Genomic DNA, 139,635 nt, shown 5'->3' with positions numbered 1-139,635 from the left:
TTGTCGTCTGGTTACAACTTACAGCATCCGCATAAGGCTCCATTGCACCAATCTCAGGGGCACCAGCAACTACCCCAATTAGATACATACACCAACATGCAAAAACCACGAATGCGTAATTTTAGAACAATTAGTATTCACCAAATTCATCGAATTGCACTAGTGAAGAGTCGCTCACAAATTCATCGAATAAATGATGTTACAAAAAGCTTCATACTCAAAATTTCAAGTGGATCTTTTCCGGCCTCAGTTCCATCCCTAGATTTGTTCTTGATCATCAATTAAGAAATTAACAGACGCAATGATGTAGTATTTGTTTTCACTCGTTCGTCATTTGACAAACTCCATTCTAGATTGGTTGGCCTTTTGACTCTTCCAAAATTCATCCAACGTACAACAACGATTAAAATGGTTGCTTCATCGATCCCAGATTCAGTAAGGTATGGTACGTATGTTAAACAATGATTGATAGAAAAGAAAGGTTAAAAAAACAAGAACTACGTCGTCTTTATTCTATATCATGATTACCATCCCTGTCGTGACAGCATTTGCAGAGTATGGACGACATGCATGAAAGCGATGTAACAAGAAGTTTTTTCACTCTTTTAGTTCAATTGCTGTCTCATGCATCAAGCGATATTGAGAAGGACGAAAAGCAGCAGCAGATCGAGAGCGTACCTTTGTTCGAGTGTCAGGGATTTTCTGTGCGCTTAACAGCAAGAAATAAGAATCAATAATAAGGCGAATGAATAGCGAGATCGGTCGAGAGGAATTAATAAGGTGAATGTTTCACGAGAGGAGGACGGTTGGAGCTTATATATTATGAGAAACAAAATCTCTGGACAAATCTCGAAACTTAATTGCGCCCATTCTTACTTGAGTCAAGTTTCTTTAATTATCTTTCATTAGTATAAAGGAAAAAAGATTCTTAGCAACATACAAGAATTTGAAGGTCCGTATCTTCTACTCCAAATGAATATATTTTTTGTCCGCGAACTTCCCTTAGATGCAATGGTCGGTGATTATGAAAAGATTCAAGGAAATGCTAGTCCGGGAGCCAATGAGGAGGTTGTATCCATAATTGATTTTTTGCGTATCGAGATCTCCCAATTTTTTTAATAGGTACCTTCCCTAGTACGTGTGATAGTTTCTAATCAGAAAGATAATAATGCAGAGTTTTTAGTTTGAAGAATGTTAATTATCTCAGTAGAAATATACTCTCTCTCTCTCTCTCTCTCTCTCTCTCTCTCTATATATATACACACCCATACGACAGATAAACATATATACGGTGGCGAAACTATTCACACTCGAGGGTTGATAATTGCACTCCATCGAGTTATGAAAAATTATATAATAAGCTTGATTTAAAATGATATTTTCAGTTTTTTGACATCACTACAGCAAACTTGTCAATGATTGTTGTTTTTTTTTTTTTTTTTTTTTGGGGCCTGGGGGGGTGGATTGGTGTTGATGGCAAAAACTGATTTTAGGTTGATAGCTTGTCAAAATATTTCCTGGTGTTTCCCACGGGTGGACCGCCAGGTATGATGATGAAGATGAGAAGGCTGTGAAAAGTGCAGAAGAGGCCCATCAAGACATGCTGAATTGGTTGGTGAAGTACGTCAAGGCATCATGCAGCATCTGGTGGGAATTTAAATAAGAAACCAAAAACTAGCTGTATTAGCTTTAACTTATAAGCTGTGCTAGTATGAATTAAGGAACAAAGAACATTCTCAAAGTCCTAGACATGCCATGGTACGTGTGTTGAGGTATAATTATGTGTATTTGTTTCAAGACAATCTTGTAGTTGCATATGATTGAAACACAGGCTTGAACAAACTTAGTTGAAAGTGAACACCAAATAAATCCCTCCTTGGACTGGACTGTAGGTAGGAGTTCAAACTCCACCTCCAGCTAAAAAAAATTCAAAGGTGATGCTATAACATTCTCTTGGTCTAGTCAGGTCTACATACCTACTGGCTCCTACACACAAGCCTCCTTCATAGATTAAGATAGAATAGGTTATACAATTGTTATCGTTGCCGAAAAAAAAAAAAAGAACACCAAATAAAAAGGTATACAAGCGAAGTATATACAAAGAGAAATGTGCATAAAACAGGTTTTGTAGTTAGGGATGACATTAGGGCTCTCTAGGAGAGGCAAAGATCTAGCGCACGTTCCTGTTATTTGCCAATAACTCCAAATCACAAAAAAAGGAGAAAATCTGGAGTTAGCGATAGAAAGAGCCTATCTACATAATTGTGCAACCACTATCATCTCCATAGGAACCATATCCAGAAGCTCCAAAGAAACCATAACCGGGTTGTGACATTCTGGGATGAGAATAGTAGTCATCAAGGTGACTCCCATGGTAAAACATGGGACTTGCTCCGTGGAAAAATCGGGCAGAGTGGTGGGGATGATCGGCACTGTTCCACGCAGGTACCTTCTCATGAAAAATCGGTCTTCTATTGTGAAGTTTGCAGAAAGGATCCCTGCATAGTTGTGGATCAAATTTGGGCGGTACATAATCTTCAAATTCGTGGTCATCATCTCCTTCTTTCTTACGACTGCAATTCTGGCGACAGCCAGATTGCTTCTGCTCCATCCCAGTTCGTCGGAAGTTGTAGTCTTCCTTCCCGTGATAGTTTTGTCCACGGTTGAAGAAGTGGTCATCATAAGCTTGTCTCTTGTCTTTGTTGGCCCCTTCTTCGCAGGACAAAATTTCCGCACTTTTCCCCATTTTTGCAATGGAATCTAGCAGTAACTTTGGGTCTACTTTGCCTGCAACATACACCAACTTCTTTTCTGGATCCGCTGCAACCGAATAGACACCTGGATAGCATTACACAGCCGAATTTTCAGATCTCGAACACAAGCATAATTAGTTAATGTAGTCATATAAAAAAAAAACATTGAATTCGGATTGGGAAATTGGAAAACAATCTTAAAAGATACAAAACATAAAGGTATTGTAGCGAACAACGTAGAAGAACTACTATGACCATTGATGCTCCATAATGCTTTCTTGAGCGTCTCAGGGCAGTCCTTGCAGCAATTTATTTTCACTCTAAGAACAATGATCTGCGGGTTAAAATAAAAGTGCTAGTTATTATTTATTTATACTAAAGCGTCCAAAAAGAAAGAAGAAATGTAACATGCTAAAATGTGCTAAATTAAATTAAAGTGATCTGAGTACCGGATAAAGAACGTGAGTTTGATCCATCGTCAAAGACTTGAATTAACAGAAGAGACTAATTTAATTCTTGGTGATCTTCTTTGCTTCAGACAAGCGGAGAGCTATTAAAATCTGTTCCAAAAACTCTGGAGGGGAATAGGAGAGAGCGATGACAAAAAGGTTGCGACGAGTTTTTGAGGATGGAAGAAAATGCAGAGGCAGCGAATCTATAGCATTGATGGGATATATAAATGCAAAATTTACATATGCTTAACATTTTAGTTTTAAAAAAGAAAAAAGGGGAAAATCTTACAAGTTTCTCTACGGGGAAAGAACCTAAAAATGTCCAAAAAAGATCAGAAAACAGATTTTGAGGAACCAGTTAAGACATGCATGATTATTTGACCGACAAAGAATCTGCCTACCTCAATTAAGTTATTTGTCTCTATCTCCTTTGAGCCACGTAATTAGAGTATCCATGAGAGATCTTTCGATTTCGATTAGAGAAAATGGACACAAAGGCCTGTTATCCTCCCTAAATTACGCAAAGAAAGGAAATTTATTAATTTCTGGTTTAAAAAAAAAAGTTATGACAATATTAGTACGTATATTGGATTGACGAGGGAAGGAAAGAAAATCACAGTGATACCGTCAACATGGGCACCGGGAAGTCCCTTTTGAACAAGTAATTCCAATTATCATCTCAGTTCATAGAAAACTCCTCCTTTTTTTTTTTTTTTTTTTTTCGGGGGGGGGGGGGGGTGGGGTTGTGGGGGGCTTGTCTGGCAAATAACTAAAATTTTTGGATGAATTCAAGAATGCTGGGACTGGACTTGCAGGCCCCGTTCTGAGTTGTAAAAATCTTGGGACCAATCCAGAATATTCAGCGACTGGATTTATTGGCGCTTTTTTCGTTTTCAACGCGCTTATATGAAACTTTATATGTAACCGCGAGTCCATTGGGCTAAATCTCAGTTACAGATAATTTTTCTCGATTTACTTTTATTAAAATGTAAATATAAATTCTCTGCTTCATTTTTGCAGCCTAAAATTCGCTCTTTTTTTACCCCTTTTAAACAGGCACACTAGGCACATTACAACTCCATGTGATTATTTCTTTTCCCATTCTCTTGCAGCAATTCCTAGTCTTTCAAATTAAAAGTATTCTGTTTCTAAGGATTTGCGGTCATTGAACGTCTATTCTCCACCTGTACAAAATATTTATGGCTCTGCTCACAAGCCCGCCAGAAGAAACTGCTTAGCCACCAGGGTGCCCGGAGGTGAGGCGGCTTCCAAGTACAAAAGCTAGCACCGTCCAAGAAACAACTTATCAAATATAAACGATGTCAAGGCCATCTTAAAAATATCCCGTACGGTGAACTCCAAAACATTTCTGACCAACCACATTCTACAAAGTAAACAATTGAGAAGTTTGCTAATACAAATATAAGCCATAAAACTGATACGTCAAATATCTCAATCCAAGGCTCATGCACAATAATGTCATTGCTAGATCTTTAGCCACCACGAGCTTCCCTTCTAGTTGCATCATGAAGCAGTTCGATGTCAACTCCCTCTGGTGGTAACTGGACGTATCTCACCACTGACCCTCTAATGAAGCAGTTCCTCACCGAAAGCTGCAATTGAATGACCAGATGAATGGATAATTCCAACATTATGTCAAGCAAAATTTAAGAACAATCCAGATGTAAGATGAGAACGCGAGGAATATGGCCTAGGAAGGGGCATGATATCTAAACTGATCTGAACGTGTTAAAATTGAGAACTTGATTGGATAAAGGGAAAGGATTAACAGTTCCAAAAAAAAAAAACACTAAATAAGTTTAAATCAATAACAGCTATGGGTGCATCTCAAAAAAAATTCTGACACGAACACAAGTATGCCCTGTCCTGGATGCTGCCAAACCAAGAAGAAGAGTATCATAATGCTACTAAAGGTTCATCATATCCAACATGCTAAAGGCCGCCAATTGTGGACGTACCAGATGCCTTGTTGGAACCACGAGGTCCACTGCTTCCAATTCCCAATAAGAGCCACGCTTACCATTTTTTCATTCTAAATTATCTTCATAAGTCAGTGACTATAATCATCTTATAACAATATGAGATGAAATCTAAACTTTTCATTCAGGACAGACTTACTAGTCATTACATTAACACAAGGGGCAATAGCCAGCTCTGTACTTCCAGTAGGTTTAATTCCGTATTTGTCCTGACAAGAATAGATTGCCAAATACAGCCCAGTAGAAGCAATGACATAAACAATATAATGAGATGACAATAATTTGTTCAGACCCATCCACAGACTAACTTCTCATACATGGTGGCAGAGAAGAATAGTGAATCTCCTATAACAATAGAAGAACCAAATCAGACACGGGAAACAGCCACAAACACCTAGACCGTTAGTTCCAACAGTGGACTAAAAAACGTTTGAGAGTTCTGACTGAAAACTTTTAGACACAACTGATAAGGCCTCCCCAACCCACCCCCTTGTTGCAGCATTCCTTAAAACCGTGATCTTTTTTATTCTTCAATCAGAAAAGATGTGCATCTAACATTGCTATAGCACATAGTATTCGATAAACCTTCTAACTAGAACTGCAAAGTTTTGTTAGAAAATTATTCGACCTTTTCATCCATGGAACCTCTAACATTCTCAACTATATATTACTCCTTGGATTAGAGAAGCACAAAAAGGCAAAATATCATTCAGCTTCCATTATACCTTTGTCAATACACTTGAAATGAAGAACAATAGATCATGAAATTTACCTTTACCAGAAAATCAAAACCAATCACAAAAGTTAGTCAATTTTCAAAAATTATTCATAAGCTCACAGATTGATGTACAAGAAAGGACCAATAGTTATAATATATTTTGGTCTTTGAAAAACACACTACATGTTTGTAAAGTTTTTATGCATCTTGTATGAAAAATCAGGTTCCTCAGGAAAGTAACGAGTACAAGAAGCACTTGAAAAGAACAATACATTTACAAAACCCAGAGTCACAACAAGAAAACCGAAAACCTTAAAGACTACAACACACTCAAAAATTACTTGAACTATAAAGTCATTCAAGAAAACCATGGCACCACATCCTTCTCATGTTGATTCCTTGTTAAGATTCCAAAATCACATGTTAGATTCATACACTTTCGTAACACTTTTAACAAAGCAAAAGATGATCAAAGAGAGATACAAATCACGCATTGAACAGAAAATTTCTTAGCACAACATCAAAATCAAACGAGAAATTGAATAATTTTCACTCGAAATTATCAAAAGCCCTAAAACCCACAACAGAAACATAACCCTAGAAGAAAAGAGTAGAAACGCCTGTACCATGTGGGGATAGTTTTCTTGATCAACAACCCTAGTATTTTCAAGCTTGATATTGAGGTACTGATCGACCGAATGGAGGGTCCCTCGAATTGCTAAATCATTCTTTAGTTCCACAGTGACTTCTCTGCCTACCAAATCCTTGAAATAGGAGAAAAACAACTGCAAGAAAACACGAATCCACGTCACAACAATTGAAAAAGACAGTCCTTGAGGAAAGCATTAAAATTCTTATTGAAGCATCAAAAATTTGAAAACGAAATTTAAAAGAGAGATAGCCTCAAAGAACAGTATGTATTGGAAATAGAATAGTATCACCATTCTGATTCTTTTGGTTTATCTGTGCTCCGGCCGGGACGAACTCTTGAGACAGGAAGATTTGAAGCTGAACAAGGAAAGCTGAGCAGCAAAGCAACTCTCAGGAAAGGGTCTCGGGGAAGGAAAGGGGAGACTACTGGTTTAGTACTACGATTTTTCTCTAGGCAGGTTATTGTGGGGCGGGTGGGTTGGCCACCATGAGGGATTTTTAAGTCCTTGGGCCTATTGGCTATTACTCTTGGGGCATAGAACGGGGGATTTCAAAACCCCGATTTGTATTTCAAATTCAAAATTTTCTAAATTTTGTTGAATAATGTTGTATCCGTAGGCGATTTATTCTCCTCTCGGTCCTTCATTGACCCTTTTGCGTCTACCCTTCCCCTTTGTGTAGAGGTGGAGCAAGAATTGCATGAAAATTATCGTGTCAAATTTTTTTTTAAAAAAAAAAAGAGGTTTTTTGAAGATTTCTAGGGAGGTTTATGTAATTATGAGAAATTACAGTGGAGCTCAACAAAAATTAAATATAATAAAGAGTTGAATCCACTTTTTAGTCAAGGGCTAACCTCACAGGATTTGCTAATTGAAGACACCAGACAGACAACTGAGTCGATAGTATGTACCCTAATGCATTTCCACTTCTAAATATGTACGTTTGTTGGATACATACTTTGATAAATACTTTTTGTATCGGAGAATGCGTAATTTAAAAATTTTAAAATATATTTATATCTTTATTAAATTTGGGATGAAATGATTAAATTTAAAGTTTTATTTTTTTCAAATACAAAAATAATTCTAAAAGTACTAAATTTAAATTTCAGCTAAGGGCCTATTTGGAATTGCAGTATTTTATTGAAAAATATTTTCCCGATAAAGCTTTTAAAGGCTCATTTAAAATTGAGATAACTTATTGAAAAGTAGTTCATCTGATAGAACTTTTAATATAAGCACTTATTGAGTTTTCAAGTACTTTGAGTATATTGTTTGGGTACATAGTTTAGTAAGTACTTATTGTATTAGATAATGTGCTATTTTTAAAATTTGTAAGTTTATTTATCTCTTTATTTAGTTCATAATATATGATGAAATAATAAATTTAATATATATTTTTAAGCACAAAAAACTACTCTAAAAGCACCAAATTGTTTATGAAATGATGTTTACCAAATAACTCAAAAATACTTTTAGCATCGAAAAGTACTTTCTATTAAAAGTATCACAACTCGTACCGACCTAAAAGTGCTGTCAAAGGTGTTTTTTTTTTCTTTTTTTTTTAACAAAAACACCACACTCCAAAACAAGATCTCAATGGTACTTTCTCCTTCTTTTTTTTTATCTCTCATAATTTGCCAAATGACGGGTCTCTTCCCTATTCAATATCTCTCTCTCTCTCTATTTAATTGTAAGTGGAAGGATCCAGACTTCTCAATTACACGCCCTCCTTCCCGAACCACTCAACCCCTCCCTTTGGTCTCTTTTGGATTGCGACTTTTGAATTTTTATAAGAAAATATATTATAACAATTTGATTTATATGAGATAAAAAATTATTGAAAAATGTGTTCAATATAAAAATAAAAATTTTTATTCGAAAATTATAGTCCAAAATTGCAAACAAAGTGCAAATCTTGTTTAATACTAAATCAAATCCTCACGAGCCATTATTGTGATATATTTTTTTTTTCTTTTTAATAAGTAAGATGTTTTGAATTTAGAATCTCCTATTTATAATCAATCATATCTTATTACCCAACCCAACCCTCTACTTGTTAAGCTTCAAACGGGCATCAAAGTGGGAATTCCCAAAATGGTGACATTGTTGTTCACGGAATATCACTGTAATTGAGTGGGAAAAGATAGTATTAAAAGGAGAATGTTTAATTACACCCCCTAATCCCAAATCCCGGCATTACGTGTTAATGCTAAAAGACATCAACGCACTCAATTAAGCCTTGAAGGTATTAATTTAAGATAGAGGTGTGTAAATGTAACTTCTCCAAAATAAAAAGTCATTTTACTTATTCCTTTGCTGTAAAATGGTTTTCCACCGAGCAATAGAAGGACAAATGTTTTGGCTCCCGAGTCCCGACTAAGATCAAGCGGACAAAAGCTATAGAAAGGCCAACCACACGAGGTTCCTTGATTCCTAGTTCATTCATGCAACTTCTTAATAAGCTCACTTAAATTTCCAGTTTCAAAACACACCCCCTCTTGTCATCGAGAGGAAATAGTGGTTAAACAACATAACGTTGAGATTGATTATTCCGACTAGGAATACATGAACACCTACAGCCAAGCTTAAAGCGCAGCCGACTAGGAATAACTGCAGCCGTCTGCACTGTATTGCGTTGATGCCAAAGAAATACTTGTCCACGTCTAAAAGAGTCAACAGCTTGTTAAATTTATGGCCTAATATTACAGAGAACCATACATCTACAAACTCACAACGTAATGCGTTTAAAGATTCTGATATTCGAGAAAACCGACACTCCAGAATTGTAACAAGATCATGACACATACACAGGGAAGGCACTACATTTACAACTTTGTCAATCTAGAAGCTGCATTCAGAAAATTGTCTCTCTAAACCCTGCAAACTGATTTCAACTACTCTCTTTAACCTACAGAGGATGGTTGAATTGCAAGACCTACTACAATCTCTGCTTCACCCGCCGACCATTGACATCACTCCCGTCCAATATACCATCAGTCAATTGCTTGTTCACACTGACAGAATGCTCATTGATCCTAGCTACATACTCCAACAATTCTGTGAGCACGCTCGGACAACTTTCTTTTAGGTATTCAAACCCGTCTGTCTGCATAACAGCTGCAAAAGACAAACTTGAGCAGATTAGTTAAACTTGTACAGAAAAGTCTCACTATGCATATGAAACTCAACTAATACCAAATTATCAGTCTTCACTAAACCTCCATCAAGAGACACACACATTCAAGATAGTTAACCTTGAACTTTTAAATTGTTTTATCTGTCTTAAATCAAGCTTCAATTACTGAAAACAGGTTTACAAAACTGTCCTCATTTCCTATGACAAATAGCCTCCCCAGAAACAGATTTGTTAAATGGCAGTAGATGATTAGGACCTATAAATAGCTATTGAATTAATTGTTCTTGCACATGACCCCAGCTTAGTTGGCAACAGCATACAAAGAAAACTGCTCTAATGACTGATTAACACCAGATAACAACCTTTCAGACATGCCAGATACTTGAGCCAATTTCACTTATTGAGAGAGCAAACCAATCAAGCAGCATTGTTTTTTTAGAAAACTACTCATCCTCACAATCTAGTAAAAAGATGTATGCACATCGGCAGTGCCTATAATAAATTGACTCTATACCCCTTCACAACATTTCAAGTATTTGAAAATATACGAAGGCACAAAATGAGAAGTATCATAATGCTTTCCAATAAAGACAGAAATTACCCCTAAGATTTTCTGGCATGGCAACAAATTTTAGGCATACAGACTTCAGCTGGAAACAGTGATGCTGCTCTGCAAGGGCCAGCGTAGTAGCAACAGTATTTATGGCAACATCCTCGCAGAGATTAGCTTCACATATCAACCTGAGCCTATCCAAACCATATCTATCTGCAGCAGCAAGCAGATGTTGAGCCATCAAGCTTGTAGCCCCTTTTGAGTTCAAACCAGTAAGTTCTTCCATATCAGGTAAGCAATCCCAGTATATGAAATGAAGTAGAGCCTGTAAGTAAAAACAAAGGCAACAGCTCTGTTCAGTTGACTTTAACGAAGAAAATGAATAATCAGGTCCTTCAACAAGCATAATTTCAAAGGATTGACATTGTCACTATAAATTTGGAAACAGAAAATTTCAGAAAACAAAATAGATCCACATCAGCCACTAAGTTATATTCTGCACATTCCAAAGGTAAAAAAAAGTTCAACAAATTTGATAAGCACGGTTTACCCCATCATAGACAGAACACCTAAACAGTAATTGATTCATTAACGGGAAAATGGGAAGGTATTAGGCCCTTTTTTCTTAAACAGGCATACAACCAAGAAAGTCAAATATGGCACCCTTTAAATCCATGTAAAGCTGCATTATTTTTCATAAAGCACCTTCCATAGAGAATATTTCCGTGAACTAGATTTCCGGGATAGAGTAAAGATTTATTTTATATTGATTTCGATTGCCTTTGTCAATTGACAAAATAAAAACACATAAAAACAAGTCAAATTTATTTCGATAGCCTTTGTCAATTTAAAATAAAAACAAGTCAGATTTTGGCCAAGCACATACAAACAAGTTGTGTCCTAGTGTTCACACCAAATGTGCCTTTGTTGGAGACTTTGGCACGTTTTCAAACTCATAAGTATCACTATCTTGGTCTACCTACATAAACGTATTCCTGTACTACCAAGGCTGAAGATATAGCAAATATCAAGACAACGTGCAGGCATATAAGTTGTAAAACCAAAGAAAAAGAAGATAAGTAATCCATGAGTCATGACGTCTTCACCAGATACAGCACCTTCAGAATCAAGGAAATGTAGCATATTTTCTGTACTTGGAGAGAAGCAGAATATGAGCTCTTCTCTTTTATCACAATCCTATTTTCTAGTACGGAATACATACATCATTAGAAGTTCGTATTTGACAGAAAAGCATGGAAACATCAGATAAAGTTAAGCATCAAATAAGATAACTCTCCATCATCAATGGATGGCAGATTTTATGATGATTCAGACCTCTGAAAACCTGATTTGGGTAGGGATCGTGGTAGCAAAATTCAAGAGAAAATATTGCTCCAGAGATTTTCTTATTAGCATTGTATAAATAGAACAACCAAATTATCACCATACATTTACCAAACAAAATAAACTTTGGCAAATTGTACAAATTACAACAGGATAATGATAGGCGGGCTATCATAAGCCTGTTCTTTCACAAATCTAAGTTCTGGTTCAAAGAGAGAAGACATTGCATTGGGAATCAAACACAAAAGGAGGCCTCTTTCTTTAAAAGAAGGTACAATATATTTAAAGTACCATGTAGACAAATAGAAAAAAAATCTTGGTGACAAATGATTTCCTGTCAAAAGAATAAGTTAAAATACAATGAAGAATTATAGGCACTAGACCTTAAAAACAGGAGCTTCCATGTCTTCAACTCGAATGCATTGTGTGTCATGATCTTTCATTGGGCCAAATAGTTGAGCTCTAAATACAGGTGAGCGCGCAGCAAGAACCAACTTGTGAGCAGAAAATTTTTCTCCATTGACTTCAAAATTTACATCAGTTCCCTTTCCACATTCCAGTAGCTGCCCAAAATGTTGACCAATGTCCGAAGGTGGAAGCGGTATAGAGTAGATTTTGGGTCCCTCAGTTTGGGATCTAACTACACCAACACAACAATGAACCTGAAGACAATCATTCTTCAGATAGTCTGATGTTTCTAGTGCAGTTCTCTTAAAAAACCGCTTATAGCCCCTACAATAAAAAAACCATTAAATGATTAAACCAAAAGCAATTTACCAGTCATACCCAAGAAAAAAAGAGAGATAAACAAACAGAATAAAAGCTATGGAGGAGGATTCTAGAACCAAATTGATTAACTTTAAAAACGAAACCATGAGAGTTCTATCCCATGCAGCCAACAGACTCCAACTCTTAAAACATCAGAATCATTCATCACTAGCCCCATCATAAGACAAGACGTGCCACAGTTCTTTGAAAGTAGAATCATGACAAAGCAAGCATGATATCTCTTCCCCATGCAATGACAGTTAAACAACTACTAACATACTTCTGTTTATATAATATTGGAATCAAGAACAAGGCACTTCATCATGTGTGAGCTGATAATGAAGATCATATATAGCTCAGACTAAAACCCAAGCAGAACCATTGATATGAGTTGGAACCACAGACAAACTAACACAATCATACACCCATCCAAGTATCAATTTGTCCTATTCCCGCAGTCCTAAAATTTGTGTAATTACCAAAAATGATCACACATTAGTTTCATCATCTAGTCGCATTATACTGCCTCAAATTCAATGGCAAAGCGGTCCCATGAATGTCAAACTTTCGACGGCTACTCTTCAGCATGTCTATCAGATAAGCGTTTCATGGAGAGCTAGGATGTGTTTCAAATGGAACTAGAAAGGATGATGAATCTACCAATACACGATCCAAGTGGAGACAGAGTAGTGCTTATGCTTTGGAAAACAAATTGCCATGGCACAATGTTATTGTGATCGTGCTGTACAACAGCATTAGATTGACAGTGAGCTAAAGAAATCCAAAACCTACTACTGCAATAACAGTCTGAGTGGAAATTAGTAGCAAGCAGTTGCCCAAAGAGCCAAAGGAGGTTTAAACAAAAAAAACAAAGGAAAGCACGTATTTTGTTCTTCAAAATCACAGAGTCAACCTATCATGTTAATGCCAAATGTTTACAAATAAATAAAAAGAAGAAACCAAACCCTCTGAAATGGACTTGGGAAACATTTTTTGGGTCAGTACTAATACACAGACCTTACGCATTTAAAAGCTATTACGTAAATGTCTGTCATTTCCCGGTAGAGTTAATAATGTCAGGCCTCAGACTCCTCCCACGAAATACAAAATCATCACATTTACTACTTTCAAGTTGGGGAAGAATATTCAATCAAACACAGTCAGATCAAAAAAAATTGATCAAATCATCAGCTACAGTTAGTTTGAGGTGACCACCACCTTTTCCCTTAACAAATTAATTTTGGGATAAAGGGTGAGAGAAGCCATGAAATCCCAGCAATTAGATGCAACCAAAAACACAGGCTCTGTCCAATTAACAAGCAAACGCACAACATTCCATGAGAATAAATGAGTATGAATACAAGAGGCACTTAATTAAAAATAACCAAAACTAACCACATGCTTCCGCGGTATTTTAACGTGTAAGGCCCACTCTCTAAAGCCCTTCCGAAATGGCTATGAATCTTATGCCTCCCTCTCCCGCTCTGATCCATAAGCGTCAGTTCAAACAGCGCTCTAACGTCCGTTCCCTCGCTGGCTAGCGCAATAAACAAGGAAACATACGTCGCATTGTCCTCCACGCTTTTCCCATCAGGATAGAAATAGATCGCCCACGCATAGCCTCCCACCATGAAAATATCAGACGCTACGTACTTGCCAATCCCAATTCCCTTGGACAAGGAATACCCCGTGATCTTAAAATCGTGCGTTCCATTCACAGTCTCCGTGATCGACGTCGACGTCGTCACCGGCGGCGGCGATGTTGACGCCGTTGTGGAAGACGACGGGTTGGAGGTTTCTCCATTGTAAACCCTTCCCATCCCCACCATGCGCGCAAATTACTCGTAGAATTAGCAGGCAATATAAAATTCGGGTGGAATTTGGAAGAATTGAAATTAGATCTAGGGTTTTGAAGGGCAATCAGGATGAAATGAGGAGTGAGAATTACTGATTGAGGTTTTAATCTGCAAAATTGGGTGAGGAAATCTAGGATATGTTACGTTGACTAAAAATCTGCAATTTCAATTGAAGGGGAAGGAAGGAATTAGAGAGAGACTCGGCTCAGTTTGGAAGGCGAAATGCACTTTCTCGGCTCTCTCGCTGGGAGGACGGAGAGGGACGGAGAGAGAGAGAGAGAGAGGCAGTAAAAAACAAAGAGAAAGGGGAAATGGGAGAAGGAGAATAAGAACCGTTGATAAGCTGGTAAGTGGGAGAATCTATACATATATTGAATTATTGATAGATGAAGCTGTCGGGAAATTATTGACTTATCAACTCGACGAGTGAGATCAGGTACAGGCAGGTGTATGATAGAACGTATTACGGCCTCAATCCTGGTGACTGCTGGGATGCCGGTGATTGGTCGCTCTCTGCCCCCGACATGCTTTTCTACCTCCCTCTAGTCAAAAGCAAAACGAAACTTACGAGTTTCCCGTTGAAAGCGTGCATCATCATCTCACGACTCTGGTGGGAAGTTAATCTCGCGGGAGAGATGACCGAATGCGTCCATCACTCCATCTCCGTAGACGAAGCCAGTAGCAGTGATCGCCGCCTGCCTGATCATCAATGTTAACTTTATGTCCTTTAAAAGCTCAATTTAGTAAAATGTGGTTTTAATCTAAAATTTTAATATTTGTTTAGCTGGAAATTATCATACGACCCATACATGAATATTTTTTATATAAAAAATGATTAGATCCCACTCTTTTAGTGACAAAATTGAATGTAGACCAGATAAGATTCCACTTTTTTTGAAAAAAAAAAAAGAATATGATTTGGGTTAAAACTTCTTTTAGAGGTAAAAATAAATATGAATTAATTTTTTTGTTTAAATACAAATGGAATCTAACTTTTTTGCCGCTAAACAAATGATTATGTGTTTGTCATGTGATAGAGGCGCTGTTTAGCACTTGAGTTTTTTGTCAAGTTTGTTTATTACAAGTTTTTTAAAAACTTTAATTACAGTAATCTCAAAAAATTTCTTAAAATTTTTAAACTATACATTTCAAAATATTCAAAAAATTTACATACTTTAAAAATTTTTTTAAAAACTTCTACAGTAAGTTACAGTAAAATTTTAGACAAACACCCAAAAAACTCATTGCCAAACGGGACCGGATTTATGGTAAAAAGTACTAAAAAATTTAGGTTGAAATCAAAATTTACCAACATGATTTTGTGATGGATATAAAGTTATCATTATTTTCAAAATGAATGATCAAAAAATTCATTTGGCAAAGTTAAAATGACGTTTTGAATGATTTTTCCAATTGTATGTGAAATATTTCGCCATAAACATTTTTTTTACAGAAGCATATATTCTACCAATATTGATTATTCTATCTAATACATATATGTTATTTTGTGATTAATAGACATGATATTCTTGTTATAACAGTCATTTATCTTCTTAAATTTATAATTTGGATGAATCTTAATTGTCCAAATTTTATCACATTTACATCTACATCGTTGTTATCTAAGCGCTTTAGATTTTGCAAAATTCAATTATTGAAAGTGAGGCAGAAGCTAGTCAAAATCAACAAAAGTTATCATTTCATACGATAAATATGCATTTATATTACATAGTGGTGCTTCAATTTTATACTAGTGTTAAAGGCGCACTCATGTGTGTGCAATTTTAGAATAAATTAATATTTATAAAAATTTTTAACGAATTGATAGTTATTCAGGTAATTATGCCAATTAGTAGTTATTTTGGTAATTAAGGATTAATGGATAAAGTTAATGCCAAATTAACTCCACACATGCTTTATTATTTTATAGACACTGTACGATAACTCAAAACTAATTTTTGCCCTGTTTGGCACTTGAATGTTTTGCCAAGTTTGTCTACTACAAGTTTTTTAAAAACTTTAGCTAGTAACCTCAAAAAACATTTCAAAAATTTTAAACTATACACTTAAAAATATTCAAAAAGTTATACACTTCAAAAATTTGTTTTAAAAACTCTACAGTAAGTTACAGTAAAGTTTTAGACAAACGCCCAAAAAATCACTTGCCAAACGGGACCTTTGATTTAGTTTATACTTATCAAAATCAAACAAGGAATATCAATGACCTATGTGATATAACTAATTTATTAAATTGGAAATGCTGTCCAAAAGGTAACCTATAATAATCACATTAAGTGTCAAGCTTTTGCGTGAGAAGCCAAATGCAAGTGCATTAGTAAAAATCCATGATAAAATAATAAAGAACAGAGTGTTTAGTTTCTACTTTATGGCCAAAACTTGAGTAAACATGATTTTCATCCCCTTGCATTGATTTTGTTTGAAAGGCCCTTCTTATTGACACGGCCTAGCCCGGTCAGTACTGAGCCGAGCCTTTTTTTGTTCCAACAAATTTATAGATAAATAATGATGATTTATCTAATTTGAAAATCAAAATATATTATTAAAATATATTATTAATTATTATGGAAAATTAAATAAAAAATATTCAAGCAAGAACAAGGAAGGACTATTGCAAAACTAAAAAAAAGCGGTCAACACTCTAATTGTGATGATTTTTTGATGATCCTATCTTGATTATGTCTAATAGTCTAGATTGTGCTGCACCACTAGACGAGAAAACTTGTCACAATTTGAGTTATTGTATTTTTGAACATAGGTCTACCAAGTGTGAGCCCTATTTTCTACTTGCATTTGTCTTAAACGTAACTGCCCCCAGGCAGCTCAGTTGGTCACGCTTTCCTCTTTAGGGGCGTTGTCCGGCCTTGGGCAACCAAGGTTCGAGTCTGCCTGGAGTTACCGTGTCCGGAGTGGAGTGGGGCCTCCTCTCCCGGATCGCAGGGGATTAGTCGGGCCTCGTAAGGATTGATCGGAACACCTCTGTGTCGACAAAAAAAAAAAAAAAAAATTTGTCTTAAACGTAACTGGACCCCCAAAGAAAAGTCATCGAGCGGTAATCGTTAATCCAACAAAGGGGGGAAAAAAAACCAAATCGGATCCTTTTTTTTTTTTGTCTGGACTCAGAATCCAACCTGGCAACAGTTTCCGCTGCCCCCACATGAGCCATTTTGGGTCACAGGTTGACGTTCTCCTGTCCATGATATGACTTCACTTCATCTGAGGGTTATTGCTTATTATTTCCTAAAGAAAACATTGCGGACGTTATTATTTCCTATCCGAGGGTTCAAAATTGAAATAAAATCCACAGGAATTTGAGGTGCGAGGGAGGATGAGTCCAAGATAGGATTGTTCAGAGTCTTCAGACCCCAGGGAGGGACAGAGCAATCCAAAGCAAAAAGGCAGAGACTTTGATATCAGAAGCTATTGGAAAGAGAAGAAGAAGGGTTCCCGAATACTGTGGGTGTTTCTGAGGAATGGCAGAGCTTTGCTTGGTGGCTTCACATGGCTCCCATCCCGGGCTATTTGTCCATCCAACTGAACAAGGAGGCTTAGGCAGGGTCTTTAAGGTAAGCCTATCATCCTCTACTCAAAATTTTCCCCCTTCTTGCTTTATTCTTGAAATTTTGATTATACATATATACTATGTGTAATTCCAGATGGCTAAAAAGATGGGAATTGGGAATACAGATTGATATCTGGTGGTTGAGTGTGTTGTGTTTAACGCTAAAGGGTGGTTCCTTTTGGATGTTGTTTGTTGGGTTGAAGCCCGTTTTCCTGTTTGCCGGTGAATCTGCAGGCATCCAATTTTGGCCAGTGGGTGGCTTGCAATTTATGTTTAAAATCATATTCATTCCTACTCTTATTTGGCCTATTATGATTTTGCTGGTTTTTCTCATAATGTTCTTTTACTATTATTGAATACCTATGGGTTTTTGGAGAACTGCTGATTTGCAATTTATGTTTAAAGTCTGCTTTATTTCAGCTCAAATTCAACTCACTGAGCTCCCTTCCCAGTGCTGGACTTGATTACTAGTTTCAACATGTTCAACATTTTTGGTTTATTGTAGGTTGCTACGCTGTTAGTTGTCAAGTGGATAAGAGGTGCTTATCACTTACAAATTTCCTCCCTGTATTGTTTTTATACCACTATTGCCACCCATAAACATCTGTGAGCCCGGATTGAAATTTGTATAGATCTAAATCTTGCAGATTAACAGTATCTGTATTTGATGACAATCAGATTATGTTGTAGTGACTATTGATGCAAAAGCGGATTATTGATTTGGTCTGCTGATTTCTTCACAGGGTTATCAACCTTTCCTGACAAACACTGGATCCTATCAGGGTTCTTTGCAGCCATGGTATTACAAACCAAGGCTGCATTGGACAGAGGATCAATCAAAACCATCGACTGGCATGTTGGACAGTAATGAATTCTTCAGGGCTGACTCAACTCCTCGAAGACCTCTACTCATTGATGTTCAAGGTATACTATTCACTATCGCATTATCTTCTTCAGCCTTGCTTAACCTGTCGTATGTGTCTCTATTGAACATTATAAACAGCAGTGCTATTCCTCTAAGTACATGCGGGACGGACTCATGCACTGTACCGTACTAAATTCCCTGGCAAAAACCGGTGCCTTTTAATGCATGATATTATCTTTGTAATTCAGCCAATAGTTTGATTAAACATGTTACTCCCATATCATGCACTTGATTAGATTTGGCAGCCTTTGCAGTTGCGTGGTGCTTAATTAGATCTGTATCATTGTGTTGTTTGACAACAGACCTTCCTGCCAACTCTCTATTCTTCAGCTCGGGGATTGTCAATCAATGCATCATACGTGAGAGGGTCCTGAGATACCTCATGTCTGGACTAAATGAAGAAGAAAGAGGTGGTGTAGATTTAGCTTTATTCTATGATTTGGTGGGACCTCAAGCACCAACCCTGCATATGCCTCAAGAACCCGTCTTACCTTTTTATGGGCGGACCTTTCTTGATTCCGAGGCTCAGCCTTCTCTAGTCTCACTAAGTAGTGAAACTTTGTCTGAGAAACCTCTCTTTGCGGGGGATGTGGGCCATGTTTCAGAAATTACTTATGACCCGTATCATCCTGATGACCGACTTTCAATTGCCAGCTCTGGGACTGAGATGGAGGATATACTTACTGCTCTTTCTAAGTTGTACTTGTCAAAGAACTCGATTAAGTTGAAGAAGCAACAAATGGTGGTCCCTTACTTTGATAGGTACCAATAGCTGCTTTTACTTCGTAACTAAGTTTTTCTATAGGACATTAGTGTTCTGATATTCTGCAAACTTTATTATCATTCTAGAGACATGTTGACAATTTAGTGAGTTTTTTCCTTTTCCCCCCTTAATCTACTTTATTGCATCTTCCTACTGGAGTTTTACAAATCGCCCATATTCTTGCTTGTAATTTATGATCTGTGCTGCAATCAACTTATGAAACAGGCGGACCAGAAAAGCACCAGGGAATGATATTACTGGATCACCTCCAAAGTTTGGAACTGTGAAGAGGTAGTTTTATGCGTTAGCCATTCAAAGTTGTGCACTTTGCTTTCACTTTTTTATTTTCTGGTTTTTGTGTTAATTTGTGTTAACGATATGAAACTAAATGTGTTAATTAAGGCCAAAGTTTGTGAAATGGAAATGACAAATTAGTTCTGATGTGAGAGAAACTTCAGTAACCACCAAATTCAAGAGAATACATCTCATATATAATCAAAAAAACCTATTACAGACTGCAAAAATTTATCAATAGTACCTTTTTATGTACATTCTAAGTCTTCAGTTCAACAGTATTACTTGTGCAATCAGAATAAATTACAAGTAGTTTCACATGTTGACATACAGCTTGCAATCGATGCTTTGTCCTGAATGCGTGTCATAATGCATTGGTCATTAAGCCTTTACTAGTAGTTAACTGTTCCAGTGCTTCAGGTTTTTACACTAAAGAATCTATAAGTTAAGTAAACAGAAGGTCTGGATGGTTTGTTCATTTTTGAGATGACCCTTCCATTTCAGACTATTTCCTGTTAGTCCAGAATTTCAATCAAGACAAATCCCAGTAAGAGCATACTCCAATAGCTTCACTAAAAATCTGAGATTCTTGAAAGTTTGACCACTATGAATTGTAGTAAATATCTATTTTCGTGATGTCATGCACTTCATTTTCTGCTCACATGCAATGTGCATCATTTCATGAAACATATGATTATGCATATATGTGAAACTACACTAAACGTAAATGTAAATACTTGCATTTGGGCTGCCTGTAGGTCTTCTAGGAAGTAAAAACATGCCGAAGAAGGTGTGTTTATTTCTAGTTGAAAATCGTAACTTCACTATATCATTCTTAAGAGGTAGTGTTGATTTTATTAGCCTAAATGAGCGTGGGCCTGATCCTGCGCAATTATATTTTGGTTTCTCTCTCTGACATCTTATTGTTTCATAGTTCTGAGAAAGTTAAGTATAAGGCGACTTCGAATAAAAAGAGCAATATGAAAGCTGTAAAAGAGCGGGAACTTTACAGAAAGAACTTGTTCCATGCATGCGAAAGCCTTCTCTCGTTGACCGTTGACAAGAAGCTACATGGGAGAACTGCAATCCTTTCACTTAAAAAATCAGGTCCCGAACTGCCAAAGGCTCTCACACAGTTTTCTGCTAGCATTGCTGGAACTGGTCTTGCTGTTCTCTTTTCAGTTGTCTGCAAAGTAGCCTGTGCTAGGGTACCCTTCTGTGCATCCAAACTCCTGAACACCGGGTTGGGTATTGGACTTGTTTGGCTTTCTTGGGCGGTAAATAGATTGGGAGACACTGTTATTTCGATCAAGAATTCAAACAAGTTGGATGTGAGAGAGGAGGAGATTATGAATAAGTTGGACAAAAGCTTAAAAGACATATACTTCCGAGCTGCTGCTATAATGACCGTGGCTGTTCTTAGGCTCGTATGAGTTCGATTTGGAAGTTCTTAGAAGTCCAGTCTGTCCAGTTTGTCGAAGGAATTAGCAGGGACCAACTTCGTTGCTCTTTACCTGAAACAATGTAAATCCGCATCTAATCATTCAACTAAATTTTGCAGTTTGCTCGGCATGTGTAACACTAGGGAAAAGGACATTGCATCATGTATATGGAACTTTTTGGGCTCGTCGTCTATTCTGGCTTTCAAGATTTTGGATGCGTAGTTGCTTCTTATTTTGACAGTTGTAATAGTATATCTTATCTCGCAAGGGAATGGATAATTGAATACTCGTTTGAAGATTGGAAGACTATGTCCCTTTTTTGAAGAAAAAAATTTAACTGAAAGGTTGTAATATCTGTTTCACTATTTACAATCTATGGCCAACTTTTCTTTTAGAACATATAAGTTAAAGGGATAAAGTAATAATGCTATAAAGTAAAAAGGTATTGTTATCTAAAATTTGTTAATATGCTGAATTGAATTACCTACGAGAATAAAATGACTAAAAGATAACAGTAGAGTAAATTGACAGTAGCGATATGATTTTAAAAAATTAGGTGATAATAACCCTATTATAAATGCTGAAGATTTTGTACACACCGAAGTCCTCAAGTAAAAAATCATTGTGCTACTTCATTAGAGTCCAAAATCATTATGCTACTTCATTGGCGTCCGGTCACTAGCAATACTCGACTGCCACGCTACTTCTTGGCCAAAAATGGATTAGAAATTAGGAGCCTACTGCTGTACCGTTTGGTCCTTGTTGGTTGACACAGGGGCCTCTATATGCGGTTTGGTGACTTGGTCCCTCGTTGACATAGAGGCCTTTTAGGATAATTGAATACTTAAACTTAATAAATTTGAACTTTAATATATTTAATAGCATTCAATATCAAAAAATTGAACATCTAAATTAATTAAACAGCACTAAATTTCCTCTACAAAATTTACTCCCAAAAATAAGTAATAACCTAAATGTTTTGGTACTTAATAATTTAATAACTTAATAAATTAGAAATTCAGTTTTCACCCTTCATAGGATAGTTTGTAGAACATCCACGCATTTAACTTTTCAATCGACACATGCCATCATCGCACGCAGTACACGACGGCATTAACAATCTTCCCGCTTGCTCAAGTCAATGCTTCAGTAAATGTTTTGGATTTGAGGCATTAGCCACAAATAGGATGATGATCAGACAGAACAGGGGCCTTGTAAATTTAGCCCATAACATAGAATGGAGCATCATGCTCATTCGGAACTTCATGCTATTTATACACAAATACAACAAATTTTGAAAATGCAGAGGAGGTGAAAGGAAAAAGTCAGACCCCCCAAACCACCCCACCCCCAGCCACAAAAAAAAAAAAAGGGATGATGAGAGAGTCAGACACTGTGGTTAATGACACAAAATTCACCAAGCTGACGGCAACAGAATGCGGAGAGGACCATGAGTACTGTTTGAAAAGAAAATTGCTTATTAATGATACAGACAATCACATTTCAAAGCAATCACAACTATGTTGACCAATAAGCTAGAACCACAAATGGTGGAGCCTTTGAAAAGGTATAATCACGTTCATCTCTGCTCAATCGTTTTCACATAGCCAAGAAAAACGTGTCTACATTTGCACTGACCAATATGTCAGGTTTCTCAAAATATATCAACCAGAGTTTCAGTTTCATCCTCTTCAGAGGACATAAAAGTTCCATTGCATGCATACCTCAGGTCAGTACTTTTGAAACAACACCAGCACCAACTGTTCTCCCTCCTTCCCTCAAAGCAAATCTTTGACCTGCAACAATCGATTGATTAGATTAGCTCTGTAAAATACTTTTCTGGCCACTTGAGAAAGTTTCACATTACCTAATTACCACTATAGCCTGAATTATGAAAAGCTGAGATAACATGAAAACTAATGGATCAGAAGACGTCCAGACAAGGGCAGTATTCAGTAGTGACAAAATCATAAAGGTATTAGCAGGTCCATTTATTTTACAATACTTCAAAAGTCTCCCACGGCCCGTTTATTTTTACAGCATTCTCTACTTAAGGAATTTTTAGAATTCCAATAAGAACAATGAACTATTCATGTGGCTGAGAGCCCTCAAAGCCCAGGCATGATGATTTGAAATCATTAGGGGCAGGCTCTACCACTGTGCTGTTATGGTAGTATTTAGGAAAAGGAGAAAATTACATTTTTCAACCTAAATCAAACCCTTCCCTCCAATTACAATTCATCTTTGCATAGCATATATGCTTGCTCATATATGTGAATTGCAAAACCCCATAATTTCTTTCACCATGAAAAGAAAAACAATTGCAACTGATATTAATAAAAACTGCCTCCTGAAGGGAGTCAGAGCCAAACAAAGATTTTTAGAGAAATGAAAAAACCTCAGAGTGAAGGCACGGAAAAGTAAATAACTTAAGTTAATGCATGCTGGCAAAGCACAATGTAGAAGTCGAACTCATGTAGCCACATTTGCAAAAAGGCATAGCAATGAAGATAACATGACACTGGAAGGCAAAATCATCATACTAGAAGAGAATCAGCTAAAATTTAAAAACATTAGAATAAGCATATTGGTTGTTCTAACCTGCTTCCAGGGGGACAGGAGAAATTAGCTCAAAAACAGCAGTTACATTGTCCCCCGGCATAACCATCTTCACATTTTCAGGCAACTCCACCTTACCAGTGACATCAGCAGTCCTCAGGTAGAACTGAGGCCTATAATTTGAGAAAAAGGCAGTGTGGCGACCACCCTCATCCTTTGTGAGAACGTATATTTCTGCCTCAAATTTCTTATATGTTTTAACTGTCCCAGGCTTTGCAATAACCTGTATGATTAACAATATAAAAGACATGGAACAAAATTTGGTTTAATTATTCGGATTCACAATTAAGCTCTAGCACCATAGATTATGGTACCACTCTAAATGCCCACCTCCCTCAATAACCCATTCTTCTATCAAGAATTAGAAGACAGGAAAGCTCATGTCATCTAAAGATAAAATATAGAGGAAATAGTTATCAACGAGCTAAAACAGGACAAAAGGTAGTAACTTTAAATTTAACAAATGACAAGCAACCTACAACATGTAACAAATTTACACAAGATATTCATCTCAAGTTATTATCTAGCAGTAAATCTGCTTCTGCACTAGCCTTTTTTCATGACACAAACCTGCCCTCGCTGAATATCTTCTCGTTTCAAACCACGTAAAAGGAGTCCAACATTGTCACCAGCCTGGCAAAGAAAGAAAACAGTGCTGTAAAGCATAAAATGTATGTGTATAATACAAGACAGAGCATTTTAGTCCCTTACTTGTCCATGATCCAAGATCTTTTTGAACATCTCAACACCAGTCACAGTGGATTTCAGATTTCCCTGTACCACCAGGACTTATATCATGAGCATAAATTACAAATAACAATTGGTTATTGCCACTCGTGGAGGCAAAATTTCATACAAAGGTTCATCTGGTTTGACCAAGTGCATGCACCATATGTTACTATAGTTTGTGAAGTCCAAGAAACAAAACAGACCAATATGGAGCATGTAATTCCTTCCAAAGATTAGTGGTAATGAAGGATTAAGTTTAGACTTCAAGCACACCCACCTGTACATCTAGACTTGTACGACCAGTAAATTATAAAAGTATAGTTTAAAACTCAACCCTCTCCATCCAGATTCTGAAAATTAACTTTACCCGATAACAAAATATAGGACAACATTTCAACAAAATGTAATGTTGACCATAAGATCTATTGATTCCATAAAGAGTGAAAAAGTACAATAATCCACCACATCAAAGAACCATAGCATAATAGTCGCCAAAAACCACTGAAGCAGTGAAAATATTGACACTGTCAATCCCAATTGAAAAGTTTAATGACAATATAATAAATGACTAGGAAGCTTCCCAAGATAAAACCAAGAATGATAATTTCACGATACACATTACCTGCATCAGCCCCAAAATCTCCACTTCATCCCCAACTTTGATTGTACCTTGTTCAATACGGCCAGTCGCAACAGTACCTCGTCCCTGACAAATAACCAGAACCAATCAAAACACCATGAGAACTATGCCTCCTGGCATTAAAAATTCCTCCAAATGCAGCAAAAGAATAATTCCATACATAGCTAAGAGCCATATACGGCCAGTAAACAAGGAAGGGATGAGCGTTTCAGCATCCATCTGATGCACTCATGATTTGAATGCACAACATAAACAGGCTCTTCAGTTCAAGGAGGGCAATAGTAAGTTTCAAAGGAAAGTGAAACAAACACACTGCTGTCTAACAGACATTTACCACCGAATAAAGAGAAATGCAATTCACCAACAAAAATAAACTGTTAGTGATGTACTTAAAATACCTGGAACATAGGATAACAAAAATTTCATACTTTCATAATGGAAAGTAAATCGTATTTACCTGGATGGAGAAAACATCTTCTATTGGCATTAGGAAAGGCTTATCAAGTTGACGTACAGGATTAGGGATGTATCGATCCACTTCATCCATCAACTTTAGTATAGCCTTCTTACCAATTTCATCATTTGTACCCTGTAAAGCAGATAATGCTGAACCTCTAATGATCGGAATTTCCTCCCCAGGAAACTTGTAGAAGCTAAGTAGTTCTACAAAAATGAGAAAGCACACATGTAATACACTTCCAAATGAAACTTGTGGTATTAACTATTCAAGCTTCAAACATTCATCAATGCTTTCAAACGGAAAACCAGCTTACCACGGAGTTCCATTTCCACAAGTTCCAGCAATTCAGGATCATCAACTGCATCGACCTTATTCAAGAAGCATACAATATACGGTACACCTACCTGAAAACCATAAAGAACACATTAAGTTACTAAACTGGACATCAGCTTAGTCTCTCACACTTGTTAAAAATATATAAAGGAGACACTGACCTGCCGTGCAAGCAGAATATGTTCCTTTGTCTGGGGCATTGGCCCGTCAGGAGCAGATACAACTAGGATTCCTCCATCCATTTGCGCAGCTCCAGTAATCATGTTCTGACAAAAAAAAAAGGCAAAGAAAACATTGATCTCATTGCACCTTTGTTTTTCCAATTGTTCGTTACATGAAAGAATTTTGTAATTAAAAAAATGTGCTTAATTGTGTTCTTGAGGATAGCTATCTCCGTTCTTCATTTCAATCTTTTTATGTTCTTTCATAACTGTTCTATTTAAAAAAGCATATTATGCCCATCAAATCATGATTCAGGCAGATACTACACAGGTCTTACATGGCCAAACTTACTGCTATGGAAATTAAATGATGGTGGAAGCAGAGAAAATTTCTAAAGCTTTAATAGTTGCACTTTTCAGTCTGTAAGCAGCTTGCTAATAGTAGACTTCACTCTAAAGCTGAATAGACAAGAGCCAAATCATCTAGGAATAATATCAGTACCACCTATAGCATCCTTGACAACCAAATATTGGGAAAAAAATCAATTAATCTATATTCTGAACACATAAATTAATTTTATGGCTCACTTTAACATAATCTGCATGTCCAGGACAATCTACATGTGCATAATGTCTTTCCGCTGTCTCATATTCCACGTGTGCCTGCAAATTAGAAGTTAAAATAGGGAAATGGATGTGATAATTGGAGAGAAATGTTCAAATGCAACAATCCATAAACGAAAAAAGAGTCCAAACCGTTGCAATTGTAATCCCTCTCTTTTTCTCTTCAGGGGCTTTGTCAATTTCATCAAAGGCAACAGCCTTCGCCTTTCCTTCTTCCGCCAGTACCTAATAAAAAGTCACATTCCCTCAAAAAACTTAGGCTGTGTAAAGTGAAAAAGAGGACAGGCAAGCTAAAAAGACTTACCTTTGTGATTGCAGCAGTTAGAGTAGTTTTTCCGTGATCAACATGTCCAATTGTTCCAACATTAACATGAGTCTTGCTGCCGGAACCCAAAACATGTAGAAGGTAAAAAAGAGGGAAACTTTAAATTCATTTGCAAGTTTGAGAAACAAAATTCCAAGGTTTTTTCCCCCCAAAACCCAGCACGAGAAACCAGAATCTTAGTGCGCAATTATGTGCATGAACTTCGCTACCTCTAGCTGTTAAAATTTCTGGATAGAAATAATACTCAGCATCATGCACATTCACTACAGAATACAATACACCCAAAAAGAAAAATCCTTCTGTGGTGCAAAAGGTACGAATTTGAGGGGCACATTCAACCCCAATAACACCAAAATTCCAAAATGAAAAAGCACGCCCGGTCAATACTGAAAAAATCAGATGGATTCCGAACATAAAAGCCAAAAAAGAACCAAACTTGATTCAATCCAGTGACAGGCAAAAGAGCATAGCGCTAAAATGCAGCACCAAGAAAAAGGAAATAAAAAAAGTTCTACAGCATATACGAAGTAAGAAAAAATATGTAACAGAATGAAGCCAAGACTTACGTTCGAGTAAAGGTGGCCATGGATCTCCACCATGGGTTGGAGGCGGTGGACGCTTCATTTGCAGATAGGGATTCGGAGACAGAGAAGCGAGGAGGAACTAAAGATGCTCTACAACAAGAGTAGATTTGAGAAGAGAGAGTTAACAGTCGCCTGGAATTAGGCTTTCTAAATGCGACAGTGGCCATATTTAACAACAACAGAGAGAAAAACACAGCAGAAAATGTGACGGAGAATAATGAACTACCCTAACTGGAGGGGGACGAGAGGTTTTGGGAGGTTCTGCAGGAGAGTATGCCTTTGCCTACTGCCCTGCTCTCTTTCTCTCTCTTCAGGGTTTTAGAGCCGTCGAAATTACCAATTAGGGCTTGTCATTGTGCTGCTCCTAACGACTGCGTTTCATGTATTCATTTCCTTTCTTTAATTCAAGAGAAAAAAGCCCTAAAGTATCTAAATATATTTGCGCGTTCCTTTTTTTTTTTTGTCAAATATTTTATCTAACAAGAGAGGGAGTATGATTCAAGAATTGGGGATGAAAAAGGGCGATTAGACTCAGCTGTGTAAATTAGCAACATGTAATTGTGATTTCATCTAAAACTAGTATTTATCCTATGCATTAGTACAGAGTTTCTTTAATTGTGATTATTTATGAACGAATAAATAATTCATCAACAATATTTTTACATGTTATTTATATTTACGTTAAAAAATGTATTCTTAATATTTCACTATCATATTAGTTTTTAGCTTCTTTATATGTAAATTTATTATAATGTGATAATTTCTATTAATTGTATAATGCATAAAAAAAGAAATGACAAATATCTCATTATACTTTTACTTGACAAAGTTAAATTCATCAAGTGCTTCAAAAATACTACTATTTATTAAAAATACCACAGCTCCAAACCCCCCAAAGTATTTTGGCGTCCTAAAATCTTCTCAATTAATCATCCTAGTACTATTCTTTTTTTATTATTATTATTTTTATCTTCGCTGAATAGAACTAGTAATTTTTTTTTTTTTTTGTTAATTGTCATCCCTACTTCTACTCCTACTCCTACTCTAATTAGGGGGAGACTCAACTGAGCTTACGGAGAACCGATGGGAACAAAATCACCACTGGATCAGACGAGTGCATTACGCACCCGTCTGAATTTGAAGAAGAGCCACAATAGTGACATTTTAGTGGGAGGCAAGGTTTGAACCCTTACCACCCGTCTAAGAGCCGGTGGTTAAACAGAACTAGTAATTGAGTCGACCATATTTGTTCTTGTAGCCAGCCACAGGACCACGGCCCACGTTGCCAAATGCTTAATAAATGAGAAGTGAGGAGGTGGCGAGTTGCTTTGCTTCGCCCGGTCGTCTAAGCTTAGCATCTCTTTCTAAGTTTTCCCCTTTCCCATTTTTTTCAGTCTAATCGAATGTCCTGGACAAAACTATTCTCACTTTCCCCTTCCCCGGTAATTTGTTCCTCTTAACCTTTTTTTTCCTATGTTTTCTCTCTCTCCTGCAATTGCTGAATCATCTCTTCCCATTACCACTTTCGGAGTTGCCTAAATCCGAACACAGCAACCCTCATATTTCTTGACAATTTGACGTCGTCTTGCGCCATGGGAATATCGTTTTTGAAGACGATTGTGATTGCTATAGAATTTCTTTTGATTAGTTAGCTGTGCTGATAGCTGCTAGGGTTGTTCGCCTGTAAACTTTTTTTCGTTTCGCTTTTTGTTTTATAAAGTTTGCTCGAGTCTTTTGAAGTAAAGATGGTAGTACCATGGGGCGGAGTAAGCTGCTGTTTGAGTGCAGCAGCTCTCTATCTTCTTGGGAGGAGCAGTGGAAGGTTTTTCACTTACATCTCTCTCTCATCTTTTTTCCCCCCTTGATATAATAAGTGAAACAGCAGCAATTGCAGTTTTCGTAATGCTTTCTTCAAGTGCATTCATTAATTTTTTTTTCCTTTGGGTATGATGATGATTTTTATTGCTTAGGGATGCGGACATCCTCAAATCTGTGACTCGAGTCAATCAGCTGAAGGATTTAGGTAATTAAATGGAAGTTTCCATGGTTTTTGCTTTCATGTCTAGTTTTTGTTGGACATTTTTAAGCTTTTGGCTTATGGCTTATTTGCCTCTTATTAGCTATTTGGCACTGCAGTTGTATTATGCACATTATCAATCTCTAATTACAGCAATTGTCGCTGAAGCACATTCCATTAGTTATTGTCCAGAATCCAAATGTGCATTGAGGTCTCTGTGTTGTTTCTTCTGATACCCTGTCTAATTATGAGGCTTAGCAGAGAGACCGTGTACAATCATATAACAGCAAAATTTCTTGCCTGTATGATCGAATGAAAAATGGAAAATTTCCTTTTTAACCCCAAAAAAATTTTCTTGGGATGTCATTGTAGTCTTTTTTGGTTGAAGTGGTCATGCATCTGAACTGTCACTGCTCATAGTATTAAAACTTTTCTTATTATAAGAGAGAGAGACCCAGTGTCTCGGTGTTACTGTTGTCCCATATTTTATATTTCTTCTGTTTCTTGGTTGTTGAAAATACCAATCCCCTAAAGCAAGTAACAAGTTCGTCCTTGGTAAAGGCAGGGTATCCTTTTTTACTCATTTAAAGACCAATTCTAGCTTAATTATTTGTGTTGAGTAGCTTAAGCTTTATAATCACTACTATTATGTAGTTATAAACTTACAGATTTGCTGCTGCACAAGTCTATCTGTGAAACTTCTGTTGACACTTGTACCAATCAATGGTTTTCTTCTGCTCTGAAGTTGATTTTGGTTGTAGGCTCTTCTTGCCTGCCAATATATTTGTCCATAGGTACATGTGAAATATGGATCATTTGACATTTTGTTGTATCCAAGTGTTGATCGGCATGAATTATTTGGTTTTAATGAAGCCTATCTACCTCAAAGCAAGATGTATATGGAGGTTTTTGACCTCTAATCTTGTTGGCAAATTAATTCGACATTTCTTTTTTCCTTTAGCTCAACTATTGGATAGTGCGTACAAAGTTTTGCCAGTGGTTGTTGCGATATCTGGAAGAGTTGGTTCAGATACGCCGATCAACTGTGAGTACAGTGGTTTGCGAGGTGTAATTGTGGAAGAGACGGTACATGGACTAGTTCTTTAAATGGCATCGGAATTGTTTTTCTTGTATTTTGTGATTTTTTTAATAGATTTTTAATGTTGTTCTTTCAGGCAGAGCAGCACTTTTTGAAACACAATGATGCTGGCTCATGGATACAGGATTCTGCTTTGATGCTTTCTATGTGTAAAGAAGTCCCATGGTACCTGGTGAGACTTGTTTCTTGTAACACGTGTACAGGCACCAATGCATCATGGTTGCATTGAAATGCTTGTAATGAGCTAGTTGAACTGATGAATATCTTAAAGATATGAGTGTTATTTTTGGAAGCTACTTTGATTTTATCGTTTCTTCCCTTCCAGGATGATGGGACTAGTCGTGTAAATGTCATTGGAGCCCGTGGTGCTACAGGTTTGGTATTGACAGTAGGAAGTGAAGTCTTTGAGGAGTCCGGACGGTCGCTTGTACGTGGAACATTGGACTATCTTCAGGGTCTTAAGGTATGTCTTGGTATTTTCATCATTTCCCTTGCATTCTCACTTCCTGAGATGTGTATGTCTGTCCTGTTGCTTGATGCTGACAATATGTCTGAAGATGCTAGGAGTGAAGAGGATTGAGCGGGTTCTTCCAACTGGGACACCTTTGACTGTTGTTGGTGAGGTATGGTTGCTCCCTAAATTGAACGACAACTAATATTCTCTTTTATGCAGTCAAAATTCACGTCATAGTATGTTTGTTACAAATTTTGATGATAAGAATTCCAAAATGGGCTTATAGCTCAGTGGTAGAAAAAAATAGGATAAGAGTATCAAATCTATCCTAGCATGTTCATTAGGAATTCTGATGATGAGAATACCAAAATTATCTTATTGAATGGTAAAAATTATAGGGGTTAAGAAAACACATGCATGATGTTATAGCAAGGAACAGCTTGGTGAATTTAAATTGGCTGGAAGTTTGAACTCGTGTGTAATATAAAAAATTGACCATGTGTAGTGGGATATTTCGATTTCTAATGCAAGACAATGTCTTTCTACCAAGTTTATATTCCCATTCAAAAAGATATCAATGTGGATACATGATGTTTTTTAATGAACTTATGGTCTACATGACCAGCTGTACAGCACAAGTGGTTTGAAAATTGTTTGGCTTTCTTTACTTTTAGTAGGGTTACATTATTTAAAAGCTCTTGGCTATGTTTCTTTTAAATGGGTGAGAGATCTGACTTTTGTGCTTCCCTGTAGGTTCTGGGTGTTGGTTGTCCATCTCCAGTAGTTGACATAAGAAATGATTCCTTTTCATAGCGTGTCTTATTGTTTGTTAATCTTTTAACACCTTTCTTTGTGAATAGGCTGTTAAAGATGATATTGGGACGATCCGGATGCAGAAACCACACAAAGGGCCATTTTATGTGTCGCACAAAACTATTGACCAGCTTATTGCAAATCTAGGGAGATGGGCCAGGTTCATTCTTGATACACATTTAAACTTGTACAACCGACACATTCCATTTCCCCTGACCTTATTTAACCAAGGAAATGGAGGGAGAGAGAGAGAGCATTTGGATCTAGAAACCCCACAATGGGCCATTTTTTGCATTGTACAAAACTATTGACCTACTTATTGCATATCTAGGGTGATGATCCAGGTTCATACTTGATGGACATTGACACTTATACAACCCACATATTCCATTGTAGCTGACCTTACCTAACCCCCCCCCCCCCGGAGGGGGGGTGTGTGGAGGGGAGGAGGGGCGAGAGAGAGAGAGATGCCACATACTATCATCTCAAATCTTATTTCTTGTATACACACATTCTGAAGTCCTCTGAGGTTTTCTGTTTGTAATTTGTTGCTTCCAGGTGGTATAGATATGCCTCTATGGGATTCACTGTGTTTGGTGTTTATCTAATTGCAAAGCATGCTTTCCAATATATCACGGAGAGAAAGCGTCATTGGGAACTGAGGAGGAGGTATAAATCCATAGAATTGCTCAAGTCATGTGCTCTTAAGTGTTTTTACCTGAGGCATTATCTACGTCATGACAAGGGGCATTAAGATTCCAGCATGTCTCTAAGGCATTATCTTCATTGTTACTATTTGTGTTTTTTCTTCGCGTCGAGATATACCTATATTCATATGCTATCATGGTCTGTTTAGGGTTCTTGCTGCTGCAGCTAAAAGATCAAGCAAAGAGGAGGAAGGTTGCTACTCTTGTTTCTCTGTGATAATATTCAGTTTTGTGCATGGGCTTGTCATGGTCCTGTATCTCCCTCATTTACTGTTTGCAGGTTCAAATGGTGTATCTGAGAATGGATCAGATAATAGTAAAAAGGATCGAACAATGCCGGATCTATGTGTCATATGCTTGGAGCAGGAATACAATTCAGTTTTTGTCCCGTAAGCATTCCACCAAATTCTTTTCTCTCTTCAACTAATTGATAGTCATGTCGTGCAACAGTTGGTGGCACTGGGTTCTTCTATGTGACACCTGTAGATTAGGTTGTGTTGCAAGCTATATACTGTCCACTCTGCAAGATGGATGTTTCAGGATTTTAAACGGGGAAGCTTTATTGGTTTGACTTTCAGGTGTGGCCATATGTGCTGTTGCATGGCGTGTTCTTCACACTTGACAAACTGTCCACTTTGTAGGAGACGAATTGAGCAGGTGGTAAAGACTTTTCGTCATTGAGTACCTTTTGAGGTTGGCATTGCCATGAGAGATGATCCTCCAAACTGATGCCCTTCCTCCCAAGAGATTGAGGGCTAGGATGTCTTATTTTTCAACGTTGTCCTGGGTTTGTTATGCTTATGGAGGTTCCGACGTCTAACCTTACAATTGACATCATGTGGCAATGTGGAATTCTGTGACTATCGGATTGAAATATGAGTAAATTAAATCCAATGTCATGTCTCACTGCCAAATACACGCTTAAATGTTTTCGGTGGAAGGAGTTGAGCTTAAAATGTGTAATAATTCATCGTTTTCTTCTGAAATTGTAAATACAAGCTGTACACAGAACTGATTATACTCGTGCTGCCAGTAAATGATGTGCCCTTTTTCTAGCTTCTGCTTCGGGTTTACCGTCAGGCTTAGTTTGACGTTATGCATTTCTTGTACTGCAAAATAGGTGATTTTTGTCACAAGAATTGGCGCAGTGAATGATATGTTCGAATTTCTCAGTGCAGATTATAAAAAAATGATAGTCTGCCTAGGCTTCTTCAACTTGTCTGGCGACAATTTGGCTGGCTTTTGGCTTTAGAGTGGAATTCTCCATTTCTTTAAAACTCTTGCGTCATTACTTATTCCAATTCTTGCGTGTCCGTGTTGAACCATGACTGCGGAAAAAAGATGTTGCTTGCTGGGGGTGGCACTGGCAAGGATTAGCTGCAGAGACAAAAGTAATATTCTAATTATGGTTTTGGTGCGTTCGTAGTTGTGCAATGTGATTCCTGGAAGCAAAGACGACTCTCCTCCTTTTAGACTTAATGAGACCCCGAATCTGATGCCACACCATGCGATTGTAGTCTGCTAGTATTTAGTTTTCACTTTCTTTTCGGCTTTAATTGAGTTCTAAGAAACTGTCTTGTCAATTGTCACGAAGCTTGATTAGTAGTATATTATCCATTAGCTCCAACTGCCAATCACGCTCGACCTGCTTGGCAACTCCAATAATGAGAAGAAACGAAGAAGATAGAGCTTGGAAAATGAGAAGAAAGATTCTCTTTATCTTTCAATGTAAAGTAAAGGAATATGATCCTTCTCAATAGCATTTAAAATTTAGTAGGAGAAATTCATTGTCTCTTTTGTGTCGAAATTCCTGCAAAGTTCTACGGAATCAAGTGTAAACGTTCACATTGTAACAGGCGATAAGCAAGTTCACGCAATTAAGCCCTCTGTGACGAGACCGAGAGATCTGTCTTATTAATATGCCACCACTCGGCAACATTATTGACAGCAAGTACTATTATATTTCTCGTCTCACCATTCATTTCTGGTAGGCAAAACTAATTACCATCTCAATACGAGCAGCGAATGGAAAAGGAAAACCGCCAGGCTAATGCAGATTCCACGGGCGTCTGTGAGAAAATATACAATGCGGTGGCTTTTCGAGCAATTCATCGCAAGTCGAGCCGATCACTACTAAGTCCCATGGCTGTCACTACAGATCCAAATCAGCCCGGAGCCCAAAGAACAGACGACAACGCTGCCAAAACCAATGCCCTCGAGAAACCTGTTGCCCAGCATGAAGCCCGCCCTGGAGAAGTGCATATTCCTATTGACTTCGGGCCAACAGCGGTGCCTGAGGAGAAAGCAAAGACGGCAAAGCCTCCACCTTCCGTCCAGAACAGCGGCGGAGCGACAATCAGCCCGGCAAAGATCGGCCATCTTAATTTTAAAACGGAGGAGGACACCTCAATACCGGTGTCTCACGGCCGATCGGGTAAAGTTGCTTCGAAGAAGGAAGCCAGACCAGCTGTTTCTCCTTTAATGGAGGAGAAACTCAAGCAGCAAAAGACTGCTTCAGCAAGCATCGTTGCGATACAAGGCCTCGGTCAAGGAATCATTGCTCCGCCCCCGTGTCCCCCCGGCCGCAAGTCGTCGCAAGAAGAGCAGAAAAAGCCGAAGGCCCGTGCTGCTGCAGGTGATCAAGAAGGCAGGCAACCAGAGCATAGCAGCACTGCCAGCAACTTGTTTTCTGATTATATTACTCGTGCGAAGAACAAAATGAGAACCCCATCAAATGTTAGTGAGGAGACCGTGAATACGAGTCGATTTACAAGGTTGGCGACAAGGCGAGACAGCTTCAATGACAAGGTTGTTAACTATATCAACCGAGCCAGGAAGGGCATCAGAACCACGTCAAATGTCGGTAAATGAATCGATATATATATATATATATACAAGTGCCGAGTATGCAATTATAATGAATAAGCTGTGCAGCAGGATGCAGATAAATTATCGTGAATTTATATGATCCCCGTATATGCCTTAAAGAGTGAATAAGCTCACCTCCGTCCGTCTGATGGTTTGGATGTCACTCAGGCTGGAGGAATGATTATCGTGATTTTTTATTTTTTATTTTTTGGTGTGTGGGACTGATGTCTTATTAATTGTGTATGCGGCGGCACCGGCTAATCAGATTAATCTGAGTGCATATTTATTTGAGCCTTCTCTTTTGAGAGCTTTCTCGTGATGTAATTAAGTGAAGAAACTAGACAGTACAATTCTCCTTGTGTCACTTGGTTTTCTAATTGTCATCAACTCAGCAGAAAGCGAAAAAAAAAAAAACCAGTTGGCACTTTTTGAGCTTCGCATATTCGAATTGAATGTTCTCCATCTCCTTCCTCTCATCCCGCGGATAAATTATTCTTTTTCTTTTAAACTCTGTTTGGGTGTACAGCATACAGGGACCCAACATCGGAACTGGAAGGAGAAGATTTTGCAAAATGAAACCACAAAGGCGGATTGCCCAACAAATAAATCAAGAGCTCTTCAGGCTGCCATTCTGGGCCTCCTGCGTTCACTCCAACAGGCTGGATGGCCCGAATGAAACTTTTGGACATTAGCTTATCCCCTGGCTGGCGTTTGTTAATTGTTGGTGGCTGATAGAATTACTAATAAAAAAAAGATTCTTGTAAGTTCCCTCCAATCCAACGTCAAATGGACTTTTTTTGTTTTTTCAAAAAAAACAAACATACAGTTGCCACTTGCCTTAGAATTTAAAAGGATTCCCCCATCGTCAATCGTCATCTGCCACGAGTCTGCAAAGCAAAAGTCACAAACCCGGCGGCCTTCCGGTTCTGAATTTTACTACTTTAATAGTCCTGTTTTCCTTTTTCGTTTGTCCCAAATTGTAGTCCACTTTTCAATTGAAAAATGTAGTTGTATTTTAATTTTTTTAAAATACCCTTATTCAATGTAAGTTGTTGTTACTATAAACCTACCCCATTTAATGAGAGTCGATTCTTTTTTTACCATCAATTCAAGCTCCCATAAAGTTGTACTCTAATTAATGCAAGGGTATTTTAGAAAAATAGCTACCTAAATTGATTGTTCCAACAAAGTTAACTATTTTTTATTAAACTGTGTGAAAAAAGAAGCAGGACTACCAAAGTGGGATGGAGGAGGGAGTATATAATTATGCTTGTGGTCACAAAATTACTTGTATTAGAATTGGCTTGCGTTACTCTGATGCGGAAACGGTTGACAACCACAACCAATGAATACCCTTTTGTACATTCATAGTAGTGTCTTTCCCGTTCTCAAAGAGCTCGAAATCATATCTGTGTATTTATTTATTAATCCTCGTTTTAGAATGTCCACGATCGGAACAACAATGGCACATACTTTTTATAGTAGTATCTTAATTTGTACTAGAAAATGTTTGGCATTAACTTGTCCACGATCGATGGCTCTTTCTTTCATTACTATTACTAAAAAATGATCGAGTGCATCATCTCTAAATTGTAGGCATGTTGATGTTGTGGCTGTAGTTGATAGTCAAGAGAAATTGCCAGTTTTCAGTTTGATTATAACTTGCCCGTGATTGCCAGCTAGAGCCCAGATGCAGGTTGATAGAAAATTCTAAAGTTTTAATTTTCCAAAGTTCTTATCAACAAAAGGTTTTCACTTGTACGTGGCACTATCAACGGGGCAGGATGTGGTTTTCTGTTACCATCTGAATACGATGCTGCATATATACTACATTAGTTTTCAGGTTCAGAACATATATATGTCTATCCAATGAAGCGTGCATTATTATTAAGCTAGATATCTGCAATTCATAATTCACATACATGCTGGTGAATTTTTTCCAAAGATCCAAGAAAAAACGCCTCAGAGATGAGAAAATACTTTTGTTTAAACAAGAAAAACGGGAAAAAAAAAAAAAGAAGAACGCGACAGATATATATATATAAAGAAAAAGAAAAGGTAAACCAATCTCCCATGCTTGGAGATGGAAGTCGTTTGAAAAGTGAGATGTGTTATTTTGAAGAAGTCACGAGAAGCCCATCACTTCGCTTTCATCAACGCCACTTTTTCTTGAATGCTGAATGGATTGGAAGTTATTCCACAATCACTACCTGGCCTTTCTGATATGTTCACATATGTCTGCTTGGTTCATGAAGACCATGGAAAAGTAGAGGCCAATTCCAATTTAAACACAAACATTTTTTAGTGATCATGTTGGAAGCTGGGGACAAAAGATGCATGGTCAGCTCTAAGTAGCCTTATAACCGTCAACACATTGGGAATTAGGATTCCAAGTGCCAAAAGAGACGACATGTACAGATATATATTTATATATATGTTTTAATTAGTGAATTGGTTGGTAACGTGTTTTTCCAAAATATTTGGAGCGCATAGAAATCATTTTTGATGAGAATGGCACTAATCCATTATTCATAATCCCATTCCATACCATCGTAACTCAAACCAGTGAAGTGAGATTTGGCTACCGTAATACCTAAGACTGTAGTGCGACATTAATAAGAGAAGGTGGTCTAGTATTGTAAATTCATTCTTTTTGGAAGCATGGCATAGCATAGCAAGAGCGTGTTTTTTTTTTTTATAATAATTATAATACCAACTTAGTTTGGGGTGATTTCGATTTTGGTCATCACGAGTCAAGACATGCTTTCTACAATGTTTTGAAACTCAGACTGTTAATTGAGCCGACGAGGTGTTTGGATCGAAATTTAACCGATCGGACCAGTTCAATCCTAATTTAATGAATTTTTTTAAAAAAAATAATTTATATAAATGTATATGTACAAAATACGACATGCAATAGACTAATTTAAGACTTTATGTGACGAAAAGTTTAATATTTTCAAAGAACTTGGATTTTCACAAATAAAAATTTTAAATTATAATTTGCAATAAATAAATTTCATCTCAAACTCAATTGTATCTACCAAAAAATAATCTTAAATCCAACCCAAAAATACCACAATATTCTAAAATTATACAAAATTTCGCGTCCATGGAAATTAGATATTGTGAGTTTAAATTTTTAATTCATGTTTTTTAGATTTAGAAATTGCAACTTTAAACCAAAAAAAATAAGGAAGCCCGGAGTTTGAAGGAAGTCAGGAAAATAGAAAATATAGATGCAAACTTGATAAAAGGCAAAAAATGAGATGAAAGTGAATGGATGTGGCAATTAATAATTGGTCTTTAGGGTTAAGGAAAATCTATTTTTTTATATATATATTTTCAATTTAATAGACAAAAATAAAAAATCGTCTGTTCAACGGTTCAATTCAGTTGGCATGGTTCAAACGGTTCTTACTGATTTTTAAGTCCAATTAATTCGAGATATGAATCGGACCAGAGCTATGATCGATTCACAGTCTGATTGGCCACTCCGGTCCAATTTTCAAAACAATGACTTTTTAGAATTATAAATTACTTACGGGAGTTCTAACAGATCGTCTATCCACATAATTCTCACACCAGCAAGTGAACTCAAATGCATGATCTTTATTAAGAAAATGATCCGAGCTTGCCAATTAAGCTGACTTATATTGGCACGCACGACGTACGGTTTCTAGTGGCAGTGGTATACCCACAACTAGGGCTGCAAACGAATCGAGCCGCTCGCGAGCGGCTCGAGTCGAGCTCGAGTCGAGCTCGTTATTAATCGAGCTCGAGTCGAGCTCGAGCCGGCTCGAGTCAAACTCGAGCTCGAGCTCGAGCTCAGAATATTAAGCTCGTTAGCTCGCGAGCCGGCTCGCGAGCTTGGGTATATATATATATTTTTTTTATTTTTATTTTTATTTAATAATAAAATTACGTATATTATATATATATTTTTTTTTATTTTTTATTTTTATAGTAAAATTACGTATATATCCTTAATATTTTATTATTTATTAAGAAAAAATATTATTTTATTTATTTTTTTTAAAATAAAATAATTATTTTTTATTTTTTTTCGAGCTCGAGCTCGAAATTTGCCAGCTCGTCGAGCTCGAGCTCGAGCTCGAGCTTGGTAAAATTTAGTCGAGGCTCGGCTCGATTAGCTCAAAGCTCGACTCGGCTCGGCTCGTTTGCAGCCCTACCCACAACCGCTCAGCAGCATCCATAAGCTTTAGGTAAAGGCGAAAAGCTAACACCCATTACTAATTCTTTTGGATGGTCCATAACTGCTCCTCCCTACTTAATTGTCTGCACATAAATGGCCCTCTGCCGTCCAGTCTTCAAGACAACAAATTGCATTGCATGCTCATGGAAGTTGCCGAAGACAAGTACTATTTGGTGATGCAATTTTGATATTTTTTTTCTTTTTTTTTATGGCGTTGGGAGGGGGGGTGGGGGGGGTAAATAAAGGCTTAAACGTCAGGTATAGTAACCAATAAATTGATAATTTTCCAATTATGCGTTTTACTTGGGGTTTTCCTTTCTTTTTTTTTTGTTTTTAAATAATTGTGCCATTAATTGCTACTAGAATAGTACTCCCTCCCTTTTTTTATAACTGTCGTTTAAGGTTTTGCACACCAATTAAGAAAAGTTTTCATTGCTTAAATCTATACATCACTTTCCTTTTATACCCTCATTAATTATTCAATTCACCCATGTTTTCTAGGAAAGAATATGGAAGGGCAGAGAGAAGCAATAATTACTAGGAGTAGTAATTAAGAATCCTGTAAGAGAGATAAAAGGGTAAAATTGTGAAAAAATAATAAATGCTGCATGGGGATAGTAAAACGACAGATAAAAGTACTTAAGAGCAAATTCCTTAAACGACAGTTATAAAAAAAGGGAGGGAGTAATTGACGTCCGAGATGGCGAGCGGTCACGAATGTCCATCCAAATTTGAGCAAACTTTAGAGAAAGATTCCAAGGAAGGCCTTCGGCTTCATGTGCAGTTGTGCACCCTTGACTTTATGCTGAGAAGGGGAAATATGATCGGGCATTTCCCCCGAGGGGGATCCCACCTTTTAGGTGAGCTTGGGTTTGGTCCATCAAATTAACGTGGTGAATCGGTTCCCTTGGTCTCCCTACTTTCATATGTCTCTCAGTCTCTTTTCTTTTTTACTATTTTTTTTAAAATTTTGTTTAAAGTCCCTATTTAATATGTTTGATGTTACTGCAGTAAGAAACCTGTGATCTTGACTTTCTTGGAAACCTGCAAACCCGAAAAGGAGAGATTCTGTGGTTGTCAAAATCATGGAGTAATTTTGAACCCATTTGTTCTTGGTTTTCATGAAAAAAAAAATTTTTTGATTCTTAATTATGAAGTATTGTTTTAGGTGAATGCGGCTCTGTTTGGATCGATCATTTTTTCAAAAATAAGTTTTTTAAATATAATATTACAATAATACATAATAATTCAAAAAATATCTCATCCATACAATATATCAAATATTTTAAAAACTTTTTATACTACAAATTTTTTCATATACACTGCTACAATAAAATTTTTCAAAAACAATCCAAAAAACAAACGGTGATTTTCACTATTTCAAAACAGTATGATCTCCCTATTTTGCCTCAGAAATTGAGGGCACGTAAGGGAAGCATACGCTTTTTTGCCGCAAAATTGATCTAAAATGAGATTTGAGACCACTAAGAGACTGCTTTGATTAATTTTGAACGCAAGGAACCAATTTTTTTTTTTTTTTTTGTTGAAAAAAATGTAAGGAATCATTTTGACAATTTTCCCTCCCAAAAGCGAACGAAGGTGAACATATTTTCAGATGTACCCAAGAATCCAAACTCTGATCTGTTACTCAAAAGGAAGCAAACAGCTTTTACTTTCGAGAATTTTGTGGTTTGGGGAAACCTTTGGAAAATTCTTTGGAATAAAACAACACATGTCCTCCCTTTGACAATTTTCAACTGATGGACGTAATGGGGGGATAAAGAGAAGAATTAGCCATCATATCATTTTCATCTCGGAGAAATTCCCACAGTTGATTGTGCTTTTAGTCAAAATGAGTTTGTAATTCCACAGATTATATAGCTGGAGTTTAGAACAAAAAAATTTCAAGAATATGAAAGTTCTTCGTCAATTACGCAATGGAAAAAATTGGTATAGTCGAAAACTATCAACTCGATAGGGGGAAAAAACGAAAAAGAAAAAAGAAAGAGGTTTTACAAAATATGACAATCTGGGTAACAAAAGTTTTATGCGTTGATCGGATTGCATTTTTTTTGAATTTTTTTATAAAAAAATTATTGTAAAGATTTGATATATATGTAAAAATTACTTTACAAACAATGCCTTAATTTCTATGGGGACAAAATGTATCATTAATGTGAAATCAAATAGTACCCGATACTCTAGTAAATACAGAAGGCGCAGCCGAGTGGCAGTGGCGGCGACTCATGTGAAATATGCTGCTGTTCCGCCAACTCATGTGGGCGGGTCGTTTGCCGTTTGGTGCTTTGGTTAGTGGCAGCTTCTATTTTGGGTTCATAGGTCATCACCAATCCACCATTCACCACCACAAGTAAATATTCCTTACTCCACCGCCTATTCCTCCGGTCCAGGGTCCTCCCCACCGCTGACTGGGACCTAAAATCTTCCAATGCTCTTCTCGTCTCCCTCGGCTCCACGGCCTGGCAGGAGGGGGACCTGCCATTAGAAAGGAACAACCATGATGTTACTTCTTTTCACTTTTTGATTGTGATTTTTACTTTACTTCTTGCACCTTGGTAGGAAGACTTGCGTCCAATCTCTAGGGCATGTTTGGATTGTTGTTTTTTTTTGTAGAATTTTTTTTACATATATTATTATTATTATTTTGCTTTATATACATCACATCACCATAATACTCCTATATTATTTTTATAAAAATTCTTAAAAAGTTATAATTTAAACCGGACCTGACCATTGAAGTCCCAACTCTCAACCACTAATCGAAAGTTGACGGTCAAAAACCTCCAAGTCTTGGATTCTAGAGAATTACGTAATTATGTTTGATTTTGAAAGAAGGGATAATATCAGAAACCTCCCTTAAGGTTTCTCTTAATATCACTCGGCATTTCTAAGATTTTTGAAATATCACTTACCTCTCCTAATAATTGTAAAAAGACTATATTAACTTTCACTTGACACATAATTCACATATCAAATAAATGGATCTCAAAAATTTTTTTAAAAAAATGGAAGTCACTTTCTTCTCTTTCCCTTTTTTCCATCATTTTATCTTACTTATTTTTTAGGCGACTTTATAATAAATTAAATTTTATTTATCTTTTATTTTTTATGATTATGATAAAGTAGGGTATGATTTATTTGCTTATTTTGAATTAATTTTTATGATGATTAGTACAATTTAATAGTTTGCGTTAAAGTTGCAAACGAATCGAGTCGATCGCAAGCAGCTCAAGTCCGAGTTTTAGTTGACCAAGTCGAATTCGAACTCAAAAACACTAAACTTGTTAATTAGCAATTCAGTTCGAGCTCAATTATATATTTTATTTATTTATTTTAATAGTAAAAATATTCCTAATATTTTATTATTTGTTAAAAAGTTATTATTTTATTCATTTTTTAAAATATGAAATAATTTTTTTAAAATTTTTTTTAAAACTTGAGTATGAGTTTGACATTTTAAACTTGTCGAGCTCGAACTCGAGTTCGAATTTGGTAAAATTATGTTGAGATTCAGTTCGATTAGGTCGAAATTCGATTAGATTCGACTCATTTGCACCCTTAGTTTGGCCAAGAGCTGAGAAGGTGTTGAAAATTTTTTTTAAAAGTTCATAAGAAATCGGCTTTAACTATATAGAGTTAAATTGGTGCAAGTGTATTTCTTTTCAAATATCTTTTTTTTACTTTTCAAATTTGTATTTTTATGGGGTATAACACTATAATGTGGTAGTAATACAAGATATTATTTGTTAGGTAATAGTTTTCTTGAAGTGAGTAAAGTGGTTTAAAGATATTATTATTTAGCGAGTAAAGGGTAGGTTAGGACTTTTAAAAATTTTGTTACACAAATAACAAAAATAAGGGAGATAAGTCATATTTTTAGAACTTTAAAAGTGCCAGGTAATATTGAGTAAAACCGCAGGGAGGTTTCTTATATTATCCCTTGAAAGAATAAGAGAAGAAAAGAACAACTTGCAGTCTTGTATTAGTAGGGACAGACGGTTCTTGCACAAAGTGACCAGGTGTCCATACAATTGTCAACTACCTAAAGCACTTCCAATTTTCAATCGCAACACCGTAGTATTTGCTGCACATACGCAGTAATTTTAACTCTTTTAGTTGCCAATTTAGCACCCGATACAACGAGAATAGCAAATCCTTTCTTGTAGGCGTAGAAGTATTCGTGAGGTGTTTGGTGAATATTATCACATAAAATTAGGAATTAAAATTTTTGTGTTAAAAGGACTCTTAGCAAAATTTCAAATTTGATACTTTCAAATTAGTTTTTGTATTTCAAAATTAAATAATAAATTTAATTATTTTATTCTATATGATAAACTATATAAAGAGATAGATACATTTGACAATAAATACTTACTGAACTATGTATTCAAATAAAATACTTTAAAATACTTGAACACTGGACAAGTGCTTTAATTAAAAGCTCTACTAGATGAAATGTTTTTCAATAAACTACTGCAACTCCAAACTAGTCTTTAATAATTGAGTTTAGAACCATTTTTATACTAGTTTGACCGCATTATTTCTAATATGATTGGGGGTACTAGTTGAATGGATTAGTCGAGGCCTCGAGAGAGTAGAATAATTGTGTTTTTACAAGACGGATATGGGGGCTGAGGAAATTATGCCATGGTCAATTTAATCTGGTTGCAGCGTTTTTACTCTGTTTTCTTCTTTTATTGGTTCCATCGTTCCTTCACTGATCAATGACGAATTACTACTATTAATTTGTGATTCAAGTACATAGTCTTTCTTTTTCATTTTTATTTATTTATTTATTTTTATAAGAGTACAAAATTACAAACGACTCGACCTATTTTAATGGGATCAATACAAAGAAATTACTACAATTAAAGCAACATAACGATTAACTAACCAGAAATGGTAAGACCAAGACCCGGATACGGATACGGATACGGTACTTTTTCATTTTTATCGTCCAAAAACGTGACGAATGTTGATGAACTGGCTCCCTCTTGCAGCAGTATTCGTCTCTCGTGCCAAATATAAACCTTTTTTTTTTTTTTTTCCTTTTTTGTGGATGAAGATAGAGCATTAGTATTTTGTATCATCAATAAAGTAAAATAAGGTAGCTGACGCCAAGCATACGCACGAGATATTTCTTGTCGTTGGTTTCATCAAATCTCAAATGCAACTGTAGGCACAAGTCAATAAGGATGTCAAAGCTCAAGTACTTTAGAGTGGTTTATACTCACACAACCCCCCCTCTGTTTCTCTTTATGATTTTAATTCTTGGGAAGTTACTTCCACACACTGTTCTAAAAATTAGTGTTGACAAATGCTTTGGCGCTTTTTTTTTTTTTTTTTTTTGGATAAAGAGCCAATTTCATTAATAAATTGTTGGAAATCATCCAACACCGCAAATTAAACATACACTAACAATTTAATAGATACAATAAATTCAAAAAATTATAAATAGATCTAAAAATTATAAAAAATTTCTAAATTGTCTTTTAACTGATAAATTGCTATAATTCCCTTCCATGCATGTTACAATTGCTCATGAGATCTGTCAAAATAGATCCAGAATCTAAAAAAGTTTCAAATCTAATATAAAAAAACAAAAATCTCTATAGAAATCCCTGCTAGTAGAATAGAAAATTCTCCTTGGGAATCCGTAGGAGAAACATGGAGGGAAGTGTAGTCTCCCTCCTTAGGAAAGCATTTTCAAAGGGAGAAGAGGTAAAGGGAAGTTGGAGGAGGACATGAGAGGTGAGAAATGCTTTGCCTTGGTCAGTTCTAAACTTGAGACTATTTAGCACGGTTGATGACAAATGGCTCAGGGCTTGTCCGCACGGTGCGCCTGAATGATGGCATCATCTTTGCGTGTATTTTTCTACGGATTATTATGGGTGGCTCTTTTTCTGTTTTCGTTTTGGGGGCTTAACCCGATAAATGTGAGAGAAGGGAAAATAATGACCACAACATCTATTAACCGTGGCAAAATCTAGCATGATTTCTTATAGTCTATACATCCACGGCACCCCTAATGACGCATTAGTGTTTGCTTAAATTGTGGTTTTAATTCCTCAACAGCAGGGACTAGCCTCGCTTGGAGTCCTTAAAATTCTATTTGACCCATTTGCCCCGAATTAGTTTATGGGACATAATATTTTAAATTTTTAAATTTTAATTGTTCTATAATAGTATATGTCTATTTACATTTAACTTGAAGAATAAATGATGATTGATATATCAAAATTCTTTAATTGTAATATTTGATTCCTTCCAAAATTCAGATTTTTATACTAAAGTTTTGCATCCTTTAATAAATATAAATAGTAACTTAAGATATAATTACACGAACTCAAAATTTTATAATCTATTTTTTAAATAAAAAATTCTTGCACGATTAAAGAATTAATTATCTTAAAACATTTATTTCCTAGTTAAAAAAAAGTATTTTAAACACAAAAGAATTGTTATGAAAAATTACATTCAAATATTAATTAGCTTACAAATAGCTTAGGATATGGTGATCTAAGAATAAATTTGACATCCTATTGTTTTGGCATTTTAAAATAAAGGTGGAAAATCCTTTTCTATATCTTTTTAAGGGATGGGATTTCGGAAAAGGTTAGAATGAGTATTTTAGGACGAAATGACTTTCTCTCGACATTTTTTAAACCTTTTTTTTATAGTGTAAGTGGAAGAATTTAAACCCAAAATTTCTAATTTAGGCTCTCTCCCCTCGAACCATCTAGCTTGTCCCTTCCCCCAATATAAACATAATCTACATTTTTTTAGTTGGGAAAATCGTCCAAAACGTCCCTCACATCTTGTAAAATGACTTTTTTCATCTCTCACTTTTAAAAGTGTAATTTTATGTCCCTTACATATTCACATCGGTCAAATTTAGTCCCTAACTAGGTTTTCAATCATTTTTTGGCTGGAATCCATCACGTGCAAGACACGTGATCATTTTTGAAGGGTAAATTTGTCAAATTATATTTTACATAATCTAATCTATAGTCCTCCACATTTTATAAAACAAATTTTTTCGTCCCTCATATTTTATAAAATGATTTTTTCATCCCTCACATTTCACAAAATGAATTTCTCCATCCCTCACATTTCAAAAAATGAATATTTCCATCCCTCACTAATTATGTGTGTGAGGGAAACCCAAAAAAAAAATGTGTGTGAATACATTTTGTTTAAACACATGTATATGTCTATTTGATTTTGCTTAATAATACGAATAGCATAAATATATGTATGTGTCTATTTGATTTCACTTAACAATACGAATACCATATATTATACGTGATCATTTGATTTCATCTGGTATTAGCTAGTAAAAATCTTGCATTCATTGTCAAATTGGCCAATAAAGCTATTTTTGGTCAAAATACAATAAGAATATGCAAATTAAGGTTCTATTGGTAAATATTAGTCATAATCATACAAAAAGAGAAGATAGCCCACAAGTTGGGCCCAATTACATACATGTGTTTATGCTATTATTATTAAGCAAAATCAAATAAACATATACATGTGTTTGAAAAAAAATGTATTCACACACATAATTAGTGAGAAATGAAAAATTCATTTTTTGAAATGTGAGGGATGGAGAAATTCATTTTGTGAAATGTGAGGGATGAAAAAAATCATTTTATAAAATGTGAGGGACGAAAAAATTTGTTTTATAAAATGTGGAGGACTATAGATCAGATTATGTAAAATATAATTTGACAAATTTACCCTTCAAAAATGATCACGTGTTTTGCACGTGATGGATTCCAGCCAAAAAATGATTGGAAACCTAGTTAGGGACTAAATTTGACCGATGTGAATATGTAAGGGACATAAAATTACACTTTTAAAAGTGAGAGATGAAAAAAGTCATTTTACAAGATGTGAGGGACGTTTTGGACGATTTTCCCTTTTTAGTTTTTTTTTATAGTATAAGTGAGAAGATTCGAACTCGAAACCTCTCATTTAAATAGTAATTTGATTTCACTCACCTTAATTATTTGCCCCACAAAAGAGACGAGATTATGTTCCCCACTGTGCATGGATCATGTAACAGTTCTCACCGAGTAATTTTATCATTGTCTGTTAAATTGCTTGTTAAATCTAGTAATTGGTCTTTGTACAATGAAAATGTTTCAAATAAAATTATGGAATCTATTAATTTTATATTAAATACAATTCAAATAAAATTATAAAATTCTTAATTGTTCAATTAATGGTATTTCATAAGATCAATGACAAACTACTAGAACTGTTGGTGTTCGACAAAACCATCGAGTCCCAATTCAATCAAGGGTGTTAAAACCTTTTACTCACGAGCTTTCATGGTCCACCCGAAATGATCTAGCATAGACGCACATGAAATATAATCTTCTCATCTTCAAGAGCATGCTAGGGGAATATGCCAACCTACCAACTCGATCTCGATTGGTAGTGCCATGTATTAGCATCTTATATTTCCTCATATATCATTTCCATTGCATTTGTGTCCCCATTTGCTTTAGGCTTCTATTTCCTGTACTCCAAAAGTGTGCACGTGGGATATATTCTAGCATGTAATAACACTAGCCATAGTTCAAGGGAAAATAAAAAAAAAAAGCTTTGCGATTTGCCTCTCTCATGCAAATTAGAAGTGTAAAAATAGGGGACTCGTGGTGGGTTTGGATGGGTTATAATTAAATAATAGGTATAATTGAATTAACCCATTTATACATATTTAAATCAATGGGCATAAATAAGTATCCATTTATACTGATTTGCTAAATAGGTACAGGTATATCCAATCATTCATTTATGAGTCACTCAAATTCTACTTAGTTTTTTCGCATGTTGTTTGACAAAAAAAACAATGGTATTTTATTATTATTAAATTGGTAAGAAATTCAAATTTACTTGCTTAACACTCACTAAAAATTGAGTTTAAATATATAATTATTTTTAAACGAATAACAATAGGTGAATCAAGTCAACCGACTACTACCCGTCAATTAAATTGATTTAATTGGATACTCATTTAGACCCGTTCAAAATTAATGTACGATCACTATAATTAAATTGTGATTGATATCTCTATGGATAATAGATAGCATGGTATTCAAAAATATTTTTCGTATGGCTACACAGTGTACTTTTATCTTTATCCCTTAAGCGAGCCAATATTTAGATTGTTGAAACAGGTAGGGTAAAAAAAAAAAAAGCATAACGTAGATTTCAACGATGGCGCTTCTTGAATACCATCACTTAATGTAAACTTCAACCACGGAGCTTTCAGGACTGCCCTCGTATTATTAGTTGTTAATCTGGTTGAGATTATATAGACTTTTGTGGTGTTCAGAACAGTCTTACCACCTTTTACCTCCCCATAATCAGAACAACAGATTAACCACCATCATTAATATTTTATTAGGTTAGTAGAATGCAAGGGAGCTCAGCGGTGATTTTATACTAACCAGGTTCGCAAGACGCGAAGCTTCCTCAGTTACCTTAAAATAAGTTAACACGTCAGTATTCTTTTCTTCGCAGATGATGCCACATCATAATGAGGTCCCACAGGCCCACGAACCCCAAAGACCAGTAGTGCCTCATAACACAAGGAGCTCATACAATGGTGGATGCGGGTGCACTGGTTTTTAAGTCCACCAAAAAGGCAAAAACCCCCTAAAGGCCAAAACCAAACCCTCGCTTTCATCTCCGCTTTTTCTCTTGGTACTGCTATATTATACCCGCGCCAGCCATAGTTCTGCTGCCAAACATTTTCATTATTCCACTCATTGCTATTTTTGCTCCCTATAAAACCCGAAATATAGGCCGACAGGTAGATCATTTCAGAGATAAATATTACTACCAGCATTCCTTTGAGCTTTATAGTTTAAGAATCAATAATAATACAAAAAGAAAGGTGACTAGCTGAGACTACAGAGAGTAGTAGTAAACAAACACACACACACACACAAAAAAAAAAGAAAAAGAAAAAAGGCCAATTGGAGATGCCGCCGGCGGCCGGCGTAGTTGCACAGTCCGATCGAGTACCGGTGGTGGGGCCAATGGTGATGCCCACAGTGATGCAACCGGCTCCAGGGGTGATGCCGGAGGCCTACGCTAAAGATGCCATCATAGCCTGGTTCAGGGGAGAGTTCGCGGCTGCCAACGCCATCATTGATGCCCTCTGCAGCCACCTGAAACAGCTGGAGGGAGGCGGGGGGTCGGAGTACGAGTCGGTGTTTGCGGCCATCCACAGGCGGAGGCTGAACTGGATCCCGATTCTCCAGATGCAGAAATACTATTCCATTGCCGACGTGGCGCTGGAGCTCCGGAAAGTGGCCGCGACCAAGATGATGGAGAGGGAGCGAATCGCGGGAGAGGCGGAGGCTAAGAAGAAGAAGAAGAAGAAGGACGCAGAAGAAGAGATGAACAAGGTGGCGGCAGCGGCGGGGGATATCGCTATACCGTTAAAAGAAAAGGCTGGTGAAAATCCTGTTTCCGAGGAGGAGGAAACGATATCAATCGGTGACGAAAATGGAAACGGCGAGGTAGTAGGTGACGGACAAGATTCTACCAAAGATGATTCTCTTGCTGAAAGTGAGATTACCGATGCAGGTAAGTCCAACTTTTCATCATATCTGTCCTTCTTTTCCTACGCATTTCTAAGAACATCCTTTTTCACAAGACTAAAATTCTTCTCCCGGAGAGCCTTCCTCGGGTAAAACTTTGAATAAAAATGTCATCTTTTTCTTTTTTTATTTCAGAAAATTCCGGAGTCCTTTGCTTTCTGTCTCTTTTCCCCTCACTCTTTGCTCTTATCTTGAGTCTGGGTCTGGCGTGTGAATGTGGCGCGAGCATACGGAATTCGTAGTTTATTTAGTAAGTTTAAAAAGGCTGCAGCTTTCGCTCTGTTCTCAAAAATCTTAAGTATTTTTTTTCTGCTTTTCGAGACTTGTCCATTTAATTCATGGACGATATACGAGCAGAGCGGAGCGTTTGAGAGAGCTTCGCAGCTTAATAGTCGGATCCGCCGTTTCTCGAGTCGAGTTGTTTACGTAGATACATCTGTTCGCGTAATTTAGCCTTTTCTGAGCTCAAGTTTTTTTTTTTTTTAAAAGGAAACTACTGACTGTTTCTGACCAAAAACAGGCTTTTTTTTTTTTTTTAAAAAAAAAAAAAAAAGAAAGGACTCACCTCATCCATCTCTATTCATTCATTTGATAGAATAGAAAATTTTATGGGATCCTTTTTCATTTTAGCTTTCTTGAATAGTAAATGATTTTTGTTTTGTGTTTTCGCAGTGAAAGTTTTTAGGAATGATGTTTTTTTTTTAAAAAAAATTATTTTGTAGAATATTCGTTTCAGTATTGTAATTTTATTTTCTACGAGAGAGAGAGAGTGCAGTGATTGTTCATTGGTTTGGGCCGTCGAAATTTGATTACGAATAGTACAGATCTCCACGTTCTTAAAACTTTTCTGCGGACGCTTCTCAATTTTTTTTTTTCATAATAAATAAATAGGAGTAGGGTATTTCTGTGCAGAATGGGAAATTATTGTTGAAAAGGACGGGTGATATATTCATAATCATAAAAAATTGCTCGAGGTTTTATATGTTGTAGTGGGATGTACGGTTTGGAGAATCAAGGCTTGTACAGAAGCTGTGCTGAAAACGTTACTCAACTCAAGAAAAGTGGGAGCAGTATTAAGCAGGTAGTCGCAACTGTTGTAATTGGGATCCGCAAACTCATCGTTATTCTTTTGGGGAAAGGTGAGCTTGAACTAATTGGGGGAAACAAAAAAAGAAAGAAGAAGAAAACGGAGCTTTATCATATTTTCATATGAGAGAGAGAGAGAGCAGGGGCGAGAGAGAGAGAGAGAGAGATCATATTAATATTAATATTAAATTAAAAGGTTTGACTCGGAGGATTGGTGGGCGGCGTGCGATCCCAGCCGTCTGATCCCTAACGCACGTCACGGCTGCGAACTGTTGGATTCACCTGACGACTTGGCCGGGTTGGCCTCAAGAGGAAGAAGCTATTCGAGTTTCCTTTTTTAATCGTTTTGGAATTAAATTCCAAAGATCCGGATCCCCCAGGTGGAATACTAATGTATTTTTGTTTGTTTGTTTCAAATCATTGACAATGGAGGAGTCAACTCTAACGGTCGGTTAATGCCAGTAGTAGTAGTGGTTGGTGTAATTTACTTGAGTTGGACAAAGGAGAAACAGGAGTCCCATGTCAAGCAAGGTATGGAAAATAATGAAGTGTTAATGGGAAATGAATGGCGGAGGAGGAAAACGGGAGCAGCAGTAGTAGTGGGGTAGTAGACTGGTAGTTGGGCTTTCATTTTTCTTTTTTGTTTTTTTTTGTCACAATGTGGCAGGCAGTGAACAGTGATGGAGGAGGAGGACCGACGAGGACGACAGCTCTGCTCTTCTGTTGCGTGTGTTCTCGTTTGATGTTTGTAAAAGAACTTTTTGCAAGGACATCGTTTGATGTTTGTGTCATTCGTGATTGGGACAGGATAATGGTGTTTCCTTTTACCAAAATTTCGAACTTTATTGCTGGCGTTTTAGGCAAAAAAAAAAAAAAAAGTGTGCGTTGTTGTTCAGCAAGCAATTATCAAGGGAAAGGATGGTCGAGTGAAGTTTCCTCTAGAAGGGTAGTTGTAAAGCCAGCGAATACGAGCCTCCCCCAACACACACACACACACGCACACAAAAAGAAAACCCCCTTTTTCTTTTTCGTGGAATGTGGGACTCATTCATTACCTGAGTTATTGGTGGTCCTCTAATCTCCACTCTGCAGGATGTCCCATTGTTCCACGGATCAGATCCCTTTCCTTTGCCATCAAAGAAATTTGCACCTCTTTCATGTGTTGACCATTGATTGATTGATTGATTGACAACCTGTTTAATTTGCTCTCTGCTGTAGCTTTGAATGAATAATCAACTGAGAATTTTTTTTTTCCTTAATAATTTCATAATGCCGAAGTTAGATATCAATTTGGTACACTTGCTTCATTCCAAGAAAGTGTTTGTCATCATTGTATTTGCTCGGCAAAATCAGAGAGGTCTTGATTTAAATCCATTAATTGATGTAACTAATAAATGATTCCTCTGTTAAAGAAACTCATCGGGTCCTGCCCCGCCACCACATTTGCCTTCTCTTAAATGGTGTCCTCCTTGTTTCTGGAGTCGCAATCCATTGTTGACAGCAAGAGCTATTTGTTATATTTACCGTCCGATTCCCGTAACACAATTCTTTTGCTCCATTCATGTAAAGCTATTTAGTTCCTCAAATATGACGCACATTTTCATCGAGCTTATTGTGGTTGTCGACTACCCGAGCACCAAATTTCTCAGATGTCAATACTCTGTTTCTGCTTTTGTTTTCTACTGTCACAAGACTAGGTGCTATAGTTCTGTTAGTCTCTACTGAACTGCAGGGTCTCATGAAGTGCCGCCGTCACTAGAAAATAGTGATATTTGTTCTCGTCATGAAGAATGTCAGGCACGTCGAGAGAAGATTAAGATTACGAAAGGATTCGTAGCCAGGGAGCCATTCAAAGGGCACATGGCAAGTTTTTTCTTTTGATGGCACACAGTTTCAATATATATATATATATATATATATATATATATTTGAAAAAAACGAGTAGATGTAATCAAGTAAGCTTGAAATCTCATCTCATCCTCTGCTGCCTTAATTATTGACCTGAGATTCTGTTGTGAGTGACAGGTGAATGTTGTGAGAGGACTGAAGTTGTATGAAGACATCTTTAATGATACTGAGCTCTCTAAGTTGAATGACTTCGTGAATGAAATCCGGGTTGCTGGCCAGAATGGTGAACTCTCAGGTGGACCCCGTGATTCGTGATGCTTTTATAGTTAAACTTGTTTTCCTTTTCGGACGCAGTTTTGAGATAGTAAAGGACATCTCTGTAGTTTTGCTTGGAGCAGGTTTGGGCAATTCATTTTACTTTATGGTTTTGTTCCCTTTTTTTTCCTGTTATGGGGCTATGTGATCACAGTTTATTGCCTGTGTCAACAGAAATATATATATATATATAGAGTTACGTGAACAGGAGCTTGAGGCTCACACCTCATAATTACTATTTTTGTCGTGCGTGATAGGGGTCGTCTGATTCAATTCCTACCGTCTTGGTCATTTTTCAGTTGATCATTTGCCTTTTGACGAAGTCATTCTTTTAGTTTGCAGAAAGTATGTATAAATTGAAATGATGACTGACTCGATTGAAATTGGTTCAGGAGAGACCTTCATTCTGTACAACCAGCAAATGAAAGGAAACAAGAGAGAGATGATTCAGCTTGGGGTTCCAGTTTTTGGACAAATAAACGAAGCTACAAGTAAATGTCCAAAGAGTAAGACATGCAATGTCTGTTAGATATCTTGCTTGATGAGGTTTAATGCTGGATGCTCCTCTAATCCTTGAGGAATCTTTTATTCTTAACCACATTGGGGGGCTTATATTCTGCACTCTCTCTGAAAATTTGATGTATTTCCAGGCCATATTGAGCCAATTCCAGCTCTTCTCCAAGGTGTTGTTGATCACCTGATTCAATGGCATATTATATCAGATAACAAAAGACCAAATGGCTGCATCATCAACTTCTTTGATGAGGTATATTTCTTTGCCTTGTATCATAATTTTGTGTTCATTATCTGCTAGAGTGCGGTGGTTAACTGGCTATGTCAGAAGAGAAAGTTGCAGTCGCTATTAAACAACCCATGTTGTGAGGCTTGCATTATCTCGGTATCAATTCTAATTTAATTTAGTTCATCGCAGGGTGAATACTCGCAGCCTTTCCTTAAACCGCCACATCTGGACCAGCCAATCTCCACCCTCCTCCTGTCGCAGTCAACAATGGCTTTTGGTCGCACTCTCGTCAATGGCAATGAAGGCAACTATAGAGGACCACTCATGCTTCCTGTAAAAGAAGGGTATGTACTTAATGAGAGTAATTTGAGTTCTGGTAATTCATTTTTCATTTTAGATTTGCTTTGTGAACATGACATTCGGATATGAGAGGATGCTGACAACATTAAGATCGACTAGTGGCTTAGTGAACAGTGGAAAATATAGTATGGACAAAACCTCATGTTTGATGGTACTTCCAAGGCTTCGAGAGAGCTAGATACATATTTCAGCATTCTATTCAAGACCCCTTGTTACTCATCAATCTCTTTTTCTTTTTCTCAAATATCTTTCTTTTAAGAGAATTCACTCTCTTATTACAGCCTACGCTCAAAAGCTGATACTATAGTGCAACTTCATTTGTTTAAATCCAACAGGTCTTTAGTGGTCATGAGAGCAAACAGTGCTGACGTTGCAAGACATGTTATGTGCTCATCCCCAAACAAGAGGGTGAGCATCACATTCTTCAAAGTCCGCATGGAGGAAGAAAGCACCTTAATGCCAACGGCATCCCCAACCAGTGCCATGACTCTATGGCAGCCAGGAGTTCCAACCCCACACCCAACAGCGAACGGAGTGCATGCAGGCTTTGAGGCAATGGACATGATTCCAAAGTGGGGTGCCTTGCGGACCCCGGTTGTGATGTTAGCTCCCTTGCGTCCAATGGTTGTGAGCCCCAGAAGGGTATCACGCGGCGGTACAGGGGTTTTCCTGCCATGGACTGTTGGATCAAGAAGACCTGCCAAGCATCTTCCTCCACGTGCCCAAAAGGGTCGGCTTCTAGCATTGCCTTCTCCTGTTGAAGCATGTAAAACGGATACCAACTCTGATCCACGCGTTAGTGTGTGAATGGAATTGGCTCAAAACGTAAATCTGTTCAAGTGGTTTATGTCATGGTCTAAATGAGCTAGTATCTTGTAAAATGAGGCTCTGGTGCTAAGGTATTTGCACTCCTCAGGCTTTGATGTTGCTTGTTAATCGCTTCCTCAGCTGCGAAATCAATGTAGGCTCGAGAGTTAGTTTCAAGTGGTTTAGGTTGAATAGTGACTGAATTTTGTATGCCCGTTAGCTATTTAGAGCATAGTTGGAATTGTTCATTACATATCATTTCCTCCTCTTTTGGAACAATTTTTGAGCTTTGTGATTGACCAGTGCTTTCTGGTTTGCCTTCCATGTGCAAATATACCCGTTCTACAATCTAAAGCGTAAACCACTCAAGGTTGGTGCAATCTATACGGGGTATATGAGTAGTAATAATGCTTCCACTGCTTCAGTGGTCGTTCGGTCGAAGTAAGCTGCATCAGTTATCGCACTACCACTGGCCCATACTGACACACTACCACTCTTGAGGAAATTGACAATTGAAAGAGAGAGCATCTCTTGTAAAGAAATTTATCACGTATCACAAAGGATGCTCGAGAATATAGAGTCAGCCCAAACTGCCATGAGATGACTATTAGTAAAACAAAAACGAGAATTTAGGATAATTAGGCAAGACTACAATGCTTGAACAAAAAATTATTAGGTAATCTTTTGGTTCCTTTCAATTCCCCAACAGACAATGAAGCTGAATTTGTCAGAACTGCAATAAGTTCTATCAGTGAAAGTGTGAAACAGCAGCTCTCAGGCATGCAAACATCTCAACTGTAAGTGGTAGCGCTGCAGATTTACCCAATACTGATGAAGCAGCTTGCTTTTGAACATACCAAAAATCTAACCACACCCGGTCTTTATTGGTGAAGTAACTAGAACCGAAAATTTCTTCCTTAACACAGTGCAGTATAATGCTACTAAATTATGCCCAAAAACTGATAATTAAATCACATCTGATCCATCAAAAACTCAATTAAATGCAGGATATAGTCCAAGAAATGAAACAGAAGGCGATCACAAACTATAACACGCTCACTTTGATTCACTGAACAGGGGTTTATAGCGGCATAAACAATTCCAGTTTCATAAACGAGGTAATAGAGAACTCTCCACCCTGTCAAACTGAAAAGTTACAATATATAGAAATCTTGAAAAGAATCAAACAAATTGATCAACTTCGACAGTTCCAAATGCTTGACGTTTAGTTGTTATGAGTTTGGAAATGCTTATGGTGTTCCCGTACACTTTCCAGCTTTTGACTCTTATCTCGGGTTTGAGCTTTAACAGGGTCATTGTAACTTCCATATCCATTTCTTTTACAGCCAGACGACTTTCACAGGTCAATCATCTTCTTCAATATCCCAACTCAAGTCTTCATCTACTTCAGCCACACTCAGCCGCTTCCTCACATCAGCTCTATTTGGGCTCCCACCTTGATTGTTGGAATACGCTGTCCTCTCATCACCGCTTCCAATATCCTCAATCTCATCCCACCCCATGTCCTCCTCCTCCTCCACCACCTCCTTGCTGTGCACAGACTGCTGCCTTGACACAACTGAAACATCACTGTGCTTAGTGGTTTCAGACTGATCAACCTTGCCATCCAAGTCTCCCTTATCATCGTCCTTCACCAATTTCTCTTCTTTCTTCACTTGAGGAGAACTCTCTTCAACCTGTGTCTTGTCATCGGGCAAACTTACCTCCCTCAACTCCACTACATTAGCTTTGTCATCAACATTATCACCAGCGGACTTATCTTCTACATTTCTGCTAACAGCTGCAGGACTTACCTTCAATTTTCCATCACCAATACTCTTTTCTTCCACAACAGAGGATGAGTTTTGTTCACCCAATGCTTTCTCTTCCAATTCATGTCCCTTTGATTTTGCGTTCTTGTCTAGTTGAGTTTCATCACCAGTGCTCTTTTGTTCCACAATAGCGGATGCATTTTGTTCCCCCAATACTTTCTTTTCCAATTCATGGCCTTTTGATTTCGTGTTCTTGTCTAGTTGAGTTTCAACATCGTCATCTACATCCCAAGAGAGTTCTTCCTCATCATCAATCGAAATTGCTCTCTTCACAAGACGAGCTCTTACCCTCTCTTGCTGTTTAAGCTTATGGACTCTATAAAAGTACCTACACCAGAAGGTCTCAATATCAACAACATTAGGGACCATTTTTCTGTAAACACCCTCCAAGACTCCATTTTCTCCAATCAAATCCTCAACTTCCTCTCCCTTCTCGTCCAGAGAAAATCCTGATTTCCACTCCTCATAGTCCTCCAAATCCTCAGGCTCTTCAGAGAAAGTATTCACATCACCCTGAATGACATTCAATTGAGCATCGAACCAGCTGTATCTACCCGAACCCGAGACCCGACTGGCATCAGGTGTTTCCGATTCAACATCGGAGGATGAAATGACAGTGTCTTTACCGTGGGAGATGATATCAGCCGTGGATTTGATCACGCCGTCAATAGCGTGGGTGACCGATTCCAGAGATCCATGAGCAACCGAAGCGCCAACCTCGATCGAAGCCGGGAGATCCCTGACGGCTCGACCGGCAACTTCCCGGAAGAGTTGAGATTCTTTCCTCAGACCCGAACCAAACTCCTGCAAATCGCGACGGTAAGTCTCGAGCACCGACTCCGATTGGGAGGCTAAGGTCTTGATCAAGCCACCGAAGCTCCATCCACCGACGCTACTAGTAGTAGAACTAGTTCCCGCGACAGGTGATGAATTAGGGTTGGAGTTTGCATTGGGGCTCTTAGCAACGACTCCGCTTTCTTCGTCAGAATCCTGAGATGAACTGGGTGGTGGGGAATTGGGTTCTGATTCCTGGGTTTTCTGGGGATGCGGAGGGTCCGGATCATCTGATAAAATGGATTTGAAGAAATTCATAATAATGTCAGGGAATCAGGTAAGAATCCAGTGAGGAGGTTAGGGATTTTTTTAAATTTGTTTGGAAAGAATTGAATTGAGCGAGAGACGACTTGCACAACTAACGTTTCGACCAAAAAAAAAAAAAAGAGACGACTTGCACGTTCAGATCGGGCACAAAAATGTTTCAACTGAGGTAAATGTGTGTGGAACTCCTAACAAAATTTAAATTTAATAATAAAAAAAACACATTGATATACGGCTCTGTTGGGCCGTTGGACTGGGCTTACAGAAACAAAATCTGGAGTTGGTCTTGCCTGCCTAACAAAAGTCACTGGAGATCGCTTTGGACTTCTCGAGAGTGGGAGGCTGACTTCCGGCGAAAACTTCGTGTGAACAGCGTCCGAAAAAACATGAGAGCAGAGTATTTTTGTAAACCTTTCTTTCTTTTCTAACGTGCAAGTGTGCTTGATAAAATTGAAATCTGAATTTTGAATTTAGCAAGTTATTGAATTGCTAAGTATTAAATCTAATATGTTTGAGTGTATTAAGATCTGAATCCATTAAATTTAAATGCTGAATTGCATTATCAAACAAGACCTAATTAGTGTGAGAGTGTGAATTCTATATCTCTCGCTCACACGCTCACACTCCCTTCCGAACAACTCAATTCATTATTATCCATTAAATTTAAGTGCTGAATTCCGTTATTAAACAATGCGTTATTGAATTCGATATCTCTCACTTACACTTCCTTTTCCAAATAACTCAATCCATCATTCTCCAAACCAAAAAAAAAGAAGAAAAAAAAGAAAGTAGTATAAACATACTATTAATTGCTTGCGTATTACGCTGATAAATCTCAACAGCTCACTTATTCGTCTTGGCAATGCAACCTGTCGAATCCCTCTGCCATTCCATCTCCGATTTTTTGTTCCAAAATATGGGGACATGTCCCATTGCCTGTGATCATTCAAGGGAGGTGAAAACTGGAACATATCCCATTGTTGAAGCTCATTCAGCAATTGGTGGGGCCTTGTCAAATGATTTGAGATGACAAATTTGATGCTAAACCTGCGTGCCACGTTCGTCTTTGGTCACAGTCTTTACAGCGTAGAAGTAGCTCTGGAAGTCACGGTCTTTGCTTCGGTGTTGGTGATCTATCTTTGGCCCTACCGAGGAATAAAGCGTCACAGAATTTTGAAAATTCTGTCTCCAATAGTTGTTGCATTTGTACGGCACTGTGGACTTCCCTGGGCAGTGGATGGACGCTGCTAGCAGAGAGCTACATATTCCGATGATTTCTCTAGATAAAGATAACGATGATGCAGACATGCAAGCAACGCACACCAATATTCTTCCCAGTGAGCTTGCAGCTGCCATTTTTCCTTTTGACATAAAGCCAAAGGTGGCCCATGACAGAACAAAGCCTCCTTTTCTCTTAAAAGTGAAAAGGATGATTCAATTGAAACCCGCTCTTCTCACCTTTTCTTTTTGAGTTACCCTATCTTCTAAGAATAGAATACACAAATCGTTCATGCATTTCACATGCCACATTTTTGGAACCTGCAGTTAATTAATTTGACCTATAACCAACCCTTTAATCTCTTCAAATTTGCGTCTCACGACTCCAACAAGGGGCGAAGCTTAATGAAATGGCGAAAGGGAGGGACGACATGCAGCCTCTGGGCGTCTGTCGCCGCTTCTTCAATTTCATCATTGACCATCTCAGCAGTCAAGGCATCAAGCGGGTTGCCCTTGGCCTCGAACGCGAGTCGATCGAGGTGCCTATTGAAGAAGGTTCATCATCCATAAGTAATCATGTGAAGAAGAACACCAATGTCAGGCGGTTGTCCAACCCGAATGGTGAAGTTGTAATCGAGTTCAGGCATATCGAGACGCTGGAGAACGCTTCACCGGAGCAAAATGGCCTGATTGTAGATGATGATGATCGAAAGCTGGTGCGAAAGGGTGTCACAAGAAAAGAACCAAGAAGACACCCTGAATCTGCCCCGACGGCTACAAATGGCAGAATGGTGATAGTATCAGCTCCAAAGAATTCTGATGCCGGATTCCCAGTCCCAGATGAGGGTCCCCGAGAGATAAAGCAACCCCCGGCCGCTCCGGAGACGGGCCTAAAGAGGATGATCCCTGTTAGAGAAAGTGCAGGCAACGGAGAGAAAGGAAAGAAGAATAAGCAAGAGCCGAAAGACATTCCAATCCACCAACCGACTACGTCTGGAAACAATCAAGACACGGCAGCACTGTATCAGAGACTCCCGCAGAGGACGGAATCCAACATAAATGAAAAGGCGGATGCCTTCATTCGAAGCAGGAAGGAAAATTTGAGGCAAGCATTGAAGCCTTGAGCGCAACACTTAATTAATTAGTTGAGCAATGCACTTAAAAAAGTTGTGGTCCGGTTTTCCATCCAACGTCCGAAAATAGATGGCTTTTAATTCCTAATTTGATTGTTTTCACTGTAAATGTGCATTGGTTGACAATTTCTTATTAATGATGAAACTCCCTGTAATAGTGTATTACTTGACAGGTAATACTTGTGGATAACCTCTTTAATGAATTAATGTGGCTCAATCAGTCCTTTAATTAATCTTGACCTCTCAGAATAATGCTACCGACATTCTGGTATTACAAGTTGCAAGATTCATGCCTCAAGTCCTTATCGTCTTCACAAGAGAGGGATTTGACTTTTTATTCCAAATTGAACCTGCCTCTTCTTGATGGGATTACACTGAGATTTTATGACCAGCTTGTTTATGAAGAAATAATTAGGACCAGCCCCAACTAGCTAGCTTCTTTAGAAATAAGAGATGAGAAATCTGGTGATGGTCCCTGATGCTAAAGGTACGATCAAGCATCCTCGTTTCTCTAGCATCATTAACACTACGGCCAGGATTCTACCAGCTTTCCCCTTCATGGGGAAAACAAGTTCCACAAAAAAGGAATAACCAACCAAGAAAAAACAGACAATTACACATATTCCTGCCACCCCCAAGAAAAATAAACAATTACAAACATTCCTGCTACGCTTTATCCTGGACGACAATCTCACGGCTACAGAATGGTCATCCTTCCACAATTTTGGCACTTTGGACGAGCTAGCTTTGTGATACGCGGAAAAACAAAAAAAAGAACATACAGTACTGATTATAGAAGTTTCAGTCTCGCTCATGTCCTCCATGCACGGGACAAAGTTGAAAACTTGAATCCTGTACCTGGACAAAATGAACAATTTCTCGACAACATGGCTTTTTTTTATTTTTTAATACAACTTCACTGAAGAAAAGGTACATTACTAATATCTTCTTCTCAGCCCCCCCCCCCCCCCCCCTCTCTCTTTCGGGTGTCTTTTTTTTTTTTGGTTCAAAAATATTTGTGCCGATCGACTAAATATATTCAAGAAACTCAAGTCAGAAACTTTGTGTAATAGTTGTAACTTCTCCCGCATAGACTAGCTGGTAAAACCTTTTTTTCTTTTTTTTTAGTAATGTCTTTTTCTCCAGATATTTGATCACTATATATCTAATTTTGTCGACTAATATCCCATCCCCTTCTCTCAAAATCCAAGCCCTCGAGGAATTAATGAATTACAACTCTAATCATCACTTGTCACTATTCCTCAAAAGAATGTTTTGAGGAGCGGTAAAGATCGTAAGGAGCCCATAGATGATCAACGTTGCAGGGTTTCCTGGAGTCCAGTCTCAACCACGGCTTACCCTTTCCGCTCCAATGCAATAAACTGATGGGCCCGGGATGCAAACTCCTGCATTTTCCTTCAATATTATCACCGCCCAGTCCGTGCTGATTCCATCTGTGATCAACTGCCTTAATATTTCCGGCCAGGACGAGCAAGAATGGCGGCAGAGAGCCCAAACGGTAGATTCTCTTTTGCTTCTGCACTGCCATCCACTCCTCAACCTTCTGAGTATAGTTTCCTCGTCTCCACCTATCAGCATCCACCACCATCACTCCCGTATTAAAGTAGCAAGGATCTCTCCCTTGAAAAATTTTGGGCAACTCCGGGTCAGCCCAAAATGCTTCCGTAAAGTAGTTAGTGAAGTTTGCATGGCAATATTCGGGTGCAGCCAAAACCTTGTCTTCCAAATCGACGCCCCATAGCTTCCCAACATCGTCCACCATGACAAGATCAGAATCGAGATAGATAACGCGCTTGACCTCCGCGGGGATTATTTCTGCGAGATATACACGTGCATAATTCAAGGGCTGGTCTAGAGCTTGGCGAACGGACTTGGATATTAACCCGCGAACCCTGCTCGAATCGAAGCGATACACCTTGAAGTTGAGGTAAGGGAAGGTAGATTTAATGTTGGAATACACCTCGGTTTCGTGCCTCACCCAAAGAAAGTGGAAGACGACGTTCTCGGGGCACGTCGAATGTTGCAGGATGGACAACACGGCAGCCATGGTCCCTCTGAGATAATTAGCATCCAGGGTCATGGCAATGTGGATGTGCTCGGCGTCCCCGGAGGGTCTTCCGCATGTCTCCCCGTTACGGAAGGCCGGAGCTTCGCGAAACACGGTGGCATCTGGGACGAACGGCTTGCGTACGATGCCAAGGCGGATGCCGGTGGCGATGGTGGTTAAGGGAATGGCGGAGGTAGAGGTGGTGGTGGTGGCGAAGGGGTGGAGGAGGGTAAGGAAGAGAGACAGGAGGCCAAGGAGGAACGGAAGAGAGCATAATCTTCTCATCCTGCTCTTGGCACTTACGGGTGTTTAATAAAAAAAAATCAAGAAAAAGGAGGGGAAGCAGCCATTGGAGGCTGGCTAAGAGAAGGTTTAGGAGAGGTCAGAAATGACTGACTGGAAAAGGGAAGGAGGGAAGGGAGCTTTGTTGGTGTGATCGATTGTGAGGAGATGAACAAACCTCGGAGGATCTTCTACCCGCAGGAACCCATGCCGCTTTTCTTCCTAATTTCCTTGTTACAAAAAATTAAACAATTTCGAAACTACTCCTCATAGTCAAGGACTACACTATTTCTATATGGATCTTTTACTTTCCTTAATATGGAGTATTGCACTAAATAACTTGGAAACTCCTCAAAGTCAAGGACTAATCTATTTCCTTTTTTTTTTTTCATATTTCCTTTTGGTTTCTGCGGCTTCCAAAAGTTACTAGGAGAATTGTACCACTAGAACTTTTCCTCAAAAAAAAAAAAAAAAAACCACTAGAAATTTTTTTAAACATTTGTTTTACCATTTAAATACACACAGGTCAGACATCTATTTTACCATTTGAATTTACGTGCTCACATTTTTATGTTCCCTTCTATTCAAATATTTTCTTAACTTTATTTTCCCAAAAAAGCCAAAAAAAAAAACTATTGAAATCTTTCATAACTAATATATATGCACAAGTCAGTGGTCAGACAATCCTTACCACCATATTACTAGTTCTGACGCAGTATCTCTCTTCTTATTCAAAAGAAAGAGGATGACACAAATAAAAAAGCATGGTAGTATTTTAGCACCCAAGGAAAAAATCAAAGTATTTGGGGGAGGAAGGGTTGGGGTAGAGGTATTCATCTGCCAATAATCGAAAATTTGGTAAAAAAATTCGGGAGTTCGAGAGTCGAATTTTCAAGATTAATATCTGATCACTCTCCAAATATTAGTTTAGTAAATTGGATTTCAGCTGGAAAATTGGTAATTTGGTAGTATCCGAAATCCGAAATGTCAATAGTAAGTTAAAATTTTAACTTTCTCTAAAAAAATTGTTGCATCAAACCCTGTGTTTTTTCCAACAAAATTCAACCAAAATTCGGGAGTTTGAGAGTCAAATTTTCAAGACTAATATCTGATTACTGTCTAGATTTTAGTTTAGTAAATTGGATATTAGTAATTGGATTGCGGCTGAAAAACTGGTAATTTGGTAGTATCCGAAATCTGAAATGCCAATAGTAAGTTAAAATATTTTAACTTTTTCTAAAAATATTGTTGCATCAAACCCTGTGTTTTTTCCAACAAAATTCTACCAATTTATCAACTAGTTAGTAGTCAATAGTTAACTCTTTTTTTTTTTTGTAAATAGGAGGACTTGAACTTGGGATCTCTCATTTATACTCCCTTCCTCTAAACCACCCAACTCATCACTACTAATTAGTATTATATATATATGTACACACTAATTAGTATTATATAATTAGTATATATATATATATATATATATACACACAATCTTATATTATAAAAGTTTAGGAAATTCTATCTGTAATCGATAACTCAGTAGTGTATTCTTAATATCAGTTCCCAAACTGTTTTAGGATGGGCAATTTCTTTTGACCCCTCTTTTTTTTTCTACTATTCTATTATAATATAGTAGTATTTATTATTGAATTTATCTTATATGCACTGATAGTATAAACATTATCAAGGTTGAATGTATGACAGATATGAAAAATTTGGATTTCAAATTCAAATTCAAATTATGTATTATGCTCTGACGGTAAAAGTGTATATACTAACAGTGTGTAGAAGATCAATCCTTAAAGATCTTTTAGAAGTGCCGACTAAGATCGTTAAAGCAGAGACTTTTCGTTGAGAGTTAAAACCAATAATAATCACCACCAAAGTTGCTCTTTACTGTATACGGTTCCATAACCAAACCTAAAAAGATAAAATACTCCCATTTGAAGTTGAACTGTTTATAATGGTCCGTGAATTTCCTCAACGGAAAGGGTAGAGCGTATAATTCATGCCATGCACTTGAGCACGCAGGTGAAGTTAATTAGTCTATCCCTTGGACTGTAGATCGATGCATTTAGAAACGAAAATAAAAGCAGCCTTTCGTAGATATATAAATCCAAATGGTAGTCAGCTTGGTTTACCCCAAAAAAGGGGGGAAATCAGTTAATGCCAATTGATTTTCTTTAATTAATTACTCGGGCAGCAATAGAGATGTGTTCATAAAGGTCGGCTGTATTGTTAGAGCCTAATTAACCTCCAAAAGTCAAACCTTGATCTCACCCTCGCATGGATCTATTGGCCCGCACCACAGCACCCCTCTGTAATTTGCTTAGCTTGCACTCCGCGGGTCAGCCGACCCATAGTGCAAACAGGATGGGATAATTCGTTGTTGGCTCATGGCTGGCCAGCGAGGGCATATATGGTACTTTAATTATTTTTAAAAAAAAGAAAAATTACGCTGGCAAGAAAAAAAAGGTTTTTTTTTTTTTAACGATAAAAACTTTTATTAATCAAAAGGTAACTATACAGGTTGGACAGGTCCTTTTCTTGCATGTCTAGTGCACCCTTGACTAAGGAGAGGAATGAATTCTCTCCTCGTCATTGACGATACTTAGCGCATGAATGCAAAAATGTGTACAAAAATCCATGAATGCTAAGACGTGTACTTGGCGCATGAATGCTAAGATGGTAAGAAGAAGAAGGCAGGCACTTGGTGTGGCTGTATCGGCAGAGGGCTTAAGCTCGACCTTGACACGGAAAAATGGAAAACTAGATGGAACCTTATATTCATAGTTATTAAATCCAGCCTGACAGTTGAACCGATTGGCCCGGTGACTCGAACGTTAGATCGGGCCAGGTCTCTAGTTTGATCTAATAAACAATTGACCCGATTAAATCTGGTTGACTCGGTAGTTCACTTGGAAGCCCGTCCGATTTTTCAATTAATCCGATTTATCTTTTTTTTTTTTAATAAAAAAATGTGGGTCTTAACTTTTAAACTGATAATATTTGATTAGTTAGAAAATTACTTTGTTTTTAGATAAAAAATAAAATAATGAAAAAATAATGCTATATTTTTTAAAACAAGCGATATAAATTTTGTTTTATACTTGACTATATTATTTATTTATTTAAAAGTGCAATAAAATGAAATTAAATCTTCTATTAATATCTATATATTTATTATACATCTTTCGAAGTATAATAATTAGTATCTAAAAGTATTTATTATATACTTTATGTATATTAAAATTACTATTTTATATTTATAAATATTAAATTAATATTCATCAGTTCAACCAGTGACCCACTGATTACCCAATCCCTCTACCGAGTCTTTGTTAAATCCATTGGTGGTCTTTGCTAATTGCTGTCTTTATTTATTTATTTAGTAACCAGTGACCCCATCTTTGTTAAATCCATTTAGTAGATAGAGTATCTCTCATTTTATAACGTCCGTACACTGGCTTCGATTCCAGACTCTGCTGAAATAGTTATTTACTTGAGCTCCACATCTTACATAGATGACTCAATTTTTTTTTTTTCGGGCTGCATGAGGAGGGGATTGGATGAGCACATTGTCATCCTTGAGGATAGGACATGGAATGCCCACTTGTTGTCCATGAAGACGGAATATAAATTTGTTTTTGAATTGGACAGTGTGAGTTCTATTCGATCTCATCCAAAAGTTTTACTTCATCTCATTATTATCTTCTCCAGAGGCGACAAACTGCTATTGATGAACTCAACATACGCAGTATATTTGAAGAGAATGACGTTGTTTGTGTAAGTCCACCAATTCTACACCTTTTCTGGTGCTGCTGGTATCAGAATTTGTTGTCGCAAGGCTGCATGATATATCATATAGAGATCCAGAATTGCAAACCCCACCACCAGCTCCCCCCCCCTTCCCCCCTACAAAAATAAATATAAATAGATAAATAAGCAATCAACTTGAATGTCCTGTTGTTTTTCTTTAATTTCATCACAAATTTTTTTTTACATTTGAATCTTTTGACATATGGAAATTAATCCCTTATAATTTAATAATTACCAGTAATCATTAAATTTTGAGGAACCTTTGATCTCAAGAACTTAATACTTCGAGCACCTAAGTTTTAGATTATTTAGCAAAGATTGTGCTGTTTCAGGCTGTAATCCGTGGTTTCCAACATGATGGAAGTCTACACCTACAAGCAAGAAGTCAGAAGTATGGAAAGGTGTATCTGTGATCCTTGGGTTTGAAATTTATGTATTCTTGGTGCTGATCATTGAAAAAATGCTAAGGTGTTCAAAGAGGAATTGTTTCGGGTCTCGAGGAGTTAATCAATGTTTTTGCTATCTCCATGTCCAATTGGTATTACCCACACCTCGAATCTCCTTCCTCAGCCTCTCGATCTAAACCATTACACCTATTATACTTACTTTTATTACTTTCAACTTACTCATTTTGTTTCCTTTTGGTTTTTTCAACAGCTTCATAGAGGTCAGTTGCTCAGAATCCCCCCTTATCTGGTAAAGAGGCGCAAACAACATTTCCACCACCTAGACCTGTATGGAGTTGACTTGATACTCGGCTGTAATGGATTCATTTGGGTTGGTGAACATGTTGAAGCCAAAGATGACATGGTAGCGGATCAAATGATCAAATCCGAGCAAGAGAATGCCAATTTAAGTGGTCCGGCGAGTTCTGATGATCAAGAACAAAGTCACACATCACTGGAGATTAATTGGGCAACATTTATGTAGAATAGCAAATGCTGTCAGAGTATTATCCACTCTACGTTTCACTGATAACTGAGATAGTTGATTTGAGCAGGTTGCATAATCTTGATATACATGAGATGCTTGGGGCTGAATTCTATGTCATTGTTGCTGAGAACGAAGCTGAAGTTTAACATCAGTGTTTGATTTATATGTGCCCGTAATTGGTGGCAAAAGCCATCTCCCTGAAGAGAGAGACAGAGAGAGAGAGGGAGAGAGGAAATTCATTTTGTTGCAGTCGTCTTTGCTTTTAACTTTAGTTTAGACGTGTATTTCGTTGAGATCTTTTTGAATCATCGACAGATTTGTTAGTGTCAAATGACCAAGGCAATGAAGACAAATTGCTTTCATGACATAAGAAGCGTCCTATTTGTGTATGCATGTATTTGTGGGTTATGTCTGCTGTCTGCAGACTTGCTTCTCAGTGATTTTTGGTGGATGGTGCTTGCATGAAGAATAAATAGGCCATCTGTTTAGATCTAATAGTCAAATCGAAGCAATTCATTGAAGCATTCCAAGCTGTTGCCCTAGACGAAAAAGTTCCTTTTTTTTTTTTGGTTGCCTGTCACGGTATCCAGGGTTTTGCCCTGACTAATCCGTTGGTCGAAAAAGTTCCTTATTGTTCCGTGTGCGTGAAATCTTCAGGCTTAGGGGAACATCCATCTATATAGCTATTGACAGATTAATTCTGCAACGGACAGGAAAAGCATACATTTGGGAATAAAATGATCTCAGTTTTTGCTCGAATCAGAATCAACTTAGGAAAGTTATGTCCAGGTTACATAAAGTCATGCTACGCCGTATCTTGATAGTTGAGAGAATTCTAAGAGTTCTCTCGTGACCATTGGAGTTGACCTACTAGTTCCCCCTTTATATATTGTATTGATATTTTAAAATAGATAAATTAACACTTTAGCCAAATTAACAATAAAAACAATAAAGACATATATGTAATTTGACTACTAATAATATAAAAATAAAAATATATAAACTCGAGCCAATTCGATGCGTCAAGTATACTCTAAAGAAAAATATGTATTTGTACATTTTTTTCTAATCTTTTTAAATAACACGTGAACTTTTTATATCATAACCTAAGAACGGGATCTTAATACACTGGAATTTTTTTTATCCCTTTCAGTGGAAAATTTACGAAAGTTGAATTGACAAAGAACGCACCAATAAAAGGTAGTTTTTTTTTTCCTTTCACACGCAAGCCTTATTACAAATTCCAAACCAATCATGCAATATCATCAGTAATAAGAATAAAAAATATGATTATAAAACATGAGTTAAAATCCGAATCCGATTTTCCCAACATAAAGTTAGATGAGGTAAATCTGTCGATTGTCAAAACCCATAAGGCAGTCGGATATATTTAAACAAAATGTAAGGGGTTAACGTGAAATTACCCGAATATGCAACTGGGCGCATCGTCTTTGTCATCGGAATCATACGACTATAAGAGCACGCCCACCATTTGTCGGATGAGTATCGCTGGTACTTGGCAATCTAGTTTGAGATTATTTAGTAGAACTGCACTGAGACTTTTTACATTCAGATCATACATTTGTGATTTCACTCCCCATCCTTTCCAAAGTAGTAGAATTTTACAGCTACGCCTATGCAACAACAAATAAGAGAGTAAGAATTATCAGAAAGAAAGCCCCTCTTTAACGAGTAAGGACTCGTCGGGGTTTTCTGATTTTGTCTCTGTGTACCAACCTTCCATCTTGAGCTCTTTAAACGAAAACTAATGGGTTTCAGTAACTGGGATTTTCGCGTTGGATCAAGGTGATTCAAACCAGTTCCTGGATTAGCCCCATTGATTTGTAATGGGATTGAATTGAAGAAAGGGCTTATCATGGAAAGTTTTCTTGGCGATTTTGTGCTGCCTTTGCTGCTTTTGATAGGTACGTGGGTCATTTTGTATTCCCATTATTCTTCCCCGACAAAGGCGTTTCTTGTTGATCGAATTTTACACGTCAAAGATGATACAAATGATCCAGGTGTTTGAATATGTCTTTGGGCAAATATTTTAGCATTTATTAGAGTTGTAATTATATTTGTGGATCTTAAGGGGGCATATGATCTCGATTGTAAACATGTATTTGACCCCGGGATTGGAAATGGGTGGCCGGAATTGTGGATAAATATTCTGTTGCAGGGTTTTGTCTATCATGAGAATAGACAGAAGCACTTTCCTTATGATGGAAATCATTATGAAACATGTTTAGTGTAGTTGACAAGTCCTATCTTGAATTTTTGTAACCATGCCTCCTCTTTTTCTTGTGCTAAGTAGTGAGACTCAACTTTATTTGGTGTTCCCGTCTCTACTGTAACTCTTTGGACGTGTAGGATGAAATATTTGTTGGTTGTGAATAGAAACTTTGTAAATGTAGGTGCTTCTTATATTGTCCTACTATCATTGTTCGTCATGCTTTTGTTTCTTACACAATCAGCAATATCGACATCTTTCTATAAGCACTTATTAGTATTTTACTTTCTGTCCCTGCACTTACTTCTCTGCTTCCTTGCAGCTGGTCTACTAAATTGGAGTTTGATTTCTTTCATTAATTTGGTGGCTTCTCTTGTAATTCGATTTGTGGCCCGAAAAAGAGGTAGTTGCTTATCCCTTTCTTGGCTTATCAGTGTGGACCTCTTCTCTGTAGTGATTTGTTAAACATTAGTCTCTAGGACCAAGAGGGAGGGAGGGAGGGACGGAGGGGGGAGATAAATATCTATATAGGAGAGAGATAGAAATATATATATGTATATGTATAAAACTCTATGTTACAAAGGTAATAACTCTATGTTGCATTGTCTTCTCCCAACTGTTCTAACACAACTTTTTCCTTCATTCTTTAGGATTTCGCTTCAGATGCAGAAATTCGTTGCTATGGTGCATTTTTTTATTTTCTCTTATTGTGATATTTTCACAAGTGACCTTTCTTGTTATATCGGCAATTATGGGTTCGGAATGGACGGTTGCAGATGCCTGGTGGATGAAGCTCATTGGATTGATGAAGTAATATGAATTTGATTTTCTTGTGCACAGGCTACATGTGTTGCATTGTTTGACTTCATTTCTCTTCTCTGCTTTTCAATTTTATCATACATCCTCTCTCAAAGTACAAGAATTGACATGGTTTTGCAGACTTCAATCCTGGAGATCTCCACTGGTTGTATATCTCCTGATTATACAACTCTTAGTTGCTGTCATTGCGCTAACTGAGATCCAGTGGAACAGATTTGGCTTTTTCCGATTACAAGATTCTTGTTGGGCCTGTTTTTCTTCAGTGGTTGAGCATATAGGTTTGTAATTATTCACTCTATGTCTGTTTTGTTTGAATCTTTTATTTCTTCATCTATTATTCTCATTAGTCATGCAATCGACAAGTCATACTTAAACATGTTACGAGTTATGAATCATGTCACTATTTTGATATCTGAAGACAGGTGATTCATTTGCATCAGGGCATGAATAAGAATAAATGGAACATTTCAGTGGCACCTAGTGTTTCATAAGTAGATTTACATAATCTTTCTGGCCATGGTTAAAACATGAGGTAAGATTTTTTAAGGCTTGTTTATATGTTCAAATAGTTTGTTAAAAAGAATGGCACAAAATAGGTTGTTTTGAAAATATACTTCAACTTTTAGTCGGGCTACTTACAGTGGCATCTACTAGAATGACAAAGTAATATGATGAATATGAAAAATGTGAGCTCTTTCTCTTTATCTTCCTCATGAGATTGAGAAAGAAATCTTCTAATAATAGGAAGAGAGTGCATAAAAAGTAGGATGACAAATCCCTAAGAGGAAAAAGAATAAATGTCAAAGTTCAAGAAAAAGAGTGAATAAGCAGATGATCCAAGTTGTCATACGTCGCTGATGCATTGGTATATTTTGTGATTTTGTCTTCTTAGATCAGCTTACTGCTGCCCTTGCTGCAAAAGTATTGTTACTCTATCGTGACTTGAATGCATAAGTCCATTCACTGACAGCTTTTAGTTCATACTGTAAGAACTCATGTCTTACCCTCTCTAGACACCACGGTGGCAAAAGCCTTCTTGCACTTCTTGTTTCTGAATCAGCAAAGTTGAAAATGATCTATCTGCTATAAATGTTTGCCCTGCTCAACTTCTTTCAAGAGCCCAACCTGTTAGCCTGTTAGTCAAAAGTGAATAATTATATAGTGAAGACTTTTACATTGCATGCTTTTCCTCGTTTCAAGTTTGTCATAGATCCTGTAGCTTGGTTAGTCTTTAGGTCAAGTATATTGAGCATTATTGGACTAATTTTATTCTTGCTTTTTTGCCTTCATATGATGATTGTGATTTGAGCTCCTTTCTGACAAAATGACATTTTCTTCCCCTTTCTGGGATTTTATATGGAAGGTTCTCGTCTTAGGGTGGCTTCCTGCTTGTTGCTGCCTGGCATTCAGTTGGTTGTTGGAATTAGTAATCCTTCTTGGCTTTCTTTACCATTTTTTGTCTGTAGCTGTGTTGGTCTTGTGGATTGGTCTTTAACAAGCAACTTTTTAGGGCTTTTCAGGTATATTTTTATTGCAGTTCTTCTTCTGTTTTGTTTTCTGTAGTATACGTCCTCTTATTTTGCCAAAATATATGGAAATACATTTCTAATGCCCAAAACCTTCTCATTCAGTTTCCTAATACTTTTGGTGGATTATTTAATATTCAAGGTGGTGGAAGCTTCTTTGGCTTTATGCTGGCTTCAGCATTTGCTTGTTGTATGTGTATCAGCTCCCAGTTGGCTTCCCAGAGATTTTCAACATGATAGCGAATTTCGTTGGTCTGTACAAACTTTCTCCAAAATCTGATTTGCAAGAAATTTCTTCCAGTCTTTCTTTGATGGCATTTTACTATGTGGTATGCACTTCTTACCACCTTATACATTCAGAATATAGTTTGGGATTGTTGGCGGAGTTCTATACAGCTATTCCTATAGTTTCAAAAATGAATTTATCAAGATTCTAAATTCCTAGTGACATTTTGTGGAGTCATTACTAATTTGCTATTGTGGTCTGAGCTTTTATGTATGGCACAAGTATCAGTCATTGTTCTCCCTTTACTTTTTTTACTTTCTTGAAGTGAAAAATGCTTAGGATCATGTTGGTTGGTAAAATAAAGCTTTCTCAGCTATTCATCTAATATTATGTTTGGAAGAAATGGGGTTTTGCTATGAAGATAATTGATGGTCATCTTTGCTGCAGCTAATAAGAGGCTCACAGAAGAGTTAGTTGAATTTTGGACTTTTATAGCAGGTTGTTCCATTTGTTATACCATACTTTTTTCTTTCAGTTTCTTCAATAGATTAAAGTTTATTTCTAGGAAGAGGAGATAGTAAAATGATTCAATGTGATTTGGAAATACAAGGAACCCTGCTTTGGAGGGTTATTACTAAGGAAAACAGGAGACTCTGTTGTTCTCTCTCTTATCTGGAATTGATATTCTTCATTATGCTTAACTTCCCTTATTCAACGATCTTTTTGGTGTCTGAAACTTCTTCTTTTGGGTTTGATGGTAACTTTTGACATAGCCTCATTGCGATCAAATTAGCAGCAGGATTTATGAGTTTGTCCATTGTAGGTTGTTTTGTTTCCAAGTCCTTTAAAGTTGCCCTAGCAAGAAGTGATGTCCTGGACAGGGTAGTTTCGGGCATGTGACTAACATTCAATTTCTACGGAAGTCTGCTGGTATTTTACTGTAGGATTATATGAGATGACAAATTGGGAAGCATTGCTACTGTACTGTACAGTACGGGGTACCTTGTAGGTTGAGTTAGAATAAGTTGCATGAGATAGATAATTTGACTTTAAAATTGAATAGAGACAAAGATTTGAAACACAGTAATACAATTCCCAGTACCCTAGTGTGAAGATAAAGGTTCGTGAGTAGAGAATTTGTAGTTGGCGAGAGGCATGATGGAACTCTGGAAGAGTAGCGACTCCTTTCTCCTATTTTGATGGAGATGCTTTTTGTTTCTTGTTTCTGGATATTTGTGTTAGTGTTCTGGAGCCAATGTCTATGCATGTTCTTGGATTCAGTAGATGTTCTAGTTTTACCTTGAATTCTAATATGTTGAGCTTTTTGGAAGAGTATCTTTATCTAGCATTACAATATATTGCTTTTACTTCCTGATCTGCTTTTCACTAGGGCTTTTTTTTTGGCTTAATTACTTCTTGGATGGAAATTAAATTCCTTCATGCTTGTTAATCCCTTGAGAATTAGGATCTAGCTGAGTATATATATGTATGTTTTAGATAAAGATTTTGGACTCTAAATTTCACTTAGTTTTTGTCACTGAATTTTGAAATGCTTCTTCACGCTTCATTATCAGTAAAATTCTTATTGGCAGAACATTCAGCTGTAAAAAATGAACTTCTCCTATATTGTTTCATTTGTCTCTCTCTCCATTTTGTAGTTACATGTATACGAGTTTATCTTATGAACACTTTGATGCTTAATGTAATACAGCTCTCCTGCGTGAAGTGTGATTTGGAGGAAATGGATTTTCTTATGTCCATAAGAGAGGGAAGCTTGACCGAGCAACTTCTGCCCTCAAGGCATCCATTTTTTATTCGTGAATTGAGGTAATTACCATGGAACATTTACTTTTATCATCTGAGTAGAAATCAGCAGCAGTCTCTTTTATTCTATCCCTTGTTCTTGTTACTCCTCTTCATTCTCTTATTCACTTCTTTCCATGTCTGCTTCTTGCTACCTCTGCTTATTTTCTTCTCTACTCACTCTCTTACATCTCACTACAACAAATTCATCCAGGATATAAGGAAGCACTTTGGTTGATAAGAACCAAAGGTATTTAACATCAAGAATGAAAAATAGAAATTAATTTGCTCTTGACTCTAACTTATTTGGGTTGAAAGGAATATTGTAAATCTAATCAACAGTCTTGATTGACACAATCCCCTTGAGAAAGTAATACCCCTTCATAGTGCTGTCAAGAGGTTGGAATGCACAAAAAAATCTAGGTATTAAAGTTCTATGAAATGGATAGCTAAATTTTACATGATTCAATCTGCATTAAAAGAAAACTTTTAGAAGCAATCAAGTAGTTTCCTTGGTTTTATTTGTCTTCTTATTGTACTTCCTGTTTCTAGTTCTGCCCAGAATTTTTTTTTTAATCCTTGGTTTTCTTATGATCTTCCATTCTCATGACAATCTTTTGACACTAGGGGACTTCTAAGGAAGATTGTTGTTTCTTAGTTATTAATTCTTCCCTCCCCCGTAACCTGCCTCTCCAAAACATACTGTATTCTTCCTTTTTTTTTCTTTGGTTTCTTTGTTCCATTTTCATCTTCCATGTTTTGCTGAACTAGTATTGCTACAAACAGATCTGGTGTAAGGCATGCAAATGTATTTTTAAGGAGAACAGTTTTCCGGTTTTTCACTATCAACTTTTTCACGTATGGTTTTCCGGTAAGTATCATTAATTTGTATAAATTGTTGTTTCTTTCCAGATTTTGATCCATTTGCTCACTTAAGAAGCTCCTTATCTAATTATGCTTGTCTACAATTTACAAAAGCATGAGGTGCGTTGAGACGTCAAAATCCAAGGCCCAAAGGAAGATGACTTCAAGTTAGCTTTTGGATTAAACTACTGCCCAAAGACGAGGCTTTCTCTAAATATATGAAGCCCATCTTCTTTTTGACATTCCATTTACGATTCAGAAACCTGTTTTTTGTCTTGATCCTTCAGTTTCCCGAGTAACTAGTTGGTCCTTTTACTAAAGCATTTGGCTGAAAATTAGGGGATTTTTGCGAGTCACCTTTATCCCTTTTTGAACTATTCACCCGATACTGAGATTTTTGTGGAATCAGGTTTGCTTAGTCCTTGATTAGAAATTCACTTTCAATCCTGAACACAATAACTACAACTTGTCATTGAAACTTGATTGAAGTTCAGGACAAGTGTCTTTACAAGGAAATTAGGAGAAAGAAGAGGAGATGAGGAATATCTGATGCAAGATTTACTAGAATTGGCTTGTAAGACTGGCTGCATTATTATGTTTGTTCTGTTTGCAGTGGAATTACAAGGCTTATGTGCATGCTTTTTCTGTTCATCCATTTAATTGTTAATCACATTGGTGTTACTAATTGGATGCATGCATCACCAATTCTTTTGCAGTTTATTCCTGGATTTGGATACTGCTACTTGATTTATGCTCTTAAACATGCTTCTTAACAAACTTAGATAAGTGGATACATTGCTTTAACTTTTCATTGCTTGCTTACATCTGCTCGAGTTTTCGTGTTGGGGAGAAAAATATGTTTTCTACTTCATCTTCTGGTTCAAAATTTCTTTTTCTTCCACTTCAGATATCTTGCTTGGAGTTAGGACTGATTAAATATGCCAAGGTGTTCATGTTATTCATTTCACGTGATGACCAATAACACGAGCTCATGAACCCAATTTCTGCAAACCTTTGCTATTTTATCTGATTAATGCCATTCATTCAAAAGAAATGCCATTTATTTACCCTTTTGAATGTTGAAAGAGCCTTTTTAAGCAGAAATTATCTGCAGAGCCTGGTTGGCGGACGAGTACTTTCATGCAACTGCTGATGCACTGGTTAATATCACAACTTTGTTGGAAGAAACTTATAGTTGTACAAAAATTAAATTTCCAGCCTATTGTGTGAAAACTTTGGCTTAGAGTAACAAGTCAGAGTCATCATTGCCGTTGTTTTAATTTAGTATTTTCTAATTATGTTTCTACATTTCTTGAGATTGGTTGGTTAAAACTAACTTTTGTTGGTTATTAATATTCTTGTCATTGTATTATCATTATCAATTCTTATGTTTTAAACTTCCAGTGGTCAATTTGACAGGTCTCCTTGTTTGCACTTACATTTTGGAGCTTCCACTTCGCGAGTATATGTGCATTTGGATTGCTTGCATATGTTGGGTACATTTTATATGTTTTCCCTTCCTTGTTCCGTCTGCACCGATTAAATGGGTTGCTTCTTGTCTTTATTCTCTTGTGGGCGGTCAGCACATATGTCTTCAATGTGGCATTTGCTTTCATGAATTGGAAACTTGGAAAGGTTAAACCCGTGTGGCCAAATTGTATTTTTTTTCTTCAACTTCATTGTTTTTATGATAATTGAAAACCTTATTCTCTTTGCATCAGGACATGGAAATCTGGGAGATGGTTGGGCTGTGGCATTATCCCATTCCTGGCTTCTTCCTACTTGCTCAATTTTGTCTTGGAATTCTTGTTGCTCTTGGTAACCTAGTTAACAATACTGTTTTTCTCTGCATATCGGATGAGGAGGGGCAGTCATCAAAGGACTACTACAAAGAGGAAGGTCATTAGATGCTATACAGTGATGCCAAATTTCATGATGGTTCTTCCTTCTTGATAAAAAATACAGAAATTCTGTCCTTGCTGTGTTTTAGGTGTTTTAAAGTGTTCTCTTCCTGTTAAGATATATAGCTTCAAAACGATTTTGTACAAACAATTCCAATTCTTGTTATTAGTTATGTTCCTATTTTTTGTTCGACTCTTTTGTTTTTCAAGCATTTTATTGATTTGAGTTAGCCTTCTGGTTGTTGACTGTAAGGCATGTCTTTATTAGCTGTTGTGCTTCCTATTGTGCTGCTTATTGGATAACCAACTCAAGTTTTGTTACATATTTATCCTTTTTTCTTCGTTTCGGTAAATATTTCTAATCAACTTTACCACCAGTTAGTTGGACTGGGTGGCAAATTGTTTTGAATCCACTCTTCATGCTGATACTTAGCTGCTTATATTTATAGCTATAGTAAGTCAATGTTGCTTCCTTTGCCCCCTTTTTGCTGTATTTTTCTATTTATCATTATTTTGTTTTCAAATTATCTTTTTAGGTGCATCTTGCTATTGCATAGACAAGAATTGTTTTCCCTCTCTCATCATAGACAATGTACTAGTAACTTTTGACCTTTGAGTTTCTAATGTTGGTGCTGCTTTCTAATACGCAATTGTCTTCTATGAATGCAGTGAATGAAGAAACCAAAGTCCTTATTGTGGCTACAATAGCTTGGGGATTGCGCAAATGTTCTCGTGCCATTGTACTGGTGCTGATATTCCTTATAGCAATGAAACCTGGTTTCATCCATGCCGTGTATGGTATGTCAGCACAGATACTGTCATTCTTCTACACTAATGATATCTGCAATTGGCTAGGGCAGTTCATTCTGTGTGGTTAATTGAGTTGTAGGAGGGATTGGATTAGGAGCATTTGTCCAATCTGATTCTTTACAGTTTTTTAAATTTGTCTCAAATCCTGTCATCTTTTGCAGTGATATTCTTCTTCATGTATCTTTTGAGCCATGAAATCAGTAAAAGAACGCGCCAATCTCTGATTCTTCTTTGTGAGGCTCATTTTGCCATACTGTACATTCTTCAGCTTAATTTGGTCTCAAAAACTCTGGAGAAGAAAGGCTCCTTAAGCATGGGAATCCTTTCTCAGTTAGGTACGGTTATCTGCATCATGGAAACTTATGTTTTGGGAGGTGGGGAATAAGGGTGTGCCCCTGCCAGAGGGTAGTTAAAGTGACAGATAGAAAATCATATCTCTCTCTCTCTCTCTCTGCTTTTAAATTTCTTGGCCATATATGATTTTTACTTAATGTTCTTTGGCAAAATTCTGTAGGTCTCCTTGAAAGTGATAGTTCTTGGGATTTCCTCGAAATAGCTCTGCTTGCATGCTTTTGTGCAATTCATAATCATGGGTTCGAAATGTTGTTTTCATTTTCTGCAATCGTACAGCACACACCTAGTCCTCCAGTTGGATTTAGCATTTTGAGAGCTGGATTGAACAAATCAGTTTTGCTGTCAGTCTATGCCACCTCAAGCACCAGGGACAGTCATGACAATGCCTCCCATGGTAAATCTTGCCGCAATTTGCTTCATTACTCGACATTTTATATGTAGTCATTGCGTAATATAGTTTGTTGCTGAAATCGGTCCCTGGATCTGTGGGTTTGTCCTTGATGGATTATTTTAGCTGATTATGGAGTCTGATTTTGGATAATGAGTTTTTGTGATGTTTCGCTTGCTTTTGTATTCAGATAATAGATTTTTTTTAATAGCTAAAATCCATAATCAACCAAAGAGTAGCTTTTTCTGATTCTGATTATTCTATATAATCACTTTTGATAATCAAAAATAGCAAAATCTAGAGTAAACGAGACCAGGGCCTATGTCATGATAAGCTGTTTTTTGTCAATTTTTTTTCCTAAGTGGCTGATTATGAATTAGTTATTTATAGAGGCTTCCCTGTCACTTCTTCGTTTCTTCGACTGGGAGATGGGGTTGCATTTAAGTTTTACAATTCTGGTTAACTAAGAATAAAGGAATACTGTTTCCATTCTCTTCATTTTTTATTGCTTTATTACTAGCTTGCTATTGTTTCAGATTGATTTTTGTTGCTCTTGTTTCAGAGAAAAGAATTGCTCTGTATCTTGGCGCGATAGGGAAGAAATTTTTGTCTGTGTATAGATCATTTGGAACCTACATCGCGTTTCTGACCATTCTTCTAACAGTTTACCTGGTGAGGCCTAATTGTTTGGCATTTGGGTACATTTTCCTTCTCCTTGTCTGGATTATCGGAAGACAACTTGTGGAAAGAACAAAACGACGTCTTTGGTTTCCACTAAAAGCGTATGCAATCATAGTCTTCATTTTCATCTATAGTTTGAGCATTTTCCCCACTTTTGAGGCTTGGATGTCTGCAAAATTCAATCTTCAGTTGTATTTTGGCTATAACCCCGGTTCTTCATTACTGGAAAATGTTTGGGAGTCTTTAGCAATTGTAGTCGTAATGCAACTTTATAGCTATGAGAGGAGACAGAGCAAAAGTGTTAGATCAGAGGAATCAGATTTATCTCAATTTGGGATTTTGGGGTTCATCAGACGCTGCCTAATCTGGCACAGTCATAAGATCCTGTTGATTGCATTGTTTTATGCTTCATTATCTCCAATAAGCGCATTTGGTGTTTTGTACCTTCTTGGTGTTGTCTTTTGTTCAACTTTATCTAAAGCTTCCCGAATTCCATCCAAATCATTCTTGATCTATACGGGTGTTCTAGTGACATCTGAGTATCTGTTTCAGATGTGGGGTGAATATGCTGAAATGTTTCCTGGACAAAGGCACTATGATCTATCCCTCCTCCTGGGGTTTCAGGTATACAAACCAAATTTCTGGGGTATAGAAGCTGGCTTGAGGGCAAAAGTTCTTGTGATTGCTGCATGTACCCTTCAGTATAATGTCTTCCATTGGTTGGAGAGGATGCCCGCTTTTCTTGTAGATGTAGTTAATTCGGAGGAGCCTTGCCCACTTTTTGTCTCTGCAGAAGACGTCCTACCAGTTGTTTCAGTGCCCAATGGTGAAAATGACGCATCATCAAGTTTCAATGAACGATCTTCAAGAAAGATAGGAGTCACGAGTAGTTCATTGCCTACATTCAGCCCTGGTCTTTACCAATCATCTCATGATGTGTCCACGGCTGGAGTAGGATATAAGGATCACAATACTAGAAAATACTCATTTGGGCATATATGGGGGAGTGTGAAGGAGAGTCATAAGTGGAACAAGAAGACGATTCTTTCCTTGAGAAGGGAGAGGTTTGAAATCCAAAAGACTACCTTGAAGATATATTTGAAGTTTTGGATAGAGAACATGTTTAACCTTTTTGGCCTTGAGATCAACATGATTGCACTACTATTGGCCAGTTTTGCTCTTCTGAATGCAATTTCTTTGCTCTATATTGTATCACTTGCAGCTTGTGCTCTTTTAGAGCGGCATATACTTCGGAAACTATGGCCGATGTTCGTCTTCTTGTTTTCTCTTATCCTTGTGTTTGAATACTTTGCCATGTGGAAGCACCTCATGCCATTGGATCCACATGTTTCAAGTGACACTAATGTGCATTGCCATGATTGCTGGAAAATCTCAAACTTATATTTTGCTCATTGCAGGAGCTGTTGGTTGGGTATGAATCTGTAATTCATGTTGAACTTCTCAGATTAGATGTATTATCCACCGCCCATGTTCTTTTTTCCCGATTTGCTAAGTATTTGACTGCTCAATTATAGAATTTCAAGCTCAATTATAGAATTTCAAAAACTTGATCTAGCACGTAGTTTCTGAAAGGGTGGTCTTGCACTCACTCACACACACTCTCTTTGTCTCTCACAGAGACACACATGCAGACACCCACACAGACATGCGTGCACATTTTGGGGCTGGTCAATACGGGCTTGGTGGTATGAGGTATTTTAGCATGGTAATAGCTACATCTCAGGCTTCACTTGCATTAGTTGGGAATATAGTTTGAAAAGATTTTTTTTCCTTCCTCTCATTTTTTATCTTTCTTCCAGTTGAGTTTAGGCCGAGACATCCTTTTTTCTTTGTGGAGGCCCCCCCTGGCCTTATTCTTCTGCTAATAATTTTTCTTTATCAAATTTCCTGTATACAAAAGTTCCTATTTTTTCAGATACATTTAATTTTCGAGGTGGCCTAGGAGATAAATGAACATAGTGCACTTCTGAGACAATGCCTAACCACGTGCTGAATTTTCCATTTCCTGTCAAGTACTGATTTTCTGTTGGATCTAATTCAACCAAGACTTATATTTAACTGCTTATTTTGTTGCAGGACTTATTGTTGATGATCCCCGAATGCTGATTAGCTACTTTGTCGTCTTCCTGCTTGCATGTTTTAAGCTCCGTGCAGATCGAGCTTCAAGTTTCTCTGGATCATTTACATATCGCCAGATGGTTTCTCAAAGGAAAAACGCTTTTGTTTGGAGAGATCTGTCATTTGAAACCAAAAGCATGTGGACTTTCCTTGACTATTTGCGGCTTTATTGCTATTGTCATCTGTTAGATCTTGTGCTTGCTTTGGTTCTGATTACAGGAACCCTTGAATATGATATTCTGCACCTAGGATATCTTGCTTTTGCTTTGATTTTCTTTCGGATGAGGCTTACGATATTAAAAAAGAAAAACAGTATCTTTAAGTATCTGCGCATATACAATTTTGGAGTTATTGTTCTTTCTCTTGCATATCAATCTCCTTTTGTGGGTGATTTTAGTGGGGGAAAGTGTGAAACTATTGATTACATATATGAGGTGATTGGATTCTACAAATATGACTATGGGTTCCGGATAACCTCCAGATCTGCTTTAGTTGAGATAGTCATTTTTGTTCTGGTATCACTACAGTCATACATGTTTTCCTCCCCTGAGTTTGATTATGTATTTCGGTATCTTGAAGCGGAGCAAATTGGGGCTATTGTACATGAGCAAGAGAAGAAAGCTGCATGGAAAACTGAACAGTTTCTTCACATTCGTGAATCTGAAGAGAAAAAGCGCCAGCGCAACTTCCAAGTAGAGAAGATGAAGTCCGAGATGCTTAATTTACAAATCCAGCTTCATAATATGAACTCTACATCTGCGTGTGATGACTCTTCTCCTGCAAGTGAAGGGCTTAGAAAGAGGAAGAATGCCACAGTAAATACAAATATGAACAGTGGAATTCTTGAAAAGCAGGATATTAATACTCATCCTGATTCAGGTTTTGCATTCGATCTGTATGGTTCTCCAAGTAATGTAAGAGGAGAGAGTCCTTTTACAATGGAATTTGCAAAGCAACCAATAGAATCTCCTCTTGGAGAGATCACTGAGCTTGAGGAATGTACAAGTGAAGGTTCATTTCTGGAGTCTGACAGAGAAAGGAAAGGCAGAGGCCGAGCAAGTGAAAACCCTTTAGTCTCTGCTGTACAGTTGATTGGTGATGGTGTTTCTCAAGTGCAATCAATAGGAAACCAAGCAGTTAACAATATTGTGAGCTTTCTTAATATTGCACCTGAAGATTCAGATACAAATGAGCACACAGCTGCTGAGGATGGGGTCTTTCAGGAGAGTGAGAGCCAAAATGTGAGGTACGCATGCTTGGATCGTGCCTCTTCTGTGCAATCTGACAGAAGTAGAGCATCTGATACTGCAAGTTTGCAGATTGGAAGGATCTTTGGCCATATTTGGTCTCAGATGCGGTCGAATAATGATGTTGTTTGTTACATTTGCTTTGTACTGGTATTTCTGTGGAACTTTAGTTTGCTTTCGATGGTTTATTTGGCAGCTCTATTCTTGTATGCTCTTTGTGTCAACACAGGGCCAAGTTACACTTTTTGGGTTATCATGCTAATCTACACTGAAATTTATATATTGATTCAGTACCTGTATCAAATTGTGATCCAACATTGTGGTTTCAGCATCCAGTCAAGCATTCTTCAAGAACTTGGGTTTCCAACAAAGAGGATAAAGTCATCATTTGTGATAAGTACATTGCCTCTTTTTCTAGTGTATCTATTTACTCTTGTTCAGAGCTCTATAACTGCCAAAGACGGTGAATGGTTTTCGCCAGGGTTTAGTAAGGGGAGATTGTTGCACCGCAAGGAGGTTCTGCAGGTTTCTACTTTGAGTGGGACAGCAAAGGAGCTGGTCCAGCTAGTGGAAAAAATGGTCAAAATGGTGATTAGCAGCTGCAGTACATATTGGAAATCACTGACACAGGAAGCAGAATCTCCTCCATACTTTGTCCAGTTGTCTATGGATGTTCATTTGTGGCCAGAAGATGGAATTCAACCAGAGAGGATAGAATCTGGAATTAATCGTCTGCTACAGCTTGTTCATGATGAGAGATGCAAAAATGAAAATCATTGTTCTTGTGCTAGTAGGGTTCAAATTCAAAGTATTGAAAAGAGTACAGAAAACCCAAATGTTGCCTTAGCTGTTTTTGAGGTGGTTTATGCCTCACGTAGTGAGGAATGTAATGCCAAAGAACAGTACGAGTCCCTAACACCAGCGGCTGATGTAGCAAAAGAGATCCTTGAAGCACATAATGCTGGTTTTACAGAGGGAATTGGATTTCCTTACCATATAATCTCTGCTATTGGAGGTGGTAAAAGAGAAGTTGATCTCTATGCCTACATATTTGGTGCAGACTTGTCTGTTTTCTTTTTGGTTGCTATTTTCTATCAATCTGTCATAAAAAACAAAACTGAGTTTCTCGAGGTTTATCAGCTTGAGGACCAATTTCCCAAAGAGTTCGTATTTATTCTAATGGTATGTATATATTACCTTTTGTTTCTTTGCCTTTTGATTTCCTAAAAATAATGTTGAAATCTTGTAGCTAAAAGAAAATATGAAGAGCTAGGATGAAATAATTTACTTCATCAACCTGGCCTATTTGCAGTAGCAAGCAGATGCTTTGACCTAGTTAGCAATCTTGATACTTCATTTGAATATTTCTTATTTTGGTTGAGCAATGCTTTTTGATTGTTATAGCAGTGGATAATATTATGTGTTTTATAGCTGCATTCCTTTAAGATTATCTAACTTGTAATAAATTTTATTCCCATGTTTATGCAGGCTTTCTTCTTCTTGATCGTAGTTGATCGTGTTATCTACCTCTGTTCTTTTGCCACAGGAAAAGTTATATTCTATCTGTTCAATCTTATCCTTTTTACCTGTGCGGTCACACAGTATGCCTGGCACATGGATACCTCCCAGCAAAACACTGCAGGTTTAGCTCTTCGTGCAATATATCTGACTAAAGCAATTTCTCTGTCACTACAAGCTATGCAAATCCGATATGGGGTACCACATAAGAGCACCCTGTACCGGCAGTTCCTCACCAGCAAAGTTTCCCGAGTGAATTATCTAGGTTATCGGCTTTACCGTGCCCTGCCTTTTCTATATGAACTACGATGTGTTCTTGATTGGTCGTGCACTACAACAGCATTGACAATGTATGATTGGCTGAAGGTGAGGTTATCCAATGTTTTGTTTTCTGCTATACCTTGGTAAGGTGCAAAAAGACTTTCAATAAGTGCATCTTGTGAGCATGATCATCGTTGTCTGGCCTCATATGTGCTTGAAGTTTGTGAATGGCCCTGCCAGGTTCATAAAAAATTCAAGTTCTATAAGAGGCAAAATGGACCAAATTAAGCCATTGAATGGAGTCACTGAATACATATATGTGGCACAAAACTTTTTGTGGGTAGGTTGTCCAGCATCTTTGTCAAAGCTAAAACACAATCTCTTTGCATCATCCAAATGAGTGGACTTTACAACACAACACAGATGTCAAAACCTTGCAATGGAGCTTTTCAGTCTTTAAGAAAAATGGTCTTTATCTAAGTCAAAATTGGTTATGAATTTCAGTTTAGTCTACATTCTTTGTTCTAACCACATTTTTGTACTTTGATTTGTTCCTCTGGCATCTGCACGAAAGTGAAATTGAAGTTGTTTGTACAGCCTAATTATTCTAAGGTGACATAATAAATTAAGGACCTAATATGCCAATCATCCTGAATGATTGGTATGGTTTGTTGGACTAAGCTGGTTATTATTGCATTTCCAATGGATGCTTGGAATTCTTCAGGCAGCCTTTTGTTGTGTTACTGCTTGGAGCTGTTATTTCTATTGTGGAATCAATGGCTTTGACCTGGTTGTCTCTAGGATAGCTCTTTCAGATTGGTTAATTAGTTTTCTTGATCTGGTAATATACAGAGATGTCAAGAAGTTGAAGGAATTGTTTTGGAGAACTGAAGTTTGTATATTTCTTTTTGTAGTTGGAGGACATTAATGCAAGCTTGTACCTCGTCAAATGTGATGCTGTTCTTAATAGGGCTAGACACAAGCAAGGGGAGAAGCAGACCAAATGGACCAAGTTTTGCAATGGGATATGCTTATTCTTCATTTTAATTTGTGTAATTTGGGCTCCTATGCTGGTAAGTAATTCCATTCTATCTGCACTTAGTGTGTAATAGTGACCATGCTGGTAAGTAATGATACTGTCTTTTTAAATGTTCAAATGTGGATGGGGAAAATGTGCAGTTGTAAAATCAATCCAAGTTAGCTTAACAATATCTTTAATCACTCATCATTTTTGGGTTTTTTTGAGTATTCCACCATCGTTCTTGGAGGAGATAACTTCAGTTAGTCAAAATTTACTAGGCTGTGTGAGATAACTTTGGTAACGCAAAATTTTACTAGGTTGTGTGGGTAAAGGATTAAGCCTGTATGTGGTCTATCTTGTGTGCTGTCTTACCTGGACAGGTCTCCACTCTGATGGTTAGCTAAAATGTCAAACTATTCTTAGTATTAAAACCATCGGAGCTGGATTGGCATTTTAATGAAAAGAGTGCAGATATTATGTTGCAGGGTTTGACAAATATTTTCCAAATCATAAGCTCCAATACACCAAGCAATATCATATTTGGGATGAGGTTCTTCTGCAGCCGGATGTTATGATAAATCCTGTAGAAGCTTGCCCAAAAAGTTGTGACAATTGTGAATGGATTTATTTTATTTTTCCATTTTATCCAAAACCTTTGAAGAAAGTACTGTAATTTGGAATTAAAGAAATGCTCTCCCTATCTCACTATGTTGTGGGCTTAAATGCCATTTGGTACTTGGCTATTTCTAAATTGGTCATCATGGGTTTTGGATTGCTCTCATCTGAAAACTACTCCAATTGGAAAGGTGGTAGTTCCGTGACATGTAGCAGATCCCGTGGTTATGATTTCTTGTTTATACATGGAAACCTTTAAACAATGTAATGTCTGACAAACATGATCAAGGTCAACTTACACTCCAGGTGCAAGTCTCAATAAAGTTACACTACCAATTATGTGTTTTAGGGGGTAAAATTTTGAGATATTTATGTTTGGATTACGTCATATCTCCTTGATTGATAGCAATCAAGTTTTCTAGTCAGTGAAATACATTATATAACATACTGAGAAAGTGTCATAATGTAGTCTTCTAGGATTGGGTTTCTTTTACCACTTTAATGAGCTGAATTTAGTTTAGATTTTATAAAATTCATTATACCTGATAATTTCTACATACCATTATGAACTCATTTTTGTAGTTTGGTCTGCATAGTAAGTTCTTCAGCAATGAATTTGCTCAAACTTGTTTACATGGATGCCTCAACAAGAACTATCCTTTAAAATCTAGCCTATCAGAGGACTTTGAACTTGCATTATCTGCTGACCTAGGTGATTATCTCGTGGCCATAGAGCTGCTGATCAACAATTTAATCAAGCTTTTTCTATTTTTCTGTTGATGAGACTAGATTTGTCCATGTGATGCTGTTGTTCATTTTTAATATGGGAGTTGGTGGATTCAATGCTTTTGATAGGTCATGGATTCAGTAGATTTTTTCCATATTCCTTGTGATTGTTTTGGTTTCTTCCCAAGAGAAAATGCAGCACATTATGGTTAATTTAGCTCTTGATCCTACTATTATTCTGTAAGCAAAAATTTGTCAAACTGTAGTAATTTGTTAGACTGCTAAATTTTTGGGAAGCACCTCAATGGAGTAGCTACTTGGATTTTGACTATATAAAAGGAAATGATATGTTCCATCTAGAGCTGTAAACGAGCCGAATCGAACCGTGTATTTCATGTTTGAGCTCTGTTCGTTAAGCGATTCGAACAACGTTCGTGTTCGTTCGTTAATTTTTGAACTCCAAACCTGTGTTCGTGTTCGGCTTGTTAAGCAAAGTTCATGTTCGAGTTCGAGTTTGTGTTCGGCTCGTTTAACATAAACGAGCCGTTCGTGAACATGCTCGAAGTGCTCGAATCCAAATTATTTTAAGCCTTAAATATGCCATACAAATCATTAATCATTCTCTAAAATAATTAAAGCACTAAGTGACTAAATTCTATTCTTCATTAACTATATAACTAACATTAACATAAAAACAACAAATAAAACAAAGCAATTTGCCCTCCAAATATAAAAGTCCAGCCATAAAATTAACCCTAAAATTTGTCAAATGATAATTATGTCCATGTTCGCGAACGTTCGTTAAAACTCGCGAACATGCTCGTGTTCGCTCGATTATTAATCGAACAAACAAATTCGTTCGAACTCGGTTCGTTTAAGGTTTCGAACGAGCCTTTCACAAACACGAACGAGTTGAAACGAACCGAGCTACCGAACAGCTCGGTTCGTTTAACAGCTCTAGTTCCATCTGCTTCTAGCTAGGTAAATAATCATCTGCCTGCATGTCGACTGGCTCACTATTTGTAACTGAACATAGTCTTTTGCTCTCTAAGTACAGATAAAGTCAAATTGGAACTGCAGTGTAGTTATTTGTCTACATTGATTTGAAACCGGAATCGCTGCACTCAAATGTGAATAGCGTACTTTGCTTTATTTCAGTGATGGATCCACTAAGTAGACTATAAATGCAGATGTATAGCAGTGGTAATCCAACAAACATTGCGAATCCCATAAATGATGCAACTGTTCAGCTTGATATCAAGACAGGTGGTGGAAGGTTGACATTGTACCAGACAACTCTTTGTGAAAAAATTTCGTGGGATCAGCTGAACACAGTCATTGATCTTGATCCTCAAGGTTATTTGGATACATACAATGTGCGTGACATCCAACTGGTTTGCTGTCAATCTGATGCGAGTACTCTGTGGCTTGTCCCTCATCTGGTGCAGAGAAGGTTCCTTCGGTCTCTCAATGAAGAGATGAATATCAAGTTTTCTTGGATTCTTACCAGAGACAGACCAAAGGGCAAGGAAGTTGTTAAATATGAAAGAACAGTTGATCCAATGGATTGCCCAAAACCATCAGAGGTTGAGGCAGTGTTTAATGGCACTAGTAGTAGTTTTCGGGTGCGAAACATCTATCCAAGATATTTTCGCGTTACTGGTTCGGGTGATGTTAGGCCTTTTGAACAGGAGGTATGCTTTTTCCTAATGTTCTTCCATCATCAGCCACCAACCAACACTTACCCTTCTCTACAATGTAATGTTGTGCTTCTACATTTCTTCTCGTCAGTGTACTGTTCAGACTGACCCTTGCATGTTTATATTTAATCCAGTGGGTGTAGCATTACGAAAATATGCTTGTTCTTTTAAATTTTTATATCTATTCTGGAAAGAATTACAGTTTTCAACACAAGGACCATGATGTGGAATCTTTTACTTCAAAATATTACATAGGAGTACAAGATACTGATGTAAAAATTGTTTGGCTCACCAAAAAAGTGAGAGATTCAATTTCTGGTAGAAAAAGTGTTACTTAGTTGAACATACTCTATTTAGAGTTACTGGTGAACTTGATAAATACATGTCCGTTGACTATTTTACCATGGAGAAATAAGATGTTCGCCAATATTTGACAGGCTAACGATGTCAGTGCTGACCTTGTCCTTAATAATGGGAATTTGGAATGGTGGTCCTTTCATGATATCAATTCGTTGGATGTTAGTGGCTGTGGAGGGTTAAAAGGGCCAATGGCCATCATTGTATCAGAAGAAACCCCACGTAAGTAATTAGTAATATTTATTAGATACCACTTTGAAGTTCTGGTTTTCCTTAGATGTTATCAGTCCACTTCTGGATGTGATTGTGCCGATACATTTTGTTTATAGACATTACCTTGTCCCTTTTCCTATACCATGGTACTCTTATTGTGCCCCTGTCCCTCCCCCTCTCTCCTTGCAGGGGCTTTTTTTCAGCGGTCGAAGAAAACCACTCTTTGACTCTGGAAAATTGGCTAAATTTAACGAGCATTATGTCATATCTATCCCACCAGTCATATTGAATCAACTAAAGGCTAAAGGTTTTGGGTGGATGTAGCTGGGAAAAAGGGGGAGTCGCAGATCTGAGATTTTAAAATGCCATAGAAGTTAGTAGGGTGTTATTTGAACCAAGGGATAGCTTACCACTTTAGGCAGTAGGGAAAAGCTGCCTCTCTTGTTTTTAAGTTTTATACCTCATTCTCATGTGACTTTGTTTATGATATGTCAAAACCATGTCAGAGGGTTTCCTTGGCGAGACGCTCAGCAAATTCAGTATCTGGGGTCTGTACATTACATTTGTGCTAGCAGTTGGACGCTTTATCAGACTTCAGTGCTCTGATTTGCGAATGAGGATCCCATACGAGAATCTTCCTTCTTGCGACAGGTACATTGCCCTCTACTGATTATGATTTAAGTATGCAAATGCAGCTAAATATATTTAATAACAGCATACTGTTAATTGTCACGTTTTAGTATAGTACAAATTTGAGTATTGATGCTTATACTCTAAAAGGGAGGTTTTATGAATGTCCTTTCCTGGAGATATACTCCTCCTGAAATCCGTAGCAATCCTGACACTTGTAGGGAAGAGTGTTATGTCGCTGTAGCCACAACGAAAAAACAGTGGACAGAGTTGGTCTGGGTTAAAGGTTGTCAAACATAATAATTCATGTTTTTGTAACAGAGAGCCCACGAAGCAAATTATGGTATTGTCATTTTGAAAGGGTATGAGCAGAAACTCACCTTGTCCTGTAAAGGAGTAGTTTGCATCTCAGTGCAGAAGCACTGGCAACATAGCAGAAAGGAGTTGCATCTCAGATTTTGACAAAAAGACAAGAATTTCTTTGAGTTTTTAATCATTCTACCTATTAGTGGAATAAATGATGGTCCAAGGGTTCTTACTCGGGGAATCTTGGACTTATTTAGAGTTTTTTTTTAATTGAATCATCGCATTATATTTTTTGGGAATTGGTTGGAATGTGTTCTTATTTATTACTATAGGATTTTGGTTTACACAACCTCTTGTTGCAAATGCTTGCGAAAAAGCTTTTGTGACTAATCATATAGGGGATTTTGGCTTTCTCCAAAGCGGCCTTGAAGACGTCCTCCTGCAAGTAATTTATTTGACATATGGGTTTTGCAGGTTGATCGCCATCTGTGAGGATATATATGCTGCTAGAGCAGAGGGAGAACTTGGAGTAGAAGAGATCCTATATTGGACGCTGGTGAAGATTTACAGGTCACCTCATATGTTGCTTGAGTACACGAAGCCAGACTAGATTGTCAATCGCAGCGCTCCCTTCTTTTACAGGGTCAACATACACTTGATACGGGCCATACGGCTAACGTTTACATGTATGTGAGAAATACTGACCAGAGGCAGCCTTTTGATTTGAGACTTATAGATTACTCTGCTAGGCTTCTCGATCACATTTTTTAGTTCGATGTCGGGAAGAATTAGTAACACACAGTTCCGTTATGTATAGTTTTTCAGTAGTTTCATATTGCCCAACTGCATTTATTTACTTTAAAAAGGTTGTAAATATTGGGTAAGAGCCCTTGACCGCATTGTAAAAGTTTTTAACGTGTATAATAGTATCGTCTTTGATGTGCAAAATGTATTGAAAACCATGTCCTCGGTTCGGAATGGATAAATGGAGTCTTCGCTTTTGTCACTCTCAGCTCTGCTGTCAAGGAATTGTTGAACAAGTTCTGATCAAGCACCTGAGAAGGATGATATTTTAGGTTTTCAAATGATCCCCAAAAAAGGAAAAAGAAAAAAAAAATCCAATGTGGAAGGGGATGAATGATCAACAGTAAACCCATGCAACTGTGGTCAGCACCCGTGTCATTAGCATTTTTGGTAATTGACAAATAGCTCTAAACTATAGAAATAGCGCAGAGAAAAACTCTGTCGCAAAAATTTATTTACAACCTAAGGGCAAAAGGCAAAAGCAGCCTAAAAATGAAAAAATTTGCTTCTAGTTCAGCAGCCCAAAGGGGAAACTTGCTATCAAGTCCAATCATGTTCAACCGCGATGGAGTCATATATTAACAGAAAGTATATCCGAGTCCTTAATTGTTGTTAGGTAGAGCACCAAATAGTATCCTAAAAACCCAGACTTCACTATGAATATATCTTCTTGCAGTTTCAATCAGTCGAGGATACCAGGTAAACCTTTCCTGACCACATTCTGAGGAATGGTATCCTCCATTATTTTGGGCGAAGCGAAGCTAAAATCTGAAGGAGACAAGCCTTTAAACTGTGGATTTGCATCCAAAAAAGAGGCCGCTTGAGTGGAGGATCTGAGTGTCCTACCAGTGGGAGTGGTGTAGTAGACATCCATCTTGGTAAAATCTTTCCTCATAACCAATCTTTTCTTGAATCCAGTGGGGGTTTTAGGAATGTTGGGTTTGTCCATCACCCAAGTCCGAGTTGAATCGTACTCGATATCAGCCGGGTCATCACAAGAAACATTGGGTTTCTTGCTGCAGAAAAAGGGATCTTGTTTGAATTTGCTTCTGATTTCTTCATATTCTTCTTGGGATGGAACAGTTCTCCACTTGAAGCACTTGTCACACTGCACAGCCCACACATCAGCTGTTCGAGGTGCCTGTTCTCAACCGCCCCCAACAACAGAATAGCCATCACGAGTCAAATCAAGTTCAGTGAATCAAATTATCAAACAGATTGGAAGCACCCCAAAAAAACAAAAAATTAAGGCATGACAAGGAAAGAATACCTTGGCAGTCTTGGGAGTCTCCTTCACCATCTTCTTCCCAATCTAGATTTCTCTCCCGCCGTTACCCTCCTTCCCCAAGTCCTTTGACCACGGACAGGCGTCAACCGGTAAAGAGAAAGGCGGGCGTCAACCTGAAGTCCCAACTCCCCTGGTATTCTGTGTTGCAATCCAGGCAAAAACTGGAGTATATGTACGGCAAAAATAAAAGTGGGCTGGCGGTGGGTCTGTTAAACTCTTCGTCACTCTTTGGGTCGTAAAGAAACGGAAAAAGATAATGCTCGAAGCCCAAAGCCCACAAGCTATGGCACCGGTATCAACTTTCAAAAACAAATTTATTTGATTATGTACTCTATTGAATATGAATTATCGTGATAAAAATTAATTCTCACCTGGACTGGACTCGATGCAATATGCCCGGGAAAATAGATGACTTTCTTCTCTTCTCTTGTGTTTGTTTTTTTTTTTTTTTGAAGTGTACCAACAAGTAAAATCAATTACTGGACAAAAATGTAATTGATCCTCTTGCGATCATCTTTATTTCTAGTCATAATTTTTTCTTTTTTTAATGCTTAACTACAATGTTTTAGTGATAATTTTATTAAGATGAAATGCTAGAAATGCCATTTTCATCTCACAACCACCATTTTTGTTCGTACAATAATCTAAATTGAGCGATGACAATACCGAGCAAATGTTCTTTCTACAAATAAATTGAAACATTATTATTTCCTTTCTACTTATGGTGCTACCTATCTTCTTTTTTTTTTTTTCGACACAGGGGTGTCCGGGTCAATCCTTATGGGGCCCGACTAATCCCCTGCGGCCCGGACCCGGCGCCCCAACCCGGCCCGAACGAGTTAAGTGCGCGGAGGAATCCAGCGGAGCGGAGAATCGAACTTGTGACCTCAAGGTTCACTGGTGAGAGGCGCTGCCGCTGGACCATTCATCATAGTGTAAAACTTGACAAGAGTGACGTCAGATTCGGCTCCACAATCCAAGAGTCTAGTTGTACACAGTAAGTAAAACATAGACGGAAAACTTTTAATTTTCCTTGCGAGGCCAGACCACAAATACGAAAAACTACAGGAACTGAAGATTTTCTGTAAACTAATTTTTAATTAATTAAGAGACACGCCTCGTAATGTTTTTATTGAAAATCTTCACTTGATGTTTGGAAACGCGTTTGGATAGCGGGCCTAGGTGGGTTCGATAGGGTATACAGCCACGTAACCCATCATTTTCACTGGACTGGCCCGAAACGGGAGGACATGCTGTCTAACTTTTCCACGAGTAAAACTCATCGGTCCAATACTAATAAATAGCAACGCCAGAAAAAATAAAAATAAAAATGAAAATGGGGCAGTGTTTGGACTCTTTTTAGAGTCGAGAGAGTGAGGCTCATATATAAGTTGGGGGAAGGCAGCAGCACCCCGGGGGCGGGCGGTGCATCACAGAAGCTTTCCATTATATATAGCCTTGCGTCTGTGTTGGGGGGCTGGGGGTGTGTGTGTGTGCGTGTGTGTTTGTGTGCGTGTCCTGGGACTGGGAGCCTGTATTGTAATCCCCCTCACTCTTCACTGTCTATACACAAATAATGATGATGATGCTGATGCTGATGATGATGTTGGTGGCTGCCCCTGAATTTTTCTGCGGATTCACAACTTTTCTGTGACTGCCCTTTTCTCCTTTACCGATTGAGTTTGAGCTCTTCTCATTTGCAGGTTCATTAGAAACTCATTTTTTTCCAATTTCCTTCTTTTATTTTTTTCGGTGGAAAATTTTTTCCTGTGACGATTTTTCTTTTTCTTGTTTCTTTTTTCTCTTTTGTTTACAGTCATGCAGTCATGAATTTGGCGTGAAAAACTTTTAAAGTGGGGGGTTTGTTTGGGGGTTTGTTGATAGCTAAAGATTACCCATTTAGCTTTGCGGTCTGTCAGTTTATACCTCTTGGAAACAAAAGTCAAATTAATTGTTGGGAAAAGGAAAGAAAATCACGGCCAGCCCACGACGTCCGACGAACCTACCTAGTAAAATGGGTGTTTTTTAAATGGCTCTTATATGACGGGATTTTAATTTTTGTTTCCTTTTTTTTTTCTTTCTTTTTGTTAATTGATTGCAGTGGTTTGTTGCGTGGTATCATTGATTTTTCATTGGCTTCGTCTTCACCATAAGGAGTAATTTACAGGTGTTGTTCTTTTTACTCTTTTAGCTGCCACTTTTACCTATTACTGAGTGACAAATTATTAATTATAGGAGATATTTTCTTTCATCTTTTCTTGCATTGGCCATCACTGGAAGATAATATGATCTTTTTCTGTGAAGTGATTTGGGTGACGAAATGTAGTTTTAGCAAATGGTGAAGTCTGAAAGCATCCTTTCATCAATTTAATTGTTCTTTTCTTTTGTTTTTCTATGTTGCTGATATATATAGTGGTTCTGGGAGATATTGATTTTATAGGAGTATTTCATTGCTGGAATTTTTTGAAGTTGTGGTTCTTTGAATTGTCTGAACTTTTTGGCATTGATCATTAGAGATAACTAGTGAGACTGCTGTGAGCTGTTCTGTTTGGAATATTTTTGCTGTTTCGTGTTGTTCTTTCTTCTAATGCAAGACTGTTTGATTTGCATATTTTACCGCCCTAATGGAACTTTGATTCTGCATAGGAAGCTGACTTTATAGGCCTGAGAATTGAAATCTTGATAGGCTGTTCTCTAGTTTGCTGACATGGGTGAGAGCAGTGATATTGGTGGTAGCAGAGAAATGCATTCTTCTATTTCAGCTTATGGAAAAGGAAGTAAGAACAAGAGGAAGTATTTGGCAGAGTTTCCTCTGGACATGATTGATGTATCAGCCCTGTCGTTGACTGAGTTCCCAAGATATGAGTTACTGGAGGAAAAACTTCGCAATACCCAAATTGAGCTTGCTCCAGTGGAGGCAAGGTCTGATAATCCTTGTCAAGAACATGAAGTGGAAGAAGCTGACCAGGACGAATGGGATGATCCTGTTGTTTGTCAGCTTCAGGAACTTTTATCAAGTAACCTGCTTGAGACTTTCCGCAGTGCAATTAAGAAGGTAGTTGAAAGTGGATACAGTAGTGAAGTTGCTGAGCAGCTTATTTTGAGGAGTGGCCTTTACCATGGTACTAAGGATGTTGTATCAAATGCTGTGGATGGTGCTTTGGCACTTGTGAGTAGAGAAAAGGAACTAGAAACTTCAAGGCATCATGTTTTTGAGGATTTAGACAGCCTGGTGAACTATACAATACTTGAGATGATAGCAGTGGTTAGGGAAGTTAGACCATGTTTAACTGTGGGTGAAGCAATGTGGTGGCTCTTGATTTGTGATCTGAATCTATTACACGCATGTATAGTGGATAGAGATCACTTGAGTAGCTTTTGCATCCCAGAATATTCTGGAGAAAGCCCATGTGATTCAACAGTTTCTCCATTGACACCAGAGGCTGCTGAAACAAGTGATCAAAACCTCAACAAGTCATGTACTTCGAAACTGTCAGCTCCAAGAGCAAAAAATTCTCATTCTGAGATGCCTGCAATTGCTGCAGTCAGTCAGTTGCCCAACTCAAAGAATTCCCATGTTCATGATGTTGCAATCACTGGGAAAGAAGGTTTAGTTCCTCCTGGAGAAACGCGGGGGAAATCCTTGAGCACTGGTCGGGAGCATGTCCCTAGTGTAACTCAAGCTGTTGTAGAAGAAAAAGCTGTGCTTAGTCGAAAGGGTTCAGCAGGTAGTTCCAAGAGAGACATGCTTCGACAAAAAACATTTCATTTTGAGAAAAGTTACAAAGGCCGTATGTCTAAGGGTGCTTTCAAAGCAAAGCTGACTACCTGGGGTAGCATGGTGTTGGACAAGTCACTGAAGTCACCGTCTGGCTCTTCTGGTGTGGTAATGAAGAGTACTTATTCAAAAATAACTACTTCAATTGGAGCTAATGGTCCTCTTCCTGATGGCAATTGTAATATCTCTAGTAACTCCACATCTGTTCACCAAGGGACAGATGCACCTAGTGTGTTGTCTGTGGCAGACACAGTTTTCGCATTACCTGCAGTAAACAAGAACAATCCTACATCTTCAACGCTTGACCACAAGCCTGCTGCAAAAGCCAAAACCAATCATACTAACTCCTCTGAAGTTCCTGATTATTATGCTGGAATTCCGTATGATGAGTCTCTGGGAAAGTATGTTCCCCAAGATGACAAGGAGGAAACAATAGTGAATCTAGCTTCCCACATGAAAGCATTGCAGAAAGAAATTGAAGTCTGGAAGGATTGGGCAAATGAGAAGGTGATGCAGGCTACTCGGAGGCTTAGCAAGGATCAGGTGGAGCTGAAAATGTTGAGGCAAGAGAAAGAAGAGGCTGATAGATTCAAAAAGGAGATGCCAGCTCTGGAGGAAGGTTCCATGAAGAGGCTCTCTGAGATGGAGTATGCAATTTCTAATGCTGCAGCTCAGATTGAGACTGCTAATTTGAGTATTCACAGGCTTGAAAATGAGAATAATGTGCTGAAAAGTCAAGCAGAGGCTGCTAGATTCCAGGCATTAAAGGCCAGTACAAATTTTACTAAGGCGGTGAAGAAAGAGCAGGAGGCACTGAAGGGGCTGCAATTGGCAGACACGGAGAAGATTGCTTTGCAGGAGGAGTTAGCAACTCTGAAGCACCATTTGGCAGATTTGCAACACCAACTAGAAAAGGCAAAAACTCGCAAAAACCAGTTTGAGGTATGCCCTTCTTCCCTTCCCTTCCCCCCCCCCCCTCCCTCCCTCCCTTCAAAAAAAAAAAAAAAAAAAGAAAAGGAATATACCAGCATTCATGCACAGGGCTTACTATCTTGAAAAAAAAGCAGCAAGGTGTATTGCGTGGTATAATGATATCGAGAGGATTGCTTTTTATGAATATATACTTTTTCTTTTTTCGCATATAAATAATATACATTTGAAAAGATGGGCATTTAGTAAATTATCTCTGGTATATTTTATTTTCATTCCCCCCCCCCCCCCCCCGGAGAAAAAAAAAACACCCTACCCCCTTCCTGCTCCCCATCCAACACTCAATAAAGAAGGAAAAGAGAACAAGAAAGAGCACCAAAGGAAAAAAGGAGATTGAATATGAATGCATGATTTCCTTCAACTTGGACATGTATGCTTGTCTTGCAATAATCTTGTGCAATTTGATTTCTGTTCTTGAAGAGCTAGTTATATTTACTAGGGTTTATGGTTTCTGCCATTTATGGTTTCCATCTTCTGCATTAGGGAATGGTGGGGAGGGTGAATATCTGGTATTCGAACATTCTGACCAGGTTGAGAAAAACAAATTTCAGGCCCTATGGAAGCAGGAAGAACGAGAAAAACTAAAGTATTATAGACAAGCTGAGTCACTGAAGAGGGAAACTGAACAACAGAAAGCTCGGACAAAAGCAGAGGAGGACAACCTGCGAGAGACAGATGAAAGAAATATACAAAATTGCATGGAAAATGTTAAGAAGCTTGAGAAAGAAATTTCTGAGTTGAGATTAGAGTCTGAATCTTCAAGAATAGCAGCACTTCTTGGGGGAGTTGATATTGGCTATGGTAGTGGCTTAATGGGTAGCAAAGTTGCCTCTGCTTGTCAGGGTTTTCAGGTGCCCAAAATTAACAAGAGGTTGGCAGTCTTCCAGGACAATTTTGGGGCAGGAAGTGTAAGGCCTGAAAGGGAGTGCGTTATGTGTTTGACAGAAGAGATGTCCGTGGTATTCCTACCATGTTCACATCAGGTTCTTTGTGCAGAATGTAATGTCCTCCATGAAAAGCAAGGCATGAAGGATTGCCCTTCATGCAGGACGGCAATCCAGAAGCGAATCCCGGTGCGATACCTCAGTGCTCAGCATCCTTAATATTTTACCAGGAGAATGGAGTAGATTGTTCCTAGTAGATAATCGCTCAGCATTTGCCATGCTGACATTTATGCCTCTTTGGCCTTTTGGTTGTTGGTGGAAACAAAGTACAAGAGAAAAGGTAACAAAACTAAGAAACTGAAAAGAAAGATGTTAATAGTTGGTGCTGCCTTGTCAGGCTTAGATGCAACTTTTTGAAACATTTACTTATTGTGCATCCATCTCAATCATTATAGTGCTCGTTGCCTGCTCAAGTCTCAAGCATTTTCTTGATGAAATCAGGATACTCGGTGTGCTCAGCTTACATTTTAAAGAAACCCAGGGGGCGACACATCTTGGCTTTGATTTCCTCCTCCTCCAACCCCCCCCCCCCCCCCCCCTCTCTCTCTCTCCTCCCCTCTCCCCTCTCTCCACACCTCCAATGCACACATTCAAGAGTAGGCAGGGAAACGCCTAAAGCCCTGGGATTCTATCGGTTCATCATTTTATGAGAGAATCCCTCCTCAGTGATACCAGACGGATTTGAACTATTTTCATGATGCTGGGGTTACGAGCTTCTTTCACTTGGGCCAATCACTGTTGGTATACACACATCTTGGCTTTGAGCAACTAAACCTTTTAAGTTGCACCTGAATCAATCTTTTATTGTTAACAATCACCTAACGAGCTTTAAAAACTAATTTCCAGTGTAATCTAAAATAGAATGGGGACTCACCTCACGTTTCCTTTATATATATATATATATATATATATATGTATATGTATATATATATAAAGCACTACCTACGCAATTAACGGGCGGTACGAAAAAAGTTTGACCCGCCAAATGGTGGAATGTCTCCCTTCAAATTGAATTTGTGTATATTACATAGTAAAAGAACTACGATAATTTTGAAGGTCAAGAAATTAAACCTAAATTTTTTTGTTTTCAGTTGTTGAGTGAATGGAGGGTCCTCTATGCATCTCTAAATGTAGAAGACCTCAAATGTTCGTACCTTTTTTGGCGGATGATAGTCTACTCTTTTCCCGAGTTGACAATGGGTGCATGGAGCTATTATGGAAGTCTTTTGAGTTTATACGAAAAGCTTTCTGGACAGAAAGCTAATTATGATAAGGGAAATTTGCCAAAATGGTCCCTCATTTTTTCAGCTCACATTTTCAAAATGTGCGGGACCAGTTTTGCAAATTTTCCTTGTGATAAATCTGACAAAAACTTGAGTCAATTGCGTCGGAGCGGAAGGAAAATTTTTGGGGCTTCCAGACGTAGTGGGCAGATCAAAGTATGAGATATTTTCATTCATTAAAGACGAGAGTTTGAAGGAAGCTGAAAGGGTGGAAAGAAAAGATACTATCCCAAGCTGGTCAAGAAATTCTCATCAAGTCGGTAATTCAAGCAATTCCCACCTATGTTACGTCCTGTTTCCTGTTGCTGGAGGGTCTATGCAGTGAACTAATTGGTGGGAGCAAAAAGGCGAAGAAAAGCAGATTTGTTGTAGAAATTGGGGTTCCATGTGCAACTCAAAAGATGACGCGGGCATGGGTTTCAAGAACCTTGCTTGCTGCTTTCGACTATGCATTATTGGCGAAACAAGGATGGCGCATTTTGCAGCAACCTGACTCTCTCATGGCAAGAGTATAACCAACGTCAAATTTTATGATGGTAATAAGTAAGGGGGTGAATTCTTCAGAGTAAAGTAATCTTGAGTGAGGCAGGGTCTTAGATGGCGTATTGGCAATGGAAAGACTATATAATTTTAAGCCTTCTAATTTTGGTAGAAGAATCTGGTCTGGAACATGGGTCTCAGAGCTAATTGATGAGCAAAGAGCACGTTGGAAAGAAGATTTGATTAATGCTCTTTTCCCGACACATGAGGCTGAGATAATTGGAACAATTCCTCTCTGTGACTCGTTTGCCGGAGGATCAATTCCTCTCTTTGGCATTAAAGTAATGGTGGTCGATTTTCTGTCAAAACTGCTTAGTGGATGATAATGAATCTCTTGAAGCACTGGAGTGGAAAGGAAGAATGATCCCGAGTGAAAATTTTTGGAGAGGGATGTGGAGTTTATTCAAGCGCAGGAAGCACGCGAACTCAAAGTATGCAGCAGTGGGGAAGAAAGTGGCAGCTTCCAGAGAATGGTCTCTTGAAGAAGCTAAATGTTGATGCAGCGTGGACTCAAGATAGCGCAGGAATTGGAGGCAGACTTATCTAGGCTAAGGCTAGGCAATCTAGTTGACAAAGGCTGAAAATTGCAAAAGAGTCTCCAGATGTGCAAGATTTCACATGTAGATCAGGGGACGGACTTGCTTGACCTATCTATATCTATATCTATATCTATATCTATATAAATTTGAGAAGGAATTTTTAGCAACAAACCTTCACAAACCTTCCCACTCTCAACTCTATTTTTCTAGCATTTTACATTTAATTTATTTCGTAAAAAATATCATGGGCACGTTACACCCCCCACGTTTCCCTCAAACAAGAAATTAACTCCAACTAACACTCCCACGTTTCCCTCAAACAAGAAGTTAATTCCCACTAACACTCCTTACACACCTTACTCCAACTAACACTCCTCACCCACCTTCCCACTATAATAAACATTTTCGCAGATCATCTCCATGAAGTCAAGGTATACTGGTTTCAAAATATATATGTAATTCTGGCAGATTTTAAATATCAGCTTGCACCACATCAGTACCAATTATCATTTGGAAATGATACGAATATAGTGAATATTTTAGATGATTGTGGAACCATACCCCGTTTCAAGTTTAATCTGGTCAAACTAAGAGATACAGAACAACACATGGACAATGATTTGCAATTGATAGGTATTTCATTCTTAATTAACCATACTTATATTTAAGTTGTATATTTGAACTGCTATTACTTATACTTTTTGATCTTTTGCAGATGTAATTGGTTTAGTTGTATCTGTTGGTTCAACACTATCAAACATCTATCAATGATAAAACTAAGTGTGACATACTTTTACTTGACAAGAGGTTAGTTAATAGATTCAATATCTTTAAAATATTTTATATTCTGCAAATTTTGATTTATACTTACCAAAATTCTCTAAATGAAGTTTGACAGTAGTTCGGTTGACTTTATGTGATAAATTTGCAACTGATGATGGTGAACACTTGCCTCAAACTGTTACAAAAAATAATGTTTTGCTAGCCTATGGTATTTGTGTGAGAAATTATAAAGGTAATTCAATTTATTTTCACTTTATTTTATTTAATTTTTATAGTTTATCAATAATATGCACATTGTGCAGGACCGTCACTTTATACTATTCGAACAAGCAAATTGTATGTCAATTACTACTTGGATTTAGCTCAATACCTACATAGTTGATAAGTTTTACAAATACCAAAATATTAAATTATTAATAATATTTCATACCCATACGAATATGTATTTGAAAAATGTGCAGATTTGAGAATGATAAATGTGCTTAGAAATTAGTGACGTGGTTGCGGTCATGCAATTTTACAATGTCCCAAGCATTGTTGATATCAAATGCTAAGAGAATATCGATATCCGAATATGCAGTTCTATCTACGGTACAATTCCTCTCAATTAATTAAGTAATGAACAAGTATCTACATGTAGTTTCGAATTAATAATTGTAATTTATACATTCTTTGGATGGTTATAGGTTAAATATTTTCGGATACTTGCTTACATTCAAAGTATCAACATAGATAATATGTTCCATCAGTTATGCAAAAATTGTGGACAACCATGTCAATCTCATTTTGCAAAAATGGTGTGTATCCATTGTAATGATGTAGTCGACATTATTGTTAGGCAATTATTTTCATATATTTTGAATTTTAATATAATTTTTTGCATGATACATCACAATTTCTTTTTAACAGATACAATGTTAACATAGAAGTTAGAGATTCCAGTGGTAACATATACCTCACTCTTCAAGACAAGCATGCACGATTCATGTTTCGTTGTAATGCTTCTTATCTTAGAAATTTAAAAACAAAGGTATACATTATTTATATGTATATATTTTTATATAATATTATTTACAAACTGTCTAAAACAAAATATAATTTTAAATTATGTATGCTTTTAATTGTTAGGAAAATAGAGGTGCATTGTTCGACTAACACATTAATTCATGCCAAAATCGTGCATTCTCATTTATAGTACAAACTTCACAAAAATCAATAGAATTAATTAAACCGCCAATACTGGTGTTCGTACTAAGAGGTGATTGGTGTGAAGAATGTTCATACCTTTGTAGAAGATTATCAAATCAAAGGCAAAATGTTTGTAAGTATTTCATTTACTTATCAAATTAAATATTCAATTATATTTAATTGGACCCTTATGTCGTTCAATTTATGATATAGACTTCTATTTTTTTTCAGGATCCAACATTCATCAAAGTGATAGTTTATAAATAATGGAGATGTTTTATCATATATTGAACTATTGTTACAAAGTTTTATTTTTTTAAATATACTTTCATGTGCCCGTGATTATAATATTTTACTATTTTTAAATTCCTCCATAGATTGTAATTTTTTTCAAAAATATAATCTACTGTGCGTAGCACGGGTATTTATACTAGTTGACAAAGAGTCTCCAGATGTGCAAGATTTCACATGTAGATCAGGGAACGGACTTGCTTGACCTATATCTATATAAATTTGAGAAGGGATTTTTAGCAACAAGACTCCGCATATCTTCTCACTACCAATTCTATTTTCTAGCATTTCACATTTAATTTAATTTATAAAATATATTTTTCTTAATTTCCACATTTACTCTTCACATTTGAAATTGTTGGTTACTTTTTAAAATCATTTCATTTCAAGTTGTTGGTTAATGTGCATATTATCTTATTTGAACTTCAACCTATCACGTTTCCGATTGCCTTGCGTTATTTATGATTCTACTCCAATTTTCTATAAGACCATAACAAGAGACAACAAATATAACATCCTTTCATGCTTTCTTATTAATTTAAATAAGTAAGATTATTTACACTCTATTTTTGTTATTCACACTTCAAGAATCATTTTGATCATATAGTTTTCATTTGGTGGAATTACAAATAATAAAAAATGGAGTGCAAATAATATTTTCCTAAGTAAGAAGTGACTTCCATGCCTTTCTAATTTAAATAAGTAAGAAGTGGTTCCACTTATATAGGAATTTGGTTTGAAGTTTATTAGTGGGAGGGTAAATAAAAAGAAAACATTGCCAAACTTAATAAAAGTAAAAAAGTAAATGATACTATTTTATCTTTTAACTTAGTAATCCTAAGTAAAATAGCAAAATTAAACAGAAAACAAAAAGGAAATAAATGTTGTGGATTTAAAAAATCAAGAATGGTACCATTCATGAAATCTAAATAAAAAAACAAAGTACTACTGGCCTTTTAACGTGGAATTTTTTTTTGATAAATATGATAATAACAACACCAATTCTACCAAAAATTTTAAAAAAAGTAACATTATAGTTTAAGAGAAAAATATAGAACATTCGATCCTAAAATACTACTTGATTTGTATATATCTGGCCCAAATTTGACCCTAATTAGATTTGAATAAGAGTGTAAAACTCAAACACTAAGAATAACTTTTGGTATCATTAATTATTTTATGTATTCTTATTGCCGTCTTCATATGTAAATATGTATTTGCTATGTTAAATATATATATATATATATATAGATATATTGATTGTAGTACTTGAGGATATTATAGATATTATCAGTTTTTCATTTCCATTTTTAGATACTAATAGTTGCAACCATTGTAATCAATTTTCAATTTTATATTTTCATTATGATAGGTAAAGTTAAAGATATTTGGTGCATGGATATGAATTTAGAAGTTGGGTATGGGGGGAGAAGGGAGAGGGAAGAAAATGGTGAGTTGAAAAGTGACGAGAAAGGTTGAAAAAGAAATGTGGGTTACAAGGATGGGTGGAGTAGGGAGAGAAGAAGAAAGGAGATTACAGGGATATGACAAATGTGACCAAAATAAATAAATAAAGAGAGAGTGGTACCAGAAGATACGAAAGAAAGTAGTAGGAGGCATCTCATGACTAGTTGGCGGATAAGAGAAAAGGGAAATGATGGTGATTTTTAATAATTTTGAGAACTCTAAAAATATATATTACAGAGATTTTTTTTAAAATATACGTTAAAGTTCATAAAAAAATGCTAATCTAAATACAGTCAACAATTTTAGCGGTATAAGACAGGAGAAAGATTTTTTTTTCTAAAAATGGAAGAAAATAAATTGGTTATAATTTATTTTTTTATATTATAAGTTTTGATATATGGGTATAACATAATATGTTTTGTTGGGTACTGATAAATTAATTTTTTTTTTAGAAAACTCTTCTCACCTTACCATCCAACCTAACCCTCTTCTTAATGCGTTAACAATTTCTCTATTATGTAAATCACTATAAATTAAAATTTTTTCAACATGTTAAACATACACTTCTTTGAAATTTTTAGTCTATATATATATATATTATTCTGTACCACAATATATAAATATATACAATATTATTTTAATTTGAAATATAATCCCGTGTATAGCACGGGTCAAAATACTAGTATATTAATATTAGCTAAGCTAGCGGCCGGCTTAGAGCAGAGATTTGTGTGAAGGGATAATTTTTTTCCCTCCCTTTTGGTTAATGTTGTATTTGCTGATTTAAATTTTCTCTTAACCAAAAAAAAAAAATCTAAGAAACTATGAATTTTATGTAATCTTTAGCAAAAGAATTTCTGGACCTTAAAAGGGAATTGGGAAAAGGGGATTGGCTTGAAGATGCAACTCACATATCCATATCAATTTTCAGGTACAAATTTGAATCTTTTTCGTGATTTGTATTGGGCTGTGATTTGCATCAGGTACACATTCAAATGAACCATTACTGGGCTTCCGACCCACCATTCTGTTGATATGAGTCCAATGTAAACCATATAAACAAAGGTCCACTATTTTTACTATTCTATATTGTGGCAAGGCATGGTTCTCAACAACGTCGATATGTCCGAGTGGTTAAGGAGACAGACTTGAAATCTGTTGGGCTTCGCCCGCGCAGGTTCGAACCCTGCTGTCGACGATTATTTTCATCCTGACAATAATTTGCTGGCTTTCACTTGTCAAGTGCGTACGCCCTCGTTCGAAATTAAGATAGTTCTTATTTTTTTCATCAAAATAAAAATAAAAAAGTTGTGTTCTTCTTAAACAGTTAAATCATTTTTAAATCACTAGAAATCCTTAGGAGTAGAAAACTCTCATTACAAATTCCAAGAAGAGAAGAAACTCTTATTAGAAAACTTTAAAAGAGATTTTATTTTAAATGCAAAAACAAGAGAAAAAGGACATGGGAGGAAGAGAGACTAAAACAGACCACTTTCTGAGGAAGAATATGTTCTGTTTGCTGGAGAGGAAAAAGTGTGTGTGAGAGAGAGAGAGAGAGACGAGAGTTTAGATATAGAAAAAATTCAAAGATATGGGAGGGAAAGAGTATGTTTTGTTTGCTAGGGAAGAACAAGTTGGAAAGAAAAACGAGTTTAGGTTTAGGAAAAATTCAAAGGTTATAATTAAGAACAATCATTCAAGATTATTTGTAGATGTTAGCCAGCACGTTTAAATTCGAAAGTTGAGAGTCAATTACATAATTAGCAAAGATAGGTGTTAAAAATACATAAATTGTTACTTGTATAATGAATTTAATAAGAAAAATATGAATGTGACAGCTGCTATCACTTTAAAAGTTACACATCAATTTTAAACTATTAATTTTCGCTATACTGTTTCGTTATCTTTACATTTCAAGTATTTTTGAATACATAATCTCTTACTCACTATCCCTCTCTGTTACTATCCAACTCAACCCTCTTTCCAATTAACTATACTCATTTATTACTCTTACTATACAAGCTTTTTTTTTTGTCAAAAAAAAAAAAAAAAAAAAACCAAGATCATTTAGATTATCACCTTTCTTCACACAAAGATATGGTCGTTACGATGATACAAACGACAAATCTTATAGACATCCCATGGACACGGACCAATTAGGCATGGTGCTCCATAGTGGTCCAGCATTTCAGGTGCTGAAGTTTTCTATGCCCCCAAGAAACGCTGATCTCTCAAATCTTTTTAGTGGGAGTAGCATATTAAGGGCTTAATTACGTGACACGCGGAAGCTAAGTTCAAATAAGACATGTTTATTATCAAAAAAGAAAAAGAAAAAAGACATGCTTAAAATTTTAGGTGAATCGTTTTGTGAAGGGTGCACCCTTTTTTCCTTTGATGTGGTCCTTAAGATAAGACTTAGGAGGAATGAGGTTGGCTTCCGTATGATATAATAATTAGTCACCACGACTTAATCGCGAGCACGGTCGATGCTCCAATTTAATCGAAAAGCCAGCGATCACATTTAATTTATGCCCCCCCCCCCGGCGCGGAGGGCTCTAAATAGGCCGCAGAACCAGCAGCAATTACGTTCCGGTTTTTGGAAACAGCACCACTTCAAATCCATTATGAGGTGTTTGATCAAAATGGTGAAACATCTGCTCTCTCCCGGGCACGACATTGCAATTCTTGACAATTAAATAAGGATGTTAGGAGAAACCAGGGATTAATGAAGTGCATTATTGTTGAAATCCTGAAGATTAGCAATTATAGAGGTTAGAAATAACAAATCACCCGCTCTCTTCTCTATCATTCTAAAGATGAATAATTGAGATTCCCTTGTGGAAGTGCCCAGCAATCATGAAGCAATTAATTATTAGCTGGAAAACCCAAGAAGCCATCGTTCCCTAGAGGCTAGAGCAATGCCCATGCTGGACGTAGCAGTAAATTTGCAAGTTTATAATAGGGACCCCCGAAATTTCTGACAATATCCTGAACTTTCAATTATCTCACCTGCCTTCTCTATTTCCAACTTTTTCACAATAACAATAAGAAACGATCGAGGGTATAATAATCCACCAGATTGAGTCCCATCCAGTTAATATATAGGGAAGTAAGCAATATTTTTAAAAATTCAAGACAGCTCTGTCTATGATATTATCATAAACTTCATGAAAACTTTCTAAAGTTATCACTTGTAATATTCTTGAATGGCGAGTGCTATCATTATTTTAATCCGATGAACAACAAACGGACAATGATTCCGTTTAGGAGTTGGCAGAACGCAGACCCTTTCAAGGATAAAAGAGTATCTAAGTCGGACACATTGATTATTCGAGAAAATATATGATGAATATATCCCCCAGATCACCAGCTAGCTAGCGCGAAGTCAATAAGGGAATCCGAGAGACAACACATTTGACGGAACATGGATGAATCAGAGCTGGCATTTCGCTGCTTTTATACATTATCAGAGTTCTTAATGTAGAACTAAACCCCATGCATTTGGCACGTCATCGATTCATGTAACAACCCTTCCCCACACTTTGATTATCATTCGCATTGACTATTAATAAAATGAAGGAAGAAAGGAGGAAAAGAAACAATTTTTTCGTCAACTTGTTGAGGCTTCGCCGCCATTATTCTAGTAATAAACATCAAATACAGAAATAAAATAGTTCTAGTGCAGTACGTTTGATCGATGGTGGAGGAGGAAAGGGCCAAAAGGACCAATCCAAAAACATATTATTGTATTCGCTTAACTGGTCAGATACATGCATGTATTTTGCTTTCTGGCTTATTTTTCACGTACTCAGCCCGGCGGATTTGTGCTTGTTTCATTCTAGTTATTCGCCGGCCGGTTAAAAGCAGAAGTTAGTGGCCCTGATCTATATCAAGTCAAGTCATTGGTGGCCGGCGAAACAAATTACTACGTACATTCTTTGTGGGCTTACGTCCTACGGCGGATTTTATTGATAATTTGCATGGTGAGTCGTGTTTCTTGACGTAGTGCATGATTACCCAAATATGTTGGCAAGGGATCGAAATCTTTTAGGCTAAATCCAAGATTTGCATAAGAATATGACTATGGTCACCTTTCAATAGCTTTCACCAATTCAATCCAATTGACAATTATGTTAACCAATAAACTACTATAAAAGCGTTATTTTAAATTTTTAACAGACTGGACTAGATTAGAGACTGCTCTGCATGGTCAGCTTGCATGCAATCTCATGTCATAGTTCTTTCTATTGCATTTTTATGCAGCCAGCGTTTCTAGGTTGCGACTAACGTTAAAATGCCAAGCAACTAATGCAAAGATGTCACGTCTATATATGCACTTAGTAACGCATTTCCATTGTGTTTTATTATTGTTTCTATCTTTTTGTAATACTCTGCCTTTTATACTGTTCGTTTAGCTATGAGGTGCCTAGAAATCGCATGGTTTCATCATAACTTTGGCAAATTATCTTTCTCTATTCATTCATATCATATGCAACTTCTATAAAAAAAAAAACAAAAAATCATGATGCAACTTAGATATTTGGCGCAATTGGCTTGCTTCATATTTCCTGCACAGTCACGTTGTTATATTGGGCAATTGGTACAAATTTCTTTTCTTAAAAAAAAAAAAAAAAACTTGGGAGGATTTCATACCATGACTCTAGCGCAAGTATAGTATGGTCCATTTGTAAACAATCGGCTACTTACTCTCATCTTTTAACTATAAAAGTAAAGGGTTTTCTAGACGGGTGACGAATGTGCACTTAACACGCATAAAATATTATGTGAATGTACACATTCACATAAAATCGCATCTAACTTATTATCTGTGAATGTACACATTAATAATTATTGTTTTTTCATGTATTTGCATACTTTTTCTAATTAGATTTTTTTAAAATGTAACACCTAAACTACTTCTTAAACAGACCCTAAAAAGTAGATAGTTTGTTAGGGGAGTGTTTAAATAAAGGGGCAAAAAATTTGGATAAATCTAATCCTGTAAAGCTGGTGGTTCAAATTCTACCATATCTTCAATACTTGAGTTTTGAGCCACTGCGTGGCGTATAGATGGAGTCTGTTCAAGTATTTGTCCAAAAAGGCAATAATAAACCTTTCAAAGAGGAAAAGGGAAAAAAATTTTAAGTAGAAGAATTAGTAATTCGGAACGGAGGAGCCCAATGGCCGTAAGTACGGAAAGTCGCCCGTATACTGCATCGGAGTTTTGTGCGCCGTGTTTCAGGCGACGTGGCGTTCCAAGCAAGCTTGTCATGGGCAGAAGAGGTCTGTTGGTTGGGGGAATTAGCTTAGAATAGAGCAGTTTTGGCTGTGTGTAGTGTACACCCGGTGGCAATATATTGATTGGTGTTTGCTTCCGTTCTCGTCCGTTGATCTTGAAATCAATTTTCTTAATGTCCCCTTGTCATGAACTCCTGATGTGATCGGGCACGGATGCGGCTACGATTGTAAGCGATTTGAGGAGTGCCGCATGTTAAGGACCAGCTGATCATGTCCCCCCCCCAAACCACACACACGCCCCATTAATTGCATGATTAAAACAAATGGATTAAGGAGTAGTTGGAGGTTCATTATTTTAATCATCTGTTTAATCAAAACTCAAAAGGTAAAAAGACATTTCTGTACAGTCCAATTAGAGCCCGTTCACATCACATTTCCCTCTCGGAGCAGTTAAGCTTCCCTGCCTCTGCCAGCGTCATGCACTTATTTTCTCATAATAAAGAAACACACACACACACACAGAGAGTCCAGGCTGGTTCATTTCAACTGTTGTTGGCTGCCATTTGCCAATTTCCCCAACTTTTATAGCTAACATTTGGTTGACGCACAGATCTTAGACAAAGTGGGATGATGTCTACTTATAAAAAGGCTTTTTGGCCCGAAAAATCCAGTCGTAAACCCGACGGATTAGTCTTTGAATGAAGAACTTAATATCAGGTTCATTCATGTTGTGTTACGCTTGAGTACAACCTTTTTTTTTTCTTTTTTCTTTTTTTTTGTGGTTCACGCGAGTCTATCTACCTAATGAGTTTTACTGCAGCTGCACGGGAGCAAGACTGAGAGTAAGAGAAAGTACACAAAAACAAAAGTAGACAATTCATTCCATATCTATCAGCTTAGGTTACAGAGCCCAATTCCCAGAAGACTTCTTCCTGTATTCTGCCTCTGCCAAGAACGAGCCGCCAAGCTCCTCAGGATTCAGGAACATAGGAACTACTTGGCCTACGCTCAGTCTACTCTACTCTGTCTTTTTAATCACCCAATTTCTATATTCTATATTCCGTGGCATATTAGCTAAGAAGAAGAGAGGGGGACCGATGAGAGTTGAGAAGCACACTAACACTCGCCATCTCTCATGCCATTTCAACAAGGTTTGATCAATCAACCATTCTTCTTCGGCACCAATAATTATCCTGCAGAAATGCTAAAAATACTGAACCAAAAGCTGAAGCGCCTCTGCCTCAGACTCAGATGGCCTATTCGCCGCCGTTCAAAGCACAAGGTGGTCGTCAAAAAATTCGGAAAATCCAACTCCAGAGGTCACCATGACCACAAGGATGCCTTGAATGTTACCTCTTCCTCCGCTGTGATCCATCCCAGCAGCGAATTAAATGGCTCAAAATCCGAAAAGCCCATCCGGATAGCAACATTTAATGCTGCCCTCTTCTCCATGGCACCCGCAGTTCCCAAGACCCAAAAGTCGTCAAGTTTCGATTTTGATAATGAAGATACTATAAGCCAAGGCATTATGTCCACGCCGGGAATGGATTATGCTTTCAGAGCAAAGTCAATGAACGGTCGTCCACCGAAAAGCATCCTCAAGCAATCTCCCTTGCACTCAAGTTCCACGAGGGAACCCGACAGTCTCACCAAGCAACAGAAGTTTGCCAGATCAAAGCTGCGAGTTTCCATTAACTTGCCGGATAACGAGATTTCTTTAAGGCGAAGTGGGCATCTAAGCTTTCGTCGCGATGAAAAGGAGGAGGGATATTCAGGAAACAGTAGCATTAGCCGGATTCTCAAAGGAAAGGCTCCTCTGAGGTCAACTATGAGCATGCCTTCGAGTCCCATTGCCAACGGTCAAAACCATAGAAACACCAGGACAATTGTCGAAGTTTTGAGAGAGTTGAATGCGGATATATTGGCTTTGCAAGATGTTAAAGCAGAGGAGGAGAGAGGGATGCAGCCATTGTCGGATTTGGCCGCTGCTTTGGGGATGACTTATGTGTTTGCCGAGAGTTGGGCTCCTGAGTACGGTAATGCCATCTTGTCCCGGTATCCAATCAAGAGGTGGAAGGCTCAAAAGATTTTTGATGATGCTGATTTCAGGTTTGAATTAATCTCCTTCGTTCAATTTTCCTACTGTCTTTCTCGTTAATACTGCTTAATTACTCCAGATTCTTGTGATATTTCTTTCCATCTTACCGCTACCAGGCTTGATATAATTTCTTCATCCGATTACTGTTTATTGTATCCACTAACACTAGCCAAGTTCTCCAGATTAATTCTTGAAATATTGCTTTGTATCATTAATACGACGAGCTCAAAATTGATCATTGACCAATTTTTTCGTCCAAGAGCCACAGTAAGTACGATGAAAAATTTACTTAGAAGCTTCAAATAAAGAACGTTAATATACATTAGAGGTCAAAACCATTTCATAAATTTGCTCATTAGATAATTAATAGTATGTTTTTGTTTTTAGTCAACTCTGCTGTTCTTGGCAGCCAAGTACAAAGTAGACAAGCTGTCTCCGTTAGTTTATTGTTTAGTGTTTAGGCAACGACGTCAGGGTGGTTGTTTTGGGCCAGAATGCTTTCGTTAACATACAATCTGGAACAACAGCTGTAGTATGTCTGTAGCAGGTGACCTTCAGGACTCCATTATTGAATAATTGATGATAAATGAATCATGAAAGTGGGATTTTAAAATATTTTGCAGTCACCCATGAAGTTCCGCATCTGTTTCCTCATCGGCTTATTCTCACAACTGGGTAGTACCATTTGCTTTCCATAATGTCGAGTATGTCATCGCCTTTTTATCAGTTTTCTATGTTGCATCTCCCGTGGATGCGTCTAACAGTTGTGCACCATGAAGAGTAAGAGAAAACATTAGTCTCAATTGATAAGGAGGATTCACTTCTTGGTATTGCTGCTGTTGATAGAAGAACTGATGTTTGGATAGTAGATTTTTTAGGATAATATTTTCTTGAAAAAATATTGTAACACTTTTTTATATAATATATGTAAGATAAATAGATAGTCAGAAAAATATGTTGATGATATAAACAAATAAATTTTTGCAAATAAGGAACTATCCGAAACAAACCTGTAAGAATTCATGTCAGAAATACATGGTGACAATGGAAGTGAATCTACCCGAACTTTTTTCTACCCAAAAAAAAAAAAAAAGGTACAACAGATAATAATAATAATGTTAACTTTGCTAGAACCAATTAAACGGACTGAAAATCTGATGACTACCTAGAATGGCGACCTTTGACTTCGACATCAATAGTTCGGTTATTCCGGTCAGTCCTGATCCGCTCATTGGAATTGTAAAGCATTTTGTGTTATCAATCCTTAACGGAGCAGCTTGAATTGGTACGGCAATTAATGATTTACTCGTGATCCTCTCTATCTCGTCCCTACCACTAAGAATTTGGCATTAGAAGGCTACCACTATCTTTAACGATTTTAGAACTTCAGACCATAGTTGAACTGGAGACTACATTGTTTGTGGGTACTTTGAGTCCAGAACAAATGATTTGGTCATATGGATAGAGATATTTAGTTCATATTCAGAATAATTAAACTCATGTTGACATTGGATGCAGAAACGTTCTTAAGGCCACAATTGATGTTCCTCACATAGGAGAATTGAACTTCTACTGCACCCACCTTGATCATTTAGATGAAAACTGGCGCATGAAGCAGATCAATGCGATCATCCAATCCACTGACGCGCCTCACATCTTGGCTGGCGGCCTAAATTCACTTGATGAATCAGATTACTCCCCAGAAAGATGGACGGACATTGTAAAGGTAAACTTCCCTGCTTTATTTACCAGTTATTTTCACTTCACATGCAGCTTAGATATTTCATAATGAATGAAATTATCTAGAAATCAGCAACTGACGAAGAATATAAATGCAGTACTACGAAGAGATGGGAAAGCCGACTCCCAAGGTTGAAGTGATGAAATATCTCAAGAGTAAACAATACACAGATGCTAAGCATTTTGCTGGAGAATGCGAGTCTGTCGTCATGATTGCCAAAGGACAAAGTACGAATTAGAACGAAAGAAAGGAAAAAAAAAAAAAAAAAAACATTTTCGACATTTTCCTTGCTAAATCAAATTGATATGCCTCCATCTATCGTGCCTAAATTGACCATCTATCGTCTCCTGTGCATGCATCAATGTATTCAGGTGTGCAGGGGACTTGCAAATATGGAACTCGGGTAGATTACATACTATCTTCACCAAGTTCTCCATATAAGTTTGTTCCTGGATCATACTCGGTCTTCTCCTCGAAGGGGACTTCCGATCATCACATAGTGAAGGTTGATGTGATAAAAGTAGCAGATAGCAGCATGTCTCAACAATTTGTTCACGGGAAAAAGCGGCAGCCGAGACAGAGAGTTGTCAGGATAACACATTCATCTTCAGCCAAGGGTGTTTGGAAGGCTTAGAAATGATTGGTGAAGCGTCAGAAATGTGCTGCTGATTAATTGGAATAGTTATTTTCTGTCTTGGATTATTCCTCCCAGCTCAAGGCTCAAGCAGTAGATGAGGGAAGAAGATTTAAGATTCACCTCCGACTCCGTCTTCCTCGGTTTGTGCAAATGAGTATCCATGTCTAATTTACAGATACAGAAAACATCAACCGTGTAAATTCGTCCTCTCTCGAAGTCTTGGGAAAGAAAACTATATTGTTCTTCGCAATAGATACCTCTGTACGACATGGAAATGTTAGGTTCAGATTAAATGCTATTGATTTTTCTCCTACAATTGATCTTGTTTCTAACCTTTTGTTTATAGTCTCACTTTTTTTTTTTAATCAATCATCAACTCTTACACTGCTACTCCAACTATTCTATACTTTTGTTTCTAGTCACTTTTTTTAATTTTTTTTTTTTGTCAATCATCAACTCTTACACTGCTACTCTGATTCCTGCAGGTGCAAAGGCCCTCTTACATATGGTCAAGGCTGCACTATATACTTCATCTGGTGCCCGACTCACCTAAAGCGGGTTGATTGATAGTCACATTATTATTTGGTTCCCAATTCATTTAAACGTTCTTCCTCAAATTTGTTATGTTTCTCTTTTGTTTCTGCCCCTCTATCCCTGCATCCAGAATTGCCTTGCATCTATGTATCCAGAATCGCAATATGGAGGGGTATTTGGATTTGGATCTGTGCTCAGTGAAATTGGGACGTATTTAACCATCGAGTTTGGCTCGTGCCACCACTCAAAGCCTGTAAGACTTGATGGGGTGGGAGATCAAGAGTTCAAACCTTATCTCCTACTTATCTCCTACTATCTGTCACTATACGTGGCCCACCACTTCAAATAGTTTCAGACGGATGCGTAGTCCATGCCACTTTAATGCACCCGTTTGAGATGGTAATGGTTCAGTCCGCATCGATTTTTTCTTGAATCTCTTCAGGTCTCTCTTCCTATAGTATAAAATAAATATAGATCTATCGTGTTCGAAAAAAAAAAAAAATTGAGACGTATTTGGTTCTTTCGGATTATGAAGCTACCCCTTAATTCCAAGAACAAGGTCCTAGAAACCACATTGCTTCTGCACTAATATTCGTATCCAACCCTACAAGCAAAGGAAAGCTAATGGACACCAAACTACCAAAGCCTTGGGCAAATTATCAAGTTAACCCAAAAGCGCCACGGGCAGTCTTCCGTTGCTTCATGGTTTTTCGTTTTTTGGTTCAACGTTTGTCATTTTTACTCCGTTAGAGTCTAGACTCCGTCTCCTTTAATACTAACCGCTGTTCGGATTTCTTTCTCTATTTTCTTCTGAAATTTATCTTCCTTCTCTTTTTCTTTTTTTCTCTGAACAATTTAACTTCCTTTTTCCATGTCAAATTTACCACTAGTAAAGTATCTTTATACAGCATGAGAATTTAAAGAAGAAGAAGAATAGACTTATTGAGGCTTAATTCAATTGAAGATATAGTACATTAATCTTCTTCATTCCCGGCCGCTCCAACTGATCTGCCTGGAAACTTCGACGCCGGCTGGTTAGCTTGATTTCCGGAGGCCCTTAACCACATTTGGTAATTACTACGCACACTCTCGAGCCCTTCCTCCCTCCTAACTCTCAAAATTCTGCCATGTCTAAATTTGCCACTGAGGAGGACGCATTTGCCACTGAGGAGGACGCCGGCGAAAGTTCTGGCGAACAGAACAGAGGGATCACCGGCGAAGGACGATTCGCGACTCGGACTGAGAGCCCAGGGTTTGAGAACTTCAACGAGAGAATTGTATCCAGTGATACACGAGAGGAGGAGGAGGGAGGGAGACACCAATCGCCGACGGCCGAGATGGGGTCGGGGTCGAGGCGGAGAAAGATGCTGAGGAAATCGACTTGGTTGGATACGAGTGATTTCCCGCCACTGCTGTCAATTTTGAACAAGAACGGACGGTCCAGATTCGATTTCATTAAAACGAGGGACAATGGACGGCTACAGATGACGATTGTGCCAAGCGAACGTCGCGAAGTAGTAGCATTTCAGACTCCTCCCATGCGCATGAACAAGCGTCTGCAAATGCTGCTAATCAAGACCGACGACGATCAAGATCAAGATCAAGATCATGAGGATCAATAACATCATGATCACCTCACCACCATGATGATATGATCACCACCAGAAAGAAGAGGAAAGATTACAATCCAATGTTGGCGATGGCACACACCAGCTTCAGGTGATCAAAAGTGATCTGATGTTGCACCGTACTTACTGCTGCTACTTAGTAGTTACCCCCTAGAAAAATTTTAATTGACGATTCAAGTTTAGGTGAAGTTACCCCGCATCTGGGAGATGAAACCATTTTTTTATACTTTTGATTTGACGCATCCATTCCAGCTTCGGATGCATGATCAGAACATCACGGTCAGTAGTTTAAAAAAAAATAAAGGGATTTTAGTAAGAATCGGGAATGCAAAGAATTGCAGAAAAGCGTTGGGAGATGAAGGCTATTGGAGAAATCAAGAATAATCAAGAATTCATTCCCGTCCAGCCGCCAACTTTAATTTTTGAATTTTGTTTGACGTGCAAAGAAAGGGAAAATTAGGAGCTGGAATATTGCATGCTTTTGTTCTTGTACGTAGATCGAACGTGTTGTATTAGTTAATTCTTTTTTTTTTTTTTTTGCTCTGAAATTTCATTTCATGAACTCCATCAATCATGTCCATGGGTAACCAGCTAGCGTGAATGTCTTGAAAAAAGGAAGATTTGTGACGTATGATTGAAGTTCGAGGCTCTCTATATGCATGTCTTCAAAACTCAAAACTAGTTAGTCAGCAAAGTGAATAACTAGCTGCTTACATTAATTACCAAACAAAATACTACACTTTACCATCTTTGATCAGTTTGTCCAATTTCCACATGTCTGTACTCTAGTCTTGTAGGTTGCATCGATAAATCAGAAAACTAAAGGCATGCAATAATCTTCGAATAAATGAAATTACTTTACTTAAATGAAGGTTAATTTGATACTTCTAGTTCACGGTTAATTTGCATTCTTGTTTGGCGTTGTCTTCTTCACTTTTAAAACAAATTGACCATATGCGCAAATTCGCATGAACATTTTTTTTTTAAGTAAACGAAAGATTTTAAATTCAAAACTTCCTACTTATAGTTCCTCTCCGCTTACCACCTAATCCAACTCCTTCCATGGCTATGTGTGTGGCACGCCATATGGTTGGATTGAGCACTATTTGTTTACCATTTGGGAGATTGAAGGGAAAGGGAGCTTAGCAGTGAAGTTCTGGCATTGCATGCAGGAGATCTGTTTCTTGGCAAGTCACAGGCAGGCATTTGGGATTTTATGCCTATGTGGCTATTTATTTTGCAGTCCCCTTAGACAGAGAGAATTAGCATACACATAAGTAGCATCAGTTAAATAACACGCATGCCTCTGCTTCAAATGATATGAACCAAAAGTAACAATTCAGAGACGTTCACCTTCTAAATTATTTAGTATTTTTTTCCCTCTAATCTCCTTTTTGTTTTTGTTTTTGGATCTTTTCATTGACACCAAAACTAGTACTACTACCCTATTTGGACTCAAGCCCGGAACAGCAGCTTCTCTCTTGGCTTACAATTCGAGATTCCTGCAGTACTGCAAAATTTCGGAGGTACCTTCATATTTTCCACTAGTACTATTAACGCAAGTTCATATGGATTTTATAGATTCTATTTTGCTTTCTTTTCACTAATTTTTTTTTCATCGTGTCGATCTGCCCACAGGCTATCTCCTTCCAGGCCCCTGGAGCCAAGGCAAACAAGGTTCTAGGGCTCAATTACGCAGGCAATGTTGCAGATGCTAAAGGTGGAAACGAGGTCATGGCCGCCTCTACCTGTTCTTTCCACGGTAAGCGTTCAAATTTTTGTCGCTTTCTCTCGACCGCCGTTAGTCCAAAAGGAGTTACTTGTAGGCTCAGATGGTTACCAGCAAATGTTCCGTCACCTCCTTTGCGCGCTTAGGGAATGCTACGTTTTTCATGGATTCGAGCACCATTTGCTGCTCTCCTCATCAGAGTATTTGCGCTTTCGAAACCAATTATTTATGGCAGCATCTCCAGAATGTCCATATTTTAAAAATTACAGATCTTGCTTGCAATGAGTGAATTAGATATTCTGGTTCTTTCGGGGCCCAACTTGGTTTATCCAAAAGTGTCCGTTCAAATTACCAATTTTTTTTTTTTTTTTTTTTTTAAAAAGAATTGGAGTGGTATTATAACCAAACTATGGTAAGTAGCAAGGCAGCACTATGGATAACTGAAACTTAAAACAGGGGGATTGTTTCGATGCCCTCTGGGTGATCTGGTCAAAGTTGTTGGTTTTTATATCTCATTACCGCGGATTCAGTTACTAATGAGAGCTCCTAAATCTTCTGATGAAGCCATATCTGAAAGGGATCTGCTGTCCGGTGTCTGCAGTAAAAAATTTTCAACTGGTGGCAACAGATGCTACGGCAGCACAAGTTATAAGAGTTTGGGAGTTTTTTTTAGACGATCAATTGGAGCCCAGGCAGAACAAGGGCGCCGTGGGAGTAATGGAGATTGGAAATCCGAGCAGCTATTTGGCGATATCAGGAGGTGTTGCTGTTTTCTCCAGACCCGTCTAGGAGTCTTATACCAGTTGATGAAGGTAAAAAGCTGGCAGCTTTCAGTTTGCTTCAAGTAGCAGTGGAAAATGGGTCCACAGCAGGTCAATATAAGCCACCAAAAATTATAAGAAGCCATCAGATTGCTGAGTTCTAGGAAATCGTCTGCTATTGTCACTGTTACAACCTTTAGTGCTTTGAGCTTTTACCCATCTTTGCATGGGATTCTATTTACAAGTTTCAAGCCTCTGTTGGATGTGAGCTTTCAACATCGTTAAATTCCTATTCTTGTCATCTTTTGATTTATAAATTACCATTTTTTTTAACGTCCTGGTTAATAGATGTAAAATGTACTTCATGGTAAAATTACCAGCAGTTGCAGAGATTGGTCGGGTAAATATCTTGACCATACATTAGAACATCCACAAGCAAAAGAGGAAACACAATTAAATGCTTCTTCTCCTCTATGGTGTTGTCATCCTTCAAAATTCAAATTGGTAACTTGCACATGGTATTTGTAGAATGGAGAATACGTACAGATGCAAGCTTCTTGCCATTACTTGTGGAATAGTTATGCATGTTGATCTAAAAGTCCAATATTATGAAGCTATGTTTACTTGTTCTTTTCTGTCATTGACCTTGCCACAGTTGTTTATGCTCTGTATTCTCTTTTGTGAAACATATGCATGATATGCCAGTAGACATTGGAACTCAAATCAGAGGATGTGTTTAATAACACAATTGAACATTTTAAATTGAAAATTCATAATTTATGAAAATTATATCAAGGTGTCCTCCTGAGCTTCTGAACCCTTCTGCAGTGCTGTTGAATTATAAAAGTCCCATATAGAGACAAGTAGGAAGCATGCTTCTTCAATCTCGTGTCAATGTGAAGCATTAATTGCAGACTGTATTTGTTCCAACGATCTACCTTTGGTTTCAGGTACTACTATGGTCACGAACAAGATTCCAAGTGCATTGATTGCAGCGTAAAGAATAAAGGTTCCTATACACACATTCATGAACTTAAGCACATTTCTTGTAATGGAAAGCAACCTCGATGCAGTAAACTGTTCCTAATGGCATATGAAGACATTGGCCTGAGCAAGTTGTCAATCTTTCTGTTGCCTCTGGTAAGTGCACGAGTGCCAACTAAAGTGACAGTAAGTATGCACAGTATGCAGATCTTTGCAAAAGAATCTGGAGTGACTCTTTCTGTAGGATAAATTATTTAACCTAAAATCTGTCCAGCCATTTTTATGGCATTTTGCACGATTTTTTGGGTCTTATCAGGAAGAACATTATATATTTGCTTACCAGGGGAGCTCCAAGTCATCAGATAATTGAAGGTGTAGGAACACAACCAGGCACCAAACCAATTCACTAGTGTTGCCAAGCTTCCAGCCACTCCTTTAATATTTATAGGGAATATCTTTAACACATACGACAAAAGACAATTCTCAATTAGAGGTCTCCACTAGAAGTGTAGAATGTAGATGATGATGAACAGTATAGAAACAATTACCTCTGACATCACAACCCATGGCACTGCTCCCATACCTGCTGAAAAGGACCCTATGTAGACCTGAACTTTTCAAGATATTATAACACCAGTTACGTTGTATATAGGATTTCCTTTTACAAGGTTTTTCCATTTTTCGTAGGTGCAAGGGGATAAGGAGACAAGTTGGAGTAGCATAGCCTGGGGAGTGGATTTATGGTATTTTGGAAGATTAGGATTGAGGAGATTGTAATATTACCAGTACTCCAGTTACAGCAAGTACTGGGACTGTTTTCAGTGCTAGTTCATGAACCTGTCAAGAACACGACTCTAGCATCAAAATCTTTTGAACTTGAAAAAAAGCGTTAAAATTACTTGGATGATGCTGGGACAAGTGTTCACCTTAAGGTAGAATGAGATCCCTGTTAATAAACAGCCTATTACTAGTCCTGCTCCAGAAACCTAGAATTCCAGGTTTAGTCTTTCATTGACCAAATATGACTGTATTCCATAACATAGTTACAGATTAAGGCATTTCGAATGGATAGTTACCAATAAAAGAGGTTTTCTTCCAGCTCTGTCAACTAAGGTTGCCCCTAATCCTGTGATCACGACCTGGAAAATAAAACGCAACAAAAAATCAATAGGAAAACAAACAAACTTCTTATGAAAATGATATTCTTAGTTTTATTTTTATCTCTGTAGAACACACGAGTAGAGATAGAACCTGAAGAATAGCATATGTAGTTGTTCCAACATCAGGATTGAATCCTAGGGAATTACAAATGAGAAGACAAGCAATATAAATTTCAATTTGAAGGTTAGGCATTCAAAACTAAAGTCTAGAAAGTGAAGGAAACGGTTGTTGTTGTGGATAGTCCCATTATTGTGTGCCCATGGCATGTCTTCTCTTTCTTGATATGCATATCCATGTGTATGACAGATACCAAAAGCTAAAACAATATTCTTGTGAAAGAAGCAATTTAAACATGTCATCTATGACGAATAAAGTACTAACAAATACTTAGAAACTATAACATGTCATGACAATGCATTTACTAATTCTTGAGACATTTCTCCTTCCCTTGCATGAATTGGTTCATCTTGGGTAAATGTGTCAGTTGTTGTGTAGAGAGAGAGAAAGGGAAGGAAGAGGGGTGGGGTATTTTTTTGGGGCAAGGGTTTGGTTTGGGTGGGGGGTGGGGGGACATTTTACCTGCTGTCTCAAAAATACTGCTGGTGTAAAAGCAGACTCCATTGATCCCGCCAAGTTGTTGAACAACCATGAGGCCAACTCCTATCTGCCCACAAAGTCAATTATGCAAATTACTCTAGAAAAAGTGGAGTTTCAATTTCTGATTATTGGAGTTGATGAAAAGATATCCAAAGTAGATATAAAAAAAAAACATAATTATACACTAAATCCATTGTATGATTTCAATAAAAAAACGTGGGGGAAACAAAGAGAGAGAACAACTTCATATAGGAGACAAGGAAAGATGTATTTACAGTGACTGAGCGTAAGTATCTTCTCTGAAAAAGATCTACTATTTTAGCTTTTGGGAGCCGCTCAAGAGTTTCTATATAGTCCTGTCAAAGAAATAGCATAAAAACTTATCATTATCTGCTGTCTCGGTGCGCCTCTCAAGGAAATAATCAAGAGCTGAGAAAAACACAAACTTGGATTTCAACAGCCTCTTCAGATATGTCAGCTTTGCTGCCACGAAGTTTTTGTAATGCTACTTCAAACTCTCTTCGGCGTCCCCCCTTTGCCTGTAGACATGTTTAAGTATCAGCTTCACTGATTTTCTATGCTAACCCTTTTATCAAATTGCAGAAAGTATTAAATTTCAAGACTTGTTCCTTACTAGCCATCTGGGAGACTCTGGAATCATGAAGAGGCCCAGAAGCAGAACAGCACATGGTATAAGCCCTGCAAGCACATGATTGGTGAGTTCCTTTAATGACCATCATCATCTTAAGGTCCTCAATTTGTTTCGACTTCTAGTTAGCAGACCCTTGCTTTAGGGCCCAGTATAATGGTAAATGGATTTTACCCAGTATCAAGACTTACCTACTAAAGCCAAAGTCCTCCATGCTAGCAAGGTCCCTATTATGAAGGACACAGATACTCCAGCAACAATCATGAACTGTAGGATCAGAGGGAAACAAAGGCATGATGTCAGATCTTTAAAGGCCAAATTCTTTTGCTTTTGTTGTTACCCATGAAACATAGTTTACTTCCATACAGGTCATGTTTATGTGTTGATTGCTTTTTACCTGGTTTATTGTGGTCAAAGCACCCCGCAAATCTTTGGGTGCAATTTCAGCTATAAAGACAGGTACCTGATCATCAGGAACATTCACGTCAAGCTAAAAGAAATTTATCTGAGGCGCTTAGTGATTCACAGGATTACCTACCACGTAAGAAAAGACTCCCATTCCATATCCTGTTGCCATTCTTCCAATGTCCAGAGGCACAGCCCCCTGTAACAATGCACTCATACATCAGTTACAGTTTTCTATGCCCATGATGTTTTTGTAAACATCTTTTAGACAAGTCAAATTCTCTCCAATTCCTAGGAGAAGAAAATATTAAGTGGTTATTGTGGATTTACCTTAGAAAAATAAATGGCTAGCCAGCCTGCCACACAGAAACCGCTTGCCAGTCTCATCGCCTGCTCCCATTTGAATTGAACTGATGATCAATATACACTACCAGATCTAGAAGCAATAAGTTTGGGAAAATTATTTGATAGCAGCTGGTTCAGGTTTGTACTATCTAGCTTACCCCTTTCCTACCAACGAAATCAGCAATTGGACCGCTTGTAATAGCTCCAATCATTGCCCCGAAAGTCAATATTGAACCGAACAGTGAGTACTGCATACAATCACCAGTAAGAAAGTTCTGAATTTTTTGTTCTTGTTTTCATGCTAAAACTTAATATCAAAAGTTAAAGTGTTTTTCAGGCTTTACTTGCAATGAAGTACAGTAAGTTATTCGAGTCAAAGTCATTTACTTCATCACTTTAAACCAGGTTGCATTGTAACAAGCTGCAGAAAATCTCTTAAGACTCCTCTTAACCACAATTCGACATGGTTAACCCTGTTGAGACATTTTGAAATCTCAAAATCTTCGAAGCAATGTCTCCACTTACCAGTTTTTAGGGTGTCTTCATTAATGCTAATTTAATTAATTGATGCTACATTCATCTCCTTGGATAACTACTTGATGAAAAGCCTATAATTGCTAGTATTATTGTTTTCTTCCTTGATATCTAGTGAAATAACCCCTTTAATCTGTAAAACTTAAGAGGTCAGAACAGAGGCCTGGTAAAAGACATGATTACTTTGGGTGCACAAGAATTAAGACCTGTGGTGATTGCCCTTGAGAGTCTATGTCCTTGTTGTGGGATTTGTGAGTAATTCATGTGCACTAGACAGAACTGCATCTGCATATCAAGTGTGTTGTCAGGGAACAAACCTCTGGTATTGAAAGATTGAGATCCTCCCTTATGGCAGATTGCGTAGGTGATGAATAGCCTGCCTGAAAAGTTAATGAACGCACACACACACCGAGTTATTGGAAGTAGACGTAATACATGTGCAGAAGAATCCATCCATCTTTTTACAAGGAAGACTGAAGACAATGGAAGTCAATCACTTACACAGCACCCGAACTCATAAGCACCACAAACTGCAACGAAGGTACTGAGGTAAACCATCCATCTATCCTCCTTGGTACTCTTTACAGTCTTCTCTTCATCACCATAGCAGCCATGTTCCTTGTCCGTCAAAATGAGCGGCGCTCTGAACTCTTCCTCTGCTCTGTTCTCCATATCCTGCTTGGTGATGTTTGTGTTTCCCCAACCTCCTCCTGAACCGAACTTGATTTACTTCCAAATCGGAAAAGCTAAATTACTTCCAAGAGGAGCTGAGCTGATGACCATGCATATAATATACTCAGTTCCTTACAGAAGTAGTACTCCAATATTTTGTTCATTTGAAGATATCTAAAATTGCAATCTTTCCTCATTAGCTAGCCTTTCCTGACTCGCGGTGTGCTAGCTGTAGATGCGTACTAGTGGTAGTAGGCCTTGTTTGGAAAGTAATTTTTTCGTGAACACATTTTTCAATCATTTTTTTATCTCACATATATCAAATCGCTATAGTAATTTTTTTTAAAAAAAAATTCAGAAAAATACAATCCAAACAAAGCTTGTATTTTTTACTACTGAAAAGAAACGTGTGGAAGAAGAACAGAAGCAAAGAAGCTCCGACTAAGATGTCTTGGTCCTCAGAACATGACAAGCAGCAAGTTGGCACCTTATCTTAATACTTAGTTGCTAGTTATTGCCATTAAAAAAAAAAAAAAAAAAAAGAGTTAAAATCGTTGCTAGTCTGAGACGCATCCAATATTAGTCCGAATTGGGTGATCAAATCTGCTTTGTCCTCTTACGCAGTTGAACAGCTGGAGAATTTGGCCTTTTTATTGCAGCAGTTGTTCTGGTGGCCGATGCTTTTTATAACGCACTTTTAGTATCATTTGCATGTGATACTTTTTGTGCTGATGTATCACATATCTGTCATTCGGATCCGTATCAACAATGAATTTTAGTTAAGACACGAGCAAGAAGTTTTGAAGAAATACGTGCCGGCGATCAAAGCTCGGAGTCAAATGAGAAAGCAACAAAATAAAATAGGTTCTCTCTTCCGCGCAGATTAACCACCTCTTGTTTATTTTAACAAAAAAGCAAAGACAAGGAAAATTTAACATCCTATCAGTTATAATCATAAAAGACTATCCGCGGTCCGCGGAAATGGAGACCTTTCTCCTGCGTGAGTGCCGGGGCGATAAACTAATTTAATTTTTTTTTTTTTTAATGAAATTGTATACAGATCATGGAACTGGAGGAGGGAAGGGAGTTGTTACAGAAAACTCACGGGTTTGACAGAAACAGGAATTGGCTTAATGTGGTGAAGCGGCGATCGGTGCAAATATCCGCAAGAGAGAAGACGATGAATCGAATCAAATCATAATCATGGGTGAGCGAGAGGATATGAATGTAGTACTGGTACTACTGTAAATAGGAGCATCTTTTCGTCTAAGCAATGTAAAATAGCGCCTTCAATATTAACTGGCAGATGCGGCAGTGGGCATTGGACCGTTGTACATTAAATACACCAACTTTCTGTATTTTTGTGACTGCAGGGGGAAGCAAACCGAAGCGCAGATGCAATCAATGGCAAATCTGGGAGGTGCCCAAGAAGAGGACGGCTTTCGTATTTTTTTCACTTTTGTCCTCCCCGGATATCCCCCCTCTAATCAATGGCATTTGTTACCCAAGAATGATGGCTCCTGTAAACTATTTGCCATGTAATGTCCTTTATTGCCACAAAACAAATACACCAACTTCGGTAGCGTGGCAACTGGCCAACTTCGCCTGTTTGTTTATTTTAAGGTTAAAAACAAAAAAGCTCCCTGTGTTATACCTAATACACAGAAAAACTCCTCATGATTTCAAAACATACAAATTGACACCTCATATTTTGAACTAAATTGTAAACTAACGAAATCCGGTAAACTTAACGGAAAATTTAACAGAATCCGATAAACTTAACGGAATCTGATAAGTTTAACAGTTGAGACAGTCATTTTCGTTAAATTTAACGAATTCTGTTAGTTTACAATTGAATTCAAAACATGAGATGCCATTTTGTATGTTTTGAAATCACGGAAAATTTTTCTGTGTATTAAGTATATCACATGGGACTTTTTATTTTTAACCCCTTTTTATAATTTTATATACACTAACCCTCTGAAAATAATCCAAAGTTTTTAATATACGCACCCCAAAAAATTAAAAAACACAAGTCTTTTATTTCTTTCCCTTTTTTCTTTCACCTCAACCCATCACAGCCGACGGGGGTGCATTGCCAATGCACGCCAACCTCTTCTTTTTTTTTTTCCTCCCTCTCTCCCTTCTCCTCCTCTCCGTCTCCCCTCCACTCCTCTGCTTCCTCTTCCTTCCTCCACCTCCTTTCCCCTCTTCCTTCCTTTTTGGTCACATGACCAGAGAAGAAGGGGGAGAAAAAAGAAGAGAAAAAAGGGGAAGAGGAGACGGAGGGAGGATGAAATAGGCCAAAAAAAGAAGGGATGAGGTGGTGGTGGCAATTGACGGTGGATAGAGAGGGAGGAAAAAAGAAGGAAGAATAAAGAAAAAAGAAAAGGAAAAATAAATTTTTTCCTCAAACCCTCATGCCTACAAAAAAAAAATTTACAATTTTTACAATAAATTATAATAAAATTTTATACAAACACCCAAAATATTCCCCATCCAAATGGATTTATTTTCTGCCTCAAACAAGCCCACCTCACTGCAACTTTAACGAGTCCTTCAACTCAAAGTACAGAATGCTTTTTCTTTTTTTTTTTATTTATAAATGCACACATATTCTCTCTCTCTCTATCTTTCTCTGGGAGTGGTAAGTGTGCGGCCACACAATGTACTCTTCTATTTCATCCCACAAACTGCGCGTACAAATATTGCAGTTTACGCTACAATGTAACTCCAGAGAAGTTTTCCTCTAATTATTACCGCCATAGGAATATAGGATACACAAGTTAAAGCCGTTAACTTAAAGTCTTTTCTTTTCTTCGACCTAATTAAATTTTCTTTTCTTTTTTTGGGGTACCAAGTGTAACTACAGTTGGGAGAAATAAGGCAAAGGGAATTCGAACTCCATCACCTTAATCCTAGTAGGATTAAGGTGTTTCTTAGTGATAATTGAGGTAAGAAAAACTCAACGAAAGAACAAAAAGCTTCACTTTCAAGTAGCTTTGTCAAGATGAATCAAAACATATTTTGAGAAAGATAATGGACTACCTAAATTCAATGGTTGATTCTTGATCAATATGATATAGTCAAAATAGATAAATGAAGGCCTCGCAATTCTATTGATATTATATTTAATATGGAATTAGTGAATTTCATAATTTTATTTAGAGCATTTTTAGTGGTCAAAAGACGATTTATTAGTAGTAGTTGCATTCCTGGCCCTCAATGACGAGCGTTTTTTTTTTGTCAATTGTCATGATTACACCTGCATTTAGGCCTGTCAACGGGTCGGGTCTAGACCCGGATTCGGACCGGATCCGTGAAATTATTACGGGTATGGGTAGGGATTTAATTCCGTTTTCCGGATCCGGATCCGGATCCGTTTTGTCAAACAAAAAAACGGATCGGATACGGAATATAGTATTCCGGCCCGTATTAGACCCGGATCCGGATATAAATGAATTAATAATTTAAAAAATATATATTTATCAATATAATTTGATTAGGGTGATGTATTTGAATAAAGTCAATTTGATTTCTTTTCTTATTTGGTTTTTTCTTTGCATTAGTTAGAAATTAGTTTACAAATATATTTTTGTTCTCATTTTTATTAGAAATTATAAATTTTGCTAAATTTGTTCGGGTAGACCCGACCCGGATCCGGGACCCGCCGGATCCGGATCCGGAACATAGAATAAAAGACCCGTCGGGTAAACGGGTCGGATCCGGGTCCGGTATAGTAATTCGGGTCCGGGTCCGGAATAATGAATTCCGGCCCGGACCCGGCCCGTTGACAGCCCTACCTGCATTTACTATTCATTATGGGAGCGCTTTTAACATATGGATCTAAAAAAATTCACGTTAAATAACAACTTGATGATAGACAAGATTTGAACATTTGATCTCCCATCCCGTAAAGGTATGTGATGGCCAATTATTTTAGAGCTAGTTGGTTACAACGACGAGCATTAGCATTGGCAATTATTAGCAAGCATGTAAATGAGCGGGGAATAAAATTGCTGAAAATTTTTCCTCTACACTTTTGATTAGGGAAAGTGATTGTGACAAGTGATAACGACTCCGAGGGATGACAAGTGATTGTGACAAGGGATAACTATACTCCGAGGGATGCCGTCCTATAATGGAAGAGAATTTATGTCCCAAACTTTTGTTTGGTAAAACTAAAGCCTATAATTTGAATTCTAAAATCTGAAAATTAAATGTTGAAAGTATTAAGTTGCTAAGTTAATAAAGTTATATATGTTTGAAAATTATTTAAATTGTACACTATATTGAAATATTGTACAAATATTATATTTTCATCTTTTTAAAATTTTGTCTTTATTTGTGTATCCGAAGAGAAAGAAAAGTATTTTATGTGAGAAAAATAATTAAATAATTGATAGATAGTACTTAAGTGTGTATGTGTGTGTGTGTGTCGAGCGGATGAGAGCAAAATGTATACTTTGTGTAAGAGTATATATGAAAGTGTGTTACATGCGTGAGAAGTGTAATACATATGATCAAATTAGAAAATTCAATAAAAAAAATTTAACTCAAAATTTTTGTATACAAATTGTGTTTAATATATTAAGTGGCTAGACATTTCAGTTTTCAAACATGATGAGTTCAAAAGTTTTGAATGAAATAGATACCATTTTCATTGTTATATTTTGAAGTTTTTGTAAAAAAATATATTATAACGATTTGATATATTTAAAATAAAAAGATAACCAAAAAACGTGTTCGTGAAAAAGGTGAAATTTTTTTGAAGAAAAATGACATTAAGTTGAATTACCAAGCAGGCCCTGAGTGCCTTAGCGCATGCTGAAGATGTTGATTGAGAAAGTAAACTCTTTTTTTTTCTCCCATTGGGTAGATGAAAATGACTCTTGTGGTCCTCATCATTTTGCCTACGATAATAGGCTCATTGGTGACTCTCATCTTGTTTTACGCAATAACACTGACAAAAATAAATGCTTAATTTTGTTTCTTCCTTCCTTAGCAGGACTAGGGAGTACACATTTCGTTTCTTTCTGACTTATTAATATATTATTTTGTTGGGCCAAAGCATTAGACATCTTGTGTTTGTTCATTTCGGAGGCCAGGAAAGTAACAGCCTGGGTCCACACATTTCGTTTGGGTCGTGCAAGAAAATTTGCATTAAGTACGGATCACCGGTCCTTTTGCTTCTTTCTTTTTTCGTGGCCTGACGGATCACTATAATTGATCAATTCGCTAGTACACAAGTGGAAATATATTAATTAAAAACCTCCACGTAAATATCCTAAAGTGGAAATTGAACTGTAGCTGGGTGTGAGACATAGGGATACGGGGCAGGAGCGGTCGTTCTGACGACCGCTCCTGAACGGTCTCCTCACAAGACCCAAATGTGAGGCGAGAAATATTCCACGTCAGGAAGCCTTCAACAGGCCCCAAAAACGACGGCGTTTCAAAAAAAAAATGTTTAGCCAAAACGGGAACATGACGGACCAAACGGAAGAGTTTGAATTTTGAAAATCAAGTTCAAAATTTGAATCAGCCGCATAAAACAAAACTGAGAGAAAAGAGGAGGTATCCTGCTGAAAGTAGCAATTGACAGAAAAGTGGGTGGAGAGAGCTGGGGTATGGTGTTGAGTGAATAAGGAAGAAAGCAAACAAAAAAGTGGAGAGCCACACAAAACAAAACTGAGGGAAGAGAGGAGACGTCCTGCTGCAGGTAGCAATTGACAGAAAATTGGGTGGAGAGAGTTGGGGTATGGTGTTGAGTGCATAAGGAAGAAAGCAAACAGTGCAGTGAGAGTGTTGTATGCATTTTGAAGCTGGGTATGAGAGTGTTGTATCCATTTTGAATGCGTGCAAGGCAGGCGGCAAGGTAGAAGCAAACAGAGGAAATTAATCATCTCACGAAGCCAGATTTTGTCGTGCAACTTAATAGCATAAACAACTGCGCTCTCCGAGTTCGGTGAAACATAAAGCGTATGGTGAAGACCAAGGTAATGTTACTGAATACAGTCTGTTAAATGAGTAATATGTAGTTGGTCTATGCTCATCATGCAATCTTAGTTTGCTCCTCTCCTGACCATGCAGTGTGTATAAAATGAAGACGTAAAGTTCATTGAGGTGAAGCAGATGAAAAGACATATATGTGAATAATAAAAGGGTGTACCTGGTGTTGTAAGTTAATTACATAATGTAAGAAATATATTACAATGAGTAGAAAATACTTTGTTTGGCCGTCAAAATGTAGAAATAGTAGAAAATGCGCAATTGGCTTAGGCGCTTGTTATTAACGAATGATATAAGATCCAGTGAGCTAAAGAACCTAGAACCTAAATATAATCAGCAGAGTGGATGTACATACAGTTAAAATAGACTTACACCGTGTGACCAATACGTTACAGTCTATATAACTTAGTGTACATGGAGTTCTATTAGTACATAAATAATGCCGTTGTCTTAGAATAAAAGTAAGGTGATGTGATTCATTAATCGTATTGATAAGTGTAATAATAGGATTTGGTATACGAGTAATGTGTGATTCATAATACATTATGAATGGTAATATACATTTATCTTGTCGTTTATGTACATACAATTCATGAAGTGTTACAAATTATGGTGTTTGATGCATAATTAGTAGGAGCAGAAATAATGAATTGCAGCAAATTGACAGAAGATAGGATCCTTGAGTTGGGAATGGAGTTTAACAGTGAAAAGGATATGTACAAGTTTTACAACAAATATGCCTTTAAAATGGGTTTTAGTATACGCAAAAACTATCTGAATAAAGATAAAGATGGCGTGACCACGTCTAGGAGATATAGTTGCCACAAGGAAAGTGTGAAGTGCAAGTACGAAGGTGATGTGATGCCAAAGAAGACACGAGCGCCGACGAAAATGATCTGAATGTGGAGGAACGTGATAAGATTCAATTTGTGAATGAAATGGGAGAGGCAGTAATCGCAAGAGGATTTAAAAAATGTACCAGTGGGAAGAGAAGTAAAGTGATGCGAAGTTGGGTCGATAAATTTGACAGATTAAAAAGAAAATCTAGATTGTCAAGAACTACACAGACTACGGTAAGGATCCAATAACTATTATGGTAAACATTTATGCTACAACAATGCTATCGTAATTCCCTATCTACAATCCATAAGTACCATTCACTATAAAATAACATTATTGTCGTGTCAATAATACAGGTCTCAGAATCGGAGCCGACATCGATTTCATTTGATGAACACATGTTTATGGGATGCCGTTCATCAATTGACTCAGTTTCGGTTAGTATAAAATAAACATGGCTTTAACTTTTATTTGGATGTTTCTTACAGCACAATTAGTTATGATGATGTTACATTGTGTGATGATTTTGTTACGGCTGACATCCCTCATGATATACTCTTTTTGTCTGTTTTATATAATTATTTGACCCATACAAAATTCGTAGATGCATTCAATGAGTTAGTCAGTGAATGGCCCTCCAAACACTGTTGCTCCCGAAATCGAGGAAAGTCTAACGGTATGCATACATTTAGTAGATAAAATAAGGTCCTTTTTTCGTATCGTAGAGTTACTTTTTCTTTAATTGTAATGGTGGGCACCCGAACACTATCGAAGCATGCATATTTTGTAGTTAACATATAATGCTTTAATGACATATTATTTTGTATTATCCGAAAGTCTACCGATTGGCTAATCAGGGGCCTCATGGCAGTGTCCCTACAGAATGGATGCACCCCAAATTTTTTATATTTTTCAAACATAACTCCGTCAGAGATATTTTAATGGTTTAAAATATCATTTTTTATAGTGTCTAGTCCAATTTAGCTTTGGAACTGAGCAATATAGGCATTGCTAATGAGTTGTTGATAATTGAATAATTATATTGTACAACGTAGGCGGAGCGTGCAACAATTTCAACACACTGTAATAAGGATGCATATAATGTATTTTCACCATCACCCCAGGTGACAAGCTTTTATCATTACCCCATATATATATGGTGTCTTGTTAATTGGATATTTCGACAGCGTATATCATTAACCGTATGTATCATTAACTGTATTGACTGATTTATCATCGTTACGTATTTCAGGAAAGAAATAGCACCTTGGGATTGCGACTAACTATTGACATCAACTCCCCTCAGTTGCAGGTTGATGAATGATGTGTACCTACAATTTTTATGAATACAAAACAATTGGTTATTCCAAACAATTGAGTTTGTTGCTCTCCGTCCCCAAGTTCACCTCATTTACTGATGTTCGTACTTGTCCAGAAAAGATATTGCTCAATTTCGATCGGTTCCGTATTGTAAGCTTGTTTTAATGTACAATCTCTCAATGAATTATGCTTGTTGATTGTAATTCTAAAATTACTTCAAACATTAGGTGTCTAGCACCAGATTTGCAGTGTCTAGCACCAGATTTTTCAGACATGAAGGTGTCTAGAACCAGATTTGTGGTGTTCGTGGACGAACATTTACTAAATGCAGCCATGTCGTCCCTACCAGGGAATGCTGCATATGTACGTTACAAGAAGTTAATAAACTGTTACAACTTATTGATGTGCTTGTACAGGCACCTTGTCATGTTCGTCTATGTTAAAACTTAGATATGTGGCTTATAATTGTGTTAATGATGAGTATTACAGATAGTATTACAGGCACTTCAATAGGTATTACTCCTTTAGTACGGAAATGAAGTTACAATTGGCGTCTCGGATTGGTTCCACACGACCACATGCCAAGTAACAGTTTCGCAAAAGAACATGATATTTCATTGGGACAACTAATTTGAAAGTGGGGTAACTAATATTTAAAATGCAACAAATAGTCATAACGAGATGTACAGATTGAGTTACAACGAGTTACGTGTATGTTACAATTCATTACAACAATGAATTGGCAATCGGCAGTTTTTCGTCTTCTCTAGTTAAAACTAGTGATTTTACAACTAATGATATTTCCCGATATTACAACTAGTGATACTACAGTTATTTAACGTCCGATGAACCTTTCCTCTTCTCTTGTTTGTGCAATTGCTCTTGGCACCAACAATAATTCCTTCTCTCGACACATTAAATTTCTTAGACACTTAATATAGAGATGATCATTTTGAACCCTACAACATTACATGTAGCGAGGCCTTCTCGAACATCTCATTAAAATAGCGAGATCTTCCCGAACATTAAGCAAACCTGGATACGTTTAATTGGCTCCCAAGACTTGGTTTAAAACTGAACACTGTATTGATGAGACTGTAATCCTTGTTGTAGGGAGGTTGAAGATAGCAAAAAATGAATCGAGTACACAGATCCATTGCCACTTTAATATGAAGAGAAATTTGAAGTGTGAAATTGAATAATAATACGGACGAAAATGAAAGGGGGACGAACAAACTGGAGTCTTGTCTGTTTAAGGGATATACACCTGCAAGGGGGTTCTTTTATAGTCCGCAATACCCTCTAATATGGTAAAATATCAGACCCCAACATATATGAGACCAACTAGTACATCACAGGAATGGAATCTGTTTACTCAAATACAGCGCATGGACCATACAATCTTGTTAAGTTCAATAAACATAATATTTGGATGTAGCAAGGTGATTATGTTACAAGGCTCCGATGTTACAATCTCGAATGCAGTTACATTTTTATCATACAAGCTTACTGTCACATGTGCTGGTAGAATTTACTTGACTGATTGCATAATGGTGCTCTTCTTTGTTGCATGTGTAGACTTGTGCTTTATCTCAATGTCAAGGCCTCCTAAAATGCGAAGAACATGTATTTCATATGATTTCATATCTATTGTTGTGTAACAAATTGTAAATCAATTTGTAACAGTTTTCAAACACACTGTAATTAATAGTCTTCAAGCACCACTGTATTAATTTTCGAACACACTTTAACATTCTATTAACTATTTTATAACAGTTTTCAAATACACTGTAACTTACCAATAACTATTTTGTAACACTCTTCAAACACACTGTAACTAATAGTAAAAATAACAGTTCTGTATTAATTTTTAAACACTGTAACACTACAAAAACTATTTTGTAATACTCTTCAAACATACTGTAACTTTCCAATAACTATTTTGTAACACTCTTCAAACACACTGTTGCTTCCTTGCTCAGTTGTTGTCATGGTGGCCCCTTGTTGCAATCCCTGACTGATGTTATCAGGCACAACTGATGAGGTATAAATTGGATTCTCCATGTCCATTACATCTTCATTCAGCTCTGGAAGTTCTCTGGTTTCAATATTTGTCCTCGTAATTGCATCGTTTTCTTCATACTGCGCTGCATTATGCTCATCTTCTTCAAACCATTTCTCATCAATTTCATCAGCATCATCATCTTTATCGTTGCCCCCTTTTTCAGCAGATTGAAATTCTAGCTCTTCTTCGGTATCAGGACTCGTGTACATTGTATAGTTCTCATGTATAGATTTTTTTCCTTTGTCCAATGCTTCAGGCCCAGAAGTGGAAGCTTTTGCTCTCGAATGAGAATACAATATTTCTGCAATCTTTAATATCCTTCATTGGTTATTAACAGCAATGTTATACAGCTCATTTAACTCAGCCTGTAGTTACATCACAACATTACCAATCCATAAATGAGCCACTTGCTCTCAAGAATGAAAAACAATACATGTATATACATATATGAACAACTTCGTTAGCTTGGCAGATAGGCTGATATTTGAAAGTGATTCCAATTTTGGCATTTTCAAAATGCCTTCCTGCGAGCATCAAGGTGACACACAGGGTTGGGGATTTCAGTTCCATTACTGATCCATTTATGTTCACGTCGAAGCAAACTTCAAATCTTGGGTTAAAAAATAAATTGGCCGATACATGGCAAGAGTAATTTAAAAACTCACAACTGCTATGGGTTCAACGATGTAACGTTCCATCTTATTCTTTGCGACACCTTTCCCACCCCAATTTAGCAGGCGGGCCAACATGTCAATGACCTGATCCTCAATCGATTTTTTTCAATTAAATATTAGCAAATAAATAATATAGAGGTACTGTATCATTGGTCACAAGGCAACTTGGAAAAGTAAGCTAATCATGGCCATCAAATTTAAATTCCTAACCCGATTCGAAACATGCATGCCATTGCCAAGTGTCTTCAAATCAACGCGTGTTAGGGAAAACTGGAACATTTGAACCAATATGTCCCTACCATTGCATTACACAAAATCTTACAATAATTAGTTGGTACAATAAGCAACTCTGTACAGCTTAATAAAATGATAGAAAATGCTGATATCGGACTAAAGCCTTGGTGAGAAACTTACTTGGGATTCTTGTTTGGGTCCCATGCGTAGGCAGCAACCCTTTTCTCATATAAGTTAACTGTCACATGTGCCGGCAGGATATACTCGGTCGACCTTAACATCGTGCTCTTCTTCATTGCTCGAGTAGGCCTTTGCTCAACTTCCTTCCCTGACACAATCGAAGACAAGGACTAAGGATTTCAGAGCTTGTGTTATAACTGGAGACTGTAAAAATGGGTGTTGTGCATGTAACTTGAGGTCAACGTATTTGTAATAACCAATGAACACTTTGTAACTGTTCATTAGATTATATATCTAATATATGCAAGTAAATTCTCAAAATACTCTCTAAAACTATTCTGTATCATACATTTATTTATTAACCATGAAAATATAGACAAAAATATTTAACCAACCTTGTCGATTTCGACCATATGAACGTAGCCTTCTCGGAGTGTTTGCATCAAATGCAGGATTTTCATGCTGACTGGGATTTGACGGTTGTTCCTCTAGACAATTATCTTCACCACATTCACGGCTGTGACTATTATGCAGCTCCTGTTGTTGTTGATCTTCTATGTTCGCATGCAGCTTCTTGTTCATCTCTAAGAAATCATTGTTTACTTCAGCTGGACGTCTACTTTCAACACCCGTGACTGTCCTCATTGGTGTCACAGTGCTCGAAGATGGGCAATGACCTTCATCCGTTTACTCATTGTTATTTGTCACTGTACCTTTACCATTTCTGTGGTCCTCTCCCTCACTCTGTTCACTCACATTCATAGCATCATCTGTTGCTCTACCACCTCCTTCACCATCGCTAGCCTGAAGGTTTTCATTATGATCTTTGGCACCCGCATCTTCATTATCATCTTTCTCATTTTCTTCACCATCATGTCCTTCTTCTGCAGATTCATATTCAGATCCTTCTTTGCAATCGGTATCCCGGTACATTGCCACCTTCTGGTCCTTATTTTTTTCCTCTGTATACAATGATTCGACCAGATCGCATGCTGCTTTTCCCTGCTTTTCCCTGACGTGCCATTTCTTTCTCATATGCTTTTTTCTCTTTCAGGTACTCCTCTTTTCGTTTCATCATGTCTTCCTTACTCAACTCATTGTATGCTGCTCGGGCAATATTATTATACTGCATTGTAATATCACCCACGTTAAACTCATCTACTTCTTGTGTCCTCACTTATATTCCATATACTTCTTTCTAAATAGTAGATTGCTTGCTTTCTTTATTATAATGGATATGCATACCTCTGTCACCTTCACTTCTTTCGCCAAAACCTTACATTGATACTCTTTCCTGCCCACAAAGTCCAGTGAAACAAATTTAATACTGCTGTTAAATAATGATTGCTATTTTCTATTACCTACAATCCGACCTGAATTTCATCCATGGATTCAAACGTGGAAGTGGTTCCGCAATCTCACTTGTTCCTGCTACCTCCATTTGCTCATCTTCAGCTGTGTTTGTGGCCATTTTTTTCCTTCTTTTCCCTGCCTTCTTCCCACTGCAATATGCCGATAAATTATCACCAACTTCACTTTTTGAGTGCTATACAAATTGTGAGACACAAACATTAGCCACTTACATATTAAGTGATTTAGATGAAGCCTCGGGCTCTTTGCCACCAAACTCTCTTACTGGTTCATCTCTACCACCTTGGCCACTTGAAGTTCTCGATCTTTTTCCTGCCATCTGAACTAAGAGTTATACAACTGCACTTCAGTTCTATTATGCTTCCCAGATTATTCTGAATGCATTACAAAGTAATAACATATATAATACATCACTCTCAAATCTCAATAACAATACTTTTAAAAACTTGTAACTTTCCTTCCACACTATGTTTGCCAAAATTAACAGTGAGTTAATTATTCTACGGTGCAAATTCCACTTATGATCTACTCTCACTCATTTATCATTTTTTACACAATCGACTTCTTCTTCTATTTCTTGTTCTACTGTACACATATGAGTTATGTATCAATTGTGAGTTACCAATTAAACAATTATGTAATATACTATTTTACAGAGTAGTTCTTATATTGTAATTGCTAAGTCACTGCGTGTTACACTTATCCAACTTCATGTTCAGTCACACTAGCGGAGCAAAACTTGTAATCTTTTTTCCACACTCAGTATGTCAAACTGAACACTATATAAATCATTTTTCGTACCTTGTTCAGCTTGTCGTCGGCTGCCCTACCTATCAACAATCGACTTCTTCTCTTTATCCTGTGATTATACAAATATGAGTTAACTAACAAACAATAGCTAGAAAGTTCACAATATGTTCATGCAATTTTACACAACAATTCTGCTATTGTAACTTCAGAATCACTGCATGTAACAGTTATCCAACCTGCTGTCCAACATGCCTGGTTAAAATAACTTGTAACCTTTTTGCCCACAATGCATCTATCAATCTCAATGTTATATGCATTCACGCAGCTTAACAATTTTACTCTGCGTCACTATTTATTCATATCAAATGTCTCCTTATACAACACTCTGATATATACTTAAGGAAACTATTTTTGTAACACTTTTTTTCGCTTTGTATGTCACCATCAATAACATGTACAAACCACAAACAAACAAACTATAATCCGCCCACAACCATTGCTAGCCAACAAAATCTGCAATAAGTTCAAAGCAATAACTAGTACAAATGTTATATTATTACCCAAGCAATTCCACATTCCATTCACACGATTTTGCAAACACTTGGCGTACTAAGTTTTCTGCACCTGTTCTCCTCAGTGTTGGCCACCAAATTACATACCTTATACTATTTAGTACCAATAAACATTCTGTTCTATCAAAATCATTAAAGATCAATTAACCTATTCATTTATGACGTTAACAACAACTCACATCGCTGCACCACCTTGTTAAGTTTCGAAAGTGATGTCATAACATTGTTGTTTTGTTACCTGGGTGTTTCCTACTTTTTCTCTTCTCCAGATGCCCCAACGTTCCACTTTACAATTTTGATTCACTTTTACCAAGCCCTTCCAGATTTCAAACCGTGACAACTCTGCATGTTGGATTGCTCCTTCATCACAAATGTATTTTTCCCTACTTTCCCCTTTCCCTAGTTTGCCCCAGCCACTTTCTTGCCTGTAGCCACTTGCTTGTTCTGCCTCCAGCCACTTTCTTATTTTCTCTTTTTGCTTCCGTTTTCTAGTGTTCTGTGTGACTGAAATTTGGCAATAGTCAGTGTGGAGGGAAACCAAAAGACTTTTGTGTTTGACGATGCATTTGTGTTTGACGCTTTGTTTGCGCGGGATTTTGTTGACTGGAGCTGACGCTTCATGACGGGCTCCGTTAGTAGCTTCATTTTCTTTTTCCCATTACTAATTGAAACACTGTCGTTTTTGCCGCTTCCCAAAACTATTCGACGTGGCTCGTTGTGGTCCTTTCGTCTACCATTGTGAGAGGACCGTTCAGGAGCGGTCGGCCTGACGACCGCTCCTGCCCCGTATCCGAGACATAGTGACGCTCGGTATGCGAGGTTAGCCTAGGGCGCTACTGTACTAGTTTTTGTCGGGTTCTTTGTTAGCCAGACACCTGTCAACCAATCATCCAGCCACTTAAAGTTCTTTCGCAAGCAAAAGAAAAGTTCTTTCTCTAAATCGGGCCAGGGAGAACCATTCATCAAGATAAAACCACGGGCATATTTTGCCGGATCATTAATATTCATCAAGATATCTGCCGCCAAAAGCCAAAATGTCTAACAGCAACAAAAGGGGGCCTTTGGTAACAAAACAAATTTAGAGGATAAAATCATCAGAAGAGTTCCACCCCCTTCCCTTTTGGAACTTCTCAAAGAGAAGAGGCGACAGAGGCTATCAAAGTTCAGAGCTTCAAATGTTATTAAACTGACAACCCAAAACAACCAAAGTTGTTTCGTTCACTCGAACACACTAAGCACAACGCGCAAGCAGTCACCTTCATGCATCAGATCAAAAGCTTTGTTTATCTCCTTAAGCTTCAAATTGTGGGTGACGTACTCGTCTACTTTGATCTCCTGCGATATGAAGAAACAGTAAGCAGGACAAAAAAGAAACAATAAAAAGCTCTGGCAACGTGCTATGCAGATTCTGGAGAACCAACCTTCTTCATATACTTGTCTACAAGCCAAGGTACTTGGGAACGACTTTTGAAACCACCAAATGCTGTTCCCTTCCATACACGACCAATCACAAGCTGAAACGGACGAGTGGATATCTCTTGACCAGATGCTGCAACTTCGACAACTTCTGTTTTGACATCCCTAGGTACTCACAAGTGATACCGTCT

The 139,635-nt window shown here is 37.4% G+C and overlaps 15 protein-coding genes, 1 non-coding gene and 1 pseudogene across 20 annotated transcripts; 9 read left to right on the top strand and 8 right to left on the bottom strand.

Annotated features, from left to right (window-relative positions):
* Positions 1-2,092: 2,092 nt before the first annotated feature.
* Positions 2,093-3,263, bottom strand: LOC113771245. The gene is made up of 3 exons (XM_027316065.1): positions 3,203-3,263; positions 3,009-3,087; positions 2,093-2,838 (listed from the first exon to the last, which is right to left on the bottom strand). The coding sequence occupies exons 1-3, from the start codon at positions 3,227-3,229 to the stop codon at positions 2,255-2,257; spliced, it is 690 nt and encodes a 229-aa protein (XP_027171866.1). The 5' UTR covers positions 3,230-3,263; the 3' UTR covers positions 2,093-2,254.
* Positions 3,264-4,495: 1,232 nt separating this feature from the next.
* On the bottom strand, positions 4,496-7,077 carry LOC113779254 (sm-like protein LSM2). The gene is made up of 3 exons (XM_027324797.1): positions 6,865-7,077; positions 6,550-6,708; positions 4,496-4,818 (listed from the first exon to the last, which is right to left on the bottom strand). Exons 1-3 carry the CDS (start codon positions 6,865-6,867, stop codon positions 4,699-4,701), a joined length of 282 nt encoding a protein of 93 aa, XP_027180598.1. The 5' UTR covers positions 6,868-7,077; the 3' UTR covers positions 4,496-4,698.
* A 2,100-nt stretch (positions 7,078-9,177) lies between these two features.
* Positions 9,178-14,566, bottom strand: LOC113779248 (BTB/POZ and MATH domain-containing protein 1-like). Its single transcript, XM_027324786.1, has 4 exons — positions 13,773-14,566; positions 11,993-12,341; positions 10,314-10,590; positions 9,178-9,693 (listed from the first exon to the last, which is right to left on the bottom strand). Exons 1-4 carry the CDS (start codon positions 14,204-14,206, stop codon positions 9,515-9,517), a joined length of 1,239 nt encoding a protein of 412 aa, XP_027180587.1. The 5' UTR covers positions 14,207-14,566; the 3' UTR covers positions 9,178-9,514.
* A 2,935-nt stretch (positions 14,567-17,501) lies between these two features.
* LOC113772921 lies at positions 17,502-21,541 on the top strand. Its single transcript, XM_027317453.1, has 5 exons — positions 17,502-17,817; positions 18,557-18,737; positions 19,041-19,500; positions 19,727-19,792; positions 20,730-21,541. Exons 1-5 carry the CDS (start codon positions 17,725-17,727, stop codon positions 21,226-21,228), a joined length of 1,299 nt encoding a protein of 432 aa, XP_027173254.1. The 5' UTR covers positions 17,502-17,724; the 3' UTR covers positions 21,229-21,541.
* A 1,095-nt stretch (positions 21,542-22,636) lies between these two features.
* LOC113764279 (elongation factor Tu, mitochondrial) lies at positions 22,637-27,988 on the bottom strand. The gene is made up of 12 exons (XM_027308307.1): positions 27,695-27,988; positions 27,108-27,183; positions 26,936-27,028; positions 26,768-26,842; positions 26,180-26,284; positions 25,999-26,089; positions 25,683-25,888; positions 25,208-25,291; positions 24,568-24,630; positions 24,427-24,489; positions 23,839-24,079; positions 22,637-23,033 (listed from the first exon to the last, which is right to left on the bottom strand). The coding sequence occupies exons 1-12, from the start codon at positions 27,877-27,879 to the stop codon at positions 22,963-22,965; spliced, it is 1,353 nt and encodes a 450-aa protein (XP_027164108.1). The 5' UTR covers positions 27,880-27,988; the 3' UTR covers positions 22,637-22,962.
* A 1,046-nt stretch (positions 27,989-29,034) lies between these two features.
* Positions 29,035-33,862, top strand: LOC113775583 (E3 ubiquitin-protein ligase SP1). Its single transcript, XM_027320529.1, has 11 exons — positions 29,035-29,534; positions 29,683-29,735; positions 30,691-30,815; positions 30,905-31,000; positions 31,154-31,291; positions 31,386-31,451; positions 32,143-32,255; positions 32,654-32,764; positions 32,952-32,995; positions 33,083-33,191; positions 33,381-33,862. Exons 1-11 carry the CDS (start codon positions 29,458-29,460, stop codon positions 33,481-33,483), a joined length of 1,035 nt encoding a protein of 344 aa, XP_027176330.1. The 5' UTR covers positions 29,035-29,457; the 3' UTR covers positions 33,484-33,862.
* A 15,713-nt stretch (positions 33,863-49,575) lies between these two features.
* On the top strand, positions 49,576-55,969 carry LOC113766912 (RNA demethylase ALKBH10B). Its single transcript, XM_027311103.1, has 7 exons — positions 49,576-50,518; positions 53,351-53,481; positions 53,644-53,761; positions 54,174-54,287; positions 54,432-54,547; positions 54,713-54,867; positions 55,219-55,969. Exons 1-7 carry the CDS (start codon positions 49,909-49,911, stop codon positions 55,688-55,690), a joined length of 1,716 nt encoding a protein of 571 aa, XP_027166904.1. The 5' UTR covers positions 49,576-49,908; the 3' UTR covers positions 55,691-55,969.
* Positions 55,970-56,668: 699 nt separating this feature from the next.
* On the bottom strand, positions 56,669-58,764 carry LOC113783706 (BSD domain-containing protein 1). Its single transcript, XM_027329917.1, has one exon. The coding sequence runs from the start codon at positions 58,612-58,614 to the stop codon at positions 57,055-57,057; it is 1,560 nt and encodes a 519-aa protein (XP_027185718.1). The 5' UTR covers positions 58,615-58,764; the 3' UTR covers positions 56,669-57,054.
* A 3,462-nt stretch (positions 58,765-62,226) lies between these two features.
* LOC113773669 (probable galacturonosyltransferase-like 4) lies at positions 62,227-63,324 on the bottom strand. Its single transcript, XM_027318300.1, has one exon. It carries the CDS (start codon positions 63,322-63,324, stop codon positions 62,227-62,229), a length of 1,098 nt encoding a protein of 365 aa, XP_027174101.1.
* A 3,547-nt stretch (positions 63,325-66,871) lies between these two features.
* LOC113773658 lies at positions 66,872-68,216 on the top strand (annotated as a pseudogene).
* Positions 68,217-69,595: 1,379 nt separating this feature from the next.
* On the top strand, positions 69,596-91,353 carry LOC113777252 (piezo-type mechanosensitive ion channel homolog). The gene is made up of 21 exons (XM_027322290.1): positions 69,596-69,995; positions 70,623-70,703; positions 70,951-71,110; positions 71,240-71,397; positions 72,483-72,639; positions 72,788-72,974; positions 74,583-74,698; positions 75,461-75,545; positions 76,958-77,173; positions 77,260-77,437; positions 78,109-78,237; positions 78,411-78,584; positions 78,764-78,997; positions 79,554-81,104; positions 81,770-84,240; positions 84,547-84,942; positions 85,752-85,910; positions 88,390-88,893; positions 89,337-89,478; positions 89,976-90,120; positions 90,880-91,353. The coding sequence occupies exons 1-21, from the start codon at positions 69,947-69,949 to the stop codon at positions 91,013-91,015; spliced, it is 7,428 nt and encodes a 2,475-aa protein (XP_027178091.1). The 5' UTR covers positions 69,596-69,946; the 3' UTR covers positions 91,016-91,353.
* A 202-nt stretch (positions 91,354-91,555) lies between these two features.
* On the bottom strand, positions 91,556-92,732 carry LOC113779038 (methyl-CpG-binding domain-containing protein 4-like). The gene is made up of 2 exons (XM_027324448.1): positions 92,480-92,732; positions 91,556-92,350 (listed from the first exon to the last, which is right to left on the bottom strand). The coding sequence occupies exons 1-2, from the start codon at positions 92,507-92,509 to the stop codon at positions 91,892-91,894; spliced, it is 489 nt and encodes a 162-aa protein (XP_027180249.1). The 5' UTR covers positions 92,510-92,732; the 3' UTR covers positions 91,556-91,891.
* A 1,195-nt stretch (positions 92,733-93,927) lies between these two features.
* On the top strand, positions 93,928-98,629 carry LOC113749365 (putative E3 ubiquitin-protein ligase RF298). 3 transcript variants are annotated; one of them, XM_027293071.1, is made up of 4 exons: positions 93,928-94,200; positions 94,599-94,664; positions 95,144-97,217; positions 97,817-98,629. In XM_027293071.1, exons 3-4 carry the CDS (start codon positions 95,205-95,207, stop codon positions 98,366-98,368), a joined length of 2,565 nt encoding a protein of 854 aa, XP_027148872.1. In that variant the 5' UTR covers positions 93,928-94,200; positions 94,599-94,664; positions 95,144-95,204; the 3' UTR covers positions 98,369-98,629. The 3 variants fall into 3 exon arrangements, with proteins under 3 accessions (XP_027148872.1, XP_027148889.1, XP_027148880.1); XM_027293088.1 differs by having other exon boundaries at positions 97,749-97,935; XM_027293079.1 differs by lacking the exon at positions 94,599-94,664.
* Positions 98,630-105,416: 6,787 nt separating this feature from the next.
* Positions 105,417-105,498, top strand: TRNAS-UGA. Its single transcript has one exon. It is a non-coding gene; the product is annotated as a tRNA-Ser (tRNA).
* A 4,954-nt stretch (positions 105,499-110,452) lies between these two features.
* Positions 110,453-114,340, top strand: LOC113783091. Its single transcript, XM_027329125.1, has 4 exons — positions 110,453-111,647; positions 113,155-113,362; positions 113,475-113,604; positions 113,749-114,340. Exons 1-4 carry the CDS (start codon positions 110,674-110,676, stop codon positions 114,009-114,011), a joined length of 1,575 nt encoding a protein of 524 aa, XP_027184926.1. The 5' UTR covers positions 110,453-110,673; the 3' UTR covers positions 114,012-114,340.
* Positions 114,341-119,272: 4,932 nt separating this feature from the next.
* LOC113782844 (sugar transporter ERD6-like 7) lies at positions 119,273-125,450 on the bottom strand. 3 transcript variants are annotated; one of them, XM_027328780.1, is made up of 19 exons: positions 125,119-125,450; positions 123,843-124,113; positions 123,659-123,721; positions 122,966-123,055; positions 122,793-122,852; positions 122,596-122,661; positions 122,455-122,520; positions 122,249-122,324; positions 122,043-122,107; positions 121,855-121,947; positions 121,684-121,764; positions 121,391-121,475; positions 120,902-120,945; positions 120,727-120,789; positions 120,577-120,636; positions 120,434-120,487; positions 120,199-120,258; positions 119,991-120,105; positions 119,273-119,679 (listed from the first exon to the last, which is right to left on the bottom strand). In XM_027328780.1, exons 2-19 carry the CDS (start codon positions 124,011-124,013, stop codon positions 119,558-119,560), a joined length of 1,434 nt encoding a protein of 477 aa, XP_027184581.1. In that variant the 5' UTR covers positions 124,014-124,113; positions 125,119-125,450; the 3' UTR covers positions 119,273-119,557. The 3 variants fall into 3 exon arrangements, with proteins under 3 accessions (XP_027184581.1, XP_027184590.1, XP_027184598.1); XM_027328789.1 differs by having other exon boundaries at positions 123,843-124,070; XM_027328797.1 differs by having other exon boundaries at positions 123,843-124,051.
* Positions 125,451-130,667: 5,217 nt separating this feature from the next.
* LOC113773648 lies at positions 130,668-132,186 on the top strand. The gene is made up of 4 exons (XM_027318283.1): positions 130,668-130,880; positions 131,219-131,299; positions 131,918-131,986; positions 132,115-132,186. The coding sequence occupies exons 1-4, from the start codon at positions 130,668-130,670 to the stop codon at positions 132,184-132,186; spliced, it is 435 nt and encodes a 144-aa protein (XP_027174084.1).
* Positions 132,187-139,635: the final 7,449 nt, after the last annotated feature.

Source organism: Coffea eugenioides, chromosome 1 (assembly GCF_003713205.1).
Source record: "Coffea eugenioides isolate CCC68of chromosome 1, Ceug_1.0, whole genome shotgun sequence".
Taxonomy (NCBI): Eukaryota; Viridiplantae; Streptophyta; class Magnoliopsida; order Gentianales; family Rubiaceae; genus Coffea; species Coffea eugenioides.
This window is presented reverse-complemented; position numbering and strand designations above follow the sequence as displayed.

Excerpts from the sequence above, each read along its gene's own strand:
- LOC113779248 (XM_027324786.1), bottom strand. The coding sequence starts at position 14,206 with ATGGTGGGGATGGGAAGGGTTTACAATGGAGAAACCTCCAACCCGTCG. Across the intron at positions 10,591-11,992 it reads TGGAAGCTCCTGTTTTTAAG|GCTCTACTTCATTTCATATA; the intron begins GTCTAGTGCCTA and ends TTTTACTTACAG. Across the intron at positions 9,694-10,313 it reads CATGCCAGAAAATCTTAGGG|CTGTTATGCAGACAGACGGG; the intron begins GTAATTTCTGTC and ends TGTCTTTTGCAG.
- LOC113764279 (XM_027308307.1), bottom strand. The coding sequence starts at position 27,879 with ATGGCCACTGTCGCATTTAGAAAGCCTAATTCCAGGCGACTGTTAACT. Across the intron at positions 24,490-24,567 it reads AGATCTTGGATCATGGACAA|GCTGGTGACAATGTTGGACT; the intron begins GTAAGGGACTAA and ends TTTCTTTGCCAG. Across the intron at positions 23,034-23,838 it reads TCCTGTCCCCCTGGAAGCAG|GTCAAAGATTTGCTTTGAGG; the intron begins GTTAGAACAACC and ends CGATTGTTGCAG.
- LOC113766912 (XM_027311103.1), top strand. The coding sequence starts at position 49,909 with ATGCCGCCGGCGGCCGGCGTAGTTGCACAGTCCGATCGAGTACCGGTG. Across the intron at positions 50,519-53,350 it reads AAGTGAGATTACCGATGCAG|GGTCTCATGAAGTGCCGCCG; the intron begins GTAAGTCCAACT and ends ACTGAACTGCAG. Across the intron at positions 54,868-55,218 it reads ATGCTTCCTGTAAAAGAAGG|GTCTTTAGTGGTCATGAGAG; the intron begins GTATGTACTTAA and ends TAAATCCAACAG.
- LOC113772921 (XM_027317453.1), top strand. The coding sequence starts at position 17,725 with ATGGCAGAGCTTTGCTTGGTGGCTTCACATGGCTCCCATCCCGGGCTA. Across the intron at positions 18,738-19,040 it reads TCTACTCATTGATGTTCAAG|ACCTTCCTGCCAACTCTCTA; the intron begins GTATACTATTCA and ends GTTTGACAACAG. Across the intron at positions 19,793-20,729 it reads AAGTTTGGAACTGTGAAGAG|TTCTGAGAAAGTTAAGTATA; the intron begins GTAGTTTTATGC and ends ATTGTTTCATAG.
- LOC113773669 (XM_027318300.1), bottom strand. The coding sequence starts at position 63,324 with ATGAGAAGATTATGCTCTCTTCCGTTCCTCCTTGGCCTCCTGTCTCTC.
- LOC113783091 (XM_027329125.1), top strand. The coding sequence starts at position 110,674 with ATGCCATTTCAACAAGGTTTGATCAATCAACCATTCTTCTTCGGCACC. Across the intron at positions 113,363-113,474 it reads GATGGACGGACATTGTAAAG|TACTACGAAGAGATGGGAAA; the intron begins GTAAACTTCCCT and ends ATATAAATGCAG. Across the intron at positions 113,605-113,748 it reads CATGATTGCCAAAGGACAAA|GTGTGCAGGGGACTTGCAAA; the intron begins GTACGAATTAGA and ends CAATGTATTCAG.
- LOC113777252 (XM_027322290.1), top strand. The coding sequence starts at position 69,947 with ATGGAAAGTTTTCTTGGCGATTTTGTGCTGCCTTTGCTGCTTTTGATA. Across the intron at positions 84,943-85,751 it reads CAATGTATGATTGGCTGAAG|TTGGAGGACATTAATGCAAG; the intron begins GTGAGGTTATCC and ends TTCTTTTTGTAG. Across the intron at positions 88,894-89,336 it reads TTAGGCCTTTTGAACAGGAG|GCTAACGATGTCAGTGCTGA; the intron begins GTATGCTTTTTC and ends AATATTTGACAG.
- LOC113775583 (XM_027320529.1), top strand. The coding sequence starts at position 29,458 with ATGGTAGTACCATGGGGCGGAGTAAGCTGCTGTTTGAGTGCAGCAGCT. Across the intron at positions 31,001-31,153 it reads AAGAAGTCCCATGGTACCTG|GATGATGGGACTAGTCGTGT; the intron begins GTGAGACTTGTT and ends CTTCCCTTCCAG. Across the intron at positions 32,256-32,653 it reads AATCTAGGGAGATGGGCCAG|GTGGTATAGATATGCCTCTA; the intron begins GTTCATTCTTGA and ends TGTTGCTTCCAG.
- LOC113779254 (XM_027324797.1), bottom strand. Across the intron at positions 4,819-6,549 it reads AAGAAAACTATCCCCACATG|CTTTCGGTGAGGAACTGCTT; the intron begins GTACAGGCGTTT and ends ATTCAATTGCAG.
- LOC113771245 (XM_027316065.1), bottom strand. The coding sequence starts at position 3,229 with ATGGATCAAACTCACGTTCTTTATCCG. Across the intron at positions 3,088-3,202 it reads AAACTCACGTTCTTTATCCG|ATCATTGTTCTTAGAGTGAA; the intron begins GTACTCAGATCA and ends TTTAACCCGCAG. Across the intron at positions 2,839-3,008 it reads AGCATTATGGAGCATCAATG|GTGTCTATTCGGTTGCAGCG; the intron begins GTCATAGTAGTT and ends AATGCTATCCAG.
- LOC113773648 (XM_027318283.1), top strand. The coding sequence starts at position 130,668 with ATGAATTGCAGCAAATTGACAGAAGATAGGATCCTTGAGTTGGGAATG. Across the intron at positions 131,300-131,917 it reads CATCAATTGACTCAGTTTCG|GCGGAGCGTGCAACAATTTC; the intron begins GTTAGTATAAAA and ends TGTACAACGTAG. Across the intron at positions 131,987-132,114 it reads TATTTTCACCATCACCCCAG|GAAAGAAATAGCACCTTGGG; the intron begins GTGACAAGCTTT and ends TACGTATTTCAG.
- LOC113779038 (XM_027324448.1), bottom strand. The coding sequence starts at position 92,509 with ATGGTGAAGGAGACTCCCAAGACTGCCAAG. Across the intron at positions 92,351-92,479 it reads AGACTCCCAAGACTGCCAAG|GCACCTCGAACAGCTGATGT; the intron begins GTATTCTTTCCT and ends GGTTGAGAACAG.
- LOC113749365 (XM_027293079.1), top strand. The coding sequence starts at position 95,205 with ATGGGTGAGAGCAGTGATATTGGTGGTAGCAGAGAAATGCATTCTTCT. Across the intron at positions 97,218-97,816 it reads CTCGCAAAAACCAGTTTGAG|GCCCTATGGAAGCAGGAAGA; the intron begins GTATGCCCTTCT and ends AACAAATTTCAG.
- LOC113782844 (XM_027328780.1), bottom strand. The coding sequence starts at position 124,013 with ATGGAGAACAGAGCAGAGGAAGAGTTCAGAGCGCCGCTCATTTTGACG. Across the intron at positions 123,722-123,842 it reads CTTATGAGTTCGGGTGCTGT|GCAGGCTATTCATCACCTAC; the intron begins GTAAGTGATTGA and ends TTAACTTTTCAG. Across the intron at positions 121,765-121,854 it reads AAGAGGCTGTTGAAATCCAA|GACTATATAGAAACTCTTGA; the intron begins GTTTGTGTTTTT and ends TTTCTTTGACAG.
- LOC113783706 (XM_027329917.1), bottom strand. The coding sequence starts at position 58,614 with ATGAATTTCTTCAAATCCATTTTATCAGATGATCCGGACCCTCCGCAT.